This window comes from Numenius arquata, chromosome 4 (genome assembly GCF_964106895.1).
Source record: "Numenius arquata chromosome 4, bNumArq3.hap1.1, whole genome shotgun sequence".
In the NCBI taxonomy this organism is placed as follows: domain Eukaryota; kingdom Metazoa; phylum Chordata; class Aves; order Charadriiformes; family Scolopacidae; genus Numenius; species Numenius arquata.
This window is the reverse complement of record NC_133579.1, coordinates 59,868,220-59,990,115: the sequence shown is the minus strand read 5'-3', so window position 1 is coordinate 59,990,115 and position 121,896 is coordinate 59,868,220. Positions and strand designations below refer to the sequence as shown.

The 121,896-nt window shown below is 37.8% G+C and overlaps 1 protein-coding gene across 2 annotated transcripts; it reads right to left on the bottom strand.

Moving 5' to 3' along the window:
• Positions 1–1,714: 1,714 nt before the first annotated feature.
• Positions 1,715–109,592, bottom strand: CDYL (chromodomain Y like). 2 transcript variants are annotated; one of them, XM_074146480.1, is made up of 8 exons: positions 109,254–109,592; positions 60,417–61,083; positions 26,549–26,593; positions 14,186–14,442; positions 13,386–13,558; positions 9,721–9,931; positions 4,140–4,283; positions 2,119–3,097 (listed from the first exon to the last, which is right to left on the bottom strand). In XM_074146480.1, exons 1-8 carry the CDS (start codon positions 109,275–109,277, stop codon positions 2,939–2,941), a joined length of 1,680 nt encoding a protein of 559 aa, XP_074002581.1. In that variant the 5' UTR covers positions 109,278–109,592; the 3' UTR covers positions 2,119–2,938. The 2 variants fall into 2 exon arrangements, with proteins under 2 accessions (XP_074002582.1, XP_074002581.1); XM_074146481.1 differs by lacking the exon at positions 26,549–26,593 and having other exon boundaries at positions 1,715–3,097.
• Between the last annotated feature and the right edge of the window lie 12,304 nt (positions 109,593–121,896).

Below are 121,896 nucleotides of genomic sequence, written 5' to 3'. Positions count from 1 at the left end.
CACAGTTCAGTTGCCAGTGCTTGTCAATTTGCTGTTTGCTAGTGCCTGAGACATTACCTATTTCAGGAAAAGAACTAGAATGTCAGAGAGAGATTCCTACAGTGCATTATCAGGGCTCCTTGATACAGCGTGTTCTTCTATGCTCCATAAGGAACTGAGCAGATTGTGTACTACAATGAGTACAATGAAGATAAATAGCAGACAGTCTTGACAGGAGACTTGGGGGTCAGGACTGAGCAAGGCTAAAGCCAGCTGAAATTTACATTCTGATACCGTTATTACTAATTCTACTAGCCACTGACTAGACTTCTGCCACCCAAACAGGTGTTGTGATTTGCCTTCATGCCTGAAGGAGGAAAAAACCTGCATAATTTGTTAATAGTGCAAAGTTAGCTACTGCTGTTAATATAAAGGTAGGGCAATTGCACAGTGACACTGACAGTGTATATGAATTGGTCTAAACTAAGAACTTTTTCTAGTCAAGGACAGGAATTTACATGGTCATCAACTTATTAACATCTTAATATGCAAATTGTAGGTAGCCCAACAGCCTGACTGATGATAATACAAAAATAAAGCAAGTAGAATTATTTTCTATTTGAATTGCCTGTACTTTCAACTGATTTAATATTTCCAAAATATCTCTAGCTTCTGTCCTCTGTTATGGTGAAATTCTTCCAAGTTTAAGGAAAGCGTAAATATCCCTCCAGCTGAAATAGATATAATCTATGCCCAAATACTTCTTACAGATGCCAACAAGGGATCTTCCTCTGAATTTGAGTCAAACTCCAAAAGGTTTAACGTTACAGAACCGGAGGTAAGGTATCTTTCATCTCCCTTTCAATAAAATCAAATTCAACTAAGGAATTCTCACCTTTACCACAGCGTTGTAGGAAAATGACCCATTTTGAAGAGATTGCAAAGAAACACTGAATGTTCTTTTAGAAGTGTAACGAAATAACTAAGAGTAGAATAAGTTTCTGTATGTCGTCTTTCTCCAACCACCTCCACAAGAAAACTACTATGTAGTTTACAACAATAAATTCATTTTCAACTTTTCCTTTGAAGGAAATTATTAAACTTATATAAGCTCTTAACAATATAAAACATCAATATTGAAGTCTTTAATTTGCAAGATTTAAGCAACTCTTACTTTAAAATCAGAACTGAAATGTCTTTGAAAAAGACAACTCTATGAGAGAACCACATTTAAAATGTGTTAAGAAATATTAGTTTTATTTAACCAGTTTTCACAGCTGAATATTTATTCTATAAAAACTTTACAGATTGTACAGTTTATATATAGTTCAAACTACTAGAACAAAAAAGTAGGTCCCACAGATGCAAAAATACTGTACCAATCCAAGGTAAAGGCAGATTTACACACTGTACAGCTCTCCACTGGGAAGGGGAGGTGGGTCAGTTCCAAGTAAAAACTTTAAAACTGTACAAAAATAAGGTTTGATTTCTTTTTCATTCTTCATAATACATTCAATAAGATTGCAAACACAGATACCCAAGTAATAATAGATATCTGCAGTCAGGAATCAATAACCACTCCTGAAAGGAATGCAAAATAGGTCTATTTACACAGGGCACTCTTTTACACCATACTGTATATAGTGTATATTTAAAATAATAAAAAAGCATAGACAAAGAACATTAAACATCTAATTAAGGTAGTTGTTTTTTTTAAAGGATTTTTTTTTTTTTTGCTTAATAGTGTGCCAAAAGAATTTTAACTTATTAAATAATATATTCTAAGTGAACCTAAAATTTATGAACATAAAATGCATTTTTGGTGTAATACATCAATTAAACCAGCAACTAGGAAAAAAAGAACTGAAACCAAAACCCAAACTGTATATAAAGTAGTATTCTCACCCAGCAACAGAAGCACTTATGTAGTTTGTTTAAAAAAACAAGACAAAACAAAAAAAAACAAAACCAAAAATAACAACCAAAAAAAAAAGCCCAGAGAGACTATTTAAAAACCCACTAAAACTAACTTATAACTTAGGATATTCATACATAAGATATTCAGTGATTCACTAATACTGCAAAACAAGCTTTTTATGTATGTTGGTGGTTTTTTTTTTTTCTTCTTTCTTTCCCCTTCCATTTCCCTCCCACTTCCCCTCATTCCCCTTCCCCAAGAGACAGTGGTTTCTTCATGCTTTCTGGGTAAGAATTCAATATATTCCTGCCCCCTTCCTCCCACCCCTCTATACCTCCCCCCCCAAAAAGGACAGAGTGTTTTCTTAGCATTAATCCTGAGCACACTCTCTTTTGGGGGATATATGTGATTTAGTCTTAATAGGGTTTAATTTCCCAAAATTTTAGAATGTTCCATTACTTGAGGTATTTCAACCTTCTTCTGAGACAACGCCTTGTATCTTAGCTGACTCCTTGGGCAGTGAAAGTAAGGGCTGGCTAATACCCGTTTCAATTCTGTATTCTAATGAAAAAGAAAAGCATTATTCTAGACTTCCCTGCCACACAGAAAATAATGCAACACCATTCACTTTTTAATCCATTCTCTATTTGATACAGTACTAGCCAAAGATAACAAAAACTAGAGCCTTTAAAGAGATGTTTGGTAGTGCACTCTATCATTTTTTTAGCTTGTGTGTGTGTGTCTACATACACACTCTCACACACATATTACATTATATATATATATAAAAGACATATATATGCACACACATACACTTGTGTGCGTGTATATATATCTATATGTAACAATCAGGGAGAAAGGAGTTTTGTTCAAATTTAAGTGATACAGTACTTTTAAACCCCTTGATAATAAAAGGGGAGAGGGGGTCCACTCCTGTTCCCAAGCTGAGCAAGGAGTGAGTTTATATAGGATTTTTAAATGGGCATATTTTGTTTGCCCAGATGTCCAAGAAATACAATTCCAGTGTCAATGGGCATCTCATCAGAATTCATCAATTTTCTTCTGCAGATACTTTAACATTGAGTCCATCCCTTGTGCTGAGCCCCAGATTTTCTTCAAAACTTCACACTCCTTTTCATTTGCTTGTTCCAAGTCTACCTTCATGATATTACGTACTAAAGCTTTGGATTCTTCAAGTACCTAGGCCAAAAAAAAAAAAAAGAGGGGAGGTGGGTAAGTATTACATGAGAACTGAGCGACACGTGCACTTAAAGGTTTATATGGACGAATCCTGAAGTTGATTATGAACTTAAGCTTATCAATTCGTGGATATTCTATGACCTAAGAAACATTTCTGTCGACAGTTCCTCATAGAGTCTTTCTTGTAGCATCACACAATTTTCTTTATCCTGTGCACAAGAATGTAGAAATAATGAAAATAATAAAGTCATAACTATGAAAATATATATATATATGTTTTATACTGGTAACTAGAGAAAACTCCAACTCTTTTGGTGAGGGTTAATCTTAACACTATTGCCCAGAACTGCTCTAATAACCAGGCAGACCTTGAATCTCTTGATTTAGTTTAAAATAGACTGAAAAGCCTTGTTTGCTTTTCCATTTAGAAAACTATTAATCTGTTTTAAAATCCAAAATTTCTAATGGACAGAACAGTTAATTTTGTAGTTCATCTCTTCTCGTAAGAAAGCATCAAATATTGATAGTTTTAGCTATCTATCTTGTGCAACTGCCAGTAGTGCACACAACCACGAATGCACTAGGCATTACTCATAAAATCCTAAATTCAACATAATGTCAAATGCTGTGTTTATTTCCTTGGAAATTTAAAATACAACTCAAGATAACTCAAGATATCTGTGTTTCTGTGCAGTTCTTGGGGCAACTGTTTACACTGTTAATTAGAATAAGTTGAACTTACAATATATGTTGGTTTTAACATAGTACTGTAGAGAGTCCAATACTGTTCTAATGTTCTTAACCACAATGTACTATGGCATATTACACAGTCAGATAAAAACTTAAAAAAACAATCCTCAAAAACCCAGAAACAAAAAGATACATAAGAATGGGTTAAAAGATGTTGCTATACTAAAACGCGGTCCTTGTTTCATGATAATTGTCTTTTTTTAGAAGGACATGATGTAGTCTAATAATACTTAGATTTGTAAGAATTAATCTAATTATAAAAATGTATTGTAAGAAAATAAAGGAAACTTACAACTGAATTACACGTGACAAGTTCCTTAATTCGAACCATTACTTCTTGTGTGAATGTTCCTGGCCAAAACACTTGAGAGACGAGTCCTTTGGCACAAGCTTCCTGCGCAGTCAACTTCCTTCCACTGAACAACATTTCATTGGCCTGAAGGGATAAAAAGTTACTTCTGGTATGAAATGTAATGAGACAAAACTCATTAAAGGAAAAATGTTCAAAACAAATAAGGAAAATGCCTGCACTATTTGAAATAGTTTTATTATAGCTCTTCCAACTTTCAAATAATAAAGAAAAAGACTTGCCTGCCTATAGATAGCAGCTGGTTGGTGTTGTTGGCTACTACGTCAGTAGTTATAAAACTAAGGAGGCCTATGATTATGGGTTAAACATGAAAATGTCTTTTGTCATTTCCCATTCGTGAGTGTTCATTAGCTCTGGCTTTCTTGCAATATTGCTGACTTGATTAACTGTATATGGGGTAATAGGTTATAATGCCTGGCAGATCTGTAAAACAGCAATTAATACATCAGTTTGCCTGTATAATAATGTTAGTTGCAGCAATGAAATCTTCACTAAAGATCTACATTATCTGTAAATTATAAACATAACCCGCTTTTGGTAGTAGACCTCCTGGGAACTACCAGTCTTGGTAGAAAAGAATAGTTAAAGTTTTAGCGACTAAAATGTGTTTTAGTACTGAAAATATTTGAAACCTAAATGTATGGTTTACTTGCAGTACTTCTCAAAACTCTTCAGCAGTATTTAGTTTATGATGCACCACTTAAAATAGCTTGATCATCTTAGAATTTGACCTCCAAAACCCACTGAATTGAGCACGATATATTCTGATTTCTGATCAAATTCATACAAAATAAATATTCCCATTTTATTCAGGAGTTCAATAATGAGCTGATAAATCCTTTCAAAAGCTGATTTAGCAGTCTTATTAAAAAAACCAACAAAACAAAACACAACACCCAGTATTTTAAAGATCTTGTACATAGTTTAAAAGTACAGAACAGAGTATGCTGTTCTATGCAATAACGTGATCTCTAGTTCTGCAAATATTTTTGATTTATAATTACCATACACTTCACTATTTATCAGCTTCCCCAGTCAAGCTTCATCCTACAACTATTGCTGTTTAAGCTTTAATTCTACCTTTAATGAAGTTTCTTATATAGTTACATTTTTGTTTGCAGTGACATCTGCATGGAAACAGCCAGTGAGGATTAAAAAGTCAGAGTAATTGTCAACCTCAAACAAAAAAAAATCTTTAATGTTTCTTAATGACTAATTTACATTGAAAATGTGACAAATCCATCACTGGAATATAGGAAGTAAGGCTCTTATAAAAACACCCAAACCTGACGGGTGTAGCATTTCTGAGGACAAAATTCTGAGTTTTTCTATGTTTTCTAATACTGGAAATTTTGTTAATTACTACTGCAACCTTCAGTTAAGCATCTCAAATTATCTAATTACTGTAGGTAATGTTCCTAGTATTGCCATTTTACACATGAAGAAATCCAAAAACTTGGAGGTCTATTACTTGCCCCTTTGTAAAGAAATACAAAGTCTGGGTTCTACTGGCAGTTTGGTTGCTGACTCCCAGTCCATTAGGCATGTAAAAAGAGATGTTTCCTAGGATCTTTTACGTAAAATTTATCATCAGCACATCTCTTGGAAATTAAGATAGAATTATGTGATTCATATATATTACTTTAAAAAACAAGCCTCAAGCTAAAGGTACAAATTATACACCCCTATAGTTCTCCCTTCTGTGAAAGCAAAATCAAATATACAAAGGTCATTATCACAACTATACCTTCTAATTTTCCAGATTATGTGTGACTGATACTAACCTGAAACACTAGCCAAAAAAATCAGTGATACAGACAAATCTGTCTAAAACAGATTCCTAAAAACAGGGATCATTTTCCTAAGGAGAGATGGAAAAAAAAAATTCTTCCAAAGTAATTTTAAAAGATACTTAGCATTTATATCAAAGATCAAAACGTGAAGTCACCCCAACTGGGAGTTAGGAAAGTCAGAAATTTAAGTCAATGGGGAAGGTCTACATAGTCTTCACGTGTCTCTTTGGTAACAAGGATAAAAATGAATGCTAGAAAACCTTAATTTTTTTTTTCCTAAATCTCAATAGCAACTGCTGAGTTCTCCCAAATGTGAAAACCCACAAATGATACTAGTGCCGTTACCTTATTTCTGCCAACTGTAACACAGCATTAGCAGTAAATCTTACATGAAATGAGCGCTCCAATTATTGTTCTTAGTTGACAGGTTTTGAAGGGGAATGGTTTGCTCTTGCATCTTCACTTTTGATCTATACACAATGTATGCCAGAGACCCACTACCAAACAAGTTCTAATCACATAAACATGCCTGGTATCTGCTGTGAAAATTAACATGGTTACTTTCCAAGAAATATAATCATAGAATAGTTTGGGTTGGAATGGACCTTTAAAGGTCATCTAGTCCACCCCGCCCTGCAATGAGCAGCAACATCTTTCATAGAATGGTTGGCAAAGGACCTGTAAAGATCATTGAGTTCCAACCCCCCTGCCATGGGCAAGGACACCTCTCACTAGACCAGGTTGCTCAAAGCCCCATCCAGCCTGGCCTTGGACACTTCCAGGGATGGGGCACCCACAGCTTTTCTGGGCAACCTGTTCCAGTGTCTCACCACCTTCAGAGTAAAGAATTTCTTCCTAATATCTAATCTAAATCTCCCTTCTTTCAATTTAAAACTATTGCTGCACTCCCTGACAAAGAGTCCCTCCCAGTCTTTCCTGTAGGCCCCCTTTAACTACTGGAAAGCTGCTCCAAGGTCTCCCTGAAGCCATCTCTTCTCCAGGCTGAACAACCCCAACTCTCTCAGCCTGTCATCATAGGAGAGGTGCTCTTGCCCTCTGATCATCTTTGTGGCCCTCTGCTGGACTTGCGCCAACAGGTCCATGTCCTTATGTGGGGGGGCTCCAGAGCTGGACACAGTACTTCAGGTTGGGGTCTCATCTGAGCAGAGCAAAGGGGCAGAATCACCTCCCTCAACCTTTTGGCCACGCTTCTTTTGATGCAGCCCAGGATACACCATAATCAGATAATAATATGGCATATGGATAATACGGCAACAGAAATGAAGCTGATAATCTTACATTAATGAAATATTTTCTTATAAATAACCTTTATTTTCTACTCAGTCTGTCTTTCTTCTTGCACAGAGGAACGTCACTGAGACATCCTCTGGCCTCTCTTTTTTACAGCGAGTGCTTTGGGGCTCAGGGGACCTTTCATGCAAGCCCACAGGCACTAGCCCACGGAGCACCTCAGCTCTCTGGCACTACGATCAGGAGGCAGCTGGTCTCTGTAACACCTGAGACCCTGGCTGTTATGTGGACTAAAGGCACTGTGGAAACACGTATCCCTCATGACTGACAGAAAAGCATAAGAAATGCTGCCAAGTGTGTTAGAGACCAACAGGGAAAGCCCATGTGTGAAGCTTGATCACACGGCTCCTGTGCTTTATATCCAGGACCAGAAAACCAGACCAAGAACTACACAGCAGACACACAATAACATATCTCCCCAAACACACACCACCTTAATCTCTATTATAAATTATTTCCAAAACTGAAAAGCCAAGTTTAAGAATCCTTCTAAAATTCTTGGTATTTCCAGTACAGTATCGGTTTTGAATCCTAAGGTCTGGGCTTCAGATTTCTTGAAATAATTAACTCTGTCGAACATGTTCTGTGGAAAAACCCTCCATGACAGACCTGCTCACCAGCAAAGACTGACCTGGTAGAGAAGACATTTTCAACAATCTTGTGACTGAAGATTTTTACAGAACTGCTGATGATAAAAACAATGCACTAATCTGATTTCCAAGAGTTAAGGGTGGAACTAATATTGCTGAATTAATACATTTTTGGCAAATTTTATGATGTGCACAGAAGCCCTAATTCTTTCTTTTGTATGATATTTTAATTCCCCCCGCCGAATGTTTCTCATCGCACTCATACCATCTCTTCTTTCTGTTGACTTCTCTCTCCCTTTTATAAATAGGAAGCATGCTACTTCATCAAAATGTTCAATATAGATTCTGATTATATTTCATGGACTTAGCTGCTTGAAGTCCAACTTTGTCCCATACACCACAGACATTGCTGTATTGCAGAGGGTCAAGGATAGTCTGCTGAAAACAGTAGACCTTTTTTTCCCTTTTGCACTGAATATTATGGAATTGTTATCACTGGAAGCTTTAAATTTAAGTCTTTATACTGAAAAATGAGAGCATTCACAAACACACATGAAAGTATTCTAGGGAAGAGCTTCTTGTGTTTTTGTACAACTTCTAAAGAAATGAGAAGTAACATCTACAAGTCTCTAAAGGACGGGAATGGATGGAATGGATGGATGAATGGATGGATGGCCAAATAAAAAGGGAAAGGAACAATCAGTAGTTTGAAATATGCTAAGATATTAAAGATACTCTTATAACTGCTAATCTATTTCAGTTACCTTTTCTGTTCTCTTCTAATAACTAAATCCAGACATCACACAGTTAGTCACTAGATCTGTTCAAACTGATGCTTTTAACGTATTGAAATCTGTATTTTTAAATCAATAAATACCTACAGGGAAAAATTGGCGCTTAAAATAAACAGTAATTTAGGAAAAACAGGTGTAGCTATAAGCACATACTGTTACTATTTACCTTCAAATTGGAATGTGACGTGGGTCTAACAGTTTTCAAGGAACACAGCATAAAAAATAGTAAGCAATGTGAAAATAATGTAGGTAAGAGATTTTTAAATAGCTTTTTGTTACATTTGATTCTTTCATTTAATTGGGAAGCAAGAAAAGGGATATTCAGTAACACGTAGCTTATGTTTTCAACAACAATGCAAAGTGGTTTTTGTTTTTGTTTTTTTTTTTCAATCCAGCAATACTGTCAATTGAGTGCAAGACTAAAAAACCATCCCTCACAGAGGTGATTTGGACTGAGTGAGTATTTCTTGCCTAACACACTACTGTTAAACATCAGCAGAGATCTACAAAGCGAGGAAGTTTGACACGACTTCTTGAGAATGACAAGTGCACGAAAGCTGAATTACTTATTTTGCATACGAGCATTTAGTGTGAGACCACTAATGGCTGGTGACACAGGGCTCTGCTATGCAATGACGCTGAGTGCAGATTCTTCTTTGCTACACTCTAATGCTGTGCCGGATGCAAGAGACTGGTGGCATCAGCAGGGAAGGTGTGTCCTGGTATGCAGGACATAACCCTTCTGCCACCATCATGGTTAAGGGTGCCCATGACATGGGATTAGGTCCTGTGCCTGCTTTCTGCTCTGTGCACGTGGGTGAAGACTAGGTTGTAACATGGAGCAGAGAAGCTATAAATACTGGCTTCTCGTGAAACATTTTCATGAGAGAAAGGGAAGAAAAAAAAAAAAAAAAAAAAGACAACACAGCAAAGGTTAAAAGTCTTGAAATCACTCTGGATATATTATCACAACTGCATGGTGAAACTGTCAGCCCCTACCCTGCAAGCTACTTACAGAAGCCAGGCCCATTATCCGGGGGAATGTAAGGGATGAACATCCATCTGGACTTTGTCCAAAAGTAGTGTATGGTGTCTGAAACCATGCCTTCTCGTTAGCCCAAACCACATCACACAGAGGCAATATAGATGCTCCAAGTCCAATGGCTGGGCCATTTACTGCTACAATGATAGGCTTCTTAAACTGAATAAAAGTATTCACAAAATTCCTGAAGAGAAACAGAAACATGCATTCACTACATATATAGAAAGAGTAAAATATACCAGCCCTTGAAAACTCAGTAATAATTCATCTCCACAATAGTATCACTTTCAAAACCAACCTGATAACCTTCCACGATGAGGTGGTTAGCTTGGTGGATGAGGGGAGAGCCGTGGATACTGTCTACCAAGACTTCAGAGTGAGGCTCTCACCATTGTCTCCCACAAGACTTTTAGAGACAAGCTGTTGATGTATGAGCTGGATGAGCAGACGGTGAGGTGGACTGAAAAATGGCTGGCCCAGAGGGTGGTGATCAGTGGCACGAAGTCTAGTTGGAGGCCAGTAATTAGTGTTGCACCCCAGGGAGCCAGTTCTGGGTCCAGTACTGTTCAACAGCTTCATTCATGATTTGGATGATGGGGCAGAGTGTACACTCAACAAGCTTGGCAATGATATAAAACCGGGATGATACTCTAGAGAGTCATGCTGCCATCCAAAGGGACCTTGACAGGCTGGAGAAACGGGTTGACAAGAACCTCACCAAGTTCAACAAGGGGAAGTGCAAAGTCCTGCAGCTGGGGAAGAACAACCCCAGGCACCAATCTATGCTGGAAGCCAAACAGCTTGAAAGCAGCTTGGCAGAAAAGGACCTAGGGGTCCCGGTGGACACTAAGTTGAACAGCAGTGTGCCTTTGTGGCAAAGAAGGCTAATGGTATCCTCGGCTGCACTAACAGGAGTGTTGCCAGCAGGTTTTGGGAGGTGATCCTTCCCCTCTGCTCAGTGTTGGTGTCCAGTTATGGGATTCCCCAGTGAAAGAAAGATGTAGAGCTACTGAAGACGGTCTAGCAATGGGCCACCAAGATGACTAAGGGACTGGAGCATCTCTCATGTAAGCAAAGGAGAGCTGAGACTGGTCAACCTGGAAAGCTTAGGGGGATCTCATTAATATATATAAACACCTGAAGGGAGCTCATCGATATATATAAATACCTGAAGGGAGGACACAAAGAGGATGGAGGCAGGCTCTTTTCAGTGGTGCCCAGTGACAGGACCAGAGGCAACGGGCACAAACTGAAACACATGAAGTTCCCTCTGAACATCAGGAAACACTTTCTTACTGTGAGGGTGACTGAACAGGCGGTCAGCAAAGTTGTGGACTCTCCATCCTTGGATATTCAACAACCCTGCCTAGCCATGGTCCTGGACAACCTGCTCTAGGTGACCCTTCTTGAGCAGGGACAGGTTGAACAAGAGGACTTCCAAAAGGTCCTTCCCAACCTCAACCGTTCCTTGATTCTGTGAAAGCCCAGCATTTCTCCCAGCCCAAAGCAGCACAGTAATTGGGCAGGTGCAGATTTAACACCCCTCCTACAAGCACCAACTGATAGGGCACTTCTGGTACATTCAGATGCCTCACAGCCCTCCCTCAGATGAGGCTGTTGTCATACCTCACCTCTGGGCACGAAAACCATGGTTACAGCCCTGCTTGGTCTTCACTGTGTTTATGTATGACATTGCTATAAGGTATCTATCTATCTATCTGTATTATTAAGTGAATATATAAGGTATAAAGGTATAAATGAAGATAGGCAAAGCATTAATGAGTTACCTTAATGAGTATTTCTGGACTTCTGGGAGACAGCTTTTCTTAATAAATAAATCTGCCTTTTAAAATTATGAGCAAGCCATAAATAGTAGAGCTCCATTATTACATACCACACACCTTTAAACTTCCCCTCCTCATCTCCCTCTCTTGATTGGTCATAAGGCTATGGGTGCTATGCTATGAAGTTACAAATGCATATTCTCATCCTCATTATCAACACAAAATGACAATTCATTCTAGTACCCACAAAGCAGGGATGCTTACATGCCTCTCTGTTCTCAAACAGTAAATGCCTTCAAAAGCCTCTTAGGAAAAAGCACGTGTGTGTGTACGTATGTACACATGTGTGTGCACATGCATTAGACCAGGTAGAGACTTCTAAAACCTCCAAGCTGAGGTGCAGATATTTCTCGGTTAGTAGCTACCACACATAACGAAGAATTTACTTCAAGTAAATTGAAGTATTTACTTCAAGTACATGACAAATTCTGATTAGAATACAATGTACGACACACAGTTATCAGCACCTGCAAAGCATTCCTTTGCTCTGCATGACAGATGACTTCTCATTTTAGTATTTGATACAGAAATATGAGATTTTTATCAAAATTTTAGAGAAGTGGATTTTAGTGGTAAGTTTAAAGTTTGCTCTTTATCTGTGTTACTTGTTTTGTATTTCTGAAAAATAGGATATTTTTACTATATTGCATCCATCCCTAAAGGTTATCATGTTTCTTAACTCATTCTAGTGAACTGTAATAGAAGAATGCCAAAAAAATTTCTGGAACCATTTTATGCAAGCTGTCATACAAACAACCCATCCAGAGATTTAACGATAATTTTAATCATGTCTGAATATTCCAGAGAGGACCATGTCTAGCATATATATGAAAAATACCATTATTATATTTGAAGGGGGGGCATTCATAGGTATATTGTTACCTTTATCCATTTTATTAACAATAAATAGTAAGTGGCAAATCAGGCTTCTGGAAGAGCCTGAATTAAACTAGCAACAGAAACTCTCTGTTAAGAGCCTCTGTTCCCTGGCCACATGTGAAGTCACTGCATGAGCAACTTCTGCATGGAATGATTGAAAAGTTCCTTTGAAAAAAAAATAAATACCTTTTATCATCTCTATGAGCCAACTGTGCCTCCAATGAAACAGGCTTTACATCCCCCTTTTCAGGGACTTGAATATTGATAACGACAACAGAACATAGGTCTCTGAAGGAATATAGATACTCTGGAAGCATACAAGAGCTAATCCAAGAGCCCAGGTGCTCAAAACCAGTATTCAAATGATAAGATACTTGTTTGTATGGTTAAAACATGTCTCTAAGATCTATACTTTTGTCCATACATACTCCTCTAGTTTGTAGTAGTTCAGTTGATTTTGTTTAAATGTTAGGTTTGGTACCTAGTGTTGGGATTATGTTCACTAGTATTAATCTGCTCTTCTAAAATATCCATCATTCCACTGCTCTGAGTGTACTACATTAAGTTACTCATTCAATGCACACCTTGTATTTGTGTGTGTTAAATTTGTTTTCCTGAAACTCTGTGGCTGTTTAAGTCTTTTAAAATTGGTTTCAACTGGAAGACTATTACTGTACTACCAGTTTTCATGGTTAAATTTTAGTAGTAAAAATAGTGTTGCATGAAATAACAACCCAAATAGAAAAGGGACAAGGAGTATAAAGAAGTGCTATATCATGTATATCACTATATCACGTAACAGGTGAATGTCTGAGATCTTGTTGAATTACAGGCTTTTGAAATAAAAAAGATAAACCAAGCCAGACTACATGATGAAGAATACCTGCTCAGATGACTGAAGATAATCTTACATACCTAATAGCTTCTGCCATCTTAGTGCTTTCCTTTTTTCTATCATCTGTTAAACGTCGTATAAAATAAATAAAATCAAGACCACAGCAGAAAATGCTACCAACTGCACTGAACAGCACAAGTTTACTGTCATCTGCAGCTGCTGTGTTCAGTGCACTTTGGACTTCCTTCATTACCTGAAAAAAAAAAAAAAAAAAAAAATATCAAAAATTCACCAGAATGAATTTTTTTACATCATTAAAAATTAGCATACCGTTCTCCTGTCCTCTTGCCCTCACGAGATCTCAATCTTTGACATCTTTAATTTTTCCTTAGGATCGACTCAACTAATCATATTAGAAAAGTTAATTTTCTTCATTATCCCAAAATAAGAAAGTTAAGAAAAAGGTATTGGAAGCTTTGCATTTCAAAAAAGTAATTAAACTATGATAATGAAATCATTAGGAAAAGATCTATTAGATGTTATCTGTAACTAAAGCACTCATTCAGCATTTCTGTAATTTGGACAGCAGATGGCATATGCAACCAGTTCAGGAAAAAAAGAACCTTAATTCAGGCTAAAGCTTATTTCAAGTTGCACTTCATAAATCACCACGTCTTATAAGACAGTACATCTAAGTTCAGATAGCGCAGTTAAAACTCAACTGAATTATACTTAAAGTCACTTGTATGCGTAACATCTTGCAAGCAACAACCTGAACCTTGCTTCATGTATGTTTGTGGCTGAGTAACAGGTATAAGTGAGGCAGAGGCTTAGAATTCCCTCAGCGCCCTTCCCCCCTCAAAATCAGAATTGTTCTGACCTCTGGATTTAGCGAATTATTTTCGGATGATTTTGTTGACAGCAAAATGTGTGTGAATCCATCTTGTTTCCTGACAACGATGTCTCTGTACCGGTATGCACTCTCCGTTTGTCTCACACTGAAACGTAGCCTTTTGTCAAAAGGTTGATCTCTCCTGTCATCAATAAACCTTCGTTTGCTGGCTGTCACTCCTGTTACAGATGTCTGTATGTTGGTTGTACCATTGGCTGCTAATGCTTCCATAAAGGTGGATGTACCTGTAAATAGTTTAAATAACATTCTAGTAATTACACTTCATTAGCTCAGCAGTTTCAAAATCTCTATTAGCATGAAAACATGCAAGTCATATTAAGAACACAGTAAATATGAAACTCAGTCCCCTGGAAGTTACTGAAATGTTACACTGCATGGACCATAACTGAAGTGACAAAGGGATCCAACAAATTAATTTTACAGTTGTGAGAAAATGCATGTGAAACAAGCCAAACAGACCAATCATCCTATACTTATTTTTAGAAGGAAGGGAAATGTTTATTTAAATAATATCAATTCACTTCAGTAGGTTAAATGTTCTGCTTTCTCCCTTTCCAACACCTTTAAGTTGTCTAACAGCATCAAAACTGCAAAGAGAAAGCAGAAGCCTTTTGTTTCAAATGCCATGAGAAGTTAATATACGGAACAAAATGACACCTACAATAAGCCAAATAAAGAACTTGATTGACAAGATCATATAAAGCATAATAGTCTTTAAAGGAAAATGGAAATGAAGAAATACAGACTATACTTCTGTGAGAGGGAAACAAGACCCATGCAGTGATGATATTTTAATGGATTCATAGACAATGAGATATTTCTCAAGTCTAAACAATTTTTGCTAGTAGAATTGGCAAATAGAGCATTGTGTCTTTCTGGTCTTGTAGCCAGTCACTTAAATAGACAAATTTCGAAGGCACACAAGTAAACAGGTCATTCCTCATGACGCGAAAGGGACAGGTTTTTCTTTACTCCACATTAGAAACATAATGTCAAATAATTAGCATTCATAAGATAAAATAAGAGAACATCTTGGATCTATAATCCATCTGTATGTTAAAGTCTCCATGTAAAATCTCCATAAAAATCTGGCAGATTAAAGTAATGGAGTATGCATGGGAGGAGGGGAGAGTTGGGTTAAAATGTTGGGAAAATGTGTTACAGGCCAAGGTAGGAAAGTTCCAAAAGCCTTTTCCTGAAAACTGAGATCTGAGACTTTGTTAAAATCTACTGGAAACCCACAGCCCTTATCTCACAAACAGGTACTTCAGAACATCATGCATATGATGTCTTAAAAAGCACAGTTAAACCACATATAAGTTGTTAATTAAATGCCATTAACGGATCTTACTTAATTTGTCATTATCTTTCTGAAGAAGCTATATTTTAAAAGTTTTAATAATATGCAGACATGCAATGCTATGATACTTTTTTTTTTTTTTTAAACACAACATACTTCAAACACCTGTGAGTCCAGTGAAGGCATTAAACAGGTTCACAGAAATAACTGGAATATCCCATATCTCCGCATTTTAATTCTATTCAAATGGTGCTTACTTTGACCCATATGAAGTATGAGAGACATATTAAGGGAAAGACTAATGAAATTACAGTTTAAAACATTATACATTTTTCTATTTGTATTTCAGACTGCCTTCAGATATAAGTGAAGTCTTTTTATCAAATACTTTAAAATAAATAAATCTTTGATTATAAATCTGTTGTGATTAATTAGGCAAGTTGTCTGTCAAAGGAGCTATATAATAACGTTTTATTTTGCTTTTTAAAGTCCTTGTTGTATTAGTGATTTAATCCTCTTAACGTATCACTTTTTGTGACGTTAAAAACTCAATATTTTTCCATTGTTTAAAGTAAAGAGTAAGAAACTGAATTCAGTTTCTGATAACTCAGAGACAGAGGGGAACAACATGAAATGGAAAATTAATATTTTGTATTGTCACAGAAGTTTCACATTTATTCCTAAATTTATCTCAGCTTATCAAATTCCTTTTTTCATTTCAGCAGAATAAATAAAAACTTGATTCATACCAAAAAATGAAATTGTTGAGGGATGCTTTTGATATTTTTCCCTTTTAAACCACACTATGTTGATTACATTCCTTTACAAGAATTCCCTTTAAAGGGAATTTGCAGGAGCACCACTGTTGCCCCATATTTCATTAGGGATACAAGATGAAATGGTAACACTGGCCACAACAGTTTGTTTTTCCATAGGAATGATAAATTAAAACAACTGAAATCACCTCTGATTTATAAGCCCTGATATAAGATTTTATGGCTTCTCTCCTAGTCATAATGAAAAAAGAGGAGAACAAGGAGAGCACAATAGACTAGACTAAGCCAAAAAAAAGTGTTAGTAAACTTGTTAGAGCTTTGAGTAGATCTTTTCCCACGACTCGTACTTCCAAAGATGTACTCAAACATCAGAAAATTACTTTTGAGATGTAAGAGCAAATGATTATACACTTTAAGACACAAAGCTTTTGGCAAGAGAGACCAAGATGTAAACACCACACACCACTTTTCATGCTTATTGAATTGGCAAGAAACCTTCTGAGTTTTTATATAAACTCTGCCTGCACTTGTCAATAGTTGCAGTTTCAAACCACAAACAAGGGACAGCTGCAGCTCAGTGGAAGAAGTCTCTTACATCCAATCTTGTAAACACACTTTTAGGATACTTGGACTAGAATCAAAAACCTGTCTGCTTTAGAAACCGTACCTCTGCGCAGGGAGACTCAGCCACTTCGTACGGATTAGAAAACGGCACTAACAGAGTTAAAATACGTTCATTAGTGTTTGTTGTTATCGCTGTAAGTTTGTGACCTGCTACACTTTAAATCGCAGGGGGCTCTTTCTTTTGACATTAAGTTCACAAAAGTGAAAATACAACTCAGATATAAAGCAGTACTTCATGCTATATATATAAATAGTCAAAGGTTGCATCACTGGACAGTCTTGGACATGTGTGGCAGCAAACAAGGATGAAAATAACAGAAAAATTGCCACAGGGAATTAACTGTATTGCCATAGATTTCCTCACATGAAAATTTTTCATTGAGGTTACTTATTTTCTGGTCAATTACAACTTTATTTCACAATTTTAAAATATGGATTTCATAACAAACCAAAAGCAGTTCTGCATTTTAATATGTTAATGGTGATAGCATATCAAAGACAAACAAAACACCACAGCCCTCTCATTTCAAACTGAGCCTTCCAAAACCAATAAGGGCTTGGAAAAAAAACAATTTACCCTGGATATTGTCAACTAATGCAGAACTATGTTTAAGATGTAAACAAACAGCTCTTTTAGTTACAAAAAAACCCTTCCAACTGCAAACTATTAATTAATGTGACCTTCTCAAACATGAAGACATACTTCTACTGTGCAAAGCTTCACCATACAGACGCAAAACGAAATTAAGAGGACTACTTGGTTTTGCAGCTGCTGATCAAAACCTGGTAACAGTCAACATTTTCATGCAGTTGCTCCTACAGAAGAGGAAAAAAAAAAAAAGCTATGGGCAACAGATAAGAAAGGAACTGGTCTTATTCAAAAGGAAGAATAACACAAAATACGGAAGTTGGAAGAGGGGCAGAATAGCAAAGGCATCATCATCCCCATTCCACTGGCAGAGAAGATGGGAGAAAGCCACCTCTCCAAAATACAAGGGGGGGATAATCAAAATGCATAGTACCAGATATCTAGATTAATAGACTTAAAAAAAAAAAAAAAAAAGTTACACAAAACTTCACAACAATCCAAAAGTTACAATCCCAAGCTCTTCTCTAAACTATTTGTTCCTCACTGTTACCATCTCCCAGTCACAGAATCTTCTTGGTTGGAAGGGACCTTTGAGATCATTGAGTCCAACCAACATAAACACCCCAAAAAAACCCAAACAAAAAACCAAACAAAAAAAAAAACCACCCCAAAACCCCCAAAAACCAAAAAAACCCACACACAACACCAAAACCGAACCAAAACAAACACCCACAACCCCACACCACACCTACCCACAAACAGACACAAACCAACACTAGAGCATGCCCTGAAGTGCCCTGTCTACACGTTCCTTAAATACCACCAGGGATGGTGACTCCACCACCTCCCTGGGCAGGCTGTTCCAGTGCCTGACCACCCTCTCAGTAAAGTAATTCTTCCTAATATCTAATCTAAACCTCCCCTGCCACAACTTCAGACCATTTCCTCTGGTCCTGTCATTATTCACTTAGGAGAAGAGGCCAACACCCACCTCTTTACACCCTCCTTTCAGGTAGTTGTAGAGGGCAATGAGGTCTCCCCTCAGTCTCCTCTTCTCCAAACTAAACATGCCCAGTTCCCTCAGCCTCTCCTCATATGACTTGTTCTCTAGACCAAATTCTGGAGAAGCTCAGTTTAGCTTATGTAGCAAGCCTGGAGTACACACACTCCCCCCTCCCTGCAACAATACTGCGGATACATCCAAACAGGTGGTCTAACCACAGCCAAGCCTCTTGTATACTCTTCTTCTCCAGTACGCATTTACTAGTCGTGGTACTTGAATTCAAAGGTTTGTCTGACAGAGTATGCCGTTTCTGAAAGGCTTTGGACAGATGTCCAAGGATTGAGCATAAGAAGATGGGAACTGTGTATGATGCTGGCTGAGTATCTTCCCCAACTCCAGCCACTAGAAATTTAGTGATTTCTAAAATTTACATGCCCAGAATCATTGTGTGAAACCAAATTGTATAATTAAATCCTTATGCCCTATGGGATTGTCCAATTTACTTTTGAAACCACTACGGTTTTGTCTTCCCAAAGTATCTTTCTGCAGTAAGTTGCAGAATTTGCATCTTTACTTTCTTCATCACTTTCATCACATCCCTTCTCCAGATTGAGTACTGATTGAGTCAGCTTAACCTTATTCACCCTTTCTTCTTCCAGAAGCCAGCCCAAGCCCATCATTCATTCTTCTCCATGCCTCTTCCTCTTCTACTGAGCCTTGGAACAGGTTCCAAAATAGCACACAATATTGAAGATGGGGATTTATAATGTGGCATATTCGAGCCTTCTCCTGTCCTCTACTCCTTTTCTATAATAACGTCTAAATTTTTTTATTTTTAAAAACTAGCACTCAGCAGGTGTTTTCAGAAAACTACCCAAAACAAACCCAATGCCCTTTCCTGAGCAGTAACAGGTAGTCAGGAACCAGTCATTGTCCAGGCACGGTTTTATGTTTTGCTTTAGGCATAGTTTTGCATCGAAGTCTCTTTTGTCCCCTCCTCCTTACTCGGCATTCATCTGCACTGAAAGCAATCTCTCATTTTAATCACAAAATCACTTGGTATTTTCAGCTATATCTGCAGCTCTCACAGGGAGCTTCAGGGACCCTTCCTCACACCTTTCCTGTACCCTCACGCACCAACCATGTCCTCTCCTGCACTAATGTGATGAAACAGTTAATAAGAAGCATCCCACTTGAATAAGCAAATGAACAGACACCAGCAACAACAATTTCTTAAAGTGTTAACTGCAAAAATAACACTGTAATTGTAATTTGATTACAACTCAAGCACTGGAGAGGGAAGAATACGATCTGCAAAACTGATTAGGAAAAAAAATATTAAAAAAAAAAAAAATCACTGCTAGAAATAAGTGTTTTCGTTTTTTTTTTTTCTTTTTTTTTTTTCCCCCCCAAAGTCCTTTCTATACTTTCTCTGCTTTATAGTTCCCTGTATAATCCCCAAGACTTCACATCAGTTGTCCAGTGCAGGTTGCCTCATGTTCCCTTTTTGCCTACAAACAGTGGTGTTTTCCTACATGTTCATATGTACCAGCAAGCTCTAACTGTAAACACTGTTAAGCTTTTCCAGTCTTAACTCTGCACTACATCAAATATTTCACACAATAAGACACCAACCACAGACAGTGATACTGCAATGCAAACACATTGTATAACAGCTTCCAGTAATTTTTCCACCTCTGCTTCAGCAATTGCGCAGCAAGTATTTCTTAGAATTGCAGTGTATTGGCACAGATTATAGAAATTCAAAATAATGGTTCCAAAAAACTATCAAAATCTTATGTGCTCCAAAAACCAACCTATGTATGTGCCCATTTTTTGTCTGAGAATATATACTTACAGTATATATATACACACTTATATTTTAGAATCAAACAGAAGTTCCAGCTTCCTTTGAAGATCACTATAAATATTTGTAAGAAGAAAAAAATTACTAAGTTTATTGTACGTTTCACCTAAAATACTGTTTTAGTCTGTGTTTCTGTAAGAGTGTTCAGAAGGTAGAAGTCATTCATAAAGGAAAGACACACTTTACTTACATCCTTCCAGAATATGGTGATGTACTGATGCAGTGCACAGAACAACAGCGCTACCAATAATAACAATAAGCTGTGCATACACCAGCATTAGAGCAGGCATCTTCAGAGACGCCTGGGAGGAGAAAGGGGTGGGGAAAAGGTGATAATTCAAATTATGGGCTGCTGATCGCTGTAATACCCTGCCACTGGTGTTGAAACCTCCTCACAGCTCTTGCTGTTGGGAGGGAGGTGTGTGCGCAACTTTATCTTCTCAAATAAAGCTAACCACTTCTTGATTCTGTTTCCAGGAATTAGTTACACTGGGAACCAATTAGATGTTCTTCAGCCACCTTCTGTTGTTTTTGCAAATACACAAAGAGCACAGGTTTTAAGCACAGACTAGCAAGCAAATGGTTGTGGTGAAATATCAGCGCAACAGTTTCACACCAGTACTTGGTGAAACCTCAGCAATAGGCAACTACACTCAGCAGTAAACAGTCCTGCAGTGGCTGGCAAGCACGATTGTCAATGTCTATCTTCAATTCCTAAGAAAAGCCACTTTATCCTGCCCTTAATTTCTCTTTTCCCTTTATTTTGTATAGGTGTTAATTTTAAATGCCACTGTGAAATACTGTTCCAATAAAATCTAAGTTACTTACAGGACTCTGTTATGGACAAAATCAGCATGAGGAGAGAAATACACACATACACACTAGTACTACTCTTGGTAACATTTCTCTATTTGATTAGGAGTTTTTCATCGTTGCTGCCATGCCACATTTAGAGTAATACGTTAGCCATTTTTTCCTTATGTATATAGTTTTCTCTATTTCTTTGATTACTTACAGCATCAAATATATTTACATGTTTGCAATGATACTGTTAGGAAGATGGCAGCATTACTGGTTGCACTGGACATATGTTATAGGCTATTTAACTATTTTTGCTTGTGAATGTCTTTCCTTCTCAGAGCATAAGCAGCCATTTCAAGATAAACTCGTAATGACAATCAAAAATGCAACTAATCAGAACATAAAATTCTAGTACTGAAAGTAGGCAATCTTTACAAGACAAAACAGCATCTTTCCACTCTTGAGCTAAATAGGTTTACCTTAGTCTGACTACTTTAAGTCATGTAAGTGGAAATAAAAGAAAATTCACATACTTTAAAAATACGTGAATAACAAGATACTAGACCTAACATTTAAGGCCATGATTAAGACCATATCCATAAAAACAAGAAGAATAACATTATTAATGTAATTTGCTAACAAAGCTCTTAAAAAGCCTGATTAAGTTTTACTACCTTCAAAAAGGAACTCTTCATTTTTATGCATAAGGTATTAAGTAATCTTTCCACATGCTGTCTTACTGTGGAAAAAAAATACTCCCTTTCTTAACAACTGCAAAAGGGTTTCCAAATACATCTCTATTCTTATTATTTCACTGGAAATATGTAAGTAAACATTCCTCAAATGAGCAAATTCTTTTTCCCTTTATCAAGGCATCAAGATAAATTAGGATTGCCTATTCTCTCCTTCCACTTCGGTTTTAGACTTGTTTTGTAGTGATTTTCTTTCATTGAATCCATAGCCAGGATACTACTGACCAACAGAAAACACTGCACTTGATCATTCTCACCATTTTAGCTGTTACTCCAGGTGGCTGTAAGAAAATAAAAAAAAAAAAAAAAAAAAAAAAGAAAAAAATTCCAGGACCTTCTGATATTACTCCAGTCAAGTAAACCCAGCCATATTTCACAGTAGCATGCACTAAAGTATTTAACGGGAAAAGCAAATAGTTGTATTTCTTTTTTCTCACGAATCAATGCAAATAAGAAAAACATCCCCAAGTTACAGACTCCTTTTTGAGATCTTTTAACACTGGAAATGTTTCATAAGAAAGTATTCTCCTATCTTGTCCTTTGACATTCTTGGAGCTGCAGGTTATGATATCACAGCATTCATTCAAAATGCTCTCAAATTTGAGAGCTAAGTAAGGACATCTCTTGGGCCTCATCTACAGAGGAAAGCTATTGCAGCATAGGCTAAGGTTTAAACTCGAAATATATCCAGCTATTTCACACTAACTCCTAAGGTGAACACATTCTATATTAAGAGCACTTCATTGCAATTTAATCCAATCCCCCAAGCGATCTAAAAAAAATGGCTCTCTTGATGGGAAATAAGAAAGCCCTAATGTAAGGCTAGTCTAGAACAGATACTGCCAAAAAGACATCCTAGATAGTTTCCTGTTTAGACACGATCACATACATGCCTTATACACATGACATAATTCTTGTAAGGACATCAAAACTTTCTAAATCATTTTAGCTAAATTATTAATGAGATTTAGATAGACAGGCATAGCATCACTATATTGGCAGAATACTTTCATTTACCTTCTTTTTGAAACTATTATGTCAATAAGTATTCACATTTAATTCTTATCACACAGATGAGGCTTTAAACTGGAGTTTAACTGGAGTTCCCAAGAGCTCCATTAACAACTGCCCACAGAAACATTTTGCATTTCAATGCAGAAAAGCAGCAGGCAAAGAGGACTAGAGGGCATTCAGAGGTTCAGGACACTGACGTGTATGCATAGAGCTTTACAGGAGACCCCAAGATCTTGAGTGCTCAAGAGCATCTGGAGTGAGCATCCCTGCTGGGAAGAAGCATCTCTGGTTTTACAGATCTACCTCAAGGAGGTATGTGTGCCTTTCCAGCCACTCCCTGCCATCTGTCATTAGTAAAAGATATCTCAATCTCCTGTGGGACATTCAGCAACAGGTTCATTAAGAGGTGGCCAATGAATAGATTACCTGAAGCTGTATGAGCTAGCAGCAGAGGCCATCCTCCAGTACGCAAGTACATGTAGCTGCCTTAACATGGCCAGCTCTACCCTACTTGTGGGTAGCCTGGGATATGTAACGCTGCTGGCTGCTACTAACCTGGGCAATCTGTTCTGCAGCAGCACCCCTTTATCAGAAATTACTGACCTTGGCAGAAATAACTGGCTGGAGCGGGAAGGGGAAGCACAAAGGAGGCCTCTCTTGAGTCTTCACTTGAGTCTTTTGGGTACCTTTCAGAGATGAACGGCACATTCAGAAATGCATGTGCCAAGCAGGTTCTTACTTTTGATTCAGAGGTACTCAATGGAGAGTAGTCTCTACCGGCAAGCCAAGAATTTGAGCCAAGATGATTTCTGAAAGACCCTGCCTTTAGGCAAAGCACACAATTGCTATTAACACCACATCTAAAGAGGCATTCACAAATCGTTCTAGAGGCAATCTCTCCCCCAGTTTTCCCAATATTCTGGGAAAATAAGTGCACATTAAAAGCAGGATGATGAAAGGTATCTTTGGGTATCCCATGCAACAGATGCTGGGTAGTTAGATGCTCTGAACTGAGAAAATAATTCAGAACAGTGTGCCACCTTGCCAAATTTGTCCTTTTATCTTGTTGGAGAGGAATAAACCCCAAATATCTACTGGCAACAGCTGAAATGAGGTATTATGGAAAGGAGAAAGTAAATACAACCTGTGCTCTCAAACTGAACCCGGTCTCTCCTTGTTTTTGGCAATAGTAGCTAGGATCAGCCGGGTATGTGAGGACATGCTTGAACTGGAAAATTAATGGAAAATATCCAGAATTCCTTATTCTTGCTATATTAGGTAATAATAGTAATAAAAACCAACAAAAATCCCCCCAAAAAACAAAACCAAAAAACCAGAGAAAGTTCTAAAGTCAACACTAGGAGACTTCTGAGAGTAAAAGACTTGGATCAGATGCTTTCCATGAAAAAAATTTATATGATATACCCTCCCTCAATTAGGCTTTGTCCTGTGTCACTGCAGGCAACTAATAGAAAACACAGGAGGCATTTGTCTCCACCATCATCCTGCCCTTCGTGTTGCCCTCAGTACAGATGGTATGGTTCTCCATGTTGTGGGATTTGCAGAGAGAGCAAAAATCTTGAACATGGCCATGAATCCTGGAAAAATGCCTAACATAAGAATATGTTTTCATCAAATTTTGAAATCAAGAATACAGTGGTAAACAAGAAAATCAAAAAACCATGCTCAGGGTAAATCACAAGAAAACAACCAGAGCTGAAAGCAGTGAAGAGAGAAGGCAATGCTCCAATTTCAGCCAGCAGCTGGGAGGAACTGGAGGCAGTGAGGTGCCCTTACACAGCAGGATGGATGGCACATGCATGGGTAGTGTTTGGGTGCATACTCTTGATACTGCCGAGGAAAGGATTCAGCTTCTCTCTGAGACCATAGGCTTTTATAAATATGACAACAGTCAATGAAGTAGAACAGTCTATCAAAGCGAAAAATCTCACAGACAAAAAACCTAAACTGATAACTCCATAAAGCACTAATTAAGTAGTTAACACATGCTGCCATGCATAGAAAATGATGCAGAGCTGCTAAAGTGGCTTCCCTCAGGCTACAGAGCAAGTCAATATAAAAGCCAGGATTATTAGTTACAGGTGGTCCCGATCCCCAAAAGCTACTTTCCCCTATAAAAATCTGCTTTTATTAAGTACTGGATTTTATTTCTTTCCAGAAATTGTAGGTATCTAGATTAAAGTAGCAATATTGATACTATTGCTAGTCAGAAGAGACAACTAAGGAAGCAATGGAATAAGCACTATGTGATATTTAAGTGGGACATATTGTTTCAGCTACATCAATATATTAATATGAAACCACAGGCTCTATGAGACTACCAAAAAAAAAAAAAAAAAAAAATCAAGAAATCAGGAAGACATGGCAGAGAAAGCCCCAAACCAAATGTGATTCAAGGCAAATTTCAGAACAAGTTTAAAAAAGACAAACCAGTGAAGATCTATCTCAGAGATCAGGACTTAGCAACTACTACCAACCATGCCAAAACCAAGGAGAGCTTAGTTAGGTACCATAATGCCTGCTGCTGTGCAAAACCAAGAACAACGTATATCATATTTGATGCTTTAAATCACAGTGTGCAGTGGCCTCAGAAAGAATTTTATAGCTTGTGTAGCTGGTAATAGGAAGGTAAGGTTTACTTGACTATTTAGAGATGGATGTAGGAGCACATCTTTTCACAGGAGTCATACTGTGTGATCACCGTTCAAGAGTCAATTTGTAGATTTTTAAAAAATATTATCACTGCAAGTGCATAGAAGGACTTGTGTCCACAACCTGGTAATTTGAGAAAGCAGAGGGGAAAAAAAAATTTTAAAAATCCCCATTTGAATTTTGGGCCTGGGAATTGGTGCAATTCCAATTGGTGCAATTCCAAGTCCAGTGCCAGAGCCTCAGATGTTCAGTGGGAAGTTCATAAAGCTGTGCTCGGACTTACATTTACTAAGGGGTGGTTCATGGGCTCTGAACATCTTTAGATACAGTAGAGTCCTAAAATACTGAATCTTGCCTTAGGAAACAATCCACTAAGAACACACAGAGAAGCCAAAAATATCAGAGGAAGTCACTACATAAAAGACAGAAGAATTGCTATTAAGTAAAGAGTGTATACACACAAATAATGAGACTAGTACGTAACTAGTCACAATCGTGAGCTCAATTTTAATTTGGAAACCATTTAAAACACGTCATAGATGAGACAAAATGATGGATGAATTACACTACTAGTTGTTTCCTGAAGCCTGCCAGGGACCCACCTGTTCAAGTCAGATTCCGACCACTAAATAAAGAGAATAAAGAAAATAGAAACAGGACAGTATCAGCAAGTGGAATTGAAATTTAATTTCTACCAAGATGAATGCTGTGCAATTTTAGATAAATGTGTATGTAAAAAGATACTGCATTAAATACTGTTTAGACAAATAGCAAGACACCCCAGTCATAAGGAAAGGGTGCATAAATGGAACTAAACTTATACAATAATTGAATTATTTTCTTCAGGAGTGAGAAGTAGCTTCAATTAATTCCACATGGTTAAACAGGTCAATAGGAACTGAGGGGGAAAAATAGAATATGCTATACTTACAAGAAAATAGGAAGTAAAGAACACTGGGAAGAATACAGGGAGATGCTAAAACAGATAAAGAACGGTATTAGAAATGCAAAGTAAAACTCTAAAGTTCTCATAGTTACAGATGCTAAACACAAATTATTTTTCCAGTGATAAAAAAAATGAGAGAGAAGAATTAGATCAAAAAAACCCCAAACAAACAAAAAGAGTGAAATGTAGTGTAAGTTACAAAGTCAATTAAAATATTAGTGGGGAAACCAGCATGCCATAAGAAACCAGAAAAGATTTATGAGTATGAATATATTGTACATATAACAAATGACAGACTAAAAGGATTGAACATGGCAAGATTGCTGACTTAAAAGTAAAAAAAGAGAAACAGACAAATGTGATAGTCTATATAGGAAATGTGTCATAGTAAGTGAAATACCTCTGAGACTTGCTTGCTTAAACACTAGCAAATTTGGAAGGTACCTTGAGTAATAAGACTTGTATTGATGTAGTTTCAGAAAGAGTTGGGAAAAAAAACTTAAAAAAATGAAGCCTTAAACCTCTGCAGTTTATTTCTGTTTATAAACAACACTGCTCTCATGAAGTCATGTTTCAAAAGAGCCCTTCCAATTAAAACCTGCTGGGGATCGAAAGCAATACTCAGGAGAGCCATACTGGATACTGCAGAGAGATTTCATCTTCTTACAAGACTTCACTCATTACTTGCCGTATATTTTACCAATATTTTGCAGTTTCATACCTTTACAAAACATGCATCAGAACCCTCACTATCATGTACACTTACATCTAATGTAAATGTCAGGATTAAAAAAAAAATAAAATCTCAATACAGGAGTAACCCTATTTTGCTCAGCATTGAAGCCATATACACAGTATTATTCTTAGTGATATAAAGCTGGAAATACATTGAAAAGTAAAAATTTTCGACCTAAAATTAGTTTTACTTTATAAGATCCTAAAACATGAAAGCTTCTATTGATACCAAAAAGTGGAAGTTAGTAACAACAAAGATTTCATGGTTATTGTATGCTAAGAATGATAACATTCTCTGTCATTGGGAGTTTGATATGCAGAGTTATAATAAACTCTGCATTTCCATTTGATCTCAGAATATGTTGCCTTATCACTAGTACATTACCATAAGGTCAATAGTTAACTGAAACAAAGACATCACTTGTAGTTTTCTATTCTGTTATTATCTATACATCAACATATTGGTGATTTACAAATCCAAACATTTTGGCCATTTTTCATTACTACGGTAGATGACCTTTCCAATATAGCTACATCACAGAAGGTACCACACCATTAGATATTTCCCCCCACCAGCTCAGCTAAAACACTATGGACATCTCAAAGGAATTTATCTTCAAGATGTTCTTTTGAATCATTCTAATTAACAGAAGTGCTGCAGTGGGATCACCTTACTTTTTCATTAATTCTTAAACAAAACTATATGCTTGCTGAAATTTCTAAAAGAATGAATGTGGTGTTTTGTTAAAAAAAAAGGAAGAAAAAAAAAAAAAAAAGAGAAGGATTACTCCCCACCCCTGCCCCCCTTTTTCTCCTTCCTTTCAAGCCAGATAAGAGACTACAAGAAAGAAGCAGCACGATCGTATGCTGGCTCAGATCAGACCAACACTACATATATTTTAAGCAAGTTCACCCCTGCTACAAGGGGGAAAAAGCCTGCCACATGTCTGTCCTTGGTCACAACTGTTCTTGCCAGGAGACTGGCACTCCATTTAGCTGGCAAGTTCAGGAAATACAGCCAAGGACCCTCCATGAACCTCACCATACCCCTGTGATCTGGGCAAGCAGCACATACTGAATTACTTATCAATACTTAAGTACCAATGTAGTTTACATAACATGAAAATTAAGCTTTGTTTCCCTTCACTTCTCTGCTTCTTCTGCGTATAGTCTGCCAGACCAGCAACAAGTCATTCTTTGCAGGTATTTCTGTCTAACCCAGGAACAGTGCATCTGGGTTCCTTAATACCTTCTCTCCCTCCACTGATACACCTGCTGAACAATTCCACAGGAGCTTCCAAAGTTAAACCAAACTACAGTTTAAAACTATTTACCATCATCAGCGTTTTTACCTCATTTTACTTTCCTTTCCATTCCCAGTCTCCAGTAAGACAACCAGAATCCTAAACCAAATTTACGAAAAACATTGTCCTGGTTCTAAATCTCCTTATGTCTTCCTCTCTTCTCTTTTTTTTTGGGAGGGGGAAGGGCCATCTGTCATTCAAATTGGCCAATTCAGACTAAACCCCAACAAACATTAAGTACAGTTCAACTACAACGGAATATCTGGGAAAAAGTATTAGTGTTTACCTACTCTGGGCTCATTATTTGGACAGAAATATCAACTGGACAGAAATATCAACTTATGATTAAGTAGCAAGAAATGAGTAATAAACTGACATAAAAAAATGAAGACATGCCAAAACCCCACAAAACCTGACAAAATTAATTTAGCAGCAGGAACAAGCCGAACATTTTTGCAGGGTGCAGTGAGTTAACTTTTGGCTTGATCAGCTCCTGAGTGCTGCTGCTGACCAAGCAGGGCAGCGAGAATGTGTGGGAAGGGGGTGGTGGAAAGAGAGGACAGGATAACTGAGAGTAATGTGAAAAGCATGTCTGAAGAGAACAGCAACACGTTTCTCACAAGTTTAAATAATATACTGACTAGCAGATAAAAATTATAGGAAAGAGTAGGTACTTCCTCATGCAAATCCTTAAATTATGAGATCGAGTCCCAATATTGCAAAATAAACTCCAGCAATAGTGATTTATCCACCTAGGAAACTGGCAGAATTGAAATAATCAGAGAACAGGTATCATTGTTCTCTGGTAGAACAGGTATCATTCTTGCATGCTGTACAATCAGAAGCTTTTTAAAAAAAACCCCAAACAAACAACAATCTGCTGAGAAACTATCTTCTAATATTTCAATAAACATTGAGATTATGAACTAATTTTGCAAGCATAAGGTGACTTGTAGTTTAGAACAGATGTGCGGACTAGTTTATTCATACTGTAGAAAACAGCCTGTGATGTAAAATCTTCAAACTTTCCCAAACAGAAAAATAATGAGAAGAACTGTTGTGGATATCTGCGAGTGAAATACAGCACATTTCATTGTTGCCATCAATGTGTAGTTTATCAATGCCTACCTGGAAAGCCGAGAAAAGTTGTCACAGAAAAGAAAATGGCATCAGCAGCAGACAGGATGTCCCACTAAGACATGAGCTAGAGCGGGAGGCAAAGCCACCCATCTGCTGAGGCTGCCACAGCCTGCAGTGGGATGAAGCATGAACAGGGACAGTCAGAGAAGTGCGACTATTCATCACCTCCTCTTCACAAACAGGGACTTCCCTCCCTGCTAGGTCTGGGACTGTGTCTACAGCATGACTTTTGACTATAATAAATTCTAGAGTAAACTGCATGGAATAAGAAAGGAGACTAACGTTCAAGCTGAGGCTCCACAAATCAGTCTAACAAGTGCTCCAGTAAGTCCCCGGAAAAGGTTGTTAGAGAGTGCCCTAACATCTCTGAGAATAATATTAGCGCGATATGTACTCAAAAAGCCAATTCAGGATTGTTTAGTTGCTGACTTTGTCAGCCTTTTGAATGACACAGAGAACAGTGCAACTGATACAGTCTCCAAAGCTGTTGGGAAAATTGTTTGTTCTAACCTAATGGCTACAGTAAATAGTAGACTTCATGTCAAAACACATTCCTTCTACGTGCCATGACGTGCTGCCCATCATTACCAGCCCACGAAACAGCTTTGCTTTCAGAGAGAGACTCACACCGTGCCACTCTGGGTGGTTGTCTCACAACTGCTCCTTCCAAAGACAAGTCTTTCACCACGCATCACTCTGTATATACGGGCCAGCAAGCAAAGACTTTCCCTTTCTTTTAGGGTAGTTAAGGTTTAAAGTTTAAAATTCCCCCTTTCTTTTCTATCTAACTTATATGTGTTCCCTGTAACGTACGAAAAATGAGTATGATGATGACCATGAATTAGGAAGCATTCAAGAGCAGAAGTGGGCAAATAATGGATTTTGGCTCAGACGGTGAGCTGGAGATGCAACAAAAAACCTAAACAGGTTCTCTTTTGTTTTCAGATTTACTCCTTCTATGTAATAGCTTTCAAAATGTTCCGAACCAAAATAAAAATGCTGCTTCGAAACAAAGTCAGATGTGCATTTAATAAACTGGACTAATTTGTAAATAGGATTCTGCTCTTCCCTGTTCCAAGCTCTGGTTTTGTTACAATTTCTATTGTTAAAAAAATGCTGCCATACCCATGTTCAGGAGTAATATAATTATAGCATTTATTATTAGAGTTAATGCAGTAGTTTAAATTCTTTTGCTGTGTGAATCTAAATACATGTTATTCATGTTACTTGTAGCAAAGATAAATAAGAAACATAATAAACGTTACAAACACTAATACAGCATTAAACTCACAAGATTCCCCTTGAGGAAGGTTAAAATTGAAGCAGAACAAACCCAGCGCTATATCCTACAGGTCAATTTGAAATTAATCATAACTTTAGTCCCACATGTGTTCAGCTGAAAGCCAGAAATTATTTAATCTTAAATTTTAAGATTGGAAAGATGTTTCCCTTATGTGGTAAAGGGAAACCAACGGCTTGAATTCAAGCCCGTGCTGTTTCAAGATCACTCTTCGAAAGGGTCTGTCAACGATTTCACTCTGCTTTGGTAGCTTAAAAACCTATGCATGTCAGTGGTCACAAGGCAATCGGAAACAACAACTTCTCACAATTATTTTCCTTCCAAAAGCAATGGAGAACAATCCCTCTCCCTGTGAGGATTCCTCTACAAAACCCAAGGTATTTGTCCCACACAGGCTCACTAGTGAGCTAGTGCTGGTCACCCTGTACAGTCATACTGCACAACCAGGCAAATAACCAGGACCTGTAAGCAAAAAAAAAAAAAAGTGTGGTCCATTTAAAATAACACGCATACACTGCCCTGTGTTGCAATTCCACCTTATCATATACCCAAGAGATGTCTTTTAATGTTCCGATGCAACTAAATGCTTCAACAGCTAAATTCAAGCCAGACTCTGAAAGCAAAATGAGATTCCCACATTTTGTAGTCCTCACAGGCAAACATGGCTCAACAGAAAACCAAGCATCTCCAGAGACACGTGAATTATTTTCACTGAAAATTTCCCTCATTAAAACTCTTTTCCCCTGCATCCTTGACTAGCTAGAATTATCAATATTTCTGATGTCCCAAGGGCATCTACAAAAGCAGATGGCATTCTCACTTTATCACAGCACCTAAACCACCTTCTGCTCCACCAGATGACCCTCAGAGAGAACGTACCTCCATTTTGCAGTTCCTTGCATTTTTCTCTGCACAGAGACACAAACAACTACTACTCTTTTTGCTAGCTGGCACATTCTTTAACCACAGAGCTACAGGTGTTTCCCAATGACCCTGATGGATTCTCCTGCATGTGAAACCTGTTTGACTAAATCAACAGCAGCATCTGCAGAGCAGTCTCGGGGAGGAGAGTGGATTAGACGACAAAGGTTTCTCCAGCCCTATCTCCTGGTATTCTGTGATGCATATGTGATCACACTATGTAGCATTTATGATTTTTTGTCCTGACCTAAAGGCAGTTGCTTCTCAACAAGCTGGAACACAAAGACAAGATACCTGAACTGATGGTATCAGGTGCAGATTAACGAACTGTGGACAACGACAACGGGATTCTCAGCTAACTGCTGCTTTCAGTCCCCATGGGGAGCTCTCTGCCTGTGTCCCGGAATGAACCCTGGGGGAAAAAAAATCCTCTTCTGTGGATATGCCTGAATATTTCTCTGGGAAGCCACAACAGCACCTCCAATACGTATCTGTACCTCTGCCATAAAACTTAGGGTCTCATGCTACGGAAGGTCTTTGCAAGAAAGTTCCTAAGGATTGCAGTCTCCATTCTGAACTGATCATTTCTGCAATGACCTTACAGATGTGAAAATTACTGCTGTTTCCTACATTATTTGTAAAATACTTCCAAATCAGGAGACTGGACTCTGTGACTGGGTACAACAATTTCAAAATAAGGATCAGAAAAATAGCCTGCGGTAAAAGGAAACTTCTAAATTATCAGATTAAAACTGACAATTCCCTTTTCTCCAAGGGTGAGGAACATGAACAGTCATTCACCAAAGGAAACTGCTAATCTCCTTGGTTTCAGCACAACCAAAATACTATCCAAATTAAATATGGGTGCTATTACTGGGTAAACTTTGTGCAATACCTTTTGGACTGCCCAAGGGAGTTTATGGCCAATTCTAGGAGTCATTCTCTATTTCCCAGGCTCACTGCATTTATAGAAGTGGGATGACAATAGTTACTTTTTGAGAGTATTTTTTCCCTTTCTCGGACTTACAGTGGTTTTGCAACTGCCTGGTTTGTCCAACCTTGCTCATTGTTACTATATTACTTCTGAAGGCTGAAAGTTACCTGATCATCCAAAGCATGGGGAGGATGGGGGGGTGGGGAGAAATCGATTTTTCTGTAAGTCTCAGCCAAAGCGGAGCCAGTTCCCTCTTGAGGGGCTTCAGGTTCTCCTTTTTTTTTTTCCCCCTAAATCAAGCATTACTTTGTCAGGGAAACGTCACCGTGAGCCAAACCAGTGTTCAGTAGCTGAACAAGAGCTGCAGGAGGGTCTTTCACTCTGGCAGTGCTTTTGGCCCTCTGCCAGTTTGCAAGCTGCAGTCCCAGGCTGGGAGGCAGGAGATGGTGGGCTCCTGGCTGGGCAGACATGGAAAGGATGCAGCAAGGGCACAGAGTCAGTCAACAGAATTATGTTATAGAAGGATATAAAAGGTTGATGCAATTCGTTGAGAAGGAAGGGGGCAGAGGGGAAAAGGAGTTGAAGCAGAACGGGTCCTCAGCTGCATGCCAGCAGCAGCAGCTGCAGCTGGTTGGGATTTGGTGAGCAGCCCCTTCCCCACCTGGCCTGCTGGGAGAGAGCCTCAGCTGCCCCTGCTCCAGCCCGTACCTCCCTCCCACCACAGCGGGGGCCGGTTACAAATCTCATTCCCCTCAAAAAAAAAAAAAAAAGAAAAGTCTTTTGAAAGAAGCCTTGGTAGCGGGTGCAGTATTTTTATGCTGGGGAGATCCGTTCACTGAAAAGGAGACTGCTTCCTCTGCCATTAGCATCATGTCAGTAGGAAACATTTGCCGGCATTGCTACGCTCGTCTCCAGGCCAGGCTATGTTCCACGTAGACCACCTTCAGACAATGTAATGGATAAAAAACGAAGAGATTTTTGCTGAGTGTGCACACAGCCAAACATTTTTAGAAAGACTTAAAAGGTGGCCAAGTCTGAACGGATTTTAACATGATAGCAAAAGCACATCTCTGGCACAAAGGCCAAAGCTGTGTTAAACCCCAAATCATTTAAGGCTTGTGTGAGGAGCAGATGATCCCTCGCCTTCTTTGACAGTTTAGACATTCAGATAGCAAACTGCTGAGCAATGTACGGCATTCTCAGGATATGGGAATTCCTGACATCCCATACATTTCTTCCATATAACTGCCTCTCATGCAAGCCCAATATTCACCACAGAACTTTCTGCTATTGACTTTTTCCTTTACTTTTCTTTTCCTTTATTCTTCTGGTAATGTGTTTAAGTTTGGATGATAGGTGAAGAGCCTGAAGTTTTTGCCCTTCCTTTCCCCAAAGCGCTAAAGTCTCAAGCAAATAAAGTTTCATCAGTGTCCCAAAGCTTAAATACTGCAGGTAAGATGGCTAAAAACAGAGCCAACTGCCACAATGGTCACATATAACAATGGCTTCCTGCTACATTTTCAATGGAAATCTACCTATTAGATATTGCTGTCCAACAAAAGTTAGCCTAAAAATTCCACACATTAAAAATTCCATATAAACTTTTTTTTGTTGTTTTAAAATTTCTTCCTGGAAAGGATGCTCCTTTACCTATCACAGCAAAAGAGGTTAATTTGCACTGACAATTGTTCCTTCTCATCTGCTTAGTAAAGCTGCATTTATGATTCAAGAGAATCAATTATTGCTTAATTCAGTTTTTGTAATTTTTTTGCCAGTGTAATTAATTCTTTTACTATGTAGACTTTAGTATTAAACTTCATTAAAATAATTTAACCTTGGCTTATCTAATTTACATCTACAACCTATATTTCAAAAATTGCTTTTGTTATCTCTTGGCAAAGACTCGTTACTTGGTTAATTTAACAATGTGACCAAATTAAGACCTATTTTCATTTATAGAATACGACAAAGTACGTACTCTTAAGTATTACTATAAAATAGCAAAAGTGAAATACAATCAGACATAAACAATCAGAAGCACATAGACATTTCTCAGCATATATGCATTTATCATAAACTTGATATACTGTGAAAATCAGTCATTCAAAGCAAGTATTCACATGCTTATTGCAAGTTCCAAGTGCTGAAGTTTCATAAATAAATAAAATTTTAAAAATCCCAACACTTAAGAGTAGTCCATAAACACCAACACAAGATTTAGAGCAAAAAAGGCCAATGCAACTTGGAATGCACTGGCCAGACTGTAACCTTAGGAGATGAGAGAGTAAGAATAGCAACATATGGCAGCATCAATGTTATGGCAGTCCTAACCGCTACAGCAGTGGAGCATAGATGGAATATTCGTTCTGTTGTGCTTGTAAAAACTGCAATAAAATCAAGGTAACAGAATCATGGGAATTTCAGGCAAACACATTTGGTCAAACAGAGTGTTCGTCTATAGAATTCCTTTGGTTTATAACAATGTACAATGTTTTGAGAGAAAGATACATAGAAAATAAATACCCTCTAAACTTTAAAGTGTTTATCTTCTAGCTGTTAATCTGTTTCACAAGTTGAAATGTCTAACAACAGTTGTAAGAGGAAAAAAAACCAAATACAGTCCTTAAACCAAGCACAAATACTGACACCCTAGACAAATCTAAATATTTTAAAGATGGAACCAAGACCAAACAAGCAAAGTTAAGAACGTCCTTCTGTAGGACTTCACACTAAAATTAACTGGCAAAAAAGGTGGGCTACGGAACAGCAATCGTCAGACGAAGCCCAAGTATCTTCTGCTCAGGAAACTTGGGTAGATTTGGGGGAATAAGATTTGAACTTGCGCTATTTTTACTCAACGAAGCCTGTGGCACTCTTATTAGATGTTCCTTGTTGTCTTACAGTTTTTTAAAGCCTTTAAAGTAAGCTAGAAATTAGAAAGTAACGTGTTTTCTGCAGGTTTCATTTCTATCCCACCACTTTTCCCTATGCCTTTTCACCTCACAGCAACTGAAAAACCGTGTCACATGAGGGCAAAAACCAGACAACCAACCAATCAATCAAAAAGCTAAAAAACCTATGAGTATCAAACTCCAAAACCTTACTATGGGAATTGTACTGAAAAGCTAAAACAAGAGGACAGAATGAGTGAAGATAACATACAGAGAAATAAAAAGTTTAAATCTGAACTTAGCGTTGAGGTATCAGGTAAGAGTTTTTTTTAGTCTGAGTAGACTCATAGAATGGTTAGAGTTGGAAGGGACCTTAAAGATCATCTAGTTCCAACCCCCCTGCCATGGGCAGGGACACCTCCCACTAGACCAGGTTACTCAAAGCCCCATCCAGCCTGGCCTTAAACACTTCCAGGGATGGGGCATCCACAACTTCTCTGGGAAACCTGTTCCAGTGCCTCACCACCCTCACAGTAAAGAATTTCCTCCTAATATCTATTCTGAATCTCCCCTCTTCCAATTTAACACCGTTACCCCTTGTCCTGTCGCTACATTTCCGGACAAAGGGTCCCTCTCCGGCTGTCCTGTAGGCTCCCTTCAGATATTGGAAGGCTGCTATGAGGTCTCTCTGGAGCCTTCTCTTCTCCAGACTGAAAAACCCCAGCTCTCTCAGCCTGTCTTCATAGGGGAGGTGCTCCAGCCCTCTGATCATCTTCATGGCCCTCCGCTGGACCCGTTCCAACAGGTCCATGTCCTTCCTCTGTTGAGGACTCCAAAGCTGGACACAGTATTCCAGGTGGGGTCTCATGAATGCAGAGTAGAGGGGTAGCATCACCTCCCGCAACCTGCTGGCCACACTTCTCTTCATGCAGCCCAGGGCTGCAATAGCATAGGACAGAAGCAATAGCATAGGACAATATCATAGTATCTGCCTCTACTATAAAAGAGTAAACTGACTTTAAAGAAAAAAACTATTCCAAAAAGCCCCTAAAACACATCTGCAGGTCTTGACAAGTGAAATGCAACTATTTATTAAAAACACAAAATAGGACTTTGAAGATATATGAGCTCCTTTATGGAAAGATCAGAGTATGGTAAACAATTATAAAGCAATTAATGACCATAATTACGCCAACTTCATTTTAATTATGAGAAAATCAAACACCAGCCAGTGAATTTAATGAATGCTCATACTGGAAATGAGCAAAAAACTCCGTAAGAAAGAACATATCCATATGTCCCCATAACATAAGATGAGCTATGTGATACCGAAAAAAGCACTATGTTCTTGGCATTATTTTAAGCCAAAAATCTAAATCTCAGGAATGCTACAATTAATTACCTATTATTGCAGGTTACTGAAAGCAGCACATAAAATTACTTTATATTCTGTAATGCAAACAGGACAGCTCTTCCTCCCATCTATTTTATTTATATTACATACTGAAACTAGGTCCAGAAAAGTAATTTCAGATGTGTCATGGGAAAGCACTGTTAAGATGCTCTCAACAAATAGTGGTCAGAATCCCTTTTCAAAACACTCTACATTTTGTAGGCCACAAATCGTTCGTTTGCTACTGAGCCTTTCTCCTACTAGAATGAATTTTGCAAGAATCATATGAGAAAACCATGAGAAGACTAAAAGAAATGGAAGAAACAGCAAGAACCCTTAGTGTCCACAAATGAAACTACTCTTTACTAAATATAACTGTCTTCAAAAAACTTAAGGATTTAGATCAACCTGATACTTTTGCAGCATTTCCTACCAGCCTAAAGAGCTGTCTTAATGACTTCACACTGAGCTGAGGTCTCTGCCATGACCAGAAAACAGAATAGTTGAGAAGCAGAGATTTTCCACGTACTTACAGATGCAGTCTCAGGGGATCTTATTATCCTGACCTTTAATAATATGAAAAAAAAATAATGAAATAACAAATTTATCAAATTCTGTAGAGTCTTAAATTTAAGGTAAAGATATGGAGATTATTACCTCTTAGATTTAATCAGGTTATTAATTCAGAGCAGCAGACTCAGACAATGAAATTTGAATTCTCCCTAACTTAGGCAAAAAAAAAAAAGAAAAACCTTGATCCTAGAGTCTGAGCAGTATGTTTTGTGGGCAAAAGCCTGTTACAATGACAATAAAAAACAAAGAATGTGGCTTAAAGAGGATTTAATCTAACTCAGATATAGTAACAAGCACAGCCCCAGTTATTATTAATTACCTATACACCACATAAATTCCAAGCTAGTTTGGATATGTGGCAACGCTGATCTGTGAATTTACAAGGCACGAGTCTCTGTTGAGAGTTTTATAGAGCAGGTAATATTAGACACGTTTAATGTTAGACACATTAATGTTAAGTTTGTTCTCCACATTATCTGAAATAAACTTCTAGTGCCACCAATTACACTGTCAAACAAATATACAAAGATTTCTCCTTAGAAAATCCACATTTAAGAATTACATTATGCCACCCCCCTCACAGGTGCACTAGAAGGAAGCCATCCCACTACAGCCTTCGCATAGCAGTAGTTACGATTTGCCACTGACAAAAGCAAAAGCAAAGCTGCAATTGCATGCAACCACAAAAAGCCCTAAATTAAGTACTTCTGGTTAGCCTATAAACTAAGACATGTTTCTCATTTCACAGCGATCCAGGATACCTTTCCCGTCACCCTCCGGTGTCAAAAGTTCCACTCTACACTCCAAACTTTCCAGACTGCAGAAACTACTACCTTTTAGAAAGGTATATTGCTTTTGAAGACATACTGCCTCTTTCTTCTGGCAAAATGTTACCTCTTACAGAGCTATAAAGATTGTAGTAAACATAGTGTGATAACTCATGAACTGCAGCTTGTATTTAAATTTCGAGATGTGCATTTTTATTTGTTAAACTGCTGCACATACATTTGAAGTCTTTATTGGAATCTTGATGAAAAGAAAATAGAAAGTACAGGACAAAACCTACTAATTATTTTTCTTAAACACAGATAAATTGTCATTAAATTTAACTGTAAAATATTCTAATCCTCTGAGTGGTGACCTTGTGATGTGGGTCCCTAAAAAGCTTGAGGTCCTATTTTCCTTGCAAACACGAAAAACCCAACACCAGCTGGATCTGTCAACTTTCTAAAAGATGTTCAAAACCAGTAAAAGTCAAAGGTTTTCAAGAAAGTCTCAAGGTAATGCTTCATTACTCATGACATTACAGAGGTGTACAAAAGCGGTCTTTATGTGAAAAGCATGTAGGACAATAAGACAAGCTGGTTTTTAGGCTACACATGCTGTTTCTGCAAGCCTGCAACAGGAAGCCAGAGCGCGGATGGGAAAAGTTCTTAGCAGAAATTCACTTAACTGAACGTCTGTCAATTTATAATTAGTGACTTCATCCATTATGCTTTTTTTTTTTTTTTTTTTAATCCTAACCAGGTATTTTGAGCACAAAGAAATTCCGTATTTTTGCTATACAGTTAGCAAACAATATGGAACTAGATAACGACTTTCTTGTATTATTTCAAGGTAGGAGTGATAAGATTAGATAAACTATGAAAATCATCCATTCAGTACATATTCTAGTATTACATAAATTTATGAGATATTTTGAAAATTAGTATTTACCCCTACCTTCTGAATCACAAAGCTTAATTTAAATGACTTGAAGACCAGTAATAAGGCTACTAATTCATGTACCTAGAGTCTAAGTGATTTATAAACCATTTACCTTCACAGAAAAAAGCAGTTTAAAATCACTACTGCACTGTTTCAAAAAAAGAATGACGATCACTACCCAAAACAAATACAAAACATAAGAAATTGCCTGTTTTATCCTACAAAGTCATAGTCCAAAGAGTGGGAAATATGTGGGAAAATAAAGCATTAGGGAATGTGGTATGAGCAGAAACAAGCATAATCCCAAACTATTCAAACAAGTAGTGCATAACTTTTTGGAAAGTTTGGAGCTAAAAATGAAACAGAAAGTGCAACTGATTCAGCAGTGTCAACTACTGAAACTGCAAGTCACTGTGCAATAAAAGAGCTGGTGCACTATAAACGCTGGGAAGGATTCCCAAGGAAAAGAGACACACTGCAAATCACTGCTCCTCCAAAATCAATACCTAAAATAACTACAATTACAGAGTTCCTCGGTCAAAACATGTAGTTAATGATACCAAAAGGAGTCAGACCAATAAAGTCCAATGCTCCAAAAATTTAAAATATGATTGGAGAAAAAAAAAATTAAAAAGGAAGAAAGAAGTGAATTTGCTGTGTGTCTGCAAACACGTGCAAACAACATCACCTGACCAGACTGAGAAAGCAGTACCTTGTAAAGACAACATCTACAGATCTTGGTCTACTAACCTCCAGAGTGATCTTTAAAACCTGTTAGGCAAAACATGTCACATTTGTAGCTGATTCAGGAACAGCACACACCTTGATTTACAAAGCCTGATTAAAATGCGAAGCAGTCATAAATTAAAGCAGCCCAAGGTCAAGCTTGACAGAGGGATAGACAAATCTTACCTGGGGCAGTTCAGAGGCTGCCATCAGACACAGCCCACCTGTAGGGCACACAAAGATCTTCTCTGGGAGAGGGGGCCACAACTTAACAGCCCACAGGCACTACTACTACTGTCCCCACAGAAGGTAGGACAGTAAGTGCAGCCCATCCTGCACTGAGGCAGTGAAATGCTGGGCTTTTCTTTCTGGTTCCAGTCAGAAAAACCAAAACCATAATCTAACAATCTCACTGAGAGGAAAGAAAAAAAGAAAAAAGGGGAAGAAAAAAACCACAACATTTTCTTCCCACCGTGGTATGCTGGTGTGGTAGATGTAAATAAGGTATTCATAGGGTATTAAACATCACTGTAAACCATGTGTGACTTGTTTTTAGCACCTTTTTAGCTTCACAAGGAGAAAATGAGGAAGTCTGCAGAACCTAGAAAATCTCACAGGTACTAACATCACCCCTAAATTTGAGAAACAGCAGAACAAGGTTAGGAAATCTTGGAAGGTAATCATAGCTGGTGGACTAGACAAGAGAAAAAAGCTATGCTGTGACAGATCAGGAGTGTTACTGGGGCAGTGGTTATAGGAACAGATGGGGGTGTGCGTGTGTGTGTGTGATGCAAATAACCCAACATTAAAAGTATTACACTTCCACCTTTAAATATACTTGGACCACTATTGTTATTTTTTCAATAAAATTTTGGCTCCTGCTCTCAGCTGCACCATTTTGAATACCCACCCAACTCTGCAAAAACACAAAACCACCACCACAACCGCCTCCACACACCTGGAACCAACCTCTACAGGTTTCTTGAACTCAAGTAAATGACTCAGTGATAAAGAGAGGAAAAAAAAAGAGATAGGGTAGGTGCTTTTGGCACCTGTGGCACAACAAGATAATAAATTATTGTCTAAGGGTAAAAACCATTGAGGTGAGAGAAACTCAGTATATGAAAAAGGTAATTGAAAAAAATATATGGTAGTTGAAAAAAAATATATGCAGAAACATTATAATTTATACATTATCAAACTAAAAATACTTTTCAAGTACAAAGGTCTGCCTTGGTCCCAATTCTAGTCGGTATTTTTTGTGCAAGACTTGGATAATGAAAGAGTGGCTATACAAATGAAATTAACAGATAACATAAAACTGAAAGCACCACAAGCTTTCAGAAGGGGAGGACCACATTTCTAAATTATATTGCTGAATTTGGAAGACAGCTTGAAAAGTGAATTTTTAGCTGCATGAAAGAAAAATAAAACATGCACTAAAACAGCGGAATAATAGACTATGAAGCAGAAAAGTTTATTGGGTTATAATCAATCACAAAGTACACAAGTTAATAATGTGAGGTAAGAACGAAGGGCAAAGCCCAATTTTCTGAGGCACATTGGAAGGAAACTTTACATGTGCAAAGAGATCATACATTCTACTAAGTACTTGTGAAGTATCTGCTGAGAATTCAATTTTGGGCACCATACCTAAAGAGAGATACTTTGGACTGTCCATGGTTTATCAACAATGACAATAAATTTAAAACGAAGACGTATGAGGAAAGATGAAAGGAATAAGGTCTTTTTAGTCCTATCATAAGAGGAAGTAAGTCCAGATATCTGACAGCTGTTCTATAGCACGTGCAAGTCAAATATGAATTGTTCGTTGCAAGAATAGCTACTGAAAATAGGTACCTGTATCAATTAAAATATATTGGGAAAAGAAGGGGAAGAGGACTTTTCTAACCAAAGCAGAATAAAATGTGAGTTAGAAATGGTTTAATCCCCATTATGGACATATTTTAAGAACATGTTATACAACCCCTGTCATGAAAAACAAACACTCAATTCTGCCTCAGTACAAGGATGGACTAAACTGACCAACATCTCCTTTAGTCCAAGCTCCAGCCTTAACAACAGCCCTGAGGTTTGCTGTTGTTTTTTTTTTTTTTTAAAATCTGCTTCCCACATGCATAGTCCCGGTTTCAATGCTATTGTAATTTGAACAAAGGCCAATATTTACTGCTTCAGTGACACGTTATTCTACACAGCTCGTAAGATTAACATGTTAGATATTTCTAAATGGAGAAAAAGCGTTCAAGTAACAAGCTTACTATAAACACATACCATCTTGCTAGTTTGAGGTTGTTGGTAGAAATTCGTATCACTACAGAGAGAGCCAACGAGGGCCTTAACTCTTTAAGAGATTTAAACCAACTTCAGAACACACACCACAGAATTCCCACCCGGTAACAGCATCTACTTGAGGAGCCCTATTGATTTCTCAAATTCTCCAAATTTGTTACAAAGACTGTGAGGCTACAGGTCCAAATAATCAAATTATTTAAACAGTAACTAACTAATACTGAGCAACAATGAGGTTGAATACAGTTTACAAGCTTAATTTGACTATTTGATGAGGTAGATTGGAGATTGTCAGAAGTGAGAAATTCGCTCTTCTTCCCCCCAAATCAGACTTCCAATGCTGAAAGTTAACAAGGAAAACCAAAAACTATCCAGATTTTAGTTCTTGCAGTCTACATAGGATGGCCTGATGTGTTAGAAAGAAGCACCTAATGAGAGCTGATCATTTTACTTGTGTTGTATTTAACTACCTAATGTGACTGTACAGAAGCAGAACCAGATTATTCTTGGAGGTGCACATTAGAGGATGAAGGGCAATGGAAACGAGTTGTAATGAGGGAAATTCAGATTAGATACTAGGTTAAAAAACCAAAAGTTCACAGTACAGTAATCAAGCACTGCAACAAGAGCCCCCAAGAGGTGTGGAATCTCCATCCTTGCAGAACTTTAAACAAGCCCTAAGCAACCTCCACAACAATATCCTTAAGCATAAAACTGAATCACATAATTTTTTTGAATAACTGAATACAACCCAATGTATTCTGTTCATTGGACTACCTGCTAGATATTGGTAATTTTTTCTATTATAGAGCTGAGTAAAGAGTAGGGACATATTCTTCTGTTAAATATCACCTTTTAGAAGTTGTTTAGCTTCTATCTTCCTGTGACCTGCTATCACATTAGCCTAATGAAGTCAAAAGTCATCTTCCCTCATCAGGCAGTTCCAAAAAGTCATATTGACTAATGGCCCAGGCCACATCTTCCTGGGTCTGAATGATAAATTACTTGGCTGAAGTGAAGTTTTGAGTCAGTTACTTCCATTCTTATCATCCAGAGGGACACAGCTGCCAATGCAAAGAGTGGAGATGGCTAAGGGAAATCACCATTAAAAAGACTGTCTTGGTTTGTTGAGATATAAAGCAATCTTTCCACTGCTGTAAAACCCAGTTCAGAGGTTTTTATGTTCATGGATTATATACTACCTGTATTTGAAGAAGCTGCTTGGTGACCCTGCTTGCTTCTATAAGGAGGGTAGCAGATTGTTGTATTGTGTCAGGGTTAAAAGCATCTAAGAGATCATTAATTAGGGGACCTCAGAGTTATCTCTGTATCTCTACTCATTGTATTAAGGGCTTTTGGTCAGTGAAGAAACCAGCTCTTCAGTACTTTCCATCACTTTACCAGATGTTTTTAGCAGGGGAAAAAAAGGGAAAAAGAGTCTTCAACATGCTCTACATCTAGAGCATGCTTCTGTAAGCAGTGGTGCCAGTTTCAAGATCCTGCTTTGCCCAATGCCTGCTGGTTTCAGCCCCTGCTCAGCCCCTTTAAGTGGGCTGGCAGAAATTAAAGGATATGAACAGGAGCAAGCAGCCAAAACCATGGAGTGATAAGAGGAACAGATAGAAGGAAAAAAGATGTTGTGCAAGCTGGTGTAGGAAGCACTCCTACTTAATATTTAACCACAGTACTAAATGGGGGGAAAATTATAGCTGGCTTGGGCTAGCCTGCCTAATAGAAACCTCTGGCTGTGTTTCTCCTTCCCCTCAAGGAAGCTGTATACACTGAAGATTTTGAAGAAGCTGCATTCAACAGACAGTATGAAACTGGAGAAGACACTTTAGCAATGTACAGGAAAAACAACTTAAAACACTTTTTAGAAAGAAAAATCTGGCAAAAATGTCACAACCGTTCCCACCTGTAAGAGGGCTCTGTGCAGGGAACCTGAGGATAAAATCAACTTCCAATAATTTGAAGCCTAAAATACTTTCCTCACATTTGCAGAACTTCATAGTCTAGATGATGCAAGAAAAAAAAAAAACACAAGAGGTGTTTATGAGATCTTCTATCTTAAAATCTATTCACAATGTATCTCCCTGGCTTGGGCCTCCTACAGGGATCTTTCCAGGCTAGGCTTGACACATAAAAATCAAAAATCTCTCTGGTGATATTCTACCCCATAGACAATTGCAATAAAAACAAACAAACAAAAAAAATCCACAATAAACCCACAACAAAACAAAACAACCCCAACCCTTTTGTGTTAAAAAGAGAAACAAACAAAAAAACCCTCTATACTTCTCTTCATAAAGCCCCTTATGCCAACTCAGCTTTCACATGCAAGAGAAAGTCCAGAGTTTATGCTGCAGAGGTTTAGCAAGGAATCATCTGAGCCCACCTCTACTCTCTTCCTCAGTTGAGAAGGACAGTGAAGTAAGAAATTGCTAATAGTGAAAGCAAGCCCTTTAGCAGCATGACCTCAACTGAAGTTTTAATAACCAGCCCACACAGTTTTTCACTGTCAGCATACTCGGGCAATCAGGGAGGCATAACAATCTGCATGGGTCTTGGTGGAAGGAGCAGAAGTTGCCAGAAGGAAGTGTTTGGAAGGCACATTACCAGGGCTAGGCTATGTGTACATGGTTGAAACATAAGCTGCTTTTCTGCAAGCCAGCTCTTTTAATAGGAATCCAGTTTATTTATTTATTCAGAAGCAGATGGCATCCTCTCAAGACGTTATGCAGAACATAACACAAAAAACAAGTATTTTCATCTGAGCATATTTTTTCTAATCAACTCCCTGCTATTCAGCATTAAATGACAAACAAAAATTTAGTCTCCAGAGTCTGGTAATACTCTAGGCTAACTCAAGCTCACTCAGGATATAGCAGTAAGTGATGAAATGTAATGACTTGTAATACACTAGACCGCAGAATAGATGACCTCAGTGTCTTTTGACTTAAATGTTACATAAAAAAAAGCATTCCAACTGTGGGGAAAAAAATTTATAAATTGCAGCCTCCATGCTGGTGAGCACATTTGATGGACGAACCCCATGACCTATGGTTAGTCAGAAGTGCCTATTGCAACTTTTTATATTTATACAAAGGAAAATGAGAGGCAAGAAATCCTATCATAAAGTATGTTGGTAATACTGCCATGCAATCACTGTATTGCAGGGTTCTGTATGACACTGCTGATAGCTTTCATATTATGTTTTTATGCAATTCCTCCTGAATCGTGACTTGTAATCTCCATTCACTGCAAAGCCTAAGAAACCACTACAAAGGCTTGTGGAAGGATCTCATGTTGAAGAGACTACATACAGACAAAACATAATTTAGAAGAAAGCCAACTACTACGAAACACTGCTCTCTCCTGACCCTTCCTGCTCCACACCTCAACTCTGAGACCACTGTGTGCCACCTTTAATAGATACATGATCTCCTTTTAATAGGGAAGTCATATATATCCAAGTGTGTTGATGTACAGAGGTTCATTTACCACACAATAATACAACGCAGTACATCAAAAGTGAGTCATCCTCTCATTACAGCCTCATACAACACATAATTAAAATATAAGGGGCTCCCACAAACTAAAGTTATTTTAGAATTTTCTGCATTATTTTCCAATAATTTAACAATTTACTGGTTTTGTTTTTAAATAAGAGCATGCTGAAAGAATACTAATACAAATTCAAGGAATTTGTATGTTGTTATACACTATACCAGGGTGGTCCAAATAGAGCAGTCATTGCATTCACATCCAAATTTAAGGTCCCTCTCCCCTCCTGCTAGCATTTCCAGCTTCTTTTCAATGCCTCCCCTTCACCCCCACCCAAGATCATCTCCTTCCACTCTCTGTGCAAGGAGATACTTCCCCCTTCTCTCCCTCTCCCATACAAATAGCCCAGCTTTCCATTTCTTCCACTGGCAACAGCTGCTCCTGCACACGCTATTCCAAGACTGCTAAACCCTAGCTCGAGAGGGGACGGGTCTGGGAGAGCTGCTGCTGCTGCCAGGCAGGGCACACAGTCGCTGCAGGAAGCGTGGGGCAGCTGCTGCTGGCAGCTTCTCTCCCACAAGCAGGAGCTGCAAGCCTGCATCCCTGGGAGGCAGGGCAAGGGAAGGACTTCAGGACTTGGACCACCACTTGCTGCTCAAATGGTTTTCCATCTCCTTTGGGAAAGGGCAGTAGACTCCAGAGGTGGATGGATCCTCTGGGCCCAAATCCCCTGTGAGCTGCCTATTGGGATAAACTACTATGTGCTATATTGTTATTACTATGTTAGAAGAAAAAAGAAAGCACATCTTTTGCCAAATTAACTGCATCTCGAGGAGACTTGTATCCAAACTTCTCATGATAAAGAATGATAAAAGCTTACAAAATCATAGCTGTATTAGTAAGAAATTTTAACATCCTCTTTCTCATCATATGTATAAAGGTAAATTGAGTAGGTAAATATAAAACAGTTTTAGTGTGAATACTCCATTTCTTACCAATGACTTACTCTCACTTGACTTTATTGTGCCCCAACATGGGTAAGAGTAAAAAAGCAAAACTTAAGTTTTGTTCAAATGTGTAATTCTTATTTTTAGAACACTCTGGGCCATTATTATTTGGATGGTTTTGTCTAACTCAAGTGCTCTTGAGAAGATTAGCCTGCATCACTACTTTTCCCCTCTCTGCTACATCAAGAATGCTGAAAAGACTTAACAGGCATGCAAATATCATTGGAGATGGCCAATAGAAACGTAAAAATTCAATTTTTCTTATTTGTGAAAGAAATTAAAGAAGAAATATTTTCTTCTTTAGTTTTTTATATTGAAGTGGATGCCCAGACAATTTCCAAGCATTGCCAGCCAGTCGGATTTGGTGTTCTCTCTCCCCATCTGGGAACGCATAGCTGAGACAATGACTGAGAACCCTAAACTCCAATAGCTCCATAGGAAGGAGCTGCTAAGTTTCAATCTTCCTCCTTGTCCTTGCTCTTCCACAAATAACTCCATGGAAATCCAGCCAACCAGCAGCTAGTGAAACACTAGTGAAAACTAGTGAACTAGTGAAAACGCTGGCAAACTAGCGGGTAGATTCAAACCTATCCGCATGTCTTTTTTTCCTAAAAAAACCCAAAATCTGAATGTGCATATCACGAGATACTAAGATTTTTTAAAAATAATTTACCCTCACGCTCATTATAACTGAGAAATACTGAAATCAAGGTAGTCACATTTTGGATTTAGTCTTTAATTGCTTCCTGAGAATAAAAGCTCCCTGTGCAAACTAGGGAGCTTACAATTCACCATGATTATGAAAATTCAGAAATGGAGGAGAACGTTACTTTCTCCATTGAGAGGAGAACAGAGTACACATTCTCATCCCTTCCTCTGATGGGCTTCACCTTAACTAACCATATATAGAAGTTTCTTTCTATGAATGTAGATATACTGTGAAAAAAAATTTCAATTATATATTTTTCTTCACAATTCTTCACACCATTCTTCACCACATTTTTGAAATATATGATCTTATTTTAAAGGAATCAATTAAATGCCTAAGGACAAAAAACTTTATCACTGAAACAGTACCGTATTTAATTTGTTGATTTGATCAAAACAGTCATTCCACAGTATCCAACTGAAGTACTTGAGACTCATTTGAGGTATGACACTGGGCAGAGCACTTCTAGGATCTCACAGCAATTTCTGCAAAATCTAAATGTTAAAAAAAACAAAACACCAAAGCAATTTACCTACCTAACCTCACCCCCTACAAAAAGTTTTCACTCCTTCTAAGTGAAGCCACAGTACAACTAGAGCAGAATTACAAGAGTATCTGTGAAAACTGGACACGTACCAAGGAACTTACTGACCTACAAACAAGGTCTGCAAAAGCACACAACAATCACATAAATGTCACTCTGCAACAACGGAAATCCTCCTTAACTGCTCAGGATTGCCAGGGATGCTGGAGTATCCCAGTTTTCATCTAAAGGCTCCAAAAGCCTCCCCAAGGGCCTTCCCTAACCCTGACACAGCGCTGCCAAAGCTGATCCCTCCTCCCTGGGCAGGGGGGAGCAGGTACAGTGTCTCAGCAAGGGTGCAGTCAGCAGATAGAGAAACCAATGAGCATATACAACAAGGGCAAAAAAAGAAAGTGCATTAGGGATGGAAATATATAGTCAAACTGTAATTAAAACCTATCAAAAATGCCTCAGTATAATGGATTTTTCTTTTTGGAGTCTTCAAAGAATATGAATCTTACCCAAAGAATATATCAAATACTTATAAAAGACTGAGACATTTGAAAATGTGATCAACAAGTTTAACTAAGCTGTTGGAAGAGCACAGCATAGCTTAATCTTATGCTGGCTAAATATTATAAATATTAGACAAAATTACAGCACAGTATAGAGAACTTAATACCAGGTCAACTGCAGACCCATTGAGAGACTTTTTTTACAGGTTTATTCTGAAATAAATTTTATTTAGTATTACCCCCACCCTTTTTAACCTGAATAAATATATGGCCTATTTGTATTGCATTACCCTACTAGGTTTGCAATTTATAATACACAACAGTGCAGTAATAATTTCTTCATATTACATTTTAACTGAAAAAAAAGTAACAATATGATATAAATTAATTTGGTATCAGACTTCATACCAGGAATTTGAAAATAGAAAACAAAATATTTTTCAAAAAGCTGGGAATAAATGCAACACTGTTACAAGAATTCACTGTCTTCTCAAAAAGAAAGCTCACGCAATTGCAATTATATCTTTTATTATTTTGTTAAACAAATTTGTGTATTATTGATATGCATAAAACACTTAATAGAGCATGGAGTGCTCCTCAGCATTTCATGCATCAATCACTAATCTACTAATATATCTTATTCAATTATAAGATAACATTTCAAACTGGACTGCGCCAACAAAACAGTAACCCTTAACTATGACACAACAAGAGGAATAATGATCTTTTGAAGATGACCACTGTGACAGAGTAAAATTTAATACTAGAATAAAAGGGATTTAAGAGCAAAATACCTTAACATACCTTTGTAACAAGTCCATTTTCTTCCTCAAAGGGTCACAGTAAGCCAAAAAATTAAATATCAGTTGGGAATACTGATTGCTTGCATTACTTTACCAGAAGACTTGGAGCTCAACCTTCAATGTTAGCTAGCTACATCTATATTTGGAATTGGAAATCAAAAGAAATCTGATTTCCAAAAATGCAGAGCATCAGCACTTCCCTATGAAGTCAATAAATACAACAGGTATCTACATCATCGGTTGAAAAAAAAATTGAAAAAAAATAATCATACCATTGATTTGTCACGTATCTTAAAGGCACTCTTACTTGAATAGTTTTACTCATTGCTTTCAAAGCTCATTAAACATAATATGATTGTTACTTTTACCTTTTACTTTAGCCATCTAAAGGATTGTTGAATCTAGCATTCCAGAAACAGAAAGAAAACCTTTGAAATACACATTTCCTCTGATTCTTAAGTCCAGAAACACCACGTAGAACTAAATCAAGTTCAGAAAACTTTCATTTCAGAGTGCTCATTCCAGAATAGGTTCTGTTTCCTGACACCCATGGTTTGGGCAGAGACTGCATTTACTTTCGTCACCATCTTACAGTACATGATGATTTGAGAAAACCCATTCTCTCGCTGTATAGGTATTGCAAAATATACATTTTTTATTATTTGTAAAATTATCTTATTTATTTTTAGCTTTTTAAAATGGAAAACTTCGCACTTCCTCCAAGGACATTAGACAAACAGTATGTCTAAATTTCTTTTTTCTCCCTCTCATATTTTACTGCTCCATTGTTTGTGCTCAGAAAGGTCATTTCTAAAAACACCACCCTCCCCTAAACCTGACTATACAAGACACTAATAAAGCTGATGGAACAAAAAGCACTGTCAATGTGCAAAGCAAAGAAACAAGAAAACAAAATGTCTCACTAGCTTTCAATAATCTAATCAAAGTATGTAACTTGTGTTTTGTATAAACTTTTAAAGATTTAAAACACGTTTTCAAGCTAATTGCCTACACATGCACAGAAAGTAAAAACAGATTCTCTGAAGAATACAGAATAATCTGTCATCCTTTGTATCCAGGAATTAAAACAGAAAATCACAAAACACACAGAAAATTGTTTAAAATACCCGTTATTACCATATTAAGTTTTCCTACTTGTACTAATATAAGAAAAAAACCTATCTTTGAATTCTTTGGTGAAAGTGTGTTGCCCTGACCTGCCACAAATACGTCTTCACACAATCACCAGCTCTAAGAGAAGCCCAAGCAGGTTATTCTTTCCATATGCTGAAAATTATTTTTAAATTATCTATGTCAATAAAATGTTATGCCTGGTAAAATATGAATTAGTTTTTCATTTAAAGTTGTTTTCAACTCATTCCTATATTTCTCAAAAGTGCTCACTGAATTTGAAATCTGTTCAGAAAACCAAGCAATGAGGGGAGAATACAACATAACAAATCTGTTTACACTGGAGGGGTTTTTGAGCTGACTATCCCAAAACAAAAAAGGGTGAATGAAAATTAATATCTTTACTTAAAGCATCTAAATTTTGTGGTATTTATTTTTCCAGAATGACTGTTTTATACAATTCTCTAAGCATTTTTTAAAGGATGTCATATATGGATCTGAGGCAGAAAAAGGTTCTTCACAGTATGGTCCTTAGTAGGAACCAGACCAGAATTCCACCTTCTTTTTCAATGCCTATTCTAATATCCTAACAGGGCAACAATTAGAATCTCTGACCGTCTGTGCAGTATAAAAGTAATTTCATAAATAATAGAGTGAATTATTCCATAACTAATGGCTAATAATAAATAAAGTAGCATAAAGCCCCCTGAATTATGTCACAAAAAGTTTCATTACTTCTAAAGCAGGAGAATTTACACTCATTGTAAAACTATAACATTCCTATAAATACAGTTTATTCCCATTATCCTTATAAATGCCTACAATTCCTTTAAATGGTCATTATCTCTTTATCTCTTGGACTCAAATATGTTTTAGCAAACAGTTCTCAGGACTAAATGGAAGCTATAACAAAAGCTGTTATCTTTCTGTTTTGAATTTCACACCCTTTGATTTCTTTAGATGTTCCCTTGTCTTATTCAATTCCAGAACAGAAATTTCCAACTACACCAGTCGTTATTTTATCGTGTTTATAATTTGTTTTTTTCTGTAAAAAAATCTTGTGCAATCTTCTCAGTATTCCCTTCAGATACATGATTTTTTAATTATTATTATTTCATATCCTCTTTGTTCCTGTTGTACCAGCTTTCATCAGTGGCTTGGCCTAGATTCTCCAACTATGTATACACTGGAAGTTCACCTGGAGACTTCTCACAAGGAACTAGTCTGAGAAGGCAGCCAGCCAGTTTCTCCACTCTCATTCTAGCCCATCTTAAAAACCATACAGCAATCCAAGTTAAAACTTGAAGGACAGCAGTGCTAGTGCATGGAAGACACTATGCCAACCAAAACATATTCACCAATTCATTATACACCAAGCTTGATTGAAGAGTAGTGATAAATGTGTGTGACAGAGAAATCTTAAGAACTTCTTTAGTTCAATATTAAGCCAAGTCTACTTGGAGTTGCCCTCAGCAGTGTTCAGGTATTCCTATCTGCACAACTAATTAGCTTTCTTTAGCTGTCTCTTTCAAGGAATATTTCCAAAGAAAATAAATTACATTCTGTATTTCTTTATCCACTGTTTCACTGAGATGTTCAAAGAACTCTTAATATAATAGTAAGATGCTCGCTCTCTCTCCTCTTCTTCCACATTAAATCTTAGAACTTCTCAGTTTTCAGATGCGTTCAAACAGAGAATATCCTAGTTCAAAGCACTAGTGTTTATGATTTGCCTTTGTTTTTCTAAAGGCATCTAAAATATAATAAACTTTAAAGCATTTTAAATTAAAAATACTTACATAATAAAAAAGCGCTTTTTAATGCATTCTAAGATTGCAAAATTAAGAAAATAATTACTAAAGCAGAATTAACTATTTGATAATTTGTGGCCTAATGCATTTTAGTATGTGTTCTTAAATAAGTTTACAATATAAACGGTATGTACAGCAGATAATTTAGATACGTTTGATTTGAAAAATTGCAAATGTACAGCTTCTGTATTTATTTTCTTTTAAATAACAGTACTTTGCTCTATTGTTATCAATAACTCACAGCAGCAGTTTTGGATCATTACTATGCCAGTTTGAGTACTGCAACTTCTCTGGCTGTGTAAGAAGTACTGCTATCCCAGAGCATTATAGGATCTGGGTATTTCATTAGGTCTCATTAGGAAAAAAGGTATTTTTGCAGTCACCTGTAAAATGCAAAGCTGTTTCCAGCTGATATCCAAGCAACCAGCTTTGAAAAAAGAATTTATAAAATCTCAGTTTTGCATCTCCTTGAATCTAACCATTTCCATAAGCAATGGTGGAAAAAAACTGTAATAGTTTATTTACCGATTCTTTCTATGATATTTTATCCCACCTGTAACAGTCTCCCTATGAGAACGTTTTCTTGACTGAAGATTTAACTATACTCTCATCACATCCCTTTTTTATTTCAAGTAGATAAAGGCAATTTTTCCCTGAGCTATACTATGATCGTTTTGGTCAGTTTTTAATGGATTTTTCTATCAACCTATCAAGATTAACCTTCTTTTCAAGAGAACACAGATTCATAATGACAGTTTCTACAGCAAACATACATTCCATCCACTTCACAGCCTTAACAGAGATGGGAGATGTATTTAAAATTGAATTGAATTGAACTTTTAAAAACTTCAAACAGCAAGAGACTAAAGAAGTTGCTGGTTACTCTGCCAGGCACAACTGCAAAAGGCACTGCATTAATATTTCTGATTGCACTTGACATTTCTGCTGTATTATCAAAAAACTGTTCTGAAGTTCCACAATTTTGACAATGGTGGAAGAAAAAATCCCAACAATTTAGCTCAACAATTTTGTTCTATCGTTCAGTGTGATCTCCACCACGTTTTCTCTGAGTAGATGTACACAAAGCAAGTTGAAAGTGAACCTTGTAAACAGAGCCTTTGCTTCACTGTGCTTTATCTTTCCTAAATTTTGACACAGCAGGTAGAACAAATACGTTCCCAGAAATTACTTTTCTCTCATATTGGTACAAGTACTGTAGGAGGACTTAATGGCTGAGTAGTCAAGAGAGATGTAGACTCCAGATCCTCACTCTGTGTAAACTGATGCAATATCAGAAGAACTGCACAGCTAAGAGCATTATGTTTACCAGTGGGCCTGCAGGTATAATACAAATTTCAGTGAAAATAACAGGAGGATTTTATATCCAAACGGAGTATTTCTTGAGAACTTTCTTTCCCCTCCCCCCTTTTTTTTTTAAAAATACATTATATCCGGAGTTCACATTAAAGGTTTTTCAGGGACAGAATTAAAATAAGGAAAAAGCATGTCTCTGTCTCCCTCCCCAGGGACACATCCTCTCTCTCATTGTCACTTCCAGAAGGCTGATAAAAATAAGCCTGTCCTTAAAGGAGCAGTGGTTGGGCCATATCATAACCTGGGGTTGGGGAAGGTAGAGAAAGGAATGGGATCGCTCTTTTCAAAGTAGCTACCTTTTACATCAGCTTAGCTGTATCAAAAGTCAACGCCGACACAGCACCCAACTGAGGCATCTCTGCTCTAAGTAATGAGGATGGCAGAAGGCAGAAAAAGCAACAAACCAGTCACTTACACCTTACATTCTCAGGAAAACAGCCTTAAAACTTAAGCAAACCATGCACTTAAATCCTGCATTATCACTACGCTAATCTACTGACACATATCAATATGACCTGGAAGATGAGAGGTCTTCACAAGAAGTTCTCGATCCTGGAGCACCACGTAAATTCAGAATAATTGGTACCAGAAACTGCACAAGCAATGGGGTGGTGGCGGTGAGATAAAAAACCAGAACAGTATAGGGTAACGGATCGGTTTTCTATGTAATACAGACCATCCGGCCTACCATATTACTTAACACTTTTGCATTTATATTAAGCTAGAAAATATAGATAAACAAGAAATTGGCAACAATTCAGAATATTATTTTAGTTAAGAGTAAAAGAAGCAAGAACTTGAAAATTACTTCACAGTAATACAGATGAAAAATTTGATGGTCAGTTAAAATGTTGCAATACAGTACATAAGGAAAGTAATGATGTGAACTCTTAAGGAATAGAATCTAAATGAAATGCAACTTCTGAACAAAAAAAAAACACCACCAAAGGTGTCTTTAAGGTTGATGAAATGAGAACTGTTTTACTTTTTACTCTTAGTGATTTGCTAAATGCATACACAATAGAAAAAATACAAAATTACACACTGCAGCATTTGACAAAGAAGTTTAACCAGCAATTTCAGAAGTTAGGCAGGCTTTACAAAGGACTTTAACCTATTTCATAGGCTTTTGTTTGCACTAATAAAATACTTGGTTTCTTTCCAGATCACTCAGCAGAGATCAAGCCACCATCCAAGTGCACAAGTACAAACACACTGAAAAAGGAAGTTCCTGTCTCAGGGCTTTTTTTGGAATCACATTTTACTACTTAACCAAAACAAAAACAAACAAAAGGAGGGCTCAAAGCTGCTTCTGTCCTTCCAGCCCACTCAAAAGAAATCTGACAAACTGTAACACATCACACCAACTTTCCTTTAGTTGGACTGTCTGCTCTAATTCACACAGCAATGAGCTTCTGCAACTCTCCTCTCGCTTTTGGTTTTTGAGAGGGTTATATGCATAACTTGTGGTCCACCAGGACAATTACTGTGGTTCACACCCAACACACCTTTGTCAACTCCTACTCTCTTCCCACGGGACTCCTGAGGGTGGCCTAATGAGCTGTGCTAGTGACAGTGGACCTTTTCTCATGTAATGCCCAACACCCAGGCACTTCCAGGGAGAGTGAAGAAATAAACTGGGAGAGAACTGGGTGAGCTCCCCCCCACCGTAAGGAACAGGGAGCGGCTGAATTCCTTTCAGCTGGGCTTGGTATTGCATTGAGAACGTACGTTTCTCCACAGTTCCAGCTGCCTCTGCAAGTGCTTCTACGCTTGCTTGGTTCTTGTTGAGACTAAAGCTATCAGACACTTAAGCAAAAAACAGATATTATTTTCCTTGGGTGTTAGAGTGGATTTTTGGTTTTTGGAATCTGTGGTTTTTAATCCCATAAACTGCTCTGGGTAGGGGAGAGAACAGGTAACAAACAGAACTTAAGTTCAATCGTTTTTCTCCTGATGCCCTGCTTTTCTTTTGGTGCTAATATTATTGTTTTGAGATAAAAACAGCAGCATTATCCAACTGAAAAATCAGCAGACACCCTTGTTCCTTGTAGGATGAAATACTCCAATCATCTTTGTATTGTCAGACAGCTGACTGCTCCTGCAAGTTATTCATCTGAACTCGTATGTGCAAGGAGGGAGATGCTAATGCCACTGTGCATGCTGGTGGTGCTTGTCTAGCAAGTGATGTAATTCACTATTTTCCTTGTATTTCTTCTCTACCTGTATGCCAGCTGTCAGCCTGCCTTATTCTAATTACAACAACTTATGCAGCTAGATTTTCTAGCTCATTTTATACTTTGAGCTTTGCGTGCCTTTCTGCCCAAAATTTCCCTTCTTGTGGCATTTATTCTCAATTACATCCACATGTTGGACGTTGTTAGATAAATAAAAACTGTAGCAAATACAGAGTGACTGAGAAAAAAAACATAGCAAGGCAACTAGAATTTGCCAAGCAACAATATTCATCTTGTTTATGGTCAAGTTTTGCAGAAGGTGAACAATCAATCTAGTCTTTTGGTCCTTTCTAGAATTGCAGGACAACTCCTCTCTAGCCTTGTGTGACTGACAGATTAGATTCCCCTTACAGTTTCACTTCTTTTGTACTATATTAAATAAAACTTCCCTGGATATTTATGAATGTACTATGCCTAAAACATTTGCAATAAAATTTCAAAGCTAATTTTTTATTCAATTTTGACGAAGGAAGCTTTCAAAAACTTTAAAGGTATCAGAAGATATTGTTAGTCATGATGCCACTTTTTGTTTTCCCAAGCTTTGAGTAATACGCATTGCTTGTAGGTATCATTAACATCTTTTCCACAACATCCAGTTCTTTGGTGGTGTTTTTCTGTTTCATTCATCCATGTAAGGATTGATTCTATTAACTTTTAGTAGCAGCTGATGATCACCACATATTTCAAAAAAGCAGAACCACAGCAACATTCATTCAGTGACCTATTCCCACTTCTTCTATATATCACCCTTCTTAGACTCGTATGTAGTATATTACTCCATCAACTTGTTTTCAAGGCCAAGCCTTTAAAATATGAACATTCAATACAATGATTTTCTTTGTTAAAAAATACACTTTGGACAGCAGCTAGATTTTAGTGTGCTGAAACTACCAACTCCCAGAGCAAATATAACTGTTATTTTATTCCCCTGGCACCCTTGCACATTTGTACAAATATTTGCTAGTTGCCTTTTCTGAGACTGTAGGAACTTTGGAACAAGAACTGCATCATGGCAGTTTGTCTCATGAATAGCATGACTAGGTGCCACAATAACATTAATATTTCCTAGTAATTGTAGTCATGGGATTTTCCTCTGCATACAAGTTTTTTTTCCTGGTGTGTACTCTTATTATAAATGAAATATAAAATAAAAAATAAAAAATCGAGGCTGGGAAAAAACAAACAACAGACTAAATGCTGAAGAGTTTCACTATCCTGAACTAGGACTAAAAAATCAGCATGAATCACACAATTCAAAAGCAGCCATAGCAATAATTTCAAAGTTAGGAACACTGTTTTCATATTAAAAATTTAAATTATTTTTCCAATATTACTTTTCAAAAAATAAATCAAAATGTAAGTCAGCTTTAATTAAAAAAGTTGTCTAAATTTTTTTTTAAGTATAAAATATATTTTTCTAGAATCTTTCAAAATCATGCTTTCTAATTAGTGATTTCTGTTTTAACTAACTGTGGTTTTCCAACAAAATGGTTTGATAAAAATTCCTAAACCAGCTCAAGTAAAAAGTTATTTTTCAAAACATGCTTTTGTCTTCCTGACACCATCCTCCATGTGGAAGTAGGAACTCTTAAAATTAACAGAAGGTGTATGTGGAGGAGGTGGGAAGTTTGGAAAGAGTGTTCCAAATGCCAGATCTATCATCTGTATTATTAATATGTCAGATCTGGTGCGTATGGAAATGAGGGTATGAATTTGATGATGCTCCTGTACAGTGAATAATACCTCTCATGACGTATTATTCCGAGGTGGTGGCGAAAATGTGATGAGGTGTCCATTCAATACAGAAGGAATGTCCTGAGTAAGGAGTGAAACAGGATGCTGAACCATGACAGCCCCATGCGGGGGAGGGAGGGAAGCATCAATTTACTACATTTTAATGAATAGCAGTGTGAAGTTAAAAACAGCAAGGAGAAGAGCGCAGCTTTAATGAAGAGACAGAGAATGTGTCAGATTAGAAAGCTCCAAGGCCAAGCTAGCTCTAGGAGACAGGACTACCTCTCTTGGCTTCTCTCTAAATAAAGGTCCACTCTGGCCATGCAGAATGGCTGAGTTGGAGCCTGGGTTTCTGTGAGAAAGATATCTGTCCAAGAATTCCTAAAAAGCTAGGAAAAGAAACTGGCATCAGATATAAATGCAAATTATTTTTCTTTTGCAACTTTGTTCCCAAGTTTTATAATCAGCGTATTACTGCATGATTTGGATGTTACCCCTAAAAGTGTTGCAGATAAGCATAACTGCCTGCAAAGCCAAAATAAATTTGGGTATTTGGCATGCATTTCCCAGCAGCATAGATCAGCTTGGGGATTGAAAGGCGCATCTCAGAAACACAGAGGGAAAGCCTCCGTTAATGCACTTGAACTAATATCCCTCCTGCAGCAGACAGAAGGTGGAAACACAATGCATATTTTTGGGCAACCACGTATTGTGATTATCTCTTTGGCTCTCCTTTTTTTGATCTACACCTTAATATCATGTGAAAATGTAAGCGTGATGTCATATTGCCGTCATCCCTAGGGTCAGTCGGTAGCTTTTAATGTTAGTTGCCCAGACAAATGCCTATGAAGAGCTGAAGGAAGTTGTGGCAGTTGAGGAAACTGTAACATCTCAGTGAGACAGATAAATGCACCTCAGCTAATATTTTATGTGTCACTACCACTCCTGTGCAGGTCTTTTACTTCCACTTGATGCTCTGTAACTGGGCCCTCGCTGTACCGTTACTACCAGAGTGAAAGGTTGGTAGGAATGATTTAATCATTTGTGGTTACTGATCTACTCAAGAAGGTCCTTTGTGTCTCTTTTTTTTTCTGAATGCCATAAGGCAAAAAACCCAGGCTGCTGAAGGCAGCACTTATCAATAACTTCACTAGGAACACCACCATATTCCAAAATGCATATTAATTATCACAGAACCATCACAAGCACAAACACACTCCTCTACCTTACCTACTCAGAAAACTCACATACTGGCATCTCTTACATTTTCCCCTCCAGCTTTGTTTACATCCTCTGAGATTTACATTCCTTCTTTAGCCCATGCAAAGGAAGAGATATTCCTGGCATCCGTGTGTGCATTACCATGGTTACCTAGTTCATCTGCAGCAAAATGGGTTGGTCCATGACCTGACACTGCAGCTCCAGGAGCATACTTCCTCCCTTGTCCACTGCTTTACAACCTCTCCCCTGTAGCTTTTTTTTTTTTTTCGTCCAGAAAATCTGAATTCAAGCAACAGTGGGGCACCCAACACAAACTCTCCCAAAGTCTTCAACACAGTTTTGTGCCTACATAGTTTGGCCGTAAATGTGTTTTTTGGCAGGCCCAGTCCTTGGTTTTCAAGCAATTTTCCCACCAATCCATCATTAATAGCATTTTATTTGCAGACGCAGTATTACACTTGAAAACGTAGCCTCAAAAGCGTGCTTATGACAACACCTGTGACTACACAACAACCTGGGTCTGTCAGGGAAGAACAAAAGTTTGGGGCACAAGAATGGGGACCGTGAAGTCTTAAACGAGGGTCTCAGTTGGCTGGGGGGGAACAAACAGCTTCCTCCAACAACAGCAGTTTGGGTTTCATTGGTGCCACAAATTTGTCAGTTTCTTCAAGTTGTACTGTAACCTACTGAGATATTAACAAGCCAGGCATCAAACCTAAATTAGCTCTCAATATCAAATGAGGTATAAACAACAAAATATTGATAAAATATAAAGAAGACAGAATTAAGTCCAGGCAGAAGGCATATGTATCTTCACAACTGGCTCAAATTTTCACTGAAACAAAAATTATCAACTTTGGCTTTTAAGCAATGTCATTCTCTCAGGTTTTGGGGTTTTTTTGTTTGGTTGGTTTTTGTTTGTTGTTTTTTTTTTTTTTTCCCCAGGCAATATTTCTAACAAAATAGCTATGTAAATTGTTACAAAGATTCCCATAATTTATGGTTCTAATATTAATGAAAAATTTGACCTATTTAAAGAAACTTAAAGCAATGATGTAATCTCTGGAAGTGGTACACAGAACGTGTACCACACAATGTCAAGGCAAACACAGATGTATCTTATGGTGATTCTGAAAACACAAATACCAATGAATCTCTGCGAGGAAAGCAAAAGCTGGCAAAATTCGAAATGGCTTTGTAGTCATATAGTTATGTGAAATAAAGTTGTGAAGTCCTCCAGACTTGATTTAACATGGCTGAAACAGAGTGGGTAATTTGTTTGCATCTGAACAGCAAATAAGATCAGTCAAATGAAAAATGTACACAAAAATGACCGACTCGTACACGTACCTTTTCCATTTATTGTTAATGCTGATGCAATTGTGGCTGTTACTGGCACTGGCAATTGTGGCACTAATGGATGTATCCTTGGTCGGCTGCCCATCCTAGCACGCTCTGCACCAGGTCCTAATAACGCTCCCACTGGTTTTTCTGCTCCTACTTCTGGTGCTACAGAGTCTTCTTGATCCTGCTCTATATGGTCCATTTTATCTGGGCTTTCATTCTGGAAGCCATCAACTGTTGTCCGGCTCTTCATTGGACTTTTGGGCACTAGGATTTTGATACCTGATTTTGCAAGGTCCATATTTTTCCTTCCAGAAAGAGATGGTGAATTGTTTTTCCGGAACTTCTGGGTGGCAGAAAAGAGTTGATTATTTTTTGACTCATGGTCTTTACCCATAACTAAAGATTTAGTGGATGTCTTTGAAAAAGAACTATTGGTAGATCTAGAAATTTGTTTTCTGGCATTATTTGGAGAGGTCCTGTTTGTCCTGGTTAATGTGCTTTCTTTTTGCTTTTCATTGTGACGTCTGTTAAATTCATGTATATATTCCTCACAATTAACAAGGTGCTGTTCCGGCTCCCAAGTATCATCTTCACTGTCGTATCCTTTCCATCGCACCAAATATTCTGTTTTTCCCTTCTTGTTTTTCCTCTTGTCAACAATTCTCTCTACCTGTCAAAAGGAAAATACAGCATTAGACACAGGTGGATATACAACTCAAGTGAGCAACTTCCATGCAAATAATTTGTTAAGTGTAGATAGATTTAAAAATACTCTTGCAGTTCTGTAATTCTGTATTGTAGCTCTATAGCTTACAGTCTTTCACTGCTCACTGGAAATTCCTCTCTTTAAACTTCAGATTGTTACTTCCATATCGTAAAAGTTGTTCTAAAATATCAAAGTTGTTGTTCAGTAAGTATTTTGCATACACAAAAATCTGAATATGACACATTACAGATGACAATCGGCACTGGCCCCAGCAAAGTTTTGACATCAACTTCAATGTGGATAGGATTTCCCTCTCTGCATATAAAGATCATGTTTAAATATGCTGTGTAAACACAGTGCATTTACATTACAAAGTGTATCACTTTGGTATTGTTTGAATAATTTGCTTGCTTAGCATAAGGCATATGTGAGAATCTCTTACTTACAGTGAGCTATCCCATAGCTACCAGGGGCAATATGGTACAGCTCAGAAATTGGGGCAAATACAGAATATTTTTTAGAGACTGTTCTTGTGAGAACAGAGAACTTGTTTTGGCCAGAGTCTTTGATAGACATACATGAACAAATTACCATGCATCACTTATCTGCAAATAGAGATGATATTTATGTCACAAGTATTAAGCATGAACATACTAAAACTGCACGTGGGACCCAGAGGCTAGAGGAATTCAGGCACTGGGGGTAAAGCAGATAGGGCAGACAGCAGCAGCTGCAGGGACAGAGGCCCATGCCTCTTACCAAAACTCATGCCAGTCATGCTAATCCCGCAGAAAGGGAATTCTTTTACAGAAAGAAAGATGTAAGCGCAAGGCTAGTTTTAGGATTTTCCCTTTTTATTTAATTTTTCCTACCCAGGCTGATCCTTCTGGTAAATCCTCCAGCCCACCTTAGTTATGGGACCAATATAGCTTTCTTCCTCATCTCTATCTTCCTTTTGGTTATTTAAAAAAAAAATTAAAAAAAACCACGACAGGGGAGAGGCAGCAATGGGACTATCACTTATTAATTTAAATCCTAGTCCCTCATGAGCAAAGACCCTGCACGTAAGATAAGATCACACATAACCACATACCTAGGAGAACCTCTGAAGACCAGTAACATTTACTAGAGTGCCATTAACTGAATGGAATGTCTATGGAACAGTTTGGAGAGATGGAAGGAAAATACGGGTGTGTATGGTATACATATATATGGTATATGATTCGTTACTGAATCATGACTGTTGACAACAGATTCTCCTAGGAGTGCACCTCAGTTTTATACATGGCATGTTATCATAATGTACTACCTGGTTTTCAACAGTGAGGTTAAATGATTACTATTATTATAATCTCAGCAGCAATATAACTATACATCCTACAACTTCATGTGATACCCTGCAGGTGTTATACTATGCTGTCCTGTCATTAGGATGTTGCACAGCCATTTCCACAGGTCTTAAAAACAACCCAACCATAACAGCAACACACAAATAAAAACCAAACACAAACTAGCTCCATCTTTACCTTGTTACTCAGTTATACAATCCAATACATTTTACAGACCAATACAATATAAATTATCCAAATAATATTTAAAATGTTAAAATACATTAAATTATTTTTCTTCTGGTTATTTCACTTTTTAGTAAAGTTACTGGACTTAAAAAACCATGCAGCTAGAAAAATGAAACTATTGTTTTTCCATTAAACCGTATTTAAGACATCTTAACAAAAATGCTACCCCAAATAAGGAAGTCATTATGGAGAAATATGCCTTCATTTTTTTTTCAGTACAGACTGAGTAAAAAGACCTTCAACTATTAAGCCAGAAATGTTAAGTTAAAAAATAAAAACAAACTCATGAATCAAACCTGATATATTGTCAAAAAAGCCGTTACTGCTATAGTCTTGCTTATCCTCTCGCCCTCTCTTGACCTTCTAAAATAGATTTTAAAAACACAATTCTCAGAGAAAGATCTCTAGTACTAGCAAGGTATTTTTATTTTCTAGCAGGAAATCTTTGTAACAAACAGCATCGACTACTGGGCACAAAGTTCTACTAACATCTTTCAATACTGAAAGGCCACCCATTAAGGACATGCCCTTTTCAGGTAGAAAGCCAATGCTCTCATCCAAAAAAACAAATACCTTGCAGAGATAACAGATGAACTCTAGAACAGGAGACACAAAAATCCATTCTCAACCCGATGATTTATAAAGCAAACAGAAATGCATAAAGAAAACAACTATATATAGCTGTACTGTCCAATTCTGCAACAAAGCCTACTTTGACACTGCTCTTTTTGATTAAAATACTTTTTATCCTAACCCTTTAATTCTTCTTGAAGACATCTTATTTCTGTTTTATTTACAACACAAAAATTATAGCAATTAACCTGTGATACACAATTTATCATGTGGCTTCAGAACTTTAGTGAGGGACTTTTTAGATTGCCTCAGCTTGATTAGTCTAACTCCCCTAGGACCACTTGAAAAACTGCTTAGGAATATTCTGCTTTGATACTTTAGCTGGTGATAACAGCTACATACATGTTTCTCATCCAGACACAGGAAGAGGAAACCGGAATGCTTCTACAGTGTACAGAGAGTTTGGGTATAGAACAGGAATAGGATTATTCATCCAGAACTAGTGGCATATTTAAACTCAATTTCATGGTAAACACAGAGACCACAAACTCGTACTTCTCCTCATTTCCTGCTGAGAAAGAAAGCTTGCCCAAGTTCATTTCTACTTTGATATACAGCGGTGACAAGACATGAAATATAATGCAAGACATCTCAAAGTCTTATGTTAGAAGACACTAACGACTTGCATCCAAGTATTAAAATGAAAAAAGAACATGACTGGGTGGGGAAAAAAGTGTGTGTTCCTACTTCCTGACACATCACTTATGATGCGGCTTGATGATACAGCTAACCTGTTGGAACAGGTAGGTAACATCCACACGGGCAGTGTTTCTTCTCCCCCCGCTATTGTTACCCTGGAGCTAAGCTGGTGCTTTTCCGATCTTATGTTGAGTTAGTTTAGAGAGTTAAAAACTGGCAGAGTGCCCCTAGGCACCAGGGTAAGAGCTAGACCATATCTGTAGCCGTGATCACACCAGAAATACTGGCGACAACTAGTTCATGCCAACTACCATTTCTACAGTGTCCGATGCCTTCTGCCACAGGGCAATATTTATTTTCAGTAATTAAAAGGTTCTGTACTGCCAGGATTTGCCGCTAATGGTTCGTTTTCAAGTGTTGTGGAAAAATCAAAACAAAAAAGAAAATTATGTAAAGAGGAAAGACAAAACAAGTGTGACGGAAAGGTAAACTATCTGGGTGGCAAAAGATAACATCTAGTTTATTTTAGCATGCTAAATTGTCACTTTCCCCACATAGGGTACTGATCAATGACACTCAAAAAGTCAGCCCACATCAAAACTGACAGAAAAACAATGCACTGCTCAGAGGTATAATCCAACAGTGGAGTGCCCAAATTACAATCCCCCACATCATAATTATATCTGAGATTTCCCTTCTGTAAAATGGTAAATTTCCCTTCTTTCCATGGATGTGGTGAGAAACAGTTTGTGTTTGCTTTCTTTCCCTAAATAAGCAAATACTTTGCTTTTATTAACAAAATATACTGTATTTATACTTTTTAAAGAAACAGATGAGCCAGGTAAGGTTGAAGGCCAAAGCACTGTTTGGCTACAGCTATACCAAGTGAAAACAGCAACACTGCAACTGCTCCTCCCCATCCTGTGCTCAGAGACAACTGCTCCTCCCCATCCGTCAGCACAACTTCTTCTGTAATTATTCCCTAATGTAGTTCTGTCAAAGTGACCTGGTTTAGACATTAAGAATACCTCAGCTAATGTTGGCATCCTGAAATAACTGGTTTGGAAAGCAGCCACATATGTGGTGTTTTCTGACACATCTAAGAGGACTGCAACTTCCAGCAGAGGACAACACCTATGGGCAGGACAGGTACAGTAACCTCTTCGTTCTGCTACGGTCACAAAAAGGACACACTATCTTAATCCATAATGAAAGATCTTTATTTCAGGTCAATCAAAGCAAGGATGAAATTCAAGAGGATACTCTCAGTCTAAAGCATCGTAATTTGGGTACATTTGTAAACTCTATATATGGCATACTCTGTGTATGTATGTATGTTTTTTATATATATAAAGATCATACTTTAACAGAAGATTTGAAGAAATTAAATGTACAGCTCTCAAGGTAGGGAACAAAAAACATATGCAAAATAAACATATAAGTAAGCATGTAAATATTCAAGGAGTGCTGCCTTGTTTATCATAAATCCGTTTTTCGTTCCCATGATGTTCCTCTCTCTCCTCATATTCATGTCAGACTAAATTAATTTCAAGTTAACAGAATAGAATCTATTTGACTCCATACTCTTATCTGTTGTCTGTAAAATACAGGAGAAGATCTTGTTCTGTTATCTGAAGGCTATGTTTACATTAGTGTTTGTGTTCAGAGCAATACTGCAGCTTAGAAGCAAATCCTTCTCCCCTCCTCACTATTCCTGCTTACTGTGGGATGATGGTTTTGTTCACAGATCAGTTTTTGTATAAGTGATGTGGATTCTTACGGAGGAACATAAACTGGAAATGGTGTTACCAATGCAATGGTGTTATCTTGTCATGCTTCAACCCCTAAGGGGGCACACAGGTCCAAGCAAATAACAGCTCTGAACGCTTTCAACACGCGTTCTAGCATGGATATTTGATCCAGAAAGGCTCCACTAAATCTAGTCCAAAATAAAAGTGCTGCACAGCAGAATACATAGAGGTGGGAGTCACAGCACCAACTACTTTACACTACTGATTTTCTCCAGTTGAGCCAAATTACTACTGTAGACATTCCCCAATTCAGAAATTGAAGCTAGAATAAATGCAGGTCTCGCACACATGTATGTGCTACATGTGAACAGTCACCCTTGGTTAAATTGGAAACTGTTCCATGTACAAATGGGACCTAAATGATCATCCATAAACAATCAGCAATGTTTATGAATGACTATATCCTCTATTTATTAAAATCTTGCAGAAGTCAATGACAAAAAGTACACAAATACTTCTTAGCATAAATAAAATAAATGCATTCTACATTAAAAAATGTGACTAATATATAGCACCATACAACACACGAAAACAGTTAACGTGCCAAGATTTGCTTAAAGCAAAAGGAGAAAGTATTTAAAAGTAATTAATTAATTAAAAATTATTTAAAAACAAATTTGACAAGGATGTCAAGATACACCTGAAGGTCTACAAAATGTGCGCTAAAATCTTCAGTGTACACATTTTATTAGAAAAGATGTCATTTCCAATAATATGACTTAACATCAGTTCAGAGCATTGTTCATTGCATGGGCAGGTAAATTTTAAAAACAGCTTAACATACATACGTTCAGAATACCAAAACCATAGTATTGTATGGTTTAAGTTCAAATAACATCATTAAAAAATTACACTAGGATACTGTATAAATCCCAGAGTTCATCTTCACTGCAGCTCCACGCTACTCCATTTGCGTTAGCCTGGCAGCAAATGTAACCCTGCCGCCCCACACTCCTGGAGCTGACTGATTTGATTAGCAGGACAGAGTGATTGGATTAACAGTTGATGAACTGTTGTAAACTGAGCTGCTGCATCCTTACAGCATGACTGGCCAGAGTGTCTATGCGGTACAGGACTCCCTGGCTATGGTGACGACTGTATTACATACATATTGTTCTAAAAGCCAGAGCTGTACAAAATATACATGGCTCAGATGTGGGGAGATTATTGCCTTTTTCTGTCAAATTAGCTAGAGCAGATGATACAGCTTTTGTGTTACTTTTGTGACAGCTCTGGGATGAGGGATGATACCTGATCTGTCCCAAGGCCTGCCAATACAGAGTTCACCCACTTGACTGTCTTCTGGCAATCGGGACCAGCAGGATGAGTTTGTAGGGGATCATTGCTTTACAACCCACAGCTGCTCCCAGCCTCCTTTTGAGGAAGCAGCATGTGCACTGAGGTTGGAACACATTTATGTGTATGAACAGGAGTCACGTAAAGGACTAATACACTTCTGGTCGTCCTTCCTGCTAGCAGTGTAATAAAGAGAACCATGTTTCTCAACCCTCCTTCCAAAAATTAAATAACCATGCTAAAACAAATATTAAGATTTCTCTTTTCCCCAAGCTTTATTTCAGTCAAAGACAGTCCATTCTTTTAGGATTCCTGGGCACAAGTCATGCAACAGCTAACTTTGTGGCTATCCGCAACAGTCAATTAATATACTGGCCTGCAGGTCATAATTAAAGTTTTAATTCACCCTCTGTATAAATTCCTAATCAAGTTGCCTATAAAAATACAATTGTCTCAGTCAAGCTTGCAATTTATCATCAACTTTATGACTTATATCCTTCCATAGACTTAACAAAGACAATAGACAAAATAATTTAATTACCACATTCTCATCAAAGCCAATGGTTCCAGGGAATCACAGCTGCGGCGCTTGCCATGCCTGGCTGCACAGCCACCTCCTGAAAAGGCACTTTAGGAAGTTTTATGCCTTGTACTTACATTCAACAAACTGAGTATCACTATACCTGCACTTCCTTTATGATCTATTGAAAAATACAGTTTGCAGTCAGAAAAAAGATCTCAGTAAGAAGCCTTTTCCACAGAGGACACCAGGGAAACAGGTGGGGAGGGAGGGCCTGTGACACAGTCACTTTGCTTTAGAGAATTAACTCCCTGGAGAAACAGTTTGCCTGAGATTTACTTCCTCACAAGTCACCACTGATGATTGATGCTAAAATATCAGCATCACAGATCTTTCCAGATACAATTTACATAGAAATAATCACAGCAAGTTGTGGTTGTGGTGCAAGTAACAGCCTACTGCAGAATTTATTAACTATTTTACCCTAATTATAGCTATCCAGCCATTGCAAAAATGGTTAGAAAATCTTACTCTCATCAACTGACTGTTCATAACTATTCTAACCTTTTGTTTACAAAGAGATAAGACAAATACATTTTCTACTTTGCACAGAAGCAGAACAAAAATATATGAAAAGCTGTTAATATCCGTACAAATACTGAACATAACCAAATGCCTGCAACAATGCATTCATACCAAACATGCACTATTTTCCTCCTTTTGCAGTAAGAACAAGTAGCATCAAAGAGGCTTATCTTCTTAAACAGAAATGGCCCTAATCAGAAGAAACTATTAAAAACTACTAGCATTTCATTTAAGATACGCATTTTGGGCAGTCAAAGCAATTACATAAGTATCACTATATAATTAAGTTATTAAAATTTTTCTCATCACTAGTTACTAGAAGATCTCACCATCACCCACCCATAGAATTCCAAAGGAAATTGTTCCCATCTTCAATTTATTTGTAAAAGCTATATCCCAGGAAGAAAATCCTGGATCTTTTTTTTTCCCCAGAGGTAAATATTCCATCTGCGCTTGTCAAATTCTGTTGCTGGAATCTCTCCACTGCAGTCATGAAAAGTACAGGTCCCTTGGTGCAACCAACACTATCTCAAAATAAAAACATAGAAAACTGAAGCGTGTATTTATTATTGGCAACTCTGGCAACATGAAAGACAAAACTCTCACCCAAAGATGATCATGTTTTGGGATGTGGTAATTTGGGAAAACGTAGTGATAAATTAAAGCTACCTCACAATAAGAGCTTCAACAGCTTGATTACTATTTACTTAAAGGATAAAGCCAATAGAACTATTGTCACTTTATCCACCAGCTAGAATAATACAGAGTAGCAGATGAAGAATTAATCAACATTAAGCATCAAGACTATAGACTTTTGCTTTCAAAGCAGGAGAAACTGAACCTTCAACAGTACTCAATTACAAAGACTCCATAAAGACAACTGAGTGATAAAGATCCAAAATGTTTTATCTACAGAGTGTCTTAAGGCAAGAATAGGTCACAGCAAAACCACACTCCAAATGTTAGAGAACACTTTGTCATGGCTAAGCAAACTTCAGAAATGGGAACTGTAACAAGAAAGAGGAGCAAGAAGAAAGTCACAGGACAGCTGAAGAGTGAACTTGGTATGCTGTACTTGATTTATCAAATTCTACAATAACACTTTTATCTACCAACAGAAAACAAGGCTTTTCAGCAGCCTGCTGATTGCAGAAGGGACAGTGACATGAGTCTGCTACTGCAGATAGCTTGACCAAACCTCAATAAGAAGGGACACAGACCTCATACAAGCTCTTAGAAGCTTAGCAATCTCTTCTTCATTTTTCTCTTAGAGGTCCTGAGGTGCTTGTCCTAAATAAAGATAGTAGTGGCAGCTTTCTTTGGAATCACTGCACCTGATAAGGCACAACACGCACTTACCAGGCTCCTCTCACCCTTGCACCAAAAGCTTATTTCAGCAAGACATAATTCAAGCTTCTGCATACAAGATCATGATTGCATTTTTGCTTTCAAATACGGAAAAACATACCAAACAATTCCAGACCATAGTTAAGGACAGCATTATTTACTGGCTCTTTCTGTATTCCTTACCTCAATTCCAACACGTCCTAAAAGAACATACTGGTGCTGTATGAGCACGGGTCCCCAGTCGCTCTACCTGCAATATGACTTTTCTCAATACTTGATCTAATCCCATCTAGAAAAGCTGGTGATATGGAAACTTCCCCAAATTAATCAACTTCAGTGCTGCACAGCTGCCTTATTTCTGATATTCTGTTTCTCTATGGGATTTATTAGTAGATGAACTATTTTTGCAGTAGAAAAAAAGCTTTTCTTTGTTTTAGGTCTCAAGTAGCTTTGTCTCCCCAGCTTTTAGTCTGAACCTAAATTACTGTTTCTTTTTCAATACCACTGCAGCTTCCATGACTCCACTCGCCCATTTTCTTTTGGAACTGGGCTGTGGCGTACAAATAAAGCTGTGGGATCACTGGTAACTCTGCTTGGCAAAGATTCTCCCAGCTTGCAATGTTTTACAATGTTTTAAAGTTTATTTGTAAAAACAGGGAAATTTTATAATGTTCTTCCAGCGTGTTCCTTCCTAACAAAAAAAGATAATATACCAGAGTACATATCAATAAGTTTGTGATCTTCGGCACATAATTAACTTCCTAATAGGCCCACACACGGCACATTAGTAGTACAAGTTTTGCAATAAGTTATGTGTTCAAATTACTTTATTATTTCACCAGTATTTGTAACTTTAAGGGGTCCTTAAGCCTCACCCTTTCATCCTTCAAACATACCAATCAGATATAAAACTAGCTTATGTTGTATCGCTGTTTTTAACATGCATATAACTTCTGCTGGCAAAATTTGTATGAAAATACATTTCCAAAAATTGCAATTTTTCCCAAAATGCATCTAATACTTTAGGCATGATGCATACTTTTTAACATCAAATCACTAGTCGTTCAACCTAACACATTACATTGATACTACAAGTCCTGAATCAAAGGGACTGATGCCTATAAGCTTTTCTACTATTGTCTTTTGAAAATACGCACTGTTTTAAGCTCCGTTATTTACTGACCCTATCCACCATCAGTTCACACGTGCATACTAAAAGTAACAGACACTATATTAATCTGATTACCATGATGTTGGTTCATAAAACATGTTGTCTCATCTCAAAATCCCTCATGCTTTGGCAATGACAACAAACAGCATTAAAAGCAAAGTATTTTAGGCTTGGAAAATGGCAGCTTCATTAACAGCAACCTGTGCTGAAGTAGTTAAACTCATTTTTCAATAATTCAGACTTTTAAAAATAGCTGGGTAGCAGCAACTTCTCTATTACATGATTTTTAAAAATAGCTGGGTAGCAGCAACTTCTCTATTACATGATTAACAAGAATTTTGGAAGTAATATAGCTATAAAAATCTGCTTCAGAACAATCTTCAATTTGCTATCCTCTGGTATGAAGTAAGATAAGGAAAAATACATGTAATTTCCGGAATCAGGTAACAAAATAAAAAAAGTTATTTGTTACTCAAAACACTTGTTCTTGTCTATTATTTTTGTCCAGAAAACATTGTCTCAAAATTGGCCATAGCATGAAGTAGCCACTGCACTCTTGACAAAACACTTAAAACCTGTGTCCTTTAAGGTCACAACACTGACACTAAGGAAACCTAAAATATTTGTTCTGCAGACTTTGCCAATGCTCTGTATAGCCTGTGGAAAGCCAGAGCTTTTTCCTAAGAAGAACCATAGCTATAATCTTCATTTAGGCAGAACTGGTATGGCACTACAACTTGTTAAAGTCTATCCTCAAGAACAAAGCAACCAAGAGTTACCTTCTACAAGCACAAATTTCCTTCTGTACTTACGTTCAAGTCTTTCCCTCTACAGAGATGTCATGTAAAATAATCTGTCAGCTTTCTATTATTACTACAAAAATATTGTATGTAAACTACCACGTGCTGTTTTGCAGAGGAAGAACACATTTTTCTGTATTTTCTACCAGATATGGATACTGTATTGGCTTTTGGTACATCCTCACCCACCCACTGTACTCAGTTCTAAGATAACACTTCATCTGTTTAGAAAAGTAGTTCTTGGAAAAGAGGAAAAAGAAAAAATCAATCATCTCTCATGCCATCTCATCCAGTTTCAGTCGCTTTTTTTACCTTTCCCTGTATTTGTCCCTGTCTGAATCTGATACTGTTATTTGCAGTGTTTCTCCTATTCCCACATCACAGTTTGCTCCCCAAACAATGCCTTGAGGATTTTTTTCTTCATCATTTTACACTCTAACAGCATATTAAACTCTTACTCATTTCTCTAGTTTCAACACTGAAGTAATTTGTAAAATACTCTGCAAAATAACGCTTTTTATTTTTTTAAAAATTAAAAATCATTGTGTTCGTTTTAATTTAGGCAGCTGTTTGTGGTACAGTCACTGTTCGCTAACAGGTTTTTTATTATTTAGAAAGTATTTTAAGTTAGACCCAAACCTTTCTTTTTGTCTTAGTTATGTGTACAATTTCACTGACAGATCTCAAATTATTATTTCTATACTGTATAGACTGTAGAGAATTGTCCCGGCTTGAAGTAAAACCGAACCAACTTTCTGTTCTGTAACTTTACACCCTAGCTAGGCCTCCTCTAACTCTCTGAAATTAATGGCATATTGTGGAGAAAACTGCTCGTTCTCAGAATGATAAGCCCAATGTTTGTGCTCCATGCCAAGGAATGGTATGCAGGGAGGCCCTTGCTTATACTTATTGCTATAACAACCAAGGTCAGCCAATTTCGTTATTTGCCCCCTTAGAGGGTTGGAAACGGAAAAAACGTAGAGGGGTCACATCAGTGGGGAGGAGTGGACAAGACAGGTGACCCAAATCTGACCAACTGGGGTATTCCATCCCATCTGCCCCATGCTCAGTATAAAGGCTGAGGGATCAAAGGGTCAACCCCCTTCCTGCGATGGCCGACGTCCAGAGAGGACTCTGTCTGTTCATCTGCCTTTGATCCCGATCCGTGTGTTCCTGACTCCAGAGCTGGAATCCAGTTCCCATCCCTCACTGAATCCAGTCTGGGACTTCCCCAGTGCCTGCCGGTGATGTGACTGTCATCCTGGGAGCTTGATATGGTTTTGTATATGTTGTATCTATTTCATTATTTTCTTCTTTATTTTTATTTTAATATTAATTCTTCATTAAAGTAGTTTAGTTCATTCTAAACTTCTGAATCTCCTTTATCTCTTTCTCTCCTCTCTCTCTCTTTTGGGGGGGGGGGGGGGGGGGGGGGGGGGAGGACCATCTGTCGGTCTGGTTTCGGTAAATTCAGCCGAAACCACGACAAGAATAAATGACTGTCTCACCTCCTTGTTTATGAAATAGACAAATTCACTAATGTGTGCATGGAGAATCAAGACTTAAGCATGTAATACACTGCCATCTATTTTCCCCTTCACTATGTTTTTTCATATTTAAAGTCGGTTTAAATACGTAAGTACGCTATTTTACTTGAGCTGCTTTTCATATATAACTTCTTAGCACTATTGCCCTTTCTCTGTTGAAAAAACCCTCAAACTAATGCCACAAAAGAATGTAAAAATTCACGTAAAATTATCATCACATTGCAACATAAGCATTATTTACAGATTGCCTTCACTAAGACACTGTCATCACAGGCCAGTATCAACCGTGGGGAGTTACCCTTCCAAAATAGCTACTGCATCACAAAACACCTTTCCCGCAGAAGTAATGCCAGTCAGTTGCACAAAGAACTCAAATTCAGGGAATGCTCAGGCAAGGTCTAGCATGTTGGTCGTCCAAACTTCTAGCCTTGGTAATCCCTGCCTACATAAAATAGAAATAGTTTATTTAGAAGCAAGTTGCCAAATTCTAGTTATACGGCATTATACTTATTTTGTCGTAGTATAGTTACAGTAACATTGAAATATAGAAACACATTTCACTTTTTTTCAAATTTGACTGGAAGGACAGGTGAGAGTCCTTTTCTCCCTACACATGTGTCTTTATAACTAGCATTATTACTGCATACGTACACTGCATCCAAAGACTTTGTGCTGCAAATTCCTGGCCAAGAGTCCATCTGTTTCTAGAAATAGTCACATTTTTTGAAAATCTTTTGAATTCAGGATCTTCTTTAAAAATACATAATTTCCCTTTTTTCAGGTACTGGTAATTAATCTAGTCATCTGTTGGCAATGTCCAGTATCACCTGCAAATTCAAAATAGCTAGTGGTTAATTTGAATATGTTTTAAAACATACCTTTTAAAAATATTTTTGCATACTAAAGGTCTTTTGTGATAGTTTTTGATAGCTTTCTTAATACTTTAGCACCACAGAGTACAATTAGTGCTACTCAGCACAGGATTTAATCTTATCTCTACAGTTACTCAAAAATCAAACTAAATTACTTGATATTGTTACCATTTCACTGGAGCTACAGAGAACAGAATTGAATCTCTATAATAAATGTACAAATTTAGATGCAATCCAAAGTACACTAATGATTTTGTAAAGGGATTTCCTGGAAACTGTGTCCAGACTACTGTACTTCGTCATGTAGTTCATGAGCCTGCATCTTCCACACCTTGCTACTTAAGCAACACACAGGTTCAGCTTTTTCCTTGCTATTTTTATTATTACTAATCAGTCACCAAGATACTTATCACAGATTAATTTACACTTTGATTTTAAGGCTATGCTTTTCATTATATTAAGTGAGATTAGTCATGCCATCAGTGTGAGATTTAGGGTTTTTTTAAATCTGAAATCACACAGTTAAGCGTCAGGTAAAGTTAAATATCTTCTAATAATTCCTTCAACTTTTCTTTTAAGAAGTGCTTTCCTCTTAAAATGTTTTGTTTGTTTGTTTGTTTGTTAGTTAGTTTTTTTAAAGTATGTTAGTAATGCATGTACTACATTTCTGGGGGAATGTAAGATTTATTTTGGTTTTTTTCCCCTCAACAGATGAAGCCCTAAAAAACCACTTCCTTATTTTCATAATTCTAATCCATCACAACAAACACCTTTGTTACACATTCTGTTGAATCAGGAACAACTTGGCTCTATTACTGTAAAGAACATGGCTGATTCCTTCCTTTTCCAGAAAGTAGCAATATTATGAAATAAACTGATGGATGGATCCACCTAAAAATAAATACATCCAAAAATGTTTTGGTTTTCAGCTGGTTTATTGTGTAATCATACGCTTCTGTGATGGAAGTGGAACAGAGCAGGAAAAAAAAAAAAGTAAATGGAGATACAGCAGTGGTGAGTTTTTCTGGAATAACTAGAATGTGGAATTATGGCGAAAATTGCTGCTGTTCTGTAGCAGCATAGTTCATACAGGTTTGTCATGAACACAAAGGAAATTTAACCCAGAGTCCCTCAACCTGAAAAAAAAAATAAAAAAATCAGAGCCAAGGAAGTTACCTGAAGGAATGTTTAATTTTTGGAGATTACTTTAAAGATTAAATACTGACTTTATATGCATGAAAATAATTACATACAAATTGTATGTAAGCATTAAAGATAATTAATTGCATAATCAAGAATTCTTAGAGACTAATAATTACATTTTATAAAATACTGGAAAGTGTATGAAAACTTTCCAACTTCTTGCTTGCATGTTTGTCTTTCACTTCTTGTTTTTGAAATGTCTTCAATTACATTAGGCTGATATCACAGTTTTGAAAATTCCATCTCCTTCAAAAGCTTTTCTACCCAAAGTCTTTAATTGTTTTATGACTTGAATCTTTCCACAGTAATCAAGTACAATGTGGTATCAAAACAAAGGATTAGGACTTTGTCTCTTCTATGTATTCCTTACCCTGACTGCACATTTGAAGAAGTCTTGCTCTCTAACAACTAAAACAAAGGATAAGTAAAAATGAAACCACCCCAATTCAGAAAACAAAATAAACAAACTTTTGCAAGGAGCCTATATTAGTACTCCCCATAAATGAAAGAAGGGTTACATAAGTTTTAATTTTTGTTCTGTAGGCACAATGTCATTTTAACTTGTCATCTGACACTTAGAAATAATTATTCAAGGGCCATATTGGAATCTTCATTCAGAGAGCTTTGTTTCAAAAAAGCCCCACAACACATGACTGCTTCCAAACTAGAAGAGCATTTAAGTCAAGCACTTTTTTTTTTTTTTTTTTTTTTTTTTTTAAATCCAGATATTCAGATGTCAATTTCTGAATGAAATTATTCTTCTTGACACTTCCAGGGCTCTGTGACATCTCACTGGAGCAAGGAGAAACTGAACTGAAACAGACTCCTCTTTAATCCTAAAGGATAAGGTTACTGATGAATGTGAAATTTCATTTGAGTTTCCACTATACACAAACAGCAAGTGTCACTTTCAAAAAGAAATCTGGGGGAAAACAGTTTATTTCTTCTAAAGGATTTTGTATGCGTTTGTGTGTAGGGACCTTAGGGATGGCCTGCTAACAGTACCTGAACTTATAATGGAATGCTTTTTTTCCAGCCTACCAGTCTATGACAGGATATGAAAGAGATACACCAATTACTGCTAGAGCATACATGTATTTTGCCTTTTTTTTTTTTTTTTTAGCTTAACATTATGAGAGCAACGGCCCTTTCATTGAGCGTAATGTGTGTATTGGAAGCAGTGTACGCTTTCTTCTGCCATTAGCCATAATATAACTGTTTCAGTCTGCCTCCTTATAGCCTAAAACACTGCTGCATAAGTTGTGCCGGTTCTCTCTTACACCCCTCACAGCTTTTCAAGTGCCAGTATCCTGTCTAGTCCAAGGCATCCAGTTTGCGGTCTACATCACCATTCCTCCCCCCTCTCAAAAAAACCAACCCAAACCCCTCAGATTCACCAGTGCTTCCTTTTCAGTGGTTTCTCCAAGGCAACGTACATTTACAGGTGGAATGCTTACTACTACTGTTTTTGACGTGACCATCAGTTTGAACAAGTGGAATTGGACATCAGGATGGATAGTACATCCACATTATAAGATCGACTTACTAATACTTGGATCTATAGCAACCATGAATAGACTATATTCTGAAGAACAGTGATATATGTATTTATGTAAAAAGAGAGGGAAATGAAGAATTCAAAACACTATCACTAATTAGGGAAGCTGTTCTAACAAAGTGGAGTAAATTCTCACTTGAGAAAAAATTTTAAGACTTAAAAGAATAAAAATCCTATTAAAAGTTGCAACCAAATTTAGATAAATTCAGTTTGACAGATAAAATTAGGAGAAATACGATGGAAACAACTGGGCATGGAAGTACATTTTTCAGTATTAGTCATCATTTTAATAATGTTAATTGAAAATACTTTTAACTGTTACTGATTATTAGGGGAGAGGATTTACTTTGTACTATACAGCAGTAATACAGATAGAAAATTAAATTGCTGTGATTCTCTGTCAAAGAGTTTGGAGCCAGTTCTGAAGAATGAAAGTGGTAATATCCTGAGTTAAAGAGAAATCCTTCAAGACTTTCCTAAAACTAACAGCTGAAATTAAGGTTCTGCTGACTGTATTTAAAATTTAAGTGTCTATGGGATGGAAATGCTCATGTTTTATATGGGTGGGGGAGGACAGACATGACAAACAACTTTACAATCCAACTTCCTAGAACAGAGGGCACTCTGAGGGACTTGTTTTTTGAACTGCTGAAATTTCCAAGGATTGGTAAATTAAGCTACAGTACTCTATGTGTAAAACTGAATTCCCTACTGAAACAGGCTTTAGATTTCAAAGCCTCTAGACAGATCTTTATGAGGACCAGCAGCCTTCTGAGTTTGCTTTTGTCTTATTCTTTTTCCAACTATTTTAGCTCACCTCCATCCAAAATAAATCTAAAGCACCATCTTTTTTTGTACTTCCCACTGCCACTGAGTTCTTGCCTTTACAACTCATCACAAACATGAAAATGTTGAACTCTGGAGACTAGACCTTTTTCTAAGCTGGAAAACCCAACACACAACTTTTAGAAGTTTGCCTGAATTCATCAGGTACTGCATGGTATAAACTAGAATACTATCCACATTGTATGTGCAGTTGTCTTTCCATCCTTTTTTGAGATCAGATGATCTCAAGTGACAAGAACTATCAGAAGTTTTTAACTGTTTCCAAAGAAGTAAAAACTGAACAAACTGACTCTTCAGTCTGGGGAAGAGATGAATGAAGTTAAAATGGATATGAAATGATTAATAAAAAAAGGAATAGGAAATATTTCCTATACTTCCCATAACAACAACAACAAAAAGGAGGGTATACTTAACGGAAAAAAATAATTATATTTTTAGTTAAAAGCAAGTTGCAGAACATGTTGCCACATCAAATAGTGGAAAGACTAGACAAATTTATGAACGATAGATCCATTATAGATTACTAAAAACTGAGGGCAAACTATAGCTCAGAAAGCTCTTAAAATTACTGTTTCCCAGTAACGAGTAGGGTATGCCAAAGGAAGAGTCACTCTGTGCTTTCTTACTACTCTTTATCCATTCACTACTGTCATTTAAAGACAGGATAGTACCTTGGTGGATCTTCAGGCTAGTCCAGCAGAGCATTTCTTACATCAAAAGCCACTCAGTATTTTTAAGAAGTAGAAAGATGAGGATTAATACTTCATTGACAACAGGGTAAAGAAGCTTTATGTAAAAGCCAAGGTCACCAGAAGATCAGGTGCTCGAACTGGAGCAGTAGCCCTTATGTTCTCTTTCATTCAGACCAGTGGCACTTTAGAATCAGGGTTACAGAGGCAAGTTTAGAAAGTATAGGCAACATAAATATACTGCTTATTAAATTTAAATGTTATCAGGAATACTTAAAATTAAATATTTTCTTGTCAGTAAGGCAATTTTCATTAAGTCAATGTTTCCATGGGGAATTTCAATTCTCCTGAAAGTTTTATGTTCTCCTATCAATAAAATCATAAGACACTTTTTTATTCTTTGTCTGATCCAAATCAGAACATCTCAACATGATATTTAAAGCAACTCAATGGATTCTGCTTTAATGTAATTTAAAAACAATTTAATTCCCTTTCCCACAAAAATTGAGATGATGGCCTCTCCTCCAAGCTCCTAAAGCCCCCACTCTTTTCATAGGATCACTAGCCCTTCCTCAGAAGATGATGCAATTCCTCACATTATGCAGGCATGCCTCCTACCTGCCTGTGCGGGAAGGACAAGAGAGACACAACTCTTGGTGCATTCTGGAAGAAATAACTTGGCCAAAGATCCTGGTTCGTTTGGGTAAATACTATATTCAGGCTCCTAAATGACAACACCCTGAATATGATATGCCACAGTGGTGAAATGCAGGTTGAAGTATCAAAAGTCAGCTCAACTACAACATTCCCAAGAAAAGATGAGAATTCCTACTGCCAAAAAGTTAATTTCAATTGATTTCCACCAAGAAAAAGCCCCACTGTCCTCTGTTGTTCCCCCTAAACCCAGTCAAATCCTGTATGTCAGAATTTGCCTGTGTTGGAAATTTTAAGTTTTAGCTAGCTCTTCACAGAAATGCTTTCAGTGAGGACCCTGATGTTTGAAGTTAATTAGATTCCAAGAGGTGAAAGCAGAGGACACTTGAAAACATGTAACACTTTTAGAGCAGAAAGCCACCACACAGGTAAAATTCAGATTACTCCAGACACCAAAAGCGAGACGTTCTATACCTATACAGCCTGCTACAGTCTCCAGATGTAACACCCTCAATGAAATCCAACCATACCCTACAGCAAGGTGATATTCAGGCAGTCACATAGCTGAGATACCAATGCCAGAGACCTGTGGTAATGCAGTGCCTTATAAATGAAAACAAAACAAACCACACAAACCCTCCACATTTCCATAAGAATATGTGAAAAATACCAGCATAACTGAGACAGTGGAGTCGAACACAATGATACCAGGTAGTTTTCCTTTTGTATGGACACTAGTGCCAATTTAAGCAGACCCTGCTCTTTGGACCCTCCCTTCCCCCCGCAACATTAGCATGGGTTTTTTAGCTACACAATGAACCAGCCTGGGAAACAGATCCAGCTTTAATATGTCCTCATAAAGAAAAAAATATTTTAAACTTAAATTGGTTTTCAGTATCATGTTGCGCCATTATTGCTCAAAAGCTTTGCCATGCAAAGGGGCAGGAAGAAGCAGCCAGGCACAGGAAAAGAACTTTTCTGGTTTTTATGGCACCAGTGCTAACATGCCAACATAGCATTAATTTTAGCTGTGGTCTGATTGAACAGAACGAGAGTCTACAGATTCTTACAGGTAAGGTGTTATGTTGCAGGTAAATTATAAACTATAACTGAAACAGGCAGTCATAATTTCACTATTACTCTTCCCCATCCCTTATACCAATTACACAGTTGGGGAGTTGGACTAGATGATCTCTAGAGGTCCCTTCCAACTCTGACAGTTCCGTGATTCCATGATACAGGGATATTGTAGCTCCTGAAGAATTACTTTAATCAGTGGAAAACAACTAATTCTGAGGAATAACTGGATTGTTTTTCCTTTTATTCTTTTTTGTTTTCTATCAACTAACAGGCAACATAAAGGCTTTTTGTATTCCTTTGAAACCAAGAACTTTGAGAGTAACTAGCTGATGAAACTGAAACAGAGAAAGGTCTTCTTCAAAAAGGAAAGCTGGGTCTAGCTCAGAGACCTTGTTGTTGGGTTTGATGACCTTTCAGGCATCAGATATAGTTTCCACCGAAAACAGCTCTTCCCGGGAATTGCAAGCTCTCTCTTCTACTTGATGTGATTTCACAAACCCGATGACTGTAAGAAATGTAACCACTCTGTGATAAATCAATCACAACTGTTCTTGTGCAGATACCAGAATGTCCAAAGACTTCTTGTAGTGGGTCATAGAACACTTTGTCCCACCGTCACAATATATTCTGTCCTACAGCTTGTTTTTATCTTCTCTTTTCCTCTCTTCCTCCCCACAATCAACTGCCTCCTAATAACTGAGCCCATTGAAGATTAACTAAATGATTAAGTACTACAATGTTCCTACCCGGTCAGCAAATAAAGCCAAAGCCTTAGAAAGTTAATTTTGTCACATCACCTAGCCATTTCTCTGGGCTTCATGTAAGGGAAGTTTCGTGAAAACAATTAAAGTATTTCTGACACAGTCCTACTCTTTGCACCCCCAGGGTGCCCCAGACCCTTCCCTTGGAAATAGCACTGGAGCTCATCTGATCTCAGAGGGAGAGGATTCAGGAACCTTTTACCCCCTGTACTCTCACCTGGTATAAAACTCACCAGCTCTCCGAATTGCCTCACCAGTAGATCAGCTCCTCAGCAATGCTCATACAAGGACAGGAAACTATCGTTTGGGATGGGTCAAAAGGGAAACCAAAGAGTCCCCACCCAGCTCAGCTTGAAAGCTGCAATGGAAATGCACCTTGAAGCTGTTCATCTCCACCTCCTATTGTCTGGCTACACGGGTCCAGCCCCCGGTCATTGAGGACCTTTTCAAACCAGGAGTCTCCTGACTCATGAGTCATCCTACACTTTGCTGAGTAGTTAACTCCATACTCCTCAAATCAGCTGAATGAGTTTGGTGGGGGTTTTTTTAATGTTGGTTATCAAAAAAAAACAAACCAGCAACCGCATTCAGAGGATAAGAAATAAACCAAACCACACCGCATAGAAAGCCAAATTTAAAGGAGAAGATTAAAAAAAAAATGTTTCAGGTACTACAAATGGGCTAGAACAAAGTTCAGCTAGCTCTTGCTCAACCTGCTTTTTAAATTTACTTTTCCCACTCTATCCTTCTCTTCATCTAGCCACTAATCAAATCACCCTTAATTCAAATTTCCTCCCACCTTCTTTCCTGCTCTTTTTAACTCCCCTGGACACACACACATAAAATGGAAATGAATAAGATCAATTTAGTGAGAGTTGCTTTCTCCATCTCAGTTCAATGTCTTTTCACTCCTCTTCAACCATATCTGCAGCTTCCAAAGATTCAGGGTCCAGTTTTATTTCTCTTTCATTACATTTTGAGAACAAATCCTTTGTGATTCAGTTTGTTCAGCTTTTTCTGAACAACATATATATATTGTTCAGTATATGTAAAGTATACCTTTCCCTGTTGCACCAGATAACTGCTTTAATAAGAATGAATAAACTTGGAGGCATGGAAGCGGCAGAATGGATTCAACGGAAGAAAAAAAAAAGAAGAACAAACAAACAAAACTAAGACCACCACAGATTTTAATCCTGGTTTAAATCAAGGTTTTCCGCTTGCTTGAATCTTACATTTTAACAGCAGCTGCACCCTACATTCTAAGGAAAGGCACATTTTCACTGGGCATTATTAAGTCAAAATGATAAATACTGTCTTTTAACCGAAGTTGGTAGGTTTTGCTGAACAGGATGATACATTGCTCACACTTATTAGTGTGATGATAAGGTGTGAAAAGATTAACTGAGCCGAGAAATGGACCATTCTTAATCCTAAAAGAATTAAGGAAACTCTGAATATCCAGGGGTTTATTTATAATTTACAGGAATTTTTATTTGTATGTAAATTTAACTACAGCACATGAAGCTTACCTTTCTGATTGTTTATTTTAGTATTATTTATAGGTTATGCACTTAAATACTTGGTTGTTTTTTGGGTTGGGTTTGGTTTTTTTATTTAGCGTGATTTTATTATAAATTGTTTTGGGAAAATAATCAGTAGCAGAGAGCTAAACTTGGTTTTGTGTTTATGCTCAAAGATTTTGGAAGTAAAATATCTTAACTCATTCTTTTATTTAGACAGGAATATAGAAGACTGAGTAACTTGTAAAGCTAAGAAGACATTTTGGATTTCAGAAAACAATTAATTGACACGGTTGAATAAACTGAAATGAAGAAAGTATTTCTGTGCATCTATAAAAAATTTCCTACTACTGCTAAGAATGGATTAGTTACTTAAAATGCAGGTTTACTTAAGATCAGCCCATGACTGATTCAGTTATGTAATTCTCTGGCAGAAAAATACATTATTTTATACTTTTCAGTACCTTGGTAGGTGATAAAAAGTTCAGCCTTTAACAAATGTATCATATTTTAAGTATGTTTTTCAATAAAGTTAAATACTTATTTAAAAATACACCTAGCCATATCATCACATATTCAGAATTTTCTATTAATCTGTATCTTATTTGTTTATCTAGCATAATATTGTTACTTTCATGTTCTGTCAATAAGATTTTTTTAGTTCCTCAGACTCGGTTTTCTTACAGCTACCCAAGAGTTACTATATCTGTTAAATGTTATTACTTCACTGCCTAAGCCTCTCTCTCCAGAGAAAGAGAAGAAGTTATAGTAGTAAACATTGGCTAAATTAAACTCAGACCAAATTCTAAATTTAAAGAACAGTTTCAGCCAATTTTTTAGACTAGCAGTGGGGATCTGCTAATGCACAACAGCTGGGGACAGCTATTTAAATCTAGGAAATGAACAGTTTAATTAGGGAAGTATGTTAAGGAACATGAGGAGCCCCAACTACAGTATACGAAGATTCATTCAGATAACCATTTTCAGATCTAGGAATCAACACATGCTTCTTTCACATATTATTATGAAGTGTATCTGATACATGTACACCCTGTAATTGCTTCTGGCTTAAGAATCTACATACATACATGTTTCAGACATGAAAAAACAAACATTTTTTCAATATATCTTAAAATTGTTTAGGAAAAAATATTCAGTCTTAAAGGACAGTTTGCCTGAGTAGCATTTTCCACTTAAGTAAAAGTCGCAGGATTGGCTTTGCATTCTTTTAGAAAACAGAAGTGGATACCTACTACTTAGCAAAGCACCAGCATTTACTTTATTCGGAACTGTTTCCAACAAACTCTCCTTAATGGTGGATCCAGGCACAATGGATCTAAGGACAACAGTATGCTTTCATATTTAAAGACTGGTGTGAGACCGAAGGGTCAAATGTAAATATATTCAGTTTTCAACCACCGATTTTTACATTTAGGGGTGTGGTTCAACCATGCCAACAGAGTTTGCAAGATATTTTGCTGACTACCAACAATGCTCAAAATCAGCAACAGAGAGCTTACTGTGACACCAGAGGACATCTAAAAATATGCTCAGCTTGGCACCTGCCAAACAACTTGAAATCCTGCTGGTAAGCACTTAGTTACATAGTTGATCCAAAAAGATTTAGAAAAACAGTACGAGAAGAAAAAGACTAAACAGTAAGAGAGGGTCAACAGAAAGGAACAATAAAGAGTACACTCTGGAAAAAAAAGAGCATTATTTAAAAGACAAATCTGCACCCCTTGCTGTGTTCAGTTCTCAAGGTGGAAGAATAGATGGCATTTTTTTTTTAAGTGCTTAAGGAAATAATGTTTGAGAATAAGGATTCAAGCAGAAGGGGAGAAGGAACACTGTCTGTGAAAGAAGCCAAGTAAAAAGGAGGTGAGGATTAGGATAGAACAAAGGATACAAAGGTTGCACGTCGAAAGTACTGTGCAGCAGTAGTTCCATCAAAAAAGACAAGCACGTGGCTTTTTACCACTGTATGCAATAACAAATTTGAAAGTGACTTGGAGTAGAAGGTGGGAGTAAAACAGCCAAATGAAAAAGCAGGAAAAACACTGTGGGTGAAGAAGGCGGCTACCGCACTGCAAGCATAGCTGTTAAGACAGTTGCCTGGCCGATGCTCAGCAGTACTGTGATTTGAGAATCTAGACACTAGCTCCTGGCTAAACTCAGTCCAGACTCACAAAACACCACAGATGTGCTTAAGCCCCGGTAAAGATGGTGGTCCAGAAGTTATGCTCAGACTACAAGTCACACTCAGATTTCACTGAAGTCTATGCAAAACTCAACTGCTCAAGATGTGTGTAAAAATAATATAAGCAATTCTGAAAAAAATTAAATGAGGAAAAGGGTCATTTTGAGAAATGGCACACCACCATCACTTAGTTTTTCTCTCAGGCTAAACAAGAATTATTCCTGCAGTGGAACTTGACAGCACAGAAATTATCATCTTCTCTAAGTATTGCCTTCAAGAAAGGTGGTTTTTTTTTCCTCAAGAAAAGCGGCTGGATATTTTGAAGTATCTTTATGGTGTTGCAATATATTCTTCTGAAGACCTCCTCCCCCCAGCAACTGGTCTAAGGTCTGAACTTGAGTTCTCAACATAAAAGAATGTTTTTTATTATTTGCTTTGCAGTACAATCCCTACTGTGATTCCCACCTTACAGGTGCAGTGCACGTGTAAACAGGCAGATGGACAACTATATTTCATCAAACTTTCCCATGATCTGGCACTGACAGAGATTTGGGTACCTTCCAGTAATCTCTAGTGCCTTCTTAATTTTATTATGAAGATTATGAAGCTCTTTTGAGCAATATTCCTCCACAACACTGGGTGCATTTTGAGAACACAGTATTCTTGAGAGGGTTTCTCTGATTCCAAGACACTTTGGAAGATTATAAGCAAACAAATTCTTAAAGACAAAACAATTACACGAAGAAAAGAAGTTTCCTTGGGAAGGAAATGGAGGAGTAAGATTCAGAAGCCTTATAAAGCGTCTGACTGAGCCTCCAGAACAAAACAATTTTTTATACCACTGAAAAAATAAGAGAGCCTTGTAAGCAATCTTTGACACCTCTCCACATACATCTGTTACCACTGAGACCTAGACTAGACATCCTAGAGAGGACGTCTTAACTCAAGGGCAGAATTTAAGGAGCTACTAAGTGCTAGCAGTGAAAAAGTAATCTAGTACTCTGATTGCTCTTAGAGGAGGTTGCTGACCTGCCTCAGACAGCACTACAATTACAAAGCATCCAGAGGTCAATTTATTCCTTTCGAAAGCTGAACGGGAATTTGAGAAAGAGCTTCTTCAACACTTTGTTTTGTTTTCTATGAAAAAATTAGAAAAATATGGGAGAAGAGTACAACACAAAACTAGTTACAGCCAGATGTTCAAGCTGAGAATTCATTTTACTGAGAATGAACAGAAGCCCTTTAATGGCAACTTGCAACAAAGTGTTACCCATAGGGTGACCTGCTACCTGCTCATCCTTGCTTTCTTCCTTTTAAGAACCTCTTTTAAATTTTTTTTGGGGGAAAAAAAAAAAAAAGTACACCTTTTTCTTGAAGTTCCCTTCTGTTTCTCCCCCACCTCTGTGCTGGCACAGTTGTTATACAGATGCACATGGTACCTATTCAGAGAACTAATTCTGCTGAGAAGCAGACCAGGTAATATTTCTGTTTTAGCTGAATTTCTGGACCTGGTTCACATTCAGTCATAAAAGCAGATAAGCCAGCACAATGAAAGAGAACGCACTGGGAAAAAATCCCCAAAAAACAAATGTCACTTTCCCTCTTACGATTCCTGCTGCAGTACTAACTTAATGCATATGAAAACTACAGCCTAACAGTCAGATGGGGAAACACTAGTTTTATATCAAAGGAGTAGGGAAATATAGGGAGACTAATGGCCAACACCACTCCCACCCCTATATAAACCCCAAAACAATCATCATCACTCACAAAGTGATTCAAAAGGCCACCTGTCTTGTTTTCAGGGCTAGCAGCTTGTCCCCTACACAAACAGCAATGGACATCACGAGAAGATGGGACTCCCCACAATGAACTCCTGTTCCACATGGTTCCTTGCTCCTCTGCTTTAGAACAAAGTATCCTGAACGTCATAAGAGCAGGTTGTTCTGCTGCACATTGTACACAGAGCTACCCCCAGGCAAGCTTCAAATGCAGGATTAGACTGCTGTTCTGTAAGACTGTATCAAATAGGTAAATTGATGGAGGGTTGCCTTCAGCTTATCATTTCTAAGCATTGACCTGAACTTGCTCACATTGGGGCAGTCCAAATCAGTCCTTTATGTTGCTTTGTTTCTCATGCCAGGGAAGTGTTTAGACGCACGTTGGTTCACAACAAAGGAGGAGAAAATCATGCGTCTGAAACATTAACTAGTATTCCTCGAGAACTGTATTTCAAAACAATTGCTTTGGGCATTTTTAAAGCAGGCTTATTTCTGGAAATGCCAACATGCAGGACTGAGTCATGTACATCACTTGTGGTTGTTTGAGAACTGCTTGCTGATATGAGGAGCTATCAAAGTATTCTCAAAGTCAGCAAGGTACAACCAAAAAGTACCAGGTCCAAAATGCATGGAGTTCTTTTGATGTATGGCACAAATGGGATATTTGTGAGAAATATTTGTGCTTGAGTGTTCTTGGGAATATGAACAGAAAAATTTACATGTAGATAGCTGTGAACAAAGGACTCGTGTGAAATGTGGTTCTCTGAAAGGGTCAGAGGCCCTGAGGTGGAAAGTGACTTAAACAAAAAATTCCTCCCTCAGTGATGACATCAGTTTTTACCATTTGCTTGGGGAAGTGTGGTGGTGCTCCTATCAATGTTCTGATGTCTAAGCCTTTCCATCAGTGGGGCTTTAAATTATGTCTCGATCATCACAATTTGAAATCCATCAAGGCAGAAAACTTCTAGCTGTATAAGAAAGACCAATTTTTGTGTGGTCAAGTAATTTCCAAAATTAACAGCTAAAAGGGATTGGTAAGGAAGTGAAAAAGATTAGAAACTGACAATAATCCTCTGGTTTTATTTCCATATATCTACTAACAAATACACCTCCCAAACAGAAGATTTTACTGTTAGAGATGCAGAGGACAAGCACTGCTGCAGCTGACAGTGAATACACAGTTCTGAATTTATGTGTTGATTAGCGCTATGTACGACGAGAAAAAAAGTAGTCTGCTGTCTAACATTACTGTCAGCAGTCTCAGAACTGCTATTACCAGGACAACAAAGAGACCTTTCTCTTTTCATACAGTTGGTTTTCAATTGCTCAGCCCAATTATAAAATCTTGTGCTTTTACAAAGTAGGCACCAGAGGGAGACCTGCACTTTAGTTCAACTATGAAATAATGCAGTCATTCAAAAGTGGACAATCAAAGCCTCTTGGCCAATATACCATAGGTAGTTCCAGGTGAAATTGTTGCTAATGGGAGCACTCAGGGACTGGTGCTGGCAGTATTCTCTGTTTTAATGGCCAAAAAACCCTAAGAGTGTTCCATGAAGAAATGCAGGTTCTCAAATTTCAGGCTGTAGACGAGCATACCTCAACCAGTTTTGGCATAGCTGGGAAAGACCTGCTCTTTGCCACCCAAGCCCTCAGCTTATCATCACATCCTGCTGATGGTTACCACTTCTCAAATCTTCTGGCTGAGCTGCATATATAAGAACTCCCTAAACATGTCAGTCAAAATAAGCTAGATCAGCTTAAGTAATTTAAATAACAAATCTTTCCTAACATGGCTCAATTTGACCGAATTGGATTAGGGAGAGCTCCCATGAGCAGCTCAGCTAGCACACCAGAGAGGGCAGTAAACCCAGGTAGAGGACAGCGATGAATGCTTTGGGGTAGACTTGTTCTTCCATTGACAAAGCTATTGCTGAAGGAGAACTGTAAATATATATGTTGTAGGCAGGTTGCTATTGTTTTCTAAGCCTGACAAGAGACAGAAAGAGAAGCTATATGGACAGGAAATATATTATTCTCTTAAAAACAGGTACTCTTAAGTTCAAGTGGGGAAAGGCAAGGGGCAATGGCTTCTAGGAAGCAGGCAAGAGCCCAGAAAATAGATCCCATGCACATGGAGTCAAGCATACTAATTGGAATCCATATAGACAAATTAAAATAAAATCATTACTAAGAATGATAGGTCTGTTGGTATGGAAAAATCTATTGATTCCTTACCTATACAGCTGGATGTAAGGTTTATACTTATGATAATCAAAAGAGATGGGAACACAGAAATGCTCATTAGATATAGTCCCCCAACCCCATAATTTTTCTTATCATCCAAAGGGCAAAAAGCATCAACAAAATCATCAGCTCCTCATATGCGTTCCAAGTTAAGAAAATTATTGAGCAACAAAGATTAAGGAGCAAATCCTAGAAGGAAATCAGAATTTGACTCTGTTCTCTTATAATAAAACAACAGGCAGTCTTAGTCAATAAGTTTCTGGAAAGTTTGTGTTTTAATTTCCAGATTGAGAATTTGGGCTTTAGATTTTTAAGTAGATACAACCCAAGTTTTTAATGAACAGATTAATTCTAGATGCTTTCATCTACAAATACAAAACTGCTGGTACTTCAACTACAAAGTTATTACACCTGTAATGTAATTTTGCATGCTACTCTAAAGATATTTCATCATAGGGGAGTTGGTAATGAAATAATCTGAAATGTAGTTTCCTTACAACGTCAGTCTCTTTCAGAAGTTACACCACTTCCAAAGTTGCCAGCAGCTTCTGACACTCAGCAGATTGAACTGTCCAAGGATGTTTTTCCCACAGCTGCTAAAAGCAATACTCATGGAATTGCCAAGTTTAAACTGAACTTGCTCTTGGAGAAAATTCAGCCTCAAACTAACCCTATTAAGTAAAAGAGGAGGAAAAAAAAAAAGGTAGGGGGTTATGAGGGAGAATAATTTTCAGATGGATAAACTCCCTAAACTGACTCTGTGAAACCCTGAATATCAGTGTTGGTAGAGAGAACACTCAGCTAAGGAGGTGGGGGGAAGGCAGGATATCAACATACATTGCTTTGGAATTATGTGGGAATCTTGAGTCCTTGAGAAGAAGGACAAAGAGGAGCCCCTAATTATGTCAGCACCATGGTTGCTCATGGCTTACACTTCTCTCCTGGGAGCACCAAAGGGGAAGTACACCTTCCCACTGAATTCATCAGAAAGGGTACATTAGCTGTGCACCTCCTAGTTCTCTTTTAATTACAACTGCAAACTGTTTTCTTCCCTGACCACAGGACCCACGATCCAGTCTGTGCACAAATTAGATACAAAGAAAGAGAATTAAGAACTCACAGGCAACCATAAATCTGGCATTTCCTCAATCTAGAGTGTTTGAATTTGTGACGTAAATAACAGTGTTTTTATGATGTGGTATAAAATCTATAAAGGAAAAAAAAGAAAAGATGCTCAGACAGACCCCTTGCCCTAGAGACCTCACAATCCTCTTCCTTGCAGGGGTGCAAGAGTTCTATCAGATTTATCAAGTATATATGAACAAGGGGCTAACCTAAATGTAACCAAAATGTGGTTTGTTTATGCGCATATGTCTTTATCAGGCTTGCAAATTTAATTATCTCATAATTTGGTGGGAGTTGAACTTGAAACACCTTTTTTTTTTTTTTTTTTTTTGTGCTAAAAAAAGCATTGCCAGTTAACTATATCACAGAACAGACTGGGAATAGTTTCAATTATATTGTATCTCCTTTTTTTTTTTTTTTTTGTATCAGTCAAATAGTCTTTCTAAAAAGTGTCAAATTAATTATTTAAAAAGTTATGGTGAACTACCAAAATGTGCCCTAACATAAGGAATGTTTGTGTGGGGGTACACATCCTAGTTCGTTTCCATGAATAATATTCAAAAGTAGTCTGGTCTAATCGTCAAGCAAGTTATCATGAAATTTAGTACATTGTGCCTGCCTTCTATTTTCCCCACAAACCCATTAGCACAGGCACAGGAAACTGGTGGAAAGAAGAAGGAAAAGAACAGGCCTGACCAAAGTTCACCATTTAGATAGATACAGTGACTACACTCACTAATTGCAAGAGTGGAAAAGAAACTAAATTTACAGAGCTTTGTACTCTGTGCAATTCATAGTTGTTTCTCCTATTTGAATCATGTTTTCCTAAAAAGCGTGAGAGGCTAAAGCCACTTTACAAGGAAGGGCATGGTAATTGAAGAGGGAAGATGCTTGTTTTCTTCCCAAAGGATGCAGTGCACACTCATGTACATACCCAGAGTAAACATAAACTCTATAGCATGTCCCAAAGAAATCATATAGATTTTAGATACACAGTAGAGCATCTCAAGAGGCATATCGCAAAATAACATTCAGAGATTGCCACAAAGAAATACCTAGATATGTAAGCCTGTCTACTCGTTAGGTCCCGGTCTGATTGTTGGTCCAGTTTTCTGGAAGTTTCTCACATCTAAGTGATGCCCATTTTTAAAGTTCAAATAGATTTTCCTTGATATATCATTTTCCATCATACTGTCCTTGAAAATTGTGATATTTTAAATCTAAGAAAAGTGTAGGTCTTAAAAACAACATTTCATCCCTTCAAATATTTTTCAGTAAGATCTTAATTACATTACTAACACATTGTGAACTGAAGAATCTTAACTTGCAAGACATGGTTTAGGCACAACTTTACTCTTAAAAAGCACTAAAGTAATTCAGAGACCTTTATCATAGTAAACAAAATCACCATTCAAATCAGAAAAAAACTAGAATTCAGGAAATCAAATTAAAGATTTTCTGATAAAGATTTTAGATGCTCAAGTCAAACATCTGAAAAAATCCAGGCAAGCTGAAAAGCTACATATTGAACTCAAATTCTATTGCAAAACTGCCTTTAATCTGGAATAAAATTTGTAAAACCACAAAAGTGTTCAATAACAAACGTCTGGAAAACTGTTCCTGTGCCATTCACAGAAAGTAGGATTTTATATAGAGCCTTAACTTTTTTTTCCTCTTGATCATAACAACCTTCATTCCACATGCAACTTCGGCTTTTGACCGCAGTTACTCCGATGCAATAGTGCTCCTGGAGTTTAACAAAACAGAACATGGCAGGTAGTGACAATAAGAGACAAAAATCTACATCTGAACTGTTAAAACCAATACAAAAAGTGCACAAAATAAACAAAAACTGCAACAAAGGGATTCTGACATATTCACCTCTACATTCATCAAAGAGTAAGACCTACTTAGCCTTTTTTACACTGTTTATGAAGTAAGTTGAAGACTAAGCTCAATAGCTGTGACACAGTTAAAAATAGCTGTACGGCTTAAGCATGGCAACTCATACTGCTCCACAGCAAGAATTACCCTCCTGGTCAAAATATTTGCCTTTTCAATGAGCTGAACTTTCAGGTCATCTGTTAACAATGTAGATTCTTTCCTGTCTAGAAGAACTATATTGTCTCTCCTTTAGCAAATAGCAGGGTATTGTTCCCAGCTGGTTGCTAATTCACACAATTATTATGTAAAAATATTTCAAAATCCTATACAAAAGATGTATGTATTGCTTGGATAATCGCATATTTTGATTTAATAAATCTCATACTTAATTCCTCTGCATGTGTAATATAAAATTTCACCTCATCTTTATTATATCCTATCCCCACATCCCCAACTCTCTTTCCCTTCTCTTTTCAGCCTTCCCTTCAAAAATACAGACACACGTTACAACTGAGAACAAGGTGCCTTTGATGCTGAAAACATTTTGTCACATTTTGTAGATGACCTGTGTGAGAAATAATCTTTCAGTTTGCCTTCCTGTATAACAGATAATTTCACGCCAAAATTTCTGCATCAGGCCCTTATATTGTGCTTGAACTAAAGGCATCTTTTTGGAAAAATTCACAGCTTTTTATTGCTGACATATCCAGAACATCCTTAAATAAACTGTTCTAATAGATAACTGCCTTAAGTTTTAGATTTATTATATTTCTAGAAGAAATACACCTGAGTTCAGCTTTCAGCTCCTGTATTTTGTCATACCATTGCCTACCATACCTAAAGGACTGCTCCTTCTGAAATCTTTGCCCCGTACAAGTACTTACAGGCCATCAGTTTCTTCCTGAACTTCCCTTCGCTAAATTAAATAGACCAATCTTCTCCAGGCTCTTCCTATACACCAGAGTTTGTTCACTTACTTGTTTTTAAGGTTTTTAATTGTCCTTGACATGTTTTTCTGAATCTTTTGAAGTTTATCTAAGGTTTGGGGGGGTGTTTTTACATCTTAAGCTCAAACAGGATGTCATTTTCCAACATCTCACCAGAGCTATACAACAAAATGAAAGCACACTTAATTCCACATGAGATCCCCTACATCCATATATGGGACTGCATTATGCATTTTAGCTACTGTCTCGTATCACTGAATTACTCCTTTCCAAAGTACTACTCTCCATCCTACATGTATGATCATCTTACCATCTAGACAGATATATTTAGCTATATTAACATATGTTGAAATGATCCCCATTAACTAAGTACAGACCATCCTTCACACTTACTAATCCATCAATTTTTTGCATCTATGCATTTTACCAGAGATTATATTCTATTTTCCTCCAGATCATTATCCAAATCCTCAAAGCAATGGACTGTGAAAGAATTCTGTAAAATCTAACATGAACGTCCTTCATCTATTACTGCTTTATGATCCGTCAATTAACCAGTTGGAAATGTATTCAGTATGGGCCATGTTGACTTAGCAAAGAGCTAGGTTTTAAAAATCAGAATACCATGCAGTACTGCATCAGGTGCCTCATGAAAGCTTACTATAACTATAGGAGTATCTTTGTCAACCAAAACCTTTTAGCCTCAGAATAAAGCAATAATTACATACAATTTCTAATCGTCATGACCAGTTGGGCAAGCAGTGACTCTGCTTTCTTCAATTTTCTGCTAAGCAATTCTCATTTCAGCCTTTCCATAGTTCTTTTTGTGATCGTTGTCAGCATGTCCAGTCTAGGATTTATGTCATATTCTGGCTTATCCTAGCTTATTTATACCTCTACAACAATTAAAATTAAAACAAAACAAAATACAAGTCCCAATATCTTAGATATCTTCAGTTGGTTGGGTTTACTTGTTTGTTTTAAATCCTGACTCCTGTAGACCAAAGAAAAAAAAATAAATTTGTTTCTCCCTACCAGAATAAAGAAATATTTTTGTAAGCCACTGTAAATTGTGAACACAACATCCAGATTTTGGCCAGAGAACAACGGGACTTTGGCTCACAGCATGTTTTTTAAAGGATCATAGAATAATATTTTTTGCAGTATTTCTGTCTCTTCTCCACTATTATTTTCCCTATCTAATAGACTCATGTCATTACTAGCATTTTTTTCTTTCAATAAATAAGAGAATTTTCATGTTGTTCTTAACTCCATTGATAAAAGGCTTATGATTAGTGTCTGCAGCTAATAGCCACTACTGGTCATGGTATTTTTTCTGAATCTTCATTCATTTGAATCTTCACCTCTGCCTTACCCTATGACAGTTTCATACCTATCCCTAATGACATTTCATTGCAAGAATTACAAATGTCCTGGGCAACTTTTATTTTTAAGTAATATAACTTTGAGACAAAATTATTTTCTTTATATTTTCAGTAAAATTTGTATTACATTATTTTTAGGAAATTGCCCTTTTAGAAAAGGTGATTATATATTCTTGGCAAGGCCTGTATTGGATAGAGCAGACTCAAATAAACAATGATAACTATCAGTCCTGATTGATTTCATGGAAGTGATCTTCTATTTCATTTCATTTTTGTCAGAGGAGTAAAATTGAACAGAACAGAATTTTTTATACTCAGAAAAGTATGATGGATGACCTTCACGCAATAGAAATTCCAGGTAAATTTTATTAATGATCATCTAATATAACGACTCTGAAATAACAATGTATAGTTTCATTGCATTTAGACATTTAAAGAATAATTCCTATATCACATAAATCCCAGGAAAGTGTACCTTTATCTCTATAAAAAGAAAGTCCTGACCTCGTAGAACTTTCTGAGGCAACTCTCTACCCTTAAACATACACTTTGTTTTGTTGCTCTTACCTCGTGAATAGTCAAAAATACAATGCAGTGTTTTAATCCTTGCTTTCTGGGTGTAAAAAACTCAGTGCCTAGGCCAGGCTTGCTGTTAATACAATGTCAGAATTGAACCACAGAAGGAAAATGGAAGGGGCAATAATAATGGCCTGATTTTATAATTTTATTCTGTTCTTAATAAAGTATGGTACTCAATAAAAACTGGCACAGGGGAAATCTGTTTGACTTAGTAATTTTCACATAAGTAGTCTAAAGTGTTTGCTGTTTGTCTTTGGTTTTAAATACTTTGTTGGCAAGTAAATAAATTTGAATATATTGGCTTGAGTTTCCAGACAATGATCAACAGAATTTTTTCAAAACTGACTGTAATCTTGTTTTGTAGTTTACATTATTTATTTAATAATTTGCATTTAAAAAAACCCCAACCCTAAATGAAGGATCAATGCCAATGGCTGGCAATGCCATTACACTGTACAAGTTCAGAAGCAAAGTATAGCTTTTAAACTTACTGCTACACGCACCTGTTAAAACAGTGACTCACCTGAATATACTTTAATGCAATCTTAATTTTTGTGTGCTACATCCTTGAAATAACCAATATTTTAATCTATTTTATGTTTTCAAACTGTATATAGATGCAGACTGCATTTGCAATAAGTATATTAAATCTTTTTAATAAAAGAAAATTGCCTTTAAAATGCTTAATAAATAATCCAGTCTTTTTATAATCATTTAACATCTAGAAATAATACATTTCTTAATTAAGTATTAGCTACACCCAAATAACTGACAGAATATTTTTGTTTAATATAAACAAAATAAGGGGCCTACACACACACAGAATGGAGAATATTGGATTTGAGGCACTTACACTACTTGGCTGCTTTCTAAATTCTCACTCAATTACTATCTGTGTTCCCAAATCCTTCTATAATACAGCACTAGGCTTGTAGTCTTTAGTAGATATTATTCTTTCCCAACCAGTTTTTATTTATATTTTGGAAGGAGTTAAAGAGCAACACAGTTTACTTGCCTTATCAGTTTTCCCACCTTCACATAAACACATTCAAAGTGAAAATAATTTGTTCCTGCCCGTGAAACTGAAACCAAAAGTAATTAAAGCATTTTTCCACCGAAAAGATATTGACAGCACTTATACTTTGAACTTTAAATCCATTGGAGGGGCTAAAAATAATCTTTATGAATATCAGCATTTTAAATTATATGCAGCTTAAAGTAAGCTCAACTACAAGGAGATATCCCGTCCCATCCCACTCCTGCCCACTGCCCATTCAATGGATAACAAGACTTCTTAGAATTAAAGGATACTTTAAACTACTCTTGTATGTCACCCCCATCTTCAGGCTGGGTTTGCACAACAGCAATCAAGGTGGACTGGGAAAAGACAACCTTAGAGGGATGCAGAATTTTCATTACTGGTATGGCACACTGAAAGTAACAAAAAGTTTAACTATAGCAGTTACAAAGATTGCTGAAAGTAAAATTCAGGGAACTGTTAATAAGTAGCAGTTATGCAGCACTGAGAAGTAAGTGGAATCCCAAATTGTTGCAAACTCGAGTTTTCCATTTTCACATTAAAATGGAAGCGTAACCAGCCACTAAAACTATACAGCACAGCATCCTCTACCCTCACTGTGATCACCCCATCACTCGGTGCAGCCCCTTTCTCAGGGGTGCCTCTCCTCGCCCTCTCCCTGCATGGTGCTGCACGACCTCAAGGTGCAGTCCCGGGACACAAGCTCTGTGAGTCAGCACAAGCCAAGGGCAAGAAGCAGTGCAGCCACACTGCAAGTCAGTCCAGCGAGTTGATCCAGCTGAAAATTAAACATGCAGTTTGACAGATTCTTTTTTTTTTTCTAAACAGAGCCAAGTCATTGCTGCAACCACCCCCCCACATCTACCCAGTTTTTTTATCCTGTCTCCCTTAAACCATGCCACATATTCCTGCTCCTTTACTTGAAGTGGCACCTCTTGGATTTCATCCCGAGTCAGCCAGAAAACTGCCGAAAAACTATTTCTACAAAACAAACCAGTGGACAGCCTTCAGCTAGACAGGCTTCCTTAAATGGCATTCACCTGACCCAGCGACACAAATCAGTGTTGGTGCAAAGGAAGGGAGAAGAATGAGTGAGTAGCTTGCTGGAGGAGACACTGGTGGCAAGCAAGGCCAGCACTTATATTTGCAGCACTCAAATTTGCTTAAGCTGTAGGGAACAGAGCACTCAGACTCCCAGCTGAAAGCAGACAAGGAATAGTTGCCTTCCTTAATATTTAGTACATTTCAAAACTAACTTAAACATCACACCACTCAATGAAACATTAAGGGAAAGAAAGGACACAAATGCTGTCAGGATACACAAACTTCTTCCCTTTCTTCCCCTAGTCTCAGGGCTCGCTCACTGAGGCTGTTCTTCTGTGGACATCACTTAGTAGCTCAACAGCTCCTATGACCTTCCACACCTGCTTCATCACCCTGGCAAATATGTGTATGGCCATGCATTGTACCAGACTGAGGAACTGATTCAACCAAATAAACGTTTTTGGAGCCAGTGTCTTTTTATTTGGTTGTTTTTAATTACACTAGATCAATCTTCCAATCTTCTTAACACGCGGTCAAGCTGCTGTTGTGGCTCAATGGAAGGAACAGCTGAGTGGTCCGAGGAAGGACCTGCTGAAGTCCATTATAAAGTACTGCCACCCAAAAGCCTTCTGAGATTTAATGTAAAATGAAGTAAAATACAACAATTATGGTTTAAAACCATAACTTGATCAGTTACTGTCACTCAGATAACAAAACTTAACTTAGACCGTAGTAGCTCAGTGCTGTGCCGAAGCACTTTATATTTCAACAGCACAATCCCTTAACAACATTCACCTACTAACACAGTTTACAGTCCCAAGGGAAGGTCTGTAATGAATGAGAAGTTGGGTATTATCCTGCATTAGGTTCAGAAGACAGTAGAAAAACTAAAAAACCCCTCAGTGCTTAGGAGGTCACATTTAAGTATATGTAACTTAACTGATGAAATTAACCCAACTAGCCTTTCTATACCTCTTTGTAGAGAAAGGGGATGAAGTCTGATGACCTTGTAGAGGAATTTCACTTAGATGGTCCAAATGGCCTTCTGGATGACTCTCATCACTGATTACAGAGGATATCAAAGATAACACTGCATGCTAGTTAAATACCTTTCTGCAGTTAGCCCCACCAAAACCAAACCAAACCAAAAATCAAGATAAAAGGGAGACAGGCTTGTCTGTGGCTTGTACTTGTAGCATAGCTTCTCTCTGTAAGACCCAATCAGCCTGCTCTATTTTAGTCTAAGATGTTCTGACAACATTTACTGGGGGCGGGGGGGGGGGAAGGTGTGTAAGAAAAAAGGCTTTATTCTGCTTGTCCTTTGGCTCAGGGATTCAAACTTTGTCAGGGAGATGAGCAAATGATTAGCAATCATCTCTGAAATATTCAGTCTGAGTGATATGCTCAGTGCTAGACTAACTATGACAGAGGAAAGAGAGAATTATATTTTTCAGGACAGCATTCAGTTGTCCTAAAGATGAAAACCTCCATCTTTCCCCAACAACCCCTGCCTACCCACAAAAGATAAGGCAGGTCTAGCAGGATATGCCTTTCTTCTACTGCATAACAAAGTTCCAGTTTCTTGCTCAGAAAAAATAAAAATCGTCTTTACTTTACAATCAATAGATAACTGATTCCACACTGAAACTGCCCTTTTCTGAACAAGTTGGATGGAAAAAAATTTTTCTGGTGGTTTGGCTGAAAACACAAGAGACAGGTATTGGGAAGACATTGGGAAGGTAGAGCTCAAACATTTGACAAAAAGGACAAATAAATAAAATTCATTAATTCCCATTATTTATGAAAATGTCCATCATGAACAAGCAGAAAAGGCAAAGGACATTATTTTACTTGACAGTAAGAATGTCATAATAAAGCAAATTATTTTGTGTGCATGCAAGGAATCAGTTTTGTTACATTTAATAGCTTTGATTAGAGATGTATGTGTTCAAGTGCAGAGGATTAACTTCTTTAGAATAAACTAGGTTGTAATTACTCAAGTATTTTAACAATGAATAAATCAACCAATATTGAATATATCCAAATAACACGTAGCAATAAAGACAGGAACTTTCCATTTTACACACCAATATGAGTAAAGAATGATTAACTAAGATCTTCACTTGCACTGAAAAAAAAAAATTATGTCACACTATCTTAACTGTAACAACTGACAGCTGTCCATCATTCATTGCTTTTCATGAGTATCCAAAGGTATGAAGAACTAGACCATAACAAAAAACTTTATCTGGATAAACGGAGGAAAATAACATAGGAATAGGTATAACTGAGTAAAGTTTCATCTGTCACTATGGGTGGATCAAGACCTAATATTCCTGGGGTCAGAAACCATACGACATCTTAGTGCTCATTCTGTCTCCCCACTAAATCCACATTTAGCCACTAACGGCAGCAGAGATAACATCCAAAGCACCATCTTATTCAATATGCTTGCTCTGCATTGCAACAGTTTTGGGGCAAAACGGAACTTAAAATTGAAATTGATCCTTGTAAAGAATTGGTTTTAAAGATAAGTTGGTGTAATGATTTATCTCAATATGCATTTTTTTAAAAAATCCAATACAAGACAAGCAACCCTGCTATTAATCTTTACTGATAAGAAAATAAAGAAGCATTGGCACAGTTTGCATACAATTATGACACACAGATCCTCCTGATGAGACAATAAGCAAGAACTCATTTTTTGTGTGGTTTTAAAGATTCGTGAAGTAGTAATTCTTCATATCCGTTGGGTTTCTGTAGTCATGGACATAAGCTAGCAAATCAAAAACTGCTTGATACACTGGCTTCCATGTTTTAACACTCCTACAATGTTCTATTTCAAAGAAGCATCCTTAAATACAATACTTTTTATCTTCTCATTCAGAACCTAATATTTTATTCTCGGGCAGTTTAAATAAATAAGCACAAATCTCAGGAGATCTGGTGAGTACAATGTGGGAAAGAGGAAAAACAAATCAATTAAGGACCTGCCCTGATACAAGAAAGATGCCTCTAACATGAGTGAAATAGAATCTGAAACACTGATGGATCTTTTGAAACAGGACACTATCTTATTTGCCATCGGCAAATTTTTTGTTGTTATTGATCATCATTCCTTGATGACCTGGGTAAAAATAAAGCTTTTCCCAATATTAATTCTCCGGAAGTCATGCCTCTCAAAAGTCATATGAAATACACTCATCCTAGACTTCTGTATTATATTGTCTTATGGATGTTTTTTTCTAAATTAAAACGAAACAGAGACCAAGTGTCCTTTACTCTCCCACTCAACACATACCCTTTTGTACAATCAAACCAAAACACAAAGTACAGAACACGAAGCATATGAACCACACAAAGAAAGGAACAAATTTGAAAACAATTTGTAAGCTGGGCTTTAACGTCCTCTAGCCACGTACATACACTATAAACAACCTGGTGTGCACCGACAGTTTAAATTTTAACTTTGAAACTTCTGACATTACTATATCATAAGTGAAAATTGTTTGACTCCTCTAAAACCGCACTAATTTAAGACTTCCATTGCTCTTGGACTTGTTTGGACATCTACTTATTCCTTCAGCTGCAAAGGCTGGTGGTGAGCTGTTCCTATGGACACCTTGGTCTTCCAGGGGAAGAAACTCTACAGCGTCACTTTCAGGAAGCATTAGAAATTGTTTAGCTGGAAATGCTCACTCAACTGACTGTCAAGTTGCTTTGAATACATCTATTCAGAACAACCATATTTATGATCTAATTTCACAGAAAAGTACACTAAGAACAAAAGCTCAAGATTTTCAGCCTGATGTAAACATCATTGTTTTTACTTTCTTTCTGTTCTTTTGTTCTCAGAAAGCAGTGTTAATCAAAGATCAAGTTTGGTCCTTATCTGTGACCCAAACAAGCGAGAAAAAATGTGCCAGCCTTGAAAACATGAGGGGTCATCTAAGAGTTACAGTATAGAGCTACTGTATGGCAAAAAACCTCCAGAGAAAAAAATCTCTCATTTTTTTTCTTTAAGGAAAAATTTTGTTGTCAGTCTTCCTAATTTTAGGAGGATTATATGCCAGTATAATCTACTACGGTTTATACTTATACACACAAAATAGTATTAATTTCAAATTAACTGCTACAATTATTATTACAAGTGATACTACAATTTGTTTTATTCTGTGGCCATACCCCTCCCTCTAAATTTTCTAGACTAGGAGTCTCTCACAAAAAGCAGTTATCTAGACTGTATTTTGGGATACAGACCTTAAGCACGTGAAGTCTCCACTGAAGACTTTGCAGGTATCTAGCATGTACAGCACTCGATGACTTTAGATATCACTCAGAGTTGGTGTTTCTGTTTTGTTTCATCACATACGCTAACAACGTCTTCTTGATAATTAAATTTCAAGTTAATACAGTGTTCAGTAACAGCAATGTATTCAGTGGTTATGACTCAGAAAAGACTTGTACAAATGCCTTAAGCTCTACCATTTGAACAAGACCCCAGCAAGTGTTTAGAAACTTTATCAGAAGAGAAACAATGAAAGTTTAGCCCAATGAACAATTATATTAGAACAAGTGAGTGACCTGGCAATCATATCATACTCCTGCTTACACCATGCCCTGCCAGGAGCAACAGAAACACACACGGCATCGCTCTTCCCAAGATGGGCCTGCCTTCGCCTGCAGCCGCAACCTCCAGCGGATGTGCACAGGGAATGAAGGTAGGCTCTGAACATCTGGGGAGCTCAGCTCATGCTGCTGGCCTTTTAAAACAAAGGCTGAAATGTCTTCATCCCAACAAAGCCAGCCACGAAAGCTCCCAATGATTATTGCTGTGCCACTTTTCCCATTTCTTCCCTCTACAGTAAGACATTATGGACCTGTGATAGGAATCAGGATGCTGAACTGGATGGATCTTTTGCATCAGTACATATAGTCTTACATTCTTGTCAGTACGTATAGTCTTACATTCTCATTATTTCTTAGAGACACAATCCCAGGTCTGTTAGCTTTAACCTTGTAAGTGACCTAGTCACTAAAATATGATGGAAGAGTCCCACTGTGCCAGCGTGAGGTATATTTTATACATATAACTGGGGAAAATCAGGTGCCGAAATCAAAACACAACAGATGAGCCTGATTTAGCAACTAGCCAAACAATAATCCAGCTAACTTTCCCAAAGTTACTTTGAATTATTTTGTACCCTTCATATTTGTATGTTGTTACTGGTAACAAAAACGTTATCAATATACAGATGATGTTTCACTGAAGAGCTGCGTTTTATGGAAGGAATTTCAAAAACTATAGATTTCTGAATATCCACCGAATACAACATTCAACACATCAGTGTCAGGAAAATATTTTGGAGTTAAGATATATTCATTTCAACACTCTTAAGAATGTAAGTCAATGGTTCACCTACATACATATTTACAAAATAGACACCTAACATTTTTCTATGACAAATACCTCACAACATACTTCCCAGAACTTGCTTTAAACTGTGGCATCTCCAAACCGAAGCCAAATTATTCCCTAAACCAAGCAAATTTCCATAAACATCTTCTACAGGAAGTGGAGATGCTTAGAGAGGTATTTAAATTTCTTTGCAAAATGAAAATCACAAAGTCAGTTAAAAACAAAAAAGAAAAGAAAAATGTACACCTCCTTGCTCCCTTGTTCAGGCAGGATACTCAAAAAATACCCAGGTTTTGATTTTTCAGATGCTACTATGACAATCAGCAAAGACTGAACATGAAGACTTAATTTACTTAAAAGCTGTGAAACTTTCAGAAACTGTGGGGGCAGAAGAGTTGGAAAGGCACAGCTACAAATGTGGTTAGGCCACTTAAAACACACACCTTATCTTTCCCCACAAAAAAAAAATGAAACTAACAAACCATCAGACGTAACATGGCCAAGAAGGAAGATTTGATCAGAGCTGTACTAATTTATTTTATGTGGTGTGATTATAAAATGTGAACCCCCACTGAAGAATCACAACAAAAGTGATAGCTACAGTAGATACTTTACTTCATTATTCAGTAAAACAAATATATAGTTAAAAGATATTAGTAATTATTTCCTTTCTTTTGCATTTTATACCAGTAAGGTGTCTTCAAAATAATTTAAAAATGCAAATCTATGGCTAAAAAAAGTCTTCTATCCATATCCATTCTATGTATTCATACCTATTAACAGATTCCTTGAAAAAGATCTACAGCAGGTCACTGTTAAGGGACACATGTAAATCTTCTGAGGATGTTTATGAAAACAGTAAATATTCTTGCCTTTATAGTGTACTGAACTGGTAACATGCCAATTTTATTTTCCACTAAGTAATATGGAAAGAAGTTCAAAGAAATTATTTCAAAGAACACAAAATTCTTGTGTGTAAATATTAAAAGCCCATCAAAACCTGAAAAATAAAAGCTCTTCTTAGAGAGATACTACAACCTTGGAGAATACATTTGATAATGAAAAATACAGAACTTTCATTTTCAATACATTTTCTGGACTAACAATATACTGTTAGAGAAAGCACATGGTATGTTTAATATGAAAATTATTAATGTTTTACTCAAAGATAAACAAAAAAACCCCAACAACCCCATATTTATTGACAAATAAGATTATCACATGCCAACAGTCTGTGGAGCTCCTGCTTCCAACAGACACTCCGAAATAATACATTGCCCAGTAACACCAGATTTGGAGTTTATTACAGAAGAGTAAGAGTGGCATTACAGGCCTTCATATCTGTTATATCCAACAGATCTGCACTTCCAGTTATCACATATTTAAGAAGTCATTCTGGTTGTCAAAATTTTGTATCAAATACAGCCTTTACAAGTGTGAAGTATTTACACGAGGGAGATGAAACCTTAACTATTAGTAACTTGTTTTTTCCACCACTTTGGCACAGGTCAGACACACTGCAGCAGTCAGGAAGAAATGAAGCTGCACCTACTGAGAAGTCAAAGAGGGACACGGCATCACTGACAGTGTTCCAGTGATAGCAACCTTCCTGAGGAAAAAGGGGCTGTCGTGTGTCTCATTAAGTCCTTTGTGTCCAATAATTTATCCTCATTCAAGAGGTACTGAACATTGGCATAGTGGAGGCAACCATCTGCAACAGTACAGTGTTGTAAGGTGGAAGTAATTATTCCATAACTCTAAATGTGACTAGCAACACATCAGCCAATCTTCAATTGACCAAAACCCTCAAGAAATAAAATCACAGTCTGCTGTGAAAGAATTATCAGAGCCTCACATGCTTTCTGGATGGGGTATCTCTCCCCCTCTCCTGCTTCCTCTTCCCCCCATCCTTTTTTTCGCTGATGGACATGGACAATTCAAAGCAAGTTACACAGAAAAAAAACCCATCTATTTTCTTAATATATCTATTACATATACATGTATATGTTTTGTGCGTAAAAACTGCCATAACATCTCCATATCTGTGAATCATTTGCGATCCTACACAGGAGCCAGGCAGAATGTCACTCCTTTGGCCGCCAGTGTTGGAACTCTGGGAGCAGCCACAAGAGCCTTGCCTGGCCAGTGCCACCGCAGAGGGCAGGGCATGTCAGAGGAGCGCCCAGTGGGCTCAGGCATTTCTCCGGTGGCAATAGCAGAAGACAGGCACCAGGCCTTCTTGGTCCTCTCTAGAGCTCTGGGACAGGAGATGAGAGAGAACTCAAGCTGGTGAAAAGCAGTGTGGCAAGAGACGTGGAAAAGAGATGAGTTTCTTGCACTAAACGTGGTGGCTCCTTTCCTGCAATGCTCTTGCATGAGCACTCTGGTTTAAAGAAGTGAAAGTCACCAAAGGGGCATGAATAGCTAATCTCCCAACTCTATTTTAAGTCAGATGTATAGTTCTTAAGGGGTGGAAGCACACAAACAAGTCTGATGTAAATTCCTAGTCTTATTTAGTTGGCTAGAGTTAGTCAAGCAAGTCTTGTCTCTTCTGAAACAAGCAATAACATTTGCACCACTTGTTGTCAAAATAAAATCTGAAAGATTCAGACATTACAACTTAATGACTGTAAGACCCCCTTTATGAATAAATGTCTCTGACATTTAATCAAGATCTTAGGAATCAGCACAACAGAGACAAGCAGCAGAAGATAGATCCCAAGATATTTCAGACTTCCTGCAAGACAGGGTGAATAAAAACAACCCATTTCAATGGGGGAAAAAATGGCTATTGTCCAAACAGGCAATTCTAATTTGTTGTTAATAGCAATGTTTCATCAAGTAGCCATAAGAAATTACAACAAACTCCAAGCTGTGCTTAAGCAAAACAAATGTTTAAACTTTCCAGTAAACACACACGAAATCTGATGAAGATCTGATCACTGCAGTGTTTCTAGGGCTGTGAGACCAACTTTGGTTTTAAGTGGGTAATTCTCATGCAGTATCAAATTTTCAACTAAATGACAGCATTTCTCCTTCAGTTTTCTGTACTCTTATCATTTAAAAAAACTAGCACAGTAGCTGAAGAACAGCCCATGGGATTACTTTTATTTGACTTGTGGCCACTACTGTATACATGAAGTTGAAATTTTCATAGAATACGTGTCTTTGGATCTTACTTATTAGGTGCTCAAACCTGACATATAGCCTAATGCAAGGCCATAGAACTTCAGCCTGTTGCTCCCAAAATTAGTTTCAGTTTGTAATTTCATGGTATCTGTATAATTTAATGTCAAAGGCTTTAGTTCTAAAAATAAAACCAAGAATATTGAATCATCATTGGAAGTGAAGTATCACCTTGAAAATTCTAGACATTGGGATGAAAAAAATGCATATGCATTTTGTAAGACACTTGAAGAATTTAGGAAAAAAAAAAAAAAAAGATGACATTTACCATTCTATAAAACATACAAAAATGTATAATTTTGGACTACAGGACTTTAAATATATTAACCTGCAATATTTTAATGAAATCAATTAAGTCACCTTAAAACACCAGGTTTACGAGTAACGTCAAGGTGAAATACAGAGTGAAGAAAAGTCACCGATGCACAGGTGCATTTGCAAAGTTCACACAAACGGTTTTGCTTGCTTCTTGGTATAACTCAGTAAAAACATTTGATATGAGTAGCATTCACTGCCCAAGCCTAACTATAGTTACGCAAATGTATCCAGTGGATCCAGTGGGCCATGTGTACCATCATCTGTACCAGTAATTCTCAGAGGAAAGATGGAAACATAGAATCATGGAATGGTTAGAGTTGGAAGGGACCTTAAAGATCATCTAGTTCCAACCCCACCAACAGCTGGTTGGTTGATTAGATACAATCTCCAAGATGCAGAAAACTTCCATGTACTTAATTTTAAAAAAAAAAAAAAAAAAGATACTAAATTTTATGAGAAAGAGACTCTTCCAAACTCAGCACAGCTTTAGTCATTGTCTACCAACCACCATTTGGTACTTCTGACCTGCCGGCTAACACATAGCTGTCCTGGAAAGTACTTTAATGGGATCACTTCCACTTTTCATCAAATAAATTTGTCATGCCAACCACAATTCAGGATGACTTCAATCCCAGACATCGCTGCAAGGGTCTGCCAGAGGAGGTCAAGTGATCTGACTGTAGAGAGAGCAAACATAGTTTGCTTCCAAATGAATCTTGTAGATGAGGTGCATACCATACTTCTAATTACTCCAGTGAAGATGATGAGAATAAGCAACAATCTTTCAATGGGTGGGAACCAGTCAGTAAAAGCAAAGCAAACTTGCCACAGTGTAAAAGAAAGTAGCCCTACTATTTGCCCAAGCAGGCAAGAGAACTTTCCAAAAGCCACAGTGACACTGACAGCAGCAGGCACACACAAAGAAAGATACCATAAGATGTCAATGTCTATTGAAATAAATTTGGGGGGGCGGGGAAATGACAGCACCTTTTCTTAGATTTTCCTTTGTCTTGTTCACCAGTTTCTCCATGTCTGTCCACCTTACTAACATGTTGGCACTTGAAGAATGAAACTTACAAACAGAAAAACTATGTTATTCGCCTCACCCATGGAGGTTGGCAACATTACTACTTGCTTCACTTTCCATCTAGAAAAAGAGTCTCTTCAACATTTTTCAATAAAAGTTTCATACTTTCTTCAGATTTTCTCCCCCCTCAAAAATATCAGGTAATCATTACCACAACCTCTAAAATGCTTGGGAACAAATGGCATACAGGATATACAGCCAGTCCAACAAAGTCACCCTTCCAGCCTATTAGTGTATTTTAAGGTTTTGATCTTTGAATTTCAATTCACTGGCCTACAGTTCAGCTCCCTCTCTCCAGACATGATATCCAGAGTAAAATGAAAAATCATTCCACATACAAGCGAATCCATAAATATTTTTTTTCCAGAAAAAAAAAAAAAGGAACTTACCTTCATTTTTATTGTTTATAAGAGGATTTATTGTTGGTAATTTGGAATAACCATGACACTTATCAGCAGGAGTAGCTGGCATTCATACTTAGTCTAACAATCGCAAGTAGATATACACTTTTTTCAATCAAGATGCAAGATCAAGGTTCAGAAGAAAAAATGGAGGTATAACAAATGGCACTGGATTTCAATCACCAGATTCCAAGAATATTGTATGGCATGAATTACAAAGAAAATATCCATGAAACAAAAGTAAAGCCCCAGTCAACAACATGGGCAGCTCACAGAAAGGTTTAAATTACCTAGTAGTGACATTCCACGTCAACTTGCACTTCTGTACTTCCCAAATTAGTGTTCACTACATTTAAATTATTTATTATTTTATGATTTTTCAGGCATGGCTATAAATTTCATTATAAGATAAAACTTGTCAAAAATGAACATCAATTTAGAAAAAAAAACCAAAAAACTGCAAAAGAGACAGCTTGACCACATCCAAGTCCAAAAGCATCAACAACTTTGGCATCTCAAATAAACTTTGCACTTACACAATTAAAGAATGTGTCCAACTTTTAAAATAAGAAAGTAGTTTATCACTTCAGGTGTTTTGCGAAAGAGGCTTTTGCCTGACAGACATCACACATCACCTGCCCAGTGAGGACAGCCATGCTCAACAGACTACTGAGCCTTTCACACAAGTCAACATTTCAAACACAACTTAAAACAATCAAGAAGAGTAACGAACAGTGGTCACTCTTAACATCAGTCCAATGTCCAGAAAATAGATTTTTTCTGGTCATTTTTTATGCCTATCAAAACCGATATCCCACTGTCCATCTTTGATCAAATTCAGCAACACACAAAGAGCAAGTATTGGCCACAGCACACTCTACGGGTGCAACTCCACAACCCCAACGGAACTTTTTCCAAAGTCAAAGCAAGTTTTTTGGCAATCCTTTCACATGCAGAGTGGTCCCTAAATTTCTCTCCTACTTCCAGGGATGATCCCTTCAAGATTGGCTTAAGCCACATTATAAGGATGGGGAAACTTGCCAAAGCAATTAACCATGATTTATCTGTCTTGGGAATACAGGCCTTTGGTCTTCTAGTCTATCAGTTCAGCACCTCCACTCAGCAATCAACATGCTTAAAATATATGCCCAACTGGGGCACCTTTCACTGCCTTCTATGGGTCTGTTCACCCATGGTAGCCCAGATGTAACTCCATTAAATGGGAGACACACATGCACCAACAGTACAGTAAGACATCTTCTGTCAAGTGTCCTGAAGGCTGTCTGTCTCTCTTTGACCTTAGCCTTCCAGCCTCTGGATACAAGTATTTTTTTTATAGAACACTGCCTGGCTGCACATTAACTATGAGATAAAAGCCATTTTTGGTTTTGGGTGGCCACTTCTTTACCCAAAAGACAAGAATGGCTCCAAAACAACAACGGCTTTTCACTCCCAGGGATGACTTCTTGTAAAAATAAAAACAAGGAAGTTAAATCCAAGCGAACCATAATGCTTTTCAATTAAGGGCAAGGATGTGAAATTGCCACACATAAGACAGGAAATTCAAAGTTAGGCTGTCACCTCATTCCCTTCTTCACCCCAAAACCTTCCTCTCCCGTCAGCACACCCTTTGGCCACCTCCCGAGTGACGAGTGAAGGATGGCGTGTCGGAGCCTTAACTTTCAATCTTTTTGGCTTCCTTTGCAACCTTAACTGTATCGTTAGAGCACGAAGAGCCGAGGAGTTTAAATTTTAATATTTTGCATCACCGCAGCTTGCTGCATGGCCAAGGCACAGGATGGTAGCACAGGACTTTGGTACGGACACGAATGCCAGAGGAAAGCCCCTTCTGCTCTCCTCGCCCTCCCAACCCCCCCGGACACATGCTATAACTCGGTTTTGCACACATATTTTTTTTTGCACACATTTTTTGCACACCACCGGGCTGGCACTTCGGCGTGCTCACTGCCGGAGCGAGTGGCGGCTGTCAGCGCTGCTCCCCACCATCCAGCACCCCCCACCCCCCTCCCTTCTCCTTCTCCTTCTGGAGTCAAAGTGTTGTGTGTGAACGTGGGGGGGCGAGGGGGGAGCGCAGGCCACGGGTAACACTTTGCCGTCTCCTCCTTTCAGTCACATTTCCGTCCTCCTCCGGCAAAACTGGGGAGGGAAGGGGAGGCGGGGGGCCAGGCTGGGCGGGGGGGGGGGGGGGGGACACGACACACGGGGACACAGACACAGGCCCAGCGGGAAGGGGCAGCCGCAGCAAGTGTGGGTGACAAGGCGGCTGGGCTCTCCCCAGAGAGCAACAAAAAGGCGGGTGGGGTGGGGTGGGGTGGCCCGGCGGGGCCGGGGGCAGGGCCGGCCGCTCGGGGGCTGTTACCTCGTAGAGTTCCTCGGAAGCCATGCTGGGGGGGAGCCTCACAAGGTGGAGTTGGGTGCCGGTTTGGAAATACTTTGTTTCAGTTGGTGTCCGTGTGGCCTCCTCCTCCTCCTCCTCCTCCTCTTCTTCTTCTTCTTCTTCTTCTCCCTCCTCGTCTTCTTCTTCTTCTTCTTCTTCTTCTTCTTCTTCTCCTCCCTCCTCCTCCTCTTCCCCTCCTCCTCCTCCTCCTCCTCCTCTTCTTCTTCCTCCTCCTCCCTGCGCGTCTCTCTCCAGCGCAACTACCAGCTCCGCTCGCTAAATGCCAGTGAGGTGGTTGGTGCTGCTGCTGCTGCTGCTGCTGGCGGCGGCGGCGGCGGCGGCGGGGCTGCGCGCACGGCAGCTGCGCAGCTCGCTCGCCCTCGCGCTGCCTCTCGCAACACCCCCCCCGGCGGGCCGGCCGGCACGCACGCACGCACGCGCGCGCGCACACACGCGCACACACACACACACACACACACTCTCGCGCGCGCACACGCTCGCTCGCGCACGGCGGCGGCGCCCCCACCCCCCCCCTCGCACCCCCCACCCACCCCTCCGAACCCGGCTGGGCTCTCTCGCTCCTTCCCTCCCCAGGAACGCTAATCGAGCGCAGAGAGCGCCACACGCAACCACTCCGCCCCGGCTCCAGCCTTCCCCCACCCCGGCACCATCCTCCTCCTCCTCCTCCTCCTCCTCCTCCTTCTCCTTCTCCTCCTTCTCCTCCTCCCGCTTTGATCTCCCATTGTCTGCTCGGCGGCGGGGCCGCGCCCCGGGGGAGCGTGGAGGGCACGGGGCCCACGCGTGTGCGGGGCTTCCCGCAGCTCCCCCACCCCCCCGCCCTCGCTCGTCCGCGCCCCTCTTCGTCCCACTTGGCCACGGACTCCGGGCAGTCGCCAGCTCCTCGGCCTCCACTCGGCCACTGACCGTTGTAGGAGCAAGACTGTAACCCGCCTGCAGATGTTTCCCCAAAGCGACTTGGTGGAACGCCTTGGCCGGGAGAGAGCGAAGGACGTGGGCGAATCCACGCAGCGACCAAGAAGCCTTCAATGGCCACAGCCAATGGTCCACGTGTGGCTCATGTCTCCCAACTGGCTGCATCTGCAACATTGGGAAGGCCCCACCAAGGCCTCCTGGGTCAAGAAGAGAGTGGCCAGGTTGTTGACTTTCTTAGGCGTCCCGGTTTGGGTTACAACATGTGACTTCTTCTTGTCACCTCATCTGTCACCTGGGGGTGCTTCACAGGAAATCACGCACATAGGGTGCCGTGTAGTAAACCGTTAACTCGATGAATTGAAGGCATCGTTGTGCAGAGGTAGATGTGATGAGTTACTCCTTCAATAGCAACTTCTGCAAGATGGTGTTTCTGGTCTCAAAAAGGCTGAAGGGTGGGACAAAACCAGTGTTGGGGCAGGAGAGCTTTACCATGTGTCTTATCATACCGAGGCTGGTGCTCTGGTGAGTGCTTCTCATTCCCTACCACACCAGGAAGCCACACTCTGCCACTGAACAGCACAAGTTAAAGCAGAGTTCATCATGATTGTGTAGTCAATCAACCCATTGGCTCAACTAATTTTTGATCAAGTTACCTCTTATTTTTAGGGGTTTTTTTGCCGAAGTCTCTCAAAAGCATTTCTGGAAAGCCAAGACACTCCTCAATGTTCTGCTTTCATAAACTAAGTTTAGGACTGTTGTCCAGCAGGTACCCAATCAGAAAACATTGATCCATTTGTGGTTTTGGGATGATTTATGTAGAAAGAGCTGGAGATTCCTTTCTCAGACTTGGTTAACCTGCCCATTCTGTGTGACAAATACATTATCTCTCCCAGGTCAACATCCTTCTTCTGGATAACTGCAATTCTGGTGTTGGACTCCTAGAGGGACATCATTTGTGCAGATAAAACATCTAACAATTTTCATACTTTCCTCATTTTCCTAACTAGTCTATGAAAAGGTCAGAACCAATCTGTATTTAAACCACTTCTTGAGATCTTCAAGAGCTAGGCTTCATCATAGTGGTGAAGAAGGCGGGTCGTTCAGCAACAGTAACAGGATCATTGACAAAAGGATTGGCCTATGTGTGAAACGGACAGGGTTAAGGTCTAGGAATTCTGTCACTGCCTTCTGGAGGTGATGGCTTAATCACAGTCCCTAAGATGTAGTCTGGATCCTTTCTGAGCTGTGCTTGGCATACCATTGTTGTTGTAGCCACCTTTTGAAGGACAATCTTTTAAAGTAATTGGTACTCATGTTTTAGCAAAGACATGGCAGCAGCAGTTGTTGCTGAAGGCGTGACTTTGTTTGCAAGGCATAAGAATAGAACATCTTAATTTGTACTAAGGGTCTTAAACCAGGTCTTAGGCATTTTGATCTTCTGGATGACTAAAAAGAAACACAGTTCATCGGTACTGTTCTATTTTTAGTACTTCAAGGAATCTACAAAAGCTCAGTTATTTCTAATTTTTAATGTTTCAACCACACTCCACATTTCATCTTCAGTGAAAGAAGTTCTTCATTGCTTTCATTGACATTAACTCTTCTTTGCCTTCTATTCTAACCTTTTGTCCTTGTTGCTTTATAAGACTTTTCAGGAGAATCAACCATATTTTTCAAAAATACCATGCGACAGCTCTATGGTTCAAGCATCTGAGATACACCAGTTTTATGACTGGTGCCCAGGTTTTGCAATTGGACTTTGCTACACTAAGTTCCATGAGAGCTTGCTCTTATCTTGCGTTTTCTAGAGAAAATCAAGTTGTCTAAAAGCTGTATAGTGAATTGTGTAGATCACCATTTCCTTCTTGTTTCTGAAGGTGTTTCACACTTTCCTCATTGAGGCAGGACGTGTCAATTTTTAACAATATTTTGGTTGTTGAAAACAATCTTCCTGCCAATTTCCTAAATGGCTTTACTAACATTGCATGCAAATGTTTCTAGTAGAGAAGTTGTATGGAATACAGCAACGGAGCAGTCTAGGAAGAGTGGAAAGCCGGGCCAGTTTGAGTTCTGACAGCAGCAGCAAATGTTTTTAGAGGTGCTTGGAACAGCCTCCATTAATCCAGCTTTGGAAAGAATCAGACAACATCAGCCAGACAGGAAGTTTTACCATACGCATACAGTGCTTCCAGTTTGAAGGGGACAACTGCCTGTAATGGCAGTCCTGGTAAAGTCAGTGGGACAGTTGTTCTTCTGTTTAGCAGAATGAAGAATGTTCTAATTTATGGGCAAGGTACAGATCAGGGAATCAAGTTCATTTGAAAAGTCAACTCCATTTTGAGCTCAGTGTGTCAAAATGTGCCATTGTAATGTCTTTAAAGGTCTTCATAGATGGTGGAATAACTGAATTTGAAATAGTTGTGGTGTAGGCCACAGCTGGCTGAAAGTTTACAATTCTGAAAATATCATTGAAATCTCCATTAGATGGGCATGCATCTGCGTCTCTGGGATTCGCTCTAACCGAGGGATCACAGCCACATTTGCTATGCAGATATTTATCCATAAGATCATAACTCTTGGTAATAAGGTGACTATCAGTAACTTGTGATCAGTTATATTAAAGTGATTATCTGCCTTTTAGTTTTTGGGAGCAGGTCTTGGAAATGAAGCATTTAGTAGTAGAGATACAGACAGTGATTAGCTAAAGGACTCCAAAAGGTGGGATTGATATGGCTAAATGTGATGGTCTACGCTACAGGCATTAACATCTGATCAGATCACCCAGTGCTGCTTTTTCACAGTCAATGAAAAGCTAGTTAGCATAGTCAATGAGATTCACGGCATGCTTCATCTTATCCTAAAGCAGATGCCTGTGTCTGGTCAAATGAATAGAAGCCTAAATTTGATTTACGTTGTTGACTGGATTTTTACTGGTTAGAAGTATGGCACCTCTTCAACTGCATAAAGATAGGTGAGATTAGTCCTACTCATGTTTCTATGAGCCAGGCTTTCTTGATTGAAGACAACTGGATAATTTAAAACTCCATACTGGCCAAACTATGTTGACAGATCAGATACGAAATATATAATATCCCTTTGCACCTAATATTTTTTCTTTCCTACTTTCCTTTCTTTCCTAGAATCCTATTTTGATCCTACCTTCATTTTCGTCATCTTAACACCTAGGATGCGGCCCATCCTTGCACTCTGATATTTTCTGAAATGGCTGTCCCTCTTCCTTTCCTCACCTCTTCTTCATCTGCATCTCGTTCTCTTGTCTTCTAAGTGGTCTGAGGTGCCTTAAGTTAAAATGAAGAAACAAAAATGCTAGAAAAAAGCATTTATTGCAATCTGTATTTTTACTTTCAACACAGAGCTGAAAACTATGTTTCCTATTTTGTAGTGGGGGCAGTTTAAACCGAGGTTGTTTCAAGCAGAAAGAAGGGTTTAGTTCTGTGACACATTGAGGAGAATTGGGGATCACCAGAAGGAACAACTGTTAAACAAGGTTCTTCAAATTAAAGTCTAGAAGAGAAAGACTTCCAATTCTCTAAACTACTAAGACATTACTTTCGTTGATCTGTAAAACATTGACTTCTAGATTAGATTAAGATTGTAAAATAATCAGATTTAAATAACTGAAGAAAAGAATGGTAATTATGCTTGTAGTAATAGATTCTTGGTAATTTTGGTGGACTGACATAATTATATCTAGCTCTTTATTGATAAGAATGTAGTTTCATTGCACAAATTCTTGCTTTCAAAGAATGCTAGCAGAAACTCCATTGTTTCCTTGTGGACTTCAATGATAGTCTCAATGTAATAATTTTTTTTAACATTAAAATTTCTTCACAATCTGCCTGTGAAATGAGTTTTTATTGTTATCCATCCTCTACCCATGTAGAACTGAGACATGAAATTAAATGTCAGACATGTCCATTGATTTCTGCTGTTCAGTTAAAGAGACCTACATTTAAGTACCTAAGAGAATATAGTACTTTTTATTTTAAAAGTAGCATTCTTATTGATATTTACTACAGGTGAAAATACTAGATGTTTCTGTAACGCCAGCTGGGTACCCAACTCAATCGTGAATTGAGTTTCCAAAGGTATATATAGAAGCCATCTACGACTAGTATATTTTAAATGACTTGCTTACTATCAAATGGAACCTTTGTGACAGAAGTAGGACTAAATTATAATCTCATGGCACAAAATGCGTGTTTTATCTATAGGACCTGCTTTTCTCTTCCTGCATTCTCCTGCCTCTTTCGCTACCCACCTTTCTAGTTCTGCAACATGTGAAACTGGAATCTTAAGTACGACAGCCTCCATCAGTACAAAGAAACAGACATAGATAGCCCTGACTATGGGAGTCAATGGTAACAGAGATGAGGTTAATATCTCTTCATGTCCCTGGTAAATCTGTCTGCTACACGTCCCTGTTTTATTTCTAAAAGACACTCTGTGCCTTGAATGAGGCAAAAGCTCCGTGAAAGAGGCAATGTGAATGGCTGGTTGGAAAACACACACATAGACAGTGAGGGTGTACAAGTATTACCTAACTTTAATAAAGTTTATGTTTAAAAGGCCCAAACTGGAAATATAAATAGAAATAATCTTGTGCAATCACACTGCTCACCCTTTCAGTTCACCCTATTGGTCACCAGCAGAGTTTAGATGTTTACATCCATATCAGAGATAAAAAGTTTTAGCTACTTCCTTGAACTCCTTGCCTCTATTCAAAGTAGTCTGTCTTACCGCTGGAATGCAGCTTCCCTTGCCTTGATGAGGATGAGAACTGGTTTATAAAACAGCTAAGAAAACAAAATCCTAGCTTAATAGTTAGGTTGGGATGGGAGCATGGAATGAGGCTGAAGGATAATTTTATCCTTACAGAAGACTTTAAATGGCTGATCAGCTATAACAGTTTGCTCATTCTCATAGTCAGTGTAGTGATCATTATGAAGAGTGTATTACCTGAAAATTAAATTAGGGAATGTCCTCTTCAGTTTTTGAAAGAAGGTATCATAAAATAAAGAAGTAGGAGGTTGAGAACTGATGTAAATTTAGATATAGCAAAGAATAGTTAGCTATTCTTTGCTTTTCTCTGGAATCCGTAATTTACCTTCTCATGACTGGATACAGTTTTAGAGTGAGTAAGTACATAGAGAATAGAGACAGCTGAAATTCTGTGTTTTCATAAAGAACACAGAGAGCCCTACAGATTTTTAGTGAAGTAGATATTCCAGTATAGCTCATGCAGGATATTTGTTTTTAGAGAACTTTCTTTGCCCCCCAGTTATTACTATGGTATTTACGGGTTGACTTTTCCAGAGTTTAAAGATCTCCAGCATTATTTTTTTTTCTCAACATGACATATGGAGCCTTTTCAAAATCCTATAAGCAGTATTGTCAAGTGAAGAGAATGTTAGTCTGGGTGGTAAACTGTTAGCTGTTTTCTGTGATAAGGACATTTGTAGATATTGAGAAAGAACAGGGTACTCCTTCTGATAATTGTAGAAAGACTAAAAGCCTTCATTTTTTTCTAATTGAGATGAGAAAAATTAAAAGCTTAACTACATTTTCTTCTTCAATAACTGAAAAAGGGGAAACTGAAAAATGCAGAGGATAGCTATCTTTTAGAGCAATAAAAATGCATTATTATTATAACTTTTTGATCTAATGTTTGAGTTTTTGCAGATTAGAAATGGGTCAGAGATCTATGTTTTTCTTTCAGTTTCAACGTTCAACTCTGCATTTTTCTGTGACTGGAAGAGTAATTTTACTTTAACATGGTGATGTCAGAATACCAAATGCTTGTTGTGATGTCTCAACCAGGGTTGCTGGCGGGATGTTACAGGTTGCGATCCTTTCCTCCAGTTCATAGGACTTCAACAGAACTTCTGAAGAAGATGACAAAGAAACAAACACCCATGAGATATCTGCTTAGGTCTGGTCACCTGGTTCTGTGCCTGCCTCTTGGAATTCAACATGCTCTGCAGCTTCCCCTCCGTGCTGGGAATATAGATGTAGATATGTGAGATCCAGTGCTTGATTTCCCTTGACTGTGTAGAGAAAGGTTTTCCTTATAGTGGATTAAATTTAGACTTTCTGTAATCACCACAAAGTAGGTTTATCCAGTCCATTGCAGTGTAGCCTTGTTCTACCAGTACCTCTTACCAAAAGTTTTATTCGTATATAAGAATATTATGCTAATCAGTTAGCATAATAAAAAAACCCAAACTTGGAAAAAACTTTTCACAAAACTGTGCAAACTGCCTTTCAGCAAAGGGAGGGGAAAGCAAAATGTGTGCTTGATTCATCATTAGACTGCAGATTTGACCGTGGATTCAATATAGCCTGAAAAAATTGAGGGTTCCCTTCTGTAAAGGAAAGGGTGTGAACAGTAAGGAATTTTTAGTGAGAGAATTAATGTCTTTTCTTGGAGGTGGTTCGTGAACAGTTCCTTTTTGGGGAAGTGTGTTCATGTCAGTATATAGCTTAGTAAAAGTGTGACAAAGTGCAAGAGGAAGTGGTCAGGATGCCTTCCATTTTGTTTCCTTATCTTTCTCTGAAGTTGTCCGTAGGGCTTACTGATTTGTCTGGTGGTCCATAGATGAATTAATGGCCTTTTGCAACAATTGGGCCAATATGAAAGATCAAAACTGTGCCATGGCTTCTTATTCAGCATCGCCATTGGAAATACATTTATTTCCTAGGGATAGAGCATCACACTACGATCCTTTAACATAGAAGCCTAAGTCAACATGGCCACTCCTCTTGAATCAGTTTGCAGATGGAGGTTTTGCAGCTGAGAATTAATGGATCTGAAATTGCAGATTCATGCAATTTTCATCTTTTCAGGTAGCCCCCCCTAACAAAAGCTGGCACATGGAGTCAATAGCCTTGTTGTTTAGACTGGCAGCACTGGAACAAAAGGCCTTGTTCCAGAAGTTTGCCTGTATTAGGATCGGCTGAATTCTACTGGATTTGCTCTGATAAATTTTGGCAGCTGCTAGCTGGCCATCTTTTGGTATTGTTACTCAAGTTTTGCTGTCAATAGACAAGGGTAATTCACTAGTAAACACTTCACTAGGTTTTGCCATCAAGCCTCTATGTCGTCTTGAATTGTGACCATTGTCCTCACCCAGGGAGATTGTGCATTAGAGGGGCATGGATATGTTTCTATCAGTCTTTCTACAGCAATACAACGGGGAATGACTTTTCCTCTGGAAGGTCAAGCATTAACACAGACACAATGCCTGTCATTTATCTTGGTATTAATAACTTTATGTTGCAGGATAATAGTCATTATTCTTAAAAACAACCAAAAAAAGTAAATAAAACAAAATGGTCTGAAGTCATGTTGAATCAAACTGAAAAACTAACTAAATGCCAACCATGTTGGTACATTTATATCTGCTTGGCTCACCGAAATTCCAAAAGAGATGACTGCTGTAGTTTGGAAGGAATTCTTGCTGTTAAAAGTTCCCTACATCTACCTTTTGTAGTCTTACCCTTACATCACTATGCAGCAGTAAGGAAAAGAATTGAGCAAAGGAGATACGAGGACACTCCAGTGAGTACTTCCTCAAGGAGTCAAGCAGTTGTCAAGCTCTATTCTTGGCACATCCCAGTAATGTGAAACTACAAGAGCTATTCAAAGAAAACATATTTTTCCTGAACATTGTTCTGGGAAAAAAAACCCCACCCCACAAACTGAATCTTTTCAGGTGAAATATTCCTTTAAAGAATTCATCAATAGGCATATATTCAACTTGAAAAATTGTAATCCAAGTGGTTTAAAGTTAGCAAAGATAACAACGTAAAAGTGTCTTTTGTACTAGAAAGTGTCAAGCAACATTAGCTGTAGACATTACTATCTGTATTTGCTATAATAAAACCAGTATAACATAGCATATAATGCACTCCCCAAAGATACAATCTTAGATCAGCGCAGGCATGCATAAACACTACATAGTATAAAGCTTTTTGAAAATAAATATGGGATTATTCTATTACTTAGAAATAGCATAGTTTTGAATTAGTCATACAGGTCATCTCGAATGCAGAACATCTCTATATATCATATCATAGAGTTACATTTTTTCAATATAATACATACACTAGAGGAACTATTTGAAGAATATTTCCAAAAAATTGAAAAAACAGTATTGCTATTGTTCTCTATCTTTTGAATCTATAAAGGGTGCTCTAATTGACTTGATTGCAATAGTTCAGGGTTCAGACAAGATGAAGACTTAAGAGCAATATCTGTGAAAGACCTCAGAACTACTTAAAATTGTTTCTGTGTATAGAAGTTTGAAAGTGCAATAAAAGACTTTCTACACCTAAAAAGGCTGTCACTACCCAGTGGAACAGCTTTTTTCCTCAAAGCTCAGGAGAATGGCAAGGAAAAAAACCCTGTCAACCATCAAAAATATATCACATATATTTCTATTAAAATTATCTTAAGCCCAGAGCAGAGAACAGCGACTGTTCATCGTCCTGGCTCTATTCAGAGAATCTGTCATGTGGAACATGTCAAGGAAACTGAGATGACATCACAGAAGAAAATTCCCTGCTTCTACATGAAACAGGGGAAGCCAAGAGCTCAGGGCCTACTTCAAATCCTATTCTTTTCATTAGTTGAAAATCATCAGTAAGTTGCATATAATAAGACAAAACAGATTTTTATGCTTTATGGACATACTCCATTAGTCAGAGGATAAAACTTCAAAGAGTCAAAGCTTTATAAAGCAGCTTCTAAGAGTCAGGAAACAAAAGTTCGCTAAAGAGAAGTATTCATTCTTGGGCAGAGAATGTCTGTGTATCCAAGGGGTAATAAACTGAAAATGTTTTGGCTTTTTTTGCAGAGAGTTATAAGTGTAAGAGTAGATGGAGGAGTCAGTATCAGCTTTTACCAGAATCCTAACATGTCATTTTCAATGTTACAGGAGTGACTTCACCTCTGGCTGCTCTCTGACTTGTCTGATCCTGGGCTTGTGTTTGTGTGCAATCTGGCTTTTCTTTTATTTTCAGTCAGGAGGCAAGCACTATCTTGTATGTACTAATGCCTGTCATCCTGCAGATCTGACTGGTTTCAGGCACCTGTTTTTCTTTTGATATTGACAAACAGCTCCCTTAAAAGAAGGCATCTTTATTTAGCAGTTGGAATAAAGCATGAGAGAAAAGGGGAATTTAGAAACACCAAAGAGCCTAAGCACATATTTAGTTCAATTTTGGTTAAGGTCCAGCTGGAACCAATCCGCTTCATAGAGATATTCAGGAATAACATAGTCATGCTGATAGTCATCAAATGGCTTCTCACAATTCTCCCCCCACCCCCAAGGACTGGCAACCTCTAACAACTGACACCATCAACTCTGAAAGAGTATCTCAGCTCAAATAACCTGACTTACAGGAGTCAGTTTAAAAACCAGCGGGGATATTAATGGAAGTACTACTCCGTTGCGGGAATACTCTCATCCATGGAAGGTTAACACAGGTGTTACATGTATGTGTCTGTCACCCGGCGAGGAGTGAAGATGCACTTCCAGACCTGAAAGTCACGTGTTCAGTGCCTTATGTGTAGTATAGAAACAACATATTAAGGACAGATCCAAATACAGCATGAAAAATTATTCAAAGGCACACCCACATTTGTCACAGTCACATTCCTATTACATTTTGTAAGAAGAAAACAATATCTGGCAAAAATAAAATAAACAGAGGCACATGAATGAAAGAGAACTGGTTACAATACTTTCACATTTATCTGATATTCCAAGGTCAGTTAAAATATGTGTTTGGTGTTATCATGGAAATGTCACATAAGGAAATATAATACTAGTTTACTTACAGAAAGTTGAAGAGGAGAACAGCTGTAAGTATGTCCTCAACAGAGATGAAACAATGCAATAGTTATTGAAGATAAATACGTGTATTTTCAAAGTCTGCTTTCCACCTTCTTATTTATTCTGTTCCATGGAAGTTTTTGCTAGTTTTCATCATGGGTACTTTCTCAGTAACATGAAATACAATTACATTCCTGAAAATGTTGCAGTGAACAAAGTAAGTAGGTTTATTTTCTGTCCAGCTGTTTGAGGAGAATTTTCAAACCTGTCAGCCAATTTGGAGTCTCGGGGGATGGAGGGAATTTATGAAGGTGAAGATTAATAACCATCCTCTATGCTATTCCTGACACACTGAAAAATATTTAAAACAGTGTTTGCATAGCTGTTAGGATCCTTGGGTTTTGAAGAGCTGCCCAAGGTAAGATTCTGTCTCGCATTTTAGGATATAAAGAAAAGAATTTTTGTTTTCAGCAGGACATAAACCTCAAAGCAAGACACCTATGCACATACACAGATTTTCCCTTCCACTATAAATAGTCTTCAGCACGTAGACTAATGCCCTGCTGATTCAGGCTTGTTGAAGAAATGCAATTTCTATTTAAATCTTGTTAGGGAATTATAAATGTTTTTTGGGGATGTAAAAACAAAAATAAAAAGTTCCCACATGGATATTATTTCAGAAAACAAACCCATGCCTGAAAAGAAGAAAAACAATTCTATTCCTCTGGGGAATTTCGAATTCTGGCTGTGAAGTGTCCTCTAAGGTAAAGGTTGGTAAGAAATTTACATTTTTGGAATTATTATCAGTTAGTAATCAAGCAACAACATGATTTATTTCTGAGTATTCAACTAACATGCAAAATGTGAAAGATCAGCAACTGTACTGAATGATAATTCTTGTCATTTCTTGGGGTGTTTATTTTTTCTTTTTTTTTTTTTTTTTATCATCTTGTCATCTTTGGTACTAATCCTGAGTTCCTGCCGTTTGTGAAACAAATCCTGTAATCTAGATTCATTTTGGCTTTGTTTATATTTGTTCTCATCTCTTTTCTCCTGCATGCAACAGGATCAAGTGAATGGATCCCTACAGTTTTTCCATTAGTGACAGTAGTAATTAGAGATATAAAAAAGACTAAGATTGGTCAGCTTTGACTTCTATTCAGAGATGAACAGTCCTAGTCAGATTTCATTGTGAACAGAGCTTTCAGGCACGTCTAAGTTTTAATTTTGAGGATGTCACTGACTCCTTGAGGCTCCATTTTTGTTTTCTGGCTTTTGCAACTGGCTGTTAGGCCCCTTTAAATTGCATGAAATTAACTTTGTCTTTTCAATCAAAAGAGAAATAATAATAATAATAATAACAATAACAACACAGAAAAAAACCCTATTTTTTTCCAACTGTGATTTAAGGGATAAAAGTTCCAAATACTTTCTTCCTATTCACTTTAGAGTGTGGCATCTTAAATAGGACATGATGGTTGTTCTGATCTCAGGAACATAGTCCATTAAATTCTAGAGCAACTCAGTTACACTTCAGGATTCACTAACAATGCCGTGGAAGCCTACACTGCTACCATATTACATGATTTTGCTCAGAAAGTATATTTTAATTTAGTTTAATTTATAACTTCAAGTGGATTAAAGGACATATCTGTTGGTTTTTTTACAAACCTAACCAAAGAATTAATTGTTAAAAAATCCCTTTCAAATCCAGCCTGGTATAGGTAATTTGTTACTAAGACTCTTTTCACACTGGCTTTTTTATACTTTCGCCATATATGGAGTGACTTGAGAAATATGTAATAGAGATTCCCATCACTGTCCGTGCTACC

Coding starts and splice junctions, on each gene's coding strand:
- CDYL (XM_074146480.1), bottom strand. CDS start 109,277: ATGGCTTCCGAGGAACTCTACGAG. Junction 9,932..13,385: donor AAGATGGCAGAAGCTATTAG/GTATGTAAGATT, acceptor GTTTCTCTTCAG/GAATTTTGTGAATACTTTTA. Junction 4,284..9,720: donor GGATAATGGGCCTGGCTTCT/GTAAGTAGCTTG, acceptor TTATCCCTTCAG/GCCAATGAAATGTTGTTCAG.